Genomic DNA, 144,179 nt, shown 5'->3' with positions numbered 1-144,179 from the left:
TTGACAGGCCTATGCACTAAAAATAATTTAGTTAGTGGATTAACATTAGTAAATTAGTGTTAACAGAGCCATTAAACTATAAAATTAGTGGAAGGGGCAAGATAATAAGTGAATTAGCGTTTAGTAGAATAACGAAAAATTAGGGGATGCCCCCCCCCTCTGGTAACTATGAGTGCCTGTGCACAGAGAGTAACGAAAAGGATCTCTTGGGGAATTAAAAGTGCAAATCCCTGTTGGACTCAGAGTATAATAGAGAATTAATAACTGAGTAACTCCTTCCCATATCCTTGCTTGATACATGATGGTCATTATGTTTTTTATCATCTTATAGCTGGTTTCAGCTAGCTAATTTAATGAAGCACCATAAATGCTAACCTGCTCTCTCCTATAACATTTCTTCAAATTGTGAGGCTTACATTCGTTAACTTAATTTTTGGATCATAAATAACAAGGCAAACATTTAGAACGTAACGTTTTTTCCTTTTATATCACTTTCCCGCCATGTAGATGAGGGGATAAGTTTGATAAGACTAGTGCTGTGTCGGTCCTTATTTAGGATCGAGGACGGCAGTCAAGTTTGGTCCCATGAAGTCCAGTCCCACTTCTTCATCCTTGAAGAAGGTAAAATTGATATCTTGTAACGTCATTGAGGGTGTTTATCCTTTTTTTAATTATTCCGTTATATCATATAATAAATAATAAAACTAATTAAAAATATAATTAGTAGTGTTGAGACTCAGTCCAGAGCTGGACCGATATTTCGGTCCAGACCGCGGTCTCAAACCGTGAACCAATTTTTTTGGATCTCACTTTGTGGACCGATTTTTTTTTGGTCTTACTTTATTGACCGATTTTTTTCGGTTTCAATTGATGAGACCGATTTTTTTCGGTCTCATATATATATTGAGAGGCCCAATTTCTTTTTTTCTAGATCGACCGCCATTGATTTATTCATTATATTTAACAAACAATAAATATCTGTATAGCCTTGAAAATGTTCTAGAACAAATACTCTATACATATAAGATAAATTATCTCTGTTTAAACTTCGTATGACGTCATTGTACTTGAAAATGCATAGGATGTCATGCTATAAGTAATTTATTTGTAAAATCGGTCTAGACCGATTTTTTTGGGACCCAACTTGACTGAATCTTTCCTTAGGACCGATCTACATCGAACTTTTCCTTCAGACCGGTTCGGACTGATATTTTTGTTTGTACCTAACTAATTCGGTCCAATAAAAAGTATATCGGTCTCAGACCGGTCTAGAATTTCCTGACCAAACCCCAACACTAATAATTAGTATGAATTATGTTACATTTTAATGAAAACATGAATATTTTTCCAAGATATTTGTAATATTCTTAATAAATATCTCATATATCTTATTTGGCGTAATGTACTACTTAAATGTTTAGGCAAAAATATGAGGAACGATAGGACCGGTCCCAGCCAATTTAGTTTCAGTGAGCTCATAGAATCCAGGAGTGTGCGTTTCAAGTCAAGCTTTTTGAAAGAAACAAATATGAGATATACTTTCATTTAAGCTGTTTTCATTCATTTTAATTAGTTTACTCTTGTAGGATTTTAAGCAGCTGACTCTACGGTCTATAAACTCAAAAAGGCTATACAAATAAAATTATGATATTTTGGCTGCACTTATACTATTTCAAAAATTGAAGGTATCTTACTCTTTGTAAGAGTAATCCATTTACTCTCAACTAAATCATATAGAAGGTACCTAACGTTAAAAAAGGTCTTAATTCAGGAGTTCTATAAGTCTCACTCCTGCCTTCTCCTCGCGCTCGACGACATGTTCACAGCTTAAAAAAGCTAATTCGATGTAATAAGTCAACACTCAATATACTCATGATTTATAATACTAGAAAAATCATCATCTCACAAAATGCAGGATAAAAGTTCCTGTTATTAGGAATCTTGGAATTCCCTCAATACTAAACAACTGTTTCCTTTTTATATTACGTCTTGGAGTACATATAATTAATTAACTATATGTATTTTTTTATTAATAAAAATGTTACATAACATACTCATTTATGGGATTTCTTAGAGAGTTTACTTCGAGATGTTTCCTTTTTCTTAGTAATATATATTGTATATCTACAAATACCTAGGTAATAGGTAAATATATATTACATATGTACGTCAGGTATTTAAAAAAAAAAAAACATTTTGAATGAATGTGCCACATAGACGGATTGATAACTTTTAGAGCCTCCCATTCAGAAGAGCTCCTTTATTTTAAAGTTAAATTAATTAAAATATACTTTTAAAAAAAGCCAAAACGCCCCTTCATATTTCAAGAGTTGTAAAAAAATGACATTCGAAGAGTGCAATACTTTTTGTAGTTACAATTGGAAAAGACGTTTTTTATTTTCCAAAGATGTCCATTATTATTTTATTCTTGGAGAGAGAACATCTAAGTATTAAGTAAAACAAACTGAAATAACTGTTAAAATATCTATTCAAAAGCTGAATGATAATAAAATATGAATTTCCATGTTTGATTTTTCTAACATCAAACATGGAAATTCTTAATAAATGGATGTCAACTATACTAATAATTGAGATACCTTGTAAAAAAATGCTATATATTTATTTTAGTGATATATGATGTGTGTTTCTAAACCCTTATTACTGTTTATATAGATGGTAAATCCGTTGATAGATTTAATAAAGTTGTTTGCTATCTTCATTTTAAAGATGCAACTAAATGAAGAACTAAAAAGACATGTCTTGAAGAAAAAGTAGAATACCATCTTTAGGATTAAAAACAGGACTGACAATTAAACAAGGGACGAGTTTAATGTCAATGGCCGAGTTAAGGGGTAAATGAAAAGTGGTGAATTATAATTAAGAGTGCACAAGTTTTTGAGAAAAGATGATATTTCAAATTTGTTGGAGCTAAAACAATTTTTTTTTTCATTAATGATAACTTGTGTTAATTCATCTTAGCTGTCCAGTCATTGGAGTTACTGGAATGATTCATGGAAATATAAAGTGTTGAATACTACCAATAAGATTGTAGTCAATGAAAGAATACATTTCGTGGTTGCAAGCTAATAAATGTATATAGCGAATTTATAAATTTACTTGCTTTTTGAAAACTAAGTATGAGAGCGTTACCGAACAAGAGTCAGTTATTAGAATAAACAGTTTGAGTCAACAAACGCTTTCCAATCTAGATTAATTATTTTCCTATGAAAAATATCATTTATTTCCGAGCAATGCATGAAGGGATTTTGAAATAAAAATAATAATTATAGAACTGAACAAGAAATAAGTTTGTTTGTTACTTTATAGGTGAATTACTCAACATCGAGTGATCAATGTAATCATGAGTTATTTCAATTAAAGATTCTTAGCGTCCAATTCTAAATATAATGTAATAAATAAATACCAGGAAGTAAAAGTTGAGCTTGTTGTCACAATAAATTAATAAAAATCAATTTGAAATGAAATAAATATCAACACAACTTCATTAAGTACCGTGTCTTGAGTTTGGGGATAATAACGATTTGTTGCATTAAGATAGGCAAATCATTGACTACTTTATACATTAGATGTTGAATAATCCCCACTTAGGTTCTGTATCCATAATATAAGTTTAAAATTCATATTCAAGCAGCAGATATCCTATATATGTACAGGGGAGGATGAAGCATCCTTGATAATAAATTCTTCAAAAATGAACCACAAACATTACCTCATATTGAAAATCAAATCAGAAAGACAATTTTCAACACTTTTAATCAATTTGAACAGAAAGATCAAATCTAAATACAAGAGGTGAACCATGAATTACTTAATGTGAAGTCATCTATAGATGAAAACAGGTTTAGTAAGAGACACCCCAAGACCAGATAAGTATGATGTACTACAAGGAAACTGACATTATCCTAACTAGGATATGAATATTTCCTTCAAAAATGTCTTCCTTCGATGTGGTTTAATAAAAAGCCCTTCCTCCATACTCAATAATAAAGGTGATCTGCAATTAAAAGTTAGATATAACAGGTTTTATAATAAAAAAAATAACTCTTTCTTTGACAGAATTGAATCATACTTGATGATTGCCTTTGGAGGACTCTTTCAAGTTTTATCTTCAAAAAATGGCATTTCCCTACAAAAAATTTCACCTGAAGATCCACAGTTCCATAATTGATTACTTAAATAACAAATGAGGTGTTTCAATGGGCGATCGGATAAGTCCCTATCTCAGTGTTCATGATTCATCACTTTTTAACTCAAATTAATTCTTATCTTCTACAATTGTTATGTAATATAATAATTATTTATTTTAAAGGTTCTAATAACGAGGTTGCCCATACTGTTTTTTAATAGTAACGACCAAAGAATATACTACATACTATATCAATTAATCATATAATTTCATTATATGTTGTTAACATAGCGTTGTTATACTCTATGACGTCAAAATCTGTCTGTCTTCCCCAACAGTCGGTACGGTACATCAAATTGAAATTCCTTGTATTTTTATTTAGCTGGGATTAGCCGAACTTTCGGATCCAGATCTGAACACAAATTTGATGAATATTTGGCTCCAATTTTATATGTATATTACCTAAATTTCGGACATAAATTAAATAGAATTAGGTTTAAGCTAACATTTTTCTGATAACTGACGCCGAAACAATTTATAACCTAATGTTATTACTATTAATACATAACTACGAGTCATAAATATAATGTTAGTATAACATTGGGCAAATCGTTACCTTTATAGCATATTGAAACCGTTCCACGGAAAGAAACAGAAAGAGGTCCAAAATTAGTTGAGAGTTTGTGAATTCTTACAACTAGTATTGAATTACTATTCAATACTAGTTGATAATAATTGTTCACAGCTTAATAAGAAAGAATTCGTATTCAACCAATCGATGTTAACAACACTAGTTTGAGGGGAAGAAGAAGAAACAACAACAGCTGACAAACAAATAAAGTGTCAATTTTTGTGTTATTGCATGAGGTAACTACACGATACAAGTGCTTATGTAGATTTTGCTCCAATCACTAATCATGATAAATAAAATGTGCAATCGATAAAAATATTATCTTTTCTTTAATGATGGGAAGATTTAAAGAAAAAACATATCAAACCTGAATCCGATGCAATTAGGGTCACACATTTTCCTTTCTTTAATATTTTAAATTAAAAAATCCAATTTTGCTGTAAATTTCAAAGAATTAAAATCGATAAAATAAATCACCTCTCGTTATTTAATATATATAATATCTACGATAAAGCTTTTTCCAAGTCAAATTTTTCAAAGGCGAACTTTCCAAAATCATATGAGACGACATGTATTTTATTTTAGGGCAAAACTTATTCCCCTAAAATAACTTGCATCTGTTTAGAACACTTTTGTTCACATTTAATTACTCTTCAATTTATTTTTTCTCAGTTTTCGAGCATTTTTTATTCTTAATTATTTTTATGAGGATATTTTATACAATTATAAGTGCTTCTTCCCCTTGAATATTGATTAGGTTCTCTCACATTTCCCCATAACAAAAAGTGGGAGATTAATAATCTTTTAGTTAGTGCGTCAACATAAAAATAATCTTCAACAAAAATCGATAAAAGATGAAAGTCCCATTACATTATTTCCTTCATATATATGCAAATACAGCCCAATATTTCATTGTCATATATGACTCAAATTCAAATTTGTGGGGAGAGTTAAGATACACTAGGACTTTAGCTCTAGTTTAGAAGCGTTATCTGATTTAAAGACTTATATGTATATGTCCCTTTTCAACCATAAAATCAGACAATTTATCATTCGTTTATTGTTTTGATTAAATTTGGCTACATTAAGTGCAATTCATGGCACATCCAAAGGGTTAACAAGGATAATTTGTTGATAGAAATTGACGAGCATGTTTTGGGTTTTTCATCTATTTTAAGAAATAGAACCTTACTGCACCAATCACTTTTATATTGTGTGAAGTATTTCTTTAATATATGTATTTTACAATCATCATATTTTCTCGTTGTTTGGTATATTTGTTGTGTACAATTTGTAAATTCTACATTACCAATTGTAGCAGTTGCAATTTATCTAAGTGTAACATTGGCCTTTATTATTAACAACTATTCCTCGAAACTATCATTTCATTTTGATATATTCAAATTACATGTTTATTATGAATGAATGAGTAATATACCTCTTGGTATTTGAACTTTTGAATGTGCTACATAACCTTATGTTTGAGTACTTTGCATTAAAATTGTCAAACGTAACATCATTAATAGTAGGTTCGGGAAAAAGTGGTTTCGTATTTCCATCCTTTCTTAAATAAGTTTATCTATTTCATTAGTCGTCACATCGGATCATGAAATAAATTCTGGGTAAGGTGTAAGAGTATACTACAAACGTATTTCGGAGAGTATTTCACTTGGCCAGTTGAGTCGCAACTTATCGTTTGTCATGTATGTAGGTCTCATAAGAAGAAATTCACCATATTATACATTTTTACTACATGAAAGGGAAAAACGCGTCGGAACGTCCGTCTTCGAAAATGTTCATAAAATATCCAGATAGATCGTCTTGTTAGCAGTCGTAGCTGGAGCTGAACATCGATCATTAAACCCTTTGGAACCCTTTTGCAGAAGGATGCATACAAAAAAACTTAAATAGGGTAGGAATTGTGTTTCATCAAGACAACGTCAGTCTGCACACGTCTTTGATGACACTCCAGAAGCTCAGATGAGAAGTTCTTATGCATCCATTCTATGTTGTTGTTGTTTTTTGTTATTTTTTTGGAGTGAGGAGGGGCCCGAATACTTGGGTAACATTTCTTTTTTTATATCATTTCGCATGACCTATTTACTTTTCTAGGAAAGACATTTCTTGTAAACCCTACGACGAAACCCTATTTGGGAATCCAAGCTTTAAATGATTTATATACAATATATATACAAAAATTGATGGTGAAATTTAAAAAAGAAAATCATGAAATAACCTACACAAGTGACTTCTTTTTTTTTTTTTTTTTGCGAAAACCTTTATTTAATTCCTAATATGACAACCGTTAAGCTTAGTGCGTTTTTTATGCGCCTTGGCATCCCTTCATACAGATTATTCAAAGTATCTGGATAAATTTTTTCCCGGGTTTTTGTTACCATTTTTTTAATTATTATTATTATTCATCCGCTGGAGCCTTTTCATTGAGTCCCCTGTGGGCCAAAGCTCACAAATTTACAATGGGAGACAAATCAGGACTGTTGGCAGACCATGAGCCTTTGCCCCAGAAAGAATCCAAGTTGTCTGAACACCACTTTTGTTTCTTTTTGGAGAGGTGAGGAGGGGCACCATCCTGCTGGAAAATGGCTCTTGATGTGTCAGACAAACATTTTCCTCTTCAAAAGAGGTCCAGTTTCTTCAGTACGAGATAAAGCTGACATCATAGACTTTTTGAGTATCTCTGTTACGTAGTACTCGTCTTAGTAGTTTGGTTTCGTGGAATCAAGGGAAGATTTGACACTATCTGGTGACTGATAACGGCCCAACTCCGAATTTTCACAGTTGGAGTGAGTTCCACATCTCCCTTATCTCTTGCCAAAAACCCAATCTGTTTGGAGATTTGGGGTATGAAATAGCTCTTATGGACTTTTATGACTGAAGAGGATACATTACCAGTCATCTGCAATGATCTGCAATTTAAAAAAACTAATATGTTCCCCGATATAGGCCCTTTCATCTATGAAATATGTCCATTTCACAATATTTAATAGTGACTATCAATTGAAACACACTCAAGGGTTAATAAGAATAATTTTCTCATAGAAAATGGACAATACTTATCAATTATGTAATCCGCACTTAATTTTGATAAAAGATATACAAGTTTGCTTTGGTGTTGATGTACTGCATATTTTTTTTGATAAATAAAATCTATCAGGACATCAATCCTTATCGAATGGTTCATATAATCTAAATGCTTTGAATTTTAAAATTCAACAAGATATAACTTACTAATTAGCAATACAATTTCAACAAAATGAATACATACGATAAATCAGATATATGTCCGAGCTCTCTTAATCATTAATGTAACCGCCCTTAGTGGCAATGATGGCTTCCAGACGGCGGTGGAAGGCCTTGCCCCCATTGCAATCCTGCATCATGGCGTCCCAGGGATAGCTGACAATGGTGTTGTTGAGGGCCTTGATGTTAGGACGATAGACATGCATTCAAAAGTTGTAGTCGAGGGGGGCGGGGGTAGCATCTGGCTGTAGAGGGGCAAAAGTGTCAAAAAAGAGTTCAAAAGAACTGGCCTCTCTCCCTTCACGAGGCTATTTACTTCTATTTTTGATACCCCTCTGGTGTGAAACCCCGAGATCTCCTGCATGTGACATCATGGACTTGAGGGGATTGGACTGTGTCGTTTTCTTATACTCGTCTGTGTCCACTTCGGTCTTTTTGAGAGAGTCATTCCTTCTCTTCAACGTTTGATTTGAGTGGGCGAGTGGAAATATGTCGATCACATTTAAGTGTAATTTTCTCGATTTGTATGTAAGCTAGAGAGCTCTGGTTTGGTTTGTTTTACTTGAATTACTTGCTTATGCTTTAATATATTGTTATAATTATTCATTTAAATTTCTCATACTTCATTAATTTTTGAATTAGTTATTGCATAGATTTCACAGGAACAGCCGGTTTTTGGGCACTTTAATTGCAATATGCGCCACACCCCAAAGAGTTGATATGTTGATAAGAATTGAGGATAATGTAATCTCCACTTAATTTGTTGAAAAATATTCTACCTTGTTTTTGTGTTAACAGTCCACATATAGACTATTATATAAGTGTACCTCTACCCTCCTAAAGATTCATTTTGCGAATAAACCTGAACATAATGATAAGCTTCTGATTAAAGCAAAACTATTACTATCAATATCACAATTTGTACTCTCAAATATATTGTAATTTAGTATTGGAGTAAAGTATTAGTTTAACAAAAAAACCAGAGAACAATTAAACTATTCCAAAAAATATCATTGATGTATTTGGGAGCTCTGAAAAATTTCTAACCTCAAGGTCAAGATGGTAGTAGCACTCGTAAATAAAAGATAGTCACATCCATCTAGCATCTGTTGAGAGTTACTCAGTCAAGTTTCAGATGTTATGTAAGAGTAGTTTGAGCGAGTTGATTATGAGTATTTTTGTAGGTAAACATTTTTGAAAGTGTAGATTCAAACAATAGCAAACATATAAAGACTATTAGTGACGGAATTTGACGCGTCTAAGCAATCCAACTCGGATTATCCAAAAACAAAATGTGTCCCGTAAACAATTATACTGCAGAGAAAATGTCGAGTACTATTTGCTTGGATTAAAGAGATGGGAACATCACTCTGAGAAGTGTGTCCAGTTAAAAGGAAACTATATTAAAAAGTAAATTTAAAAAATTCAAACAAAATGTCTGGTGTCTTTATTAGGTCGAAAACTTTTCTGTACCATCCTCAATTATAGTAGACGGCCCATTTTTAATGGTTTTAAACTCCCAAGGACATTTATATATTATAATGAAAGACTCTACAAGCCTTTGTTTATATTTTTTCATCAAACTTAATTGATTAAGCTCAATCGACAAATAGAGTGATATTAGACGAAGGCCCAATTCATATGGGTTGATCGAAACGTTTTCCGAGGAAAGTGTTTATATTTCCCTCTATTTTGGGCTTGCATGCACATAAGGTTGGCGTTTTGTTTCACCAAAAGAGATATTTTGATTTACATAAGCTTCACGATAAGGATTGGTTCTTAGGACCGGGATAAATGTTTAAAAAACATGAGGATGGACTTGTGATGTGAAATTAATTTATGTCGCGAATCTGGTTATGTGACTAATCAGGAGTATTTTGTGAATATTAAAAATAAAATAAAAACGAGAATCAACATGGTAAGCCTGACAATTTGAAGAATGTTTTGGAGGAGAGAAAGAATAATGGTCATGACGTTTCATTAGATCAACAACAATCACTTGTGACAATGGAGAATGTGAATAAGGAAATAAACAACGACATTTCCTGGATTTACTCCAATGTCAATGCTCAATTCTACTCTGACTGCGCCAAGGAATTACTAATATATCTCCGCAACAAATCTTCAGGGTTATGCTCCATATTTTATGAACACACACGAATGTTCAATCAAGTTTTGAATATAATTGAATCTATTTAGGAAAGGATGTTCCCTATTCAGGAATTAAATAATAATGAATGCAGGATTTTCATCATCAAAACACTGTATTACCATATATACATAACTTTGATTTACTAATTAACACTAAAATAACTTGTATCATAGAGCGGTTTAATTTTGTACATTGTTCGAATTTCCTTTTACGGTTTATGTGGAAAAGTTCTCATAAGGTATGAAAATACCTAATGCAAAATTGTATTATGCCACTAAGTCACCTTTTATGTTGCATATCTCGATCAAATTTTGAATAAGATATAAATATAGAAACTTAAAAGACAATTTGAGTTATTTTGCAAAAAAATAATTTTGATAGACAATTTTGTAGCCAATGAAAAGTATTTAAAAAGTTGGTTTTTTTTTGTAAGATTGTCTGATTGAACAAAGAAAGAGAAAAAGGTAAGTTAAATTTGATGTATCACCGGATGATTTTCTTACATTTTCAGAAAGGAAGGATCAAATTTTTCTTAAATTATTCATTGTTTTTACTCCATAGCTTTAGCAAAAAACTTTATTTTAATTGGTTAGAATAATGTTTATCATCACTAATACATGTTAAATAAGGTTTAATGCTGTATTTTGGACAAAATAAACAACTTTTGTCTCCTTTCAAACTTTAAACAAGTTATGCTGCCTAAAGATGTCATCGTAGGAAAATGAAATTTTGTATAGATTATTTCCTTACCAAATCCTAACTTTCCAAACTACCCCAAATTAAAAAAAAAACAAATATATAAACAAAGCGGCTTATTCAACAATCAGACTGTAGAAGTTATTGAACGTGTCAACAACGTGTTGACAGATTCTTCCACTCTACAGTCAGTTTTCAAAAAAATATCGTTTACTGTGAAACAAAATGGCAGCTACTTGTGAATGTTAGCCCAAAAAAGATAAATATTTAGCGTTTTTCTCAAAAAACGTTTTTTGTACTAAATTGTTTAGTTGTAACAAAGATCACCCGGCCTTAGTTACAACAGCACGAAGCTAAAAAAAAAAAAAATGATAATGAGCTTTGGTGATCCAAATCAAGCCGTCTCAATACAATATGATGTTCGGCTAGGGTTGGTTCTAATTGGATAACTGACGCTTTGGTGATCCAAATCAAGCCAACTCAATACAATATGATGTTCGGCTAGAGTTGGCTCTAATTTGATAACTGACTCACTGAGTCGGAATTGTTCGAGTATCAGGGCCATGACTACTCAGAAAAATAAAATAAAAGTTCTAGTCACGGTTTGGATATTATTATGCATAGCATGTGTTGTATCGGTCCTTTTTAAGGACTAAAGACTCCAGTAAGTAACGTCTAGTTCACTCTCGCTCCGGTTCAGTTCATTCCTACATATCAGTCCTAAACTTATAAATTTGATAACGTCACCAAACTGTATTTCTTATTTTTTAAATCAGTTGTAGTACTGACAGTCTGGAGAACTGACGGTCATAAGGACCTGCTATAAAGACTGAAAGGACCGGTTCTAAGACTGTCCTGGAACGAATAATTAAAGACTGACAAAAACTCTACCTACGATTGTTTTACTAATAATGTTCAGTCCTTGATGACGTCACTCAACTTTATTTCTACTTTCTTTTAATAGTTCTAGTACTAAAAGTCTGAAGGACTGGTCCTAAGACTCACTGGTGCGAATAAACAAGGTCTGAAAGACACTAAAACTAGGTATAGGTAGTGTTGTGTCGGTCCTTATCTAGGAAGGAAGACTGCAGTCCGTCCAGTTCAGGATCGGTCCACTCGAGCTCAGTCCAATATATCAATCTTAAACTTATAAACTTGATGACGTCAATCAACTTTATTTCTTCTTTTTAAAATCAGTTCTTTTACTGACAGTCTGAAGGACTGAAGGTCTTTAGGACCGTTCCTAAGACATAACTGGGCAGAATAAATAAGGAGCAACACATTCCTTCCTCAGACCTTTCCATCGCTTTCCTGTAAGATATGAAACAGAGCGCTTCCCCTTAATTTATCTAATGACAAGTAGGTAGATCATATTTATACCTATCATTATCTACTTCAATTATCAATTCCTTCTCAATTTAAGTATGTAAATTGGAACATTTATTTCATTACCTAGGCGAATGTAACAATATTCAATCAACTTGAAGCTTAATCATATAGTCATGGCAACACTAATAGTTAATAATGAATAGGGGAGTGAGGGACGGAAATCTATAACTCAAATGTAAAAAAGTCTTATCAGTAGAGTTGTTATTCTTACTAACTAGGGTTGTATTGGTCCTCAATATGCAGGGGGTGGATTAGAGGGGATTTAGCTAGAGGTGTCTCACTTCTTATTTAGGATTGAGGACCGTCCAGTTCAACTTGTCGTTCCTTAAATAAGTTAAAATTGATCCCTAGTGACGTCATTGATGTTGTCTTTCCTTTATTTAAATATTTTATTAGATAACAGATAAACTACATATATTACGAAGTAAAAATATTAGTAGGTTTAGTGATGCTAATCAGGAGTATTTTGGGCATGTTCATAAAAAGAAACCAAAAATCAATATATTCACCCATATAATTGGAAAAATGTTTTGCAGAAGAGATGACGTTTCATTAGATCAGGGGTCCTAAAGAGGGGGGCACAAGGGGGGTAGTGAGATGTTTCTTTTAAAAAAGAAGGCTATCATTTAAATGGAAATTACATTGAGGGTTATCAAACTTTAAGAATATTGATTTTCTATATATTTTATAAGTCTCGTCTTGACTAAGATTTTCAAAGTATTTCCCAGAAGATAGTGCTCCACAAAACATAGCTCACTACGGCCTTTTTATCGTCACAGCTAATCATCTATAGCTGATATGCAAGAAACGACCTTTGAATTTTCATGCAACCAAACACATAAGATTTTGATTCTAAAACACTTGACGAATTGTGGGTGTATGTGGTGACTGAGAGCCTCTGGCTAGCTAAAACAGCTTAGAATTTAGACCATTTGACTCTGCTTAATTTTGTGAGAAGACATTTCTATATGAACTTATATTGAAAATAAATACAGATCAAAGCTTAACGTAGAGGATGATCTTCAGTGGCTGTGCCCAAAATTAAACCTAGAATAGACCTGCTTTGCTCAATATAGAGTGCAATTTAAGAAATTGATTCGTTTACGAACCTATTTGCGCATCCTTAGCTTGTAGTTATATCTGTTTATGAGTCTCAATTTCTACTTTATCTAAATAAAACAAAAAACAAAATTGATGGTATGTAAATTATTTCAAGGGGTAGAATTATTTCTGATTTTATATTTACAATATAATCAATTATTTCTTCAATACATTTCTTATGTATAATTAAGATCTTTATTTTTGATCAATGTAGTCGAATAACTAATATTATTGGCCTCTGGGTTGAACTTGATAAGGTTGGCATGCCCTTTACGTCATCTATTTGCATAAAATGCACTCCAAATTTTATATTTAATCTCTATGAGAGGTGTGGGGGTTGCACTTCTGTGCTATTTAATCGATCCACTGCGAATATTTCCAAAGTCCAAGAGACCAGGAATGTATGGTTACCAACAGCTTTGTCTATCTTTGGAGCTCTTCCAAAGGTTCAAGACGTGACACCATGATATTATACAAGTTGAGAGTTGGTTTTCGGAGATGTCTAAGTTGTCCGAAAGAGGTAAGTCCTTATCCAACCATTAGTCTAAGAAAATAGTATGTTTAGATGTCGTTTTTCCTATGAATTCTTTTCCATTTATTTATACTGAAGACGATAGCACGGTTTTGTTTTTTTTAGTTCATCAATATCTTATATTATATCATATTCTAGTCTTTAAACAGTAATATATTTAGTTTATTAAATTACTTCTAAATTATAAATAAATTATGTCTGTTGACAAGAATAATCTTTTGGAGTCTTTGGATGTTTTAAACTCTAAAGTCTGGAGTCTGTACTTCAAGGGAGTGCAGAATCTTTTTGATCATGCGAAGTCACATTTTGAAGGGAACGAAGAAGCTTCCTCGAACTCAATCTCTTCCAATAAATTGTAAGGTGTTATTCCTGACTGTCAGCGACTTAGTCGAACATTCTCAATCCAATGGTTTGGAGGAATATGATGAACTTAAGAAAAGAACAACTCCAAAACATGGAGACCATGTAGATTTATGTTCCAGTAGGTATCATCTGACAGTGGGAAGCAAAGCCAAATAGTACTTGTAAGAGTCAATTGACTAGCAGAGTTCTTCTCTAAAATTACTCTCGATATGGTTTAAAGCTCATTTTCTCTCTTGAAGGACAAGTTGCATAGCTGTCAAAGTTACCCATTCTGAGAGCTAAAAAATGGCGCACCCGACATTTTTAACCTAGTGTGATGACATTTTTTTCCGGTTTTTTTTTACCCATTCTTCTTTTTTACTTGATGCCATCCATTAGAAAAATAACAAGGGGAAACATGAACAAATTTTGAGACTCGAAAATCCATTTTCCATTCTAAAATATATTTTCGATATGAGAGAGGCTTTATAAAATGTATTCTTGTTTAACAACAATTCAAATAGTCTCTTCTGTAATTACAGTCTAGCTAGTCAGTTGACACAGGGGGCTTGCCAAACCCCTAAGAGTGTTTCACCGAACTCCTGAGGTTCGATCGAACCCAGGTTAAGAACCACTGTTTTAGATGGTAACCCAAATGCTAGTAGAAATCTTTTTTTTTTTTTAATATTCTAAGTCCCCAGAAGTCTTACTAAGAATCAACCTATTGAACCAAGAGAGATTACATGCTTTTTTTGGCTTCGGAATAGAAGAAACTAATCCGTAGTCTCTTATGGGAGCGTCTAACCAGCATTGCGATATATACGGTATCTTTTTATTCAATGAGAAATCCTCTCGAATCTTGTTAATTTTTTGGTATATATCCTCCCTGAAAGATGTGTACCTCATAAGATGAATTACTTTAGGATCATTTTGAAGTTCCAGGCCTTCATTTTATCTAGAATATTCTGGCGAAGAGATGAATAACATAAGTTTTCCAATTTTGACAAAATTAACGATTCATTTACTTTTATAGGTCCATCAGGATGTCAACCAGGGGCATTTATATTGTAGAGAGCTTGAGATGTTGGAAATTTTACAAGAGTGTAAAGTCTGCAGAGCGGTACAGGCATTCATAGAAGTCAAAGGCCATTCTGGAAACGAGTCTAGGGTAATTGGTACACTGATCTATGTGATAATCTCAACGACTGCAATTTTTTGTATTATCAAAAGGCTTCCAGGTTTTCTTATAATTCCCTTTTCCATTCACTATATATTCTGATTAAATATTTTCTCTATTTTTAAACTCAAGTATTCTTTGTAGCCCTACGTTTGTCTCTGCTAAGCTCCTATCTAGACTATCTATTTTGGCTTTCAGGTATTTTCTCAATGGTACTTCTTTTTTCCCAATATTTCAAAAAGATGACGTCTAAGCTCTCTTAAGCTTCACAGTAGAATTACAAGCCCATTCCTATTCTCTCGTCACGATATTTTATTCTTATTTTAGGCCTAATTAAAGTCTAAGTGAGGCTTGTTACAATTATATAATATTAATTTATGAAGACGTGAGGGATAGATGTTTATAATGATGTAATTTATCAAAGATTTCTCTATACGACGCCTTTGTATCTAATTCAGACTCGTCCTTACATTTTACAAAGGCACCATTAGATCACCATTACTAAATATTATTCTTTAAAGACGTTTATTAGATAAGTTTATTACGGTCTAAATACTTAATAGTAATGAATGAATGCTTTGCAAATATACAAATTGCCAGAGTAGACCTACATATATTTTTTTCTTAGAGCATAATTTGTCCTAAATCTATTACGTCAAAGGAATGAGTTACGCTCTCTTTAGATATTACACGTTCAATCATACATAATCGGGGTTTTATCTAGGTCTATTCAATTCAGTATTGTTGTCATAACACAATATGATACGATATCATAAAATATATAGGCATATAAAGGGCGAAATAGTGTAGCGGAAGGTACTCGAAGAGGTAATCATTATTCCTTGGATAGATGGAGAAGCCAAAGGAAGAAATGACACCTTACAATAAGACAGTGCACCGGCCCAAATGGACAAGAAAGTGCAGGATGTCTTGGCCACAAAATTTCTTCCCTTTTGTTTCCCGGATTTATGGCATCCAAACACCCGGACCTGAACCAATACGATTTCTGGGGTTGGGTGGACTATGAGGCCTGTGCCAAGTATTATTCGTTTGTGGGGGTCCTGAATAAGTCCATTACCGATACAATGGCAAAGGTAGATCCACACGAGGTCGCCCGGGGCCACCAAAGCTCTTGGCACCCTGTGGTTGAGGTTGTAAAGAAAGGTGGATCTCATTATGAATAATTGAAAGGGATTAAATGTAGCTTTCAAATAAATTAAAACGATTAAGGCTCTACAGTACCTAGTTCACCCATTTTTTGCCCATTCTGTAAACATATGTGTGAGCATAAGGTTTAATTCACTGGATCCTGTTTTCCCAGGACTTTTAGGGGGTTTACCTCCTACCATAAATTTCCTGAGAAAAAAACTACCTCGAAATATCGCATTTGATTATTTCAAAATTACTATGTAAGGAGTAGTGTTCGTGACCCGGTCAGAAATCGATTTTTTTAGATTTAATATTTTTCAAAACTTGGCCGATTTTCTTTATTTTTTGTTTTAAAGCTCATGAAAAACAAAGCGTAACAATGAGAGTTCACTCTGGATTTATAAGTGTCAGTCCTTGATAAACGTGGTGTAGAATTGAGGATCGACTTCGAAGTTTATATGAGGCATTTTAAATGTGATTATAACACTAAGTTGCTTATCTCTGAAACAATCTTCAAATGGTATGGGTTACGATATCAATTTTCAGATTTTTTTTTTATTTTTTACATGGTGAAAATGCTTAGAATTTACAACTCCCAGAGTTTTATTTTTAGAGTTATGTATGAGCATAGACAGATTTTGAAATTTACTCCAGGGGCGCAATTGGGTTTCAATTTAATACAAAGTATGAAAATTATACATGTTTATGTCACAAATCTTGAGAGTCGAGGGGCCTTCCCCTCAGCTCTCCCGCAAACTCCACCTATAGTTAGGAGGGGATGGGTTTTAATACGATATATAACTAGAAGCTGTACACCGTAGAGTGCAAAACATCTGATTAAAATCAAAATGAGTTATGTATCTCAATTCCTTCGAAAGTTAGAGATAGATATGTATTTTTAACATTTAACCTTTGACCTTGAACTCTCAAAATTTAATGGTACCTTACTCTAACCATATAAAATCTTCGAATCAAGGCTGATCAAAATCGATCCGTAACTTTAACAGTAGTCCTGGTGACTAAAAACCAAAGGGGGACAATAACGTAATACCTTTATTGGATAACGCAACCTTTCCTTAAAAGAAATGGAATAAATAAAGAAGACCCAGAATCATCTAGGACATTAAAAAAAGTCAATCATACCAACTGATATGTATCTCTTAAGTACTCGCAGTCTATCATTGCTATATCATTTCTCAACAATTTTTAAAGATGAGTTACTTATAAATATATTTCATTATATTAAAATCCTACATAGAAATTTAATTCTATACAAATGTCGTCAAATAAATGATAAAATAGCCAATATATATTTATAATATGGAATTGTATTCCTGTCCTTTAAGAAATAAAGCATAATTATTACTAATGGAGCGATTAATCAGAATCGGAGGATCGGTAGTTTATCTGGAATTGGGAAAATAATGATCAATTTGGGATTCCGATTCTTGTTTATAACTTGTATTTAACTATTCATTACTTTTCTAAGTTATGAAAAAAATAAGATACTAATTATGGAATTTTTACTTTTTACAAGAAAATATTTAAACTTTAATTTTTTAAATTTATTTCAAAAAAATTTATTTTCTTCGGATAACTATGTATCTTAAAAATTTATCCCAAAAAAATGTAATATTTGAATTTTTTTTAAAAGAATTTTACATTAAAAATTTAATTTTTTGAATTTTTTACCTAGAAATTTTCCTCCGAAAATTTGTAGTTTTTGTGAATAACTATGTCATTTTTAAATTTATCAACAAATATAATATTTTTTTTTTATATTATAGATTTTGTTTGTGAAATTTTTCTGAAAAAATTTAATTATCTGTAAACAACTATGCATTTCTTTAATTTATTAAAAGAATGAAAGATTTAAATATTTTGTTCAAAAAGTTTTATATGAAAAATTTTAGTTTTAAAATTTTTTCCAAAAAATTGTAATATTTGAAATTTTTCTCCAAAATTTGTAGTTTTTTTTATGTGAATTTTTTTTTTTTTTAACTATGTAATTTTTTTAAATTTTTATCAAAATTTAAAATAAAAAATGTAATATTTTTTTTTTTGAAATTTTTCATATTATAGACTTTATTTTTGAAATTTTTCTCACAAAATCGAATTTTATTATTTGTGAATAGATATAATTTTTGTATTTTTGAAATGTTTTTCCTGTAATAATTTTGAAAATATTTTGGAAAAAAAAAACAAAAAATAAAAAAAAAATTTTATTTTTTAAATTTGAAATCAAAAAATTTGAAATTTTTCTCCAAATTTTTTAGTTTTTGTGAATAACTATGTAATTTTTAAATTTATCAAAAAAAGTAATTTTTAGCTTCACAAATAGCGAATTTTATTATTTGTGAATGATTTTTTTTTTTTTTTTTTAATTTTTTTATATTATAATTTATTTAAAATTTTTCTGAACAGCTGTAAAAAATTTTTTCAAATTTTTAGTTTTTGTGAATAACTATGTAATTTTTAAATTTATCAAAAAGGTTAATAGCTGATTTTTTTTTTTTTTAATTTTATATTATAAATTTTATTTTTCAAATTTTTCTCAAAAAATTTTCATTTTCTGTAAGTAACAATGTAATTTTTTAATTTAAAATAAAAAATGTAATATTTGAATTTTTTTTCAATAGATGAAATTTTTCGGCAAAAATTTTATTTTTCGTGAGCAGCCAGGAATTTTGGAAAAAAAAATCCAAAATTCAATACTACAAAAATTAATTGTAATTTTTAGCTTCACAACGGAGTGGAACGGTCGAATTTTATTATTTGTGAATAGATATAAATTTTGTATTTTTGAAATGTTTTTCTAAAAATTCAATTTCCTGTAAATAACTATGTAGTTTTTAAATTTACCTAAAAATTGAATATTAGAATTTTTTTTTCAAAAAATTTTATATTATAAATTTAATTTTGAAATTTTTTCCCAAAAAATTTCAATATATGTAATTTTTTGTTTTTCGTGAGCAGCCAGGAATTTTGGAAAAAAAAATCCAAAATTAAATACTACAAAAATTTATTGTAATTTTTAGCTTCACAACGAAGTCGAACAGGGGCTGTGTTTTTACGTTATTTGTTTGTTTGTTGGTCACAAAGATTATATATGTTCAGAGAAAAGAGGCCATCGAATTTTGAAAAAGTCAAGTAAAACTTAAAAATTAAGATACATAATTCAATTTGATTTCTGGCAGAGGTTTTTGTGCTCTACAGAGTATTCATTCATGTTGTTTAAGCTTTTTGTATGTTCACACACACCCCATATCCAGTAGTAGTACATTTTCCATTAAAGAACCATAAATAATGAGCACGCATCATTAAAATCAAAATGTGATGATACTACATATGTAATTTATGTTAGACTCTACAATAATTACGAGAGTTGCTCTGAAAATTTTCCAACCTTACATTTTACAACCATCACTCATAAAAAAAAAACTAAGCCCATCTTTCTAAAAATCTGTTGACAGTTACTCGCCAAAGTTTGAGGCATTTTGGACGCACAGCTGTTATATAACAGTCGTTTGAGTGATTTGATGAAAGTATTTTTTCTTGTGAAAAGGGCACAATCGATTATATAGCAACCATTAAATACTTATTTTTAAAAGTCTAACCTTGTAATAGATTCAAAATATAGCAGATATAAAGGCTTGCTGTGTTAAAATTTGAGGGGTTTAAGTTAATCCAACACGGAGTTATTGAGCCAAAAACAATGAGTGTCTTCTAACAATTATTTTGCTGAGAAAAAAGCAGAGAATCATTTAGACAGTTTATAGAGATGGAAGCATGACTTGGACAAATGTGTGGAGTCATAAGGTGACGATGTTGAAGAATATAAATTCAGAAAAAATGCCTTGCATCTTTGCCAGGTCGCAAACTATTCAAACCACCTTTGTATAATCAAAAATGACACTGGATAGTCTAAATGCAAATGCCCTGTTTATTTAGACGAGACAGTAATGAAAAGTGATAAAAAATCCTGCGTATTTTGGGCATGTTCAAAAAAAAGAAACCGAGGCTCAAGGGGGTCGCCCTAACCCCTTTGAAAAATGTTTTGTAGGAGAGCAGCTTAGCTTTCATGACGTTTCATCAGATCAGCTCTAACGAGGGAGAAGGGGATAAACAAGATCAAAGGGAAGAATTAATCAAAAGTCGATACTCATTATTTTGGCTAGACCATCCTTTACACGGTCAGGGGGCAGCCCAGTGTACGCCAGCTTCTATCTCGATAATTAAGGCATTAGTTCATTGATCTTGCAAACACCCCATTGTCAATATCAACATTAGTATAAGAGTGGGGCTAGTTGGTGCAAGTTTTCCTTTTTTGAAAAATAAGATACATGTCTTCTCCTTTTCCCCGAAAAACATTCAAAATCCCTCTTTAATAAATAATTTGGTTCTTTTTTAATCGAATGGCGGTTTTTATTTAATTTTATTTTTTTAAAAGACTGTGTTGATTTTTATTTTAATGACGGATTTTTTTATTATTATAAAGCAATACATATATATCCTGGAATAAACGTTCATTGTATTATTCACTATGAAGAATCGTTAGGCTCACAGACATTCTATAAGTTGAAGTATATGTAAATATATAGTATATACATATAACGTGAAAAATATAAAGTCAAACAATTGAAAGTGATAACATTTATTAACTAAGTAGTTAGATAGACACTTGTTGCGAGAAAAAAGGTCATGAATCATGATATACTATAGTAAATTAAGTACTCACATCGTCGACAATACGTGTACATTTGTTTCATTTGCGCCATATAAATATCTAAAAAATGTTCATAGTACACTTTTTTAAGTAATGATAATAAATATATTGAAACAGAGCGTAGACATGTCTATGAATCATGAAAAAAATAAACATGATTCATAAACGTTAACTGCATTTCGTTATAGGGGCCAAGGGGCTATTAAAAGTTTTGGGACAATAATGTCATTATTAAATATGACACGTCTTTTTTATAACAAGACTATTGCGAAATTGTAAGCGTTATCTAGTTATAAAATCTTAATTCCATATTGTAGACCAGCGTTTCCCAACCTGTGAAATAAAGTGACCCAATTTAGAGCAACCAATCAGGAAACAACCCCAATTCTTAAATTATATCCTATATCTACAGTCATTTTTTTTTGTACAATACACAGCCATATCTTGCGATTATGAATTATAGATTATTTATTCGTGAATACATTCAGTAAATTCTTCATCGGAGAAGAAAATCTCCCGGTCACCATGATGTACAGGGTGTCCACGATAAATTGGAACTACTTTAAACTTCATCCAGCTCCATAATGTGGATATTCGTGGTTAAATCATACTAATATAAAAAGTTGCGTGAACAATACACTATAACTTCCAACACAATTGTTTAGACAACAAACAATAGTCATCATGGAACAATCAAGGAGAGACGCCATCCTCGAATTAGCTCGCGCAGGACACAAGCTCTCTGCTATTTACAAGCTTCTTAACTACCCCAAGACCACGGTGTACCGGGTCTTCAATGCCTGGGAGGTTGAGGGTAAGGTCTGCTGCAAGGCTCACAACGTGAGAAGTGACAGAATCCGCACTCCCCGCTTCCTAGAAGGCCTCCAGAAGTCCATCAAGGCTTCGCCGGGGACTTCCTTGTCCAGGTTAGCCAAGAACCGCGGAGTGAGCAAGCAGCTGGTCTCCGAGGCTGTGAATGAGGACCTCGAGCACAGGTCATACCGAATGGCCAGACAACACATCCTCACGGCATCCATAAAGGCCACCAGGCTCACCAACGGTAAGCATCTCATCAATGACCTGAAGAGCCATGGAGGAAGAATCATCTTCTTCTCCGACGAGAAGAACTGGACTGTCGACAGAAGCTACAACGTCCAGAATGACAGGTGGCTTGCCGAGGAGAGAGAAGTGGTCCCTGTGGTCTTCACCATAAAGTTCCCTGACACCCGTGATGACCCTGGGTGTCATCTGCAGCACCGGTGAGGTGATGCCTCCTTTCTTCTTCAATCCCAAGGAAAGGGTTAATGCGATAAGGTACTGCAAAGTCATGGAGGAGTTCATCATCCCCTGGATGAAGGATACGACCGCTGGGAGGGACTTCATATTCCTACAAGACTCAGCGCCCGCACACATCTCCATGAGGACCACTAACCTCTTCAACTCCAACGACATCACTTTCTGGGATCGCAACACCTGGCCCAACAACTCATCCGACCTCAATCGGTGTGATTATTACTGGTAGGGAAAGTTGGAGAGGGAATTGTGCAAGGTCAGCCACAAGAGCATCGTGGCCCTGAAGGGCTCTATTACGAGAGAGTGGAATGCTGTCGATTCCGTGGAAGTCATCAGAGCATGAAAATCCTTGAGGGGTAGGATGGAGAAGATGGTGGCTGCTGAGGGAGGACATGTTGAATAAATTTATTGTTTAATATCATGTCTAACTTTTTCATATTAACAAATACACTCCAAATTCCATTTTTATCAAGCAGGTTGAATTTTAAGGTAGTTCCAATTTATCGTGGACACCCGTATATGGTCATGAATAAAACTTCAATAACGCTTCATACTGAATTATTGATGATTTTTAGTCAAGAATGGCTTCTTCTCAAGCCTCTTTGACTTCCTTCTGCTTGCTTTTCTTACAAAAAAACCAGGCACCAAGTGATATAAAAAATCGACCAGATGCGGTCAAACTTGGCTAATTTAGTCAAAAATCGGCTAATTTGAAATATGTTGAACCCTGGCTCAGACGTTGTGTTGAGTGACTTAGAGTCCTGTTTCATTTATTTTCATAGTATGATTTATATCATTTAAAGACCCTTTGGTATTACTGTCTAAAGCCCATTTAGAATCGAGATCCACAGGTTGGGAACCAGTGTTTGTAGACTATCAATTAACCTTTAATAGGATAAGCTATTTTTCTCTAATTATACGACTTTCCTCGTCCCTAATCGATCCAAAAAAGAGTTAACTGTACAAATCTGTCAATTTTATAGTGATTTTCATTGCATATTACTTTGATGATTTTCAAATATCACTATTTATTATTGACGTCATGTAGTATTCAGTTCAAGTTTTAAGTCTTAGATTCATTCATAAAGACATTTGACGAAATTTGATTAAGATTTATTGGAAATTTGGTCATTTTTTGTAGTAAACCTATCGAATTTGATACCCAAATATTGCGTCTCCTTCAATTATGATGCAATTTATGACACAATGAGGACACTTACACGTAGCTACTCAATCCTTAGATGTTCTCTACCCAATAATAAAATAATAAGTATAACTGCTTCAGAAAATAATAATGATATGACGTGATGATCCAGTCTCTAGAGCATTTCATGTCTGAATTTTACACGCTCATTGCTGAATCTCATCCAAATTCATCTTCATAATTTTTATAATGTACTTCCCTCTCGTATTATATTTTAATGTGAGTTTTAATTACACACGCTCATTGTTAAAAAAAAGAGTCGATACATGGAAAACACCTGGGACATTTAATTAATATCACTACTTTGCTATTGATTGTAAGGATTACAGATGGATAAACTTTGCTTCATTAAAATAGATAGTTGCTTAGAACTATTCACAGATTATCAATAACTCCACCAATAAACAGCCAGAACATTGATAAAGAAAAAGAAGCCGAACAATCCACAGCTCACAACGAAATACAATGCAAATTTTTATTTTTGTGTCCTGGTTACTGGTTAGAAGATATCCCCTGCAAGATATCGCTTTTAAGATACGACAGTTGCTATTACTTTGTTCAATTCATGGAGTTTGCATGTACAAGAATGTTTGATGTCCCTAGCGGACAAAAAACTTGTCTAATAGGCCACAATATTTATGCAAATATTAATCACCTGGTCCTTTTTTTCCCAACACTTTGTGTATTGCTTTATAATTGACAAGTGAAGTAGAAAAAGCAGCAGTTGACTACCAAAAAATTAAAAAAAACATTTTATTATGAGTACCGGTTTATGCGAGTGAAGTAACACCATGCGTGACTAATGTTTCGCCACTTGGTTTAAGCTTTGGTCACGGACCCTGTATAGGTTCTATCTTCATAAAAATAACTTATTGCATAAATAAATAAGATTTGGTTCTGGCAGTTCATAGAACCATTGTGAGATAGTTTTAGCACCCTAGAAAATAATTAAAGCAAAAAAGATTTTATTGAGAAGGTTGTTATCCATACAAGGTGGCGTCAGCTGTTGTCGGAGTATTTATAATCTATAAATCAATATTTCTTTAAGTATATACTAGCAAAGGGATACCCGGGTTTGCTCGGGCCAAAGAGGGAGTGGGAAATATCATTGAAAATGGTCAATGTCATACATGTAAATCCGTTGAGTTTTTTAGCTAGTCGTAAAATTGTAATATAAAGAAGGAATTGACTTTTCCTTTGCAGTTGTCCCTATTATTTAATTCATAAGTAGTGAACATCCTTTTCTAAATATATTCACACCCTGATTGAACGCTCGTGTGTAACTGAGGATTTGTTACAGAGATATAATTGTACGTCCTTGTTGGGCTCAGAGTAGAATTGGGGATCGACAGCAGAATAATTTTAGCAATTGTCCTTGTTTATATCCTTTTTTCCTTCCTCTCTTGTCACTGTTGATTGTGGTGGCTGATATAATTAACGTCATGAGCATTATTCCTTGATTCCTCCAAAACATTCTTCAAATTGTCAGGGTTACCAATGTTGATTTTCGGTTGTTTTCTTAACATACCCACTGGATGTTAACCTTTGGTCAATGTTATTTTTTCTTACTGGTTAGATGCCTTCGGCGCGGGAGAGCATTATAATATACTGCCTGTATATTATATAAAATTTATTATGTATTATCATGAAAAAAATTGTCTAGATGCGGAGTCTATCTTTTATTTTTGTCAAAAAATTGCCAAATTGAAATTAGAGAACTAAAATGCATTTTTTTTTTTTTTTTTTTTTAGTTTTTGACCCTGTGATTTACTTATTGTCATTGTCAGATAACTACAAAGATTAACTTACTCATCCTCTTCCTAAGTCTCGTTTTTAAAAATCGTATTTATGTTCTATTACTATAGTCATTCTTTTTTTTGATTTTTAATTTTTTTGGTTCATAATCAAATTGACAACCCATACCTTCAAAAAACTTTGAGACACGGGGAATCGATCTTGTTTTATGAAAATAATCAACTTATTAGCGAAAAATCAAACTTTCCTTCCAGACCCCAGGAATCTGGTCTGATCAGTACTAAACATCGACTAAAGGTCTCATAATTTTGAACAACTTTTATTTTATGTTTAAAGTCTGTATTTGTCTCCGTTTTTGAAATAAATGTGTTTTTATCATTGTTTTTCTAAGCGGGACGTGCATCACACACACACACATAAATTACTTTAATACTATCTAGGATTTAATAGCATTGTAAAGAGGAACAAGCACACACCTCCCCAGATTTTTTTTGTATTTTGATAAATCAAAAAAATTCATAAAAGAATGTCGTCGAAAATATTGCAAAAATGATGTAATAAATCTCCTGGAAATTCAAAATACTACATAGTTACATGTCAGTGTCTAAAGTACTATGTCAAAAATGCATCGTTTTGTGGCATTTCTTCTTAAAAATATAAAATTGACGTTTGATCAAAAAAAAAAAAAAAAAAAAAAATTGAAAAATTGTTCAGAAAATTACAGATATTTCAGTTAAACATCAATTTTTATGTGTCAAATTTATATTCAATCAAATCTCTAGACAAATTTATAAAACTTTATAGTATCCAGAATCCGATATTCTATTAGAAATCTATTTTTTCTTCTGAAAAAATTCAGAAAATTGCAATTTTCATTGATTTCTTATTGAAATTTAGAAAACTTTCTTTTTCGTAAAGCTGTTTTTTTTTGTTTGACGCAAGTCACGGTTTTATTTATAATTCAACCCCATATCTAGTCTCTATGAGCTCCCATTTTTTTGTGTGTGTTTTTGATTATAGAAATAAACCTTATATGACCCCTCCCCCAAAAATCAGTACCCGGTCTTATCCTGACCAGGTTCAAAAGAGGCACCCAAGCAAAGTTTAAGCCTGCTAGGCTTAACGGAGTGGGTACCCATAAAGGACATACACACACACTGAAACTTCAATGTATATATACAGATTATACATCGGGGACATACAACGGTGACGTGATCTGAAGAGGCACCAGCGCTCTCAAGCAATCTAAACTTATCTATGGTTACCTAACCTACCATATTTATGCTTTATACGAAATACTTGTTTTGATTATGTATTTCTCAGAACTTTGCAACTGATAATAATCTTCAAACCCCCTCAACTATATAAATGAAGAATGAAGAGGTTGTGGGATTTGAATGGTGTTCTCACTCCTTTTAGTTATATGTCATTAGAATAATTGAAGTTTCCTCATAATTAATGACCTCTTTCATGGGAGGCAAGATCCCTGAAGTTAAAAGTAGGAAGTATAATTATTTTCTTCGTTCTTATATTCTTCAATCCGAGCTGGAAGTGAAGAAAATAATAAGATGGCTAGGACCTTAGGATTGAAAGACCGACGTATCGGTTATTAGGATCGTTGAATGGTAAAAAAGATCGGACAATTAAAAAAAAGACTGATGAGTAAGTTAGTCCTTGGACCGATCCAACACTACCAACGTAGTATTTTCTCACCCAAATCAGACACGGTATAAATCACGTAACCTCTTTCTTTGAGATGGATATTTCTTGAGGTTCGGAGATTATAATATGCAAAGTGTTTTGAAATAAATTACGTGTACACGTATGATCTATCTTTAAACCTTAAGGTTTTTAAATATTAATTTACTAAGTCTGGTTGAGTTATGTATTAATATCTTTAATTAAAAAACATTATTTCAAGGCATATATTGGGAATCAGAGGGTACGTGATTATCTTCCTTCTCATCAGGTTTGAATGATATTGATTAAAATAAAACGACAAACAAAATGTAACGTACATGACTTTGTCTCTACCTCTCCCTTGTCGTATCTACTGACACTTGAATTCTTAATATCCTCAAGGGGATGTTGTGAGGCTTCTTTTCCGCCTTATTCTTTTAAAATGTTACATACAATTATTATTCAATTTATTCCTTTGCTCCTTCTTCTTCTTCCTTTTTGGTCCTACGAGGAGGTAGCCATTTTGAACGTTAGCTAGAAAAAGAAGATAAAAGAACCAGTTATGATTCTATTGAATGAAAGCAGACCTTGATCTTCTTTTATATTACACACTCTACACTACATACATATAATAAGAAGAAAAAAGAAAGATTGGATTATTACGTACTCCTATTACCGGAACCCGGCGTGCATGGGCCGGTAAAAGCGCGCGTTTTTTTTCAAATAACAGTCAGTTGTTTTGTAACTTTCCGTGTGTGAGGAAGGAGGAGGAAAGCTGCTGATATATGCGTGTCTGGTGCTCCTTCAGCTTCTCTTTCTCTCTCTCTTTTTCTTCTATATAATAATTCATATAATCATCTACTTCTGCATTGGCTATGATAAATTTATGTCCTAGCTATTTTTTGGTGTGATAATAAAAGATTTGACAAGTTACTAAAAGGATTTTCACTACTACGACTACATAAATATTATTAGTGTTCGCTTTGCTTGTGCTTCAAGAGTTGTGCAATTCTTTATCTCCTTCTTTTTATAGCCGGAAAGTCGTTTGTGTGTGTGTGTTTGTTTCAGTGCTTTATTAGGATATATATTTTTTTACTTTTAGATACCTTTGGAATCTCTATTTGAAGAAGGTAAGAGAGGAATTTCTTCTTGTTTCTTCCCGCCCCTTCCTTTTATTAGAATAAGTGACTTTATATAATAATATTCTTAAAACTAAAATCCCTAGGATGTCTCCGTTGTTGCTCTAATAAATCTCCCTCAAATGAAGGATTCGAAAAGGAAAGACACAGAGAGACACAGAGACAAATCAAGGGAATTACAAAGAGAGAGGGAGAGAGAGAAGTGGACTGTCAGAGAGCAGAATTATTAAAAGGTTGGAGGAATACGGATGCTATTGACATACATACCCCTGCAGTGAATTAGTCACGAATCATTTGTTTTTCTATGTTAGCAGCCCTTGCTCCTGTCTTCTAATAATATTAATATATTGAGTCATTATTTATACCCTCTATTCAAATAGTTATAAAAAACTATTTGACATCTTTTTAAAGTAATTAATTAAATTGGCGTCTTTAGTTACTTTTTACTTGTAAAATGGATTTCTATTCATTAATTATGATTAGATGTCTAATAGTACATATGTAGTAATATTGATTAACCACCATAATGTAGGAAAAACTTCCAGGAATCCATTTATTTACGTATTCATTAGACGTATATGTTGTGTACAATTTGATCATCCCTTACCTAATTATGACATCAGTCATTTTATAACAACTATTATATATTGATGCTATCAGTATGATTTTCTAAGGTTGCGTATTTACGAGTCGTATATCTGTGGGCATTTGAACGTTTAATAAGTCAATATATATATATTCAGCCCTCTATTCAAAATCCAATCTTTGTCACAAGTGTTATCTACTGCGAAATGCTTCATCTCATACTTTTTTTTTAGCTTGCAAACTTGTACAATTTCCTTATCCAATTTAGACCTGATAATACACAGCATATCATTATAATTAATTTATGGTTATATTGTGAACAAGTTTGTATATCTGTATAAGTGGCAATTTCTTCCTCTTAAAATGCATTATTTCATTACAACATTGATCATTTTAATTACCAATTATTAATTGAACCTAACATTTCCTTTTGATATATTCCACTTACATGGTTATGATGTATTTATAAGTAATACTACTCTGGGTATTTAATACAGAATTCTTTGTACTAAAGGATCCATAAATCCCACCATTAATATATCGATCATCCTTGGAATATTCAACTATTCCAGACCCTCATCCCAAGTACTCATTATTCATCTCATTTTTTGGTTGCAACATGTATAAAATCGTAACTTATACACAGTCTATACATAGCCCATAGAAGAAGAAAAATATTGAGGTGACGAGTTATGCGAAAGACTGTTACATTGCTTTCAGCGGTTAAGTTTGGTATATTTAGCGAAAAGCATACAATCGAAACAGCCATAAATTTAAAAGGGTCATTTTTATCTTTTGGATTTTAAAATAATATCCTATAGTAGACCAAAAACATCCACTGTATAAAACTTCTCACAATCAGATCATTTATTTTCTAATTTGCCTAACTAAGCCAAGTGGGCAAGTAAACATCTTTGTCACCTCCAAGGTTAATATAAATACAAATTTGTACAATAATGCTTTTCCAACTGATGTTTAACTTCCACCACACTTTTTAATTATGATGTCAAAGAATATCATATACTATTATTCTGTTTATCATATAATTTCTAGTATTATATGCTGTTAATATACCGTTGTTATACTCCATGACGTCAAAGTCTGTCGTTCTTACCCAGCTGTCGGTACGGTACATCAAATTAAAAATTATGGCAAGCCCGATTACAGGATTGTGTAACTTTGTATTTCTTTAAAACTTGGTCACCTCTAAGACTAATAGAAATACAAGGTCATGTAATCAGGTTGGCTAGAATTTTCAATCTGGTGTATTACACCGACTGCTAGGCAAGCCTGGCAGTTTTTGGCGTCTTAAAGTAAAAAACGATACTTCAACAGTAACTGTGAAGGAAGGCGATACATAGCTACTCTTGGTAACTGTTATACTATTTGACGTCACTATTAAAAAGCGTGGTGGGAGTCAAACATCAGTCGGAAAAGTGTTACGGTGTAGCATTATATTTTTATTAACCATGGGTTAGCTCTATTTTTCTTTCTCTGTGAGAGGGTTGTAAATCCCAAGTATTTGCAGAGTTCTATTTTGATTGTTTTGGCAATGTGAACAGTGATTTTTTTATTTTCTAAAGCTGCTATCATAACTCTTTCCTTCTTGAGGAGAAAAACATTTAATAATAAAGTGTAACTACAAGTGTTTTTGTTCGTGAATGACAGATAGTAAGTTTAGTAATGATTTGTTGTGGAGTTATTAGTGATGGACTCCAAGTAGAATTCTAGTCATTCTTGCCTATATCCTTGCTATATACAGAGTAGGGTGGGTTGATGTGTATTTCCATCATCTCATAGCTAATTTTAATGAAACGCCGTGACAACTAAGCTAACTCACCTTATAAATATTCTTCCAATTGGCAGGCTTACCACGTTCATTTCCGAGGTCTTTGATTGCTAATTAGTAACAGAATATATTTTAGGGATGTATGAACTGGAAGAGTGTCCTTGTTGAACTTTTAGTAGGATTAAGGATGGAAAACGTATTCATTACTGCCTATATCACGGCTGGATTTATGTCACGTCAGAGCTGCTCACAGTTAATTTGAGGAAACACCATGACAATTAAGTTGCTCTTCTTTTGTCGATGTTGCCACCCTGTCATTTATTTTTTTATTTTTACATACCGAATATAACAAGTTTAATATAGATTCACTTTATATGGATGACGAGCAAGTTTCAGCAGATTGATAGGCGCCAAGGACTATAGACTAGCATATTGAAAGGTATGTAATGAAATTCACTATGAACTAAGGATGTCTCCCAAAAAGTCAATGAATGTATTTAATACTGTAATTTATTTTACCTTATAAATAGAATAAAGAGCACCACCATCAAAAACTTTGACATTTACAAGTCTACATAGGAGTAAATCATTATTCTCTTTAATAAATATAGTAGAATAATATGATAATAGTATGTATGATATAGTCAAGAAAAGAAGTTCAAGGTTTGAATAAAAAGAGTCCTGAAGAGAGTGAGAAGGATAAAAAGATACATTCAAATAGTTGTATATGTATGGAAGTATCTAAGTATATTCTACTACTAAATAGTAGTAAACCACACAGGTTTCCTTCTAAGCAGGGGGAGAAGAAAACATTATATATACGATAGTAAGAAAATCTCTTTCAAGACGTACAATTAACCTTCTAAATGAACTTTTTATGTCGATAGTGGTAACAATCACGATTATGATGATTATGATAATAATTAATTATCGCTTAGAAAGAGAGTTCTGGTTTTGTTTACCATATATTATAATTTTATGGGGGGATATAGATACATAGGCCTGTAAATCCTAAGCATTTTCCAAATGTACAAAATAAAATAAAGAGACAAATTACAATTTGAAAAATGTTACGAAGAAGAGTGACTTAGATGTCATGACGTTTGATTATATTAGCTGGGAGAATCTATGTATGAGACACAAACCCCACCCCGTATCTAGCAATGATATTGCAGTAATTACTACTAATGATGAAAATAGTGTGTATCATTTATTGAATATTTTGGAGGAGATCAGTTACAATCAGCCGTCAGAAGGGAGGAGGTGGAGAAGGAAATAAACAAGGGCATTGCTAAAAATGTCTCCGATGTCTATCCTTAATTATACTCTGATTCCAATTAGGATTTACAATTATAACTTCGAAACAAATAAAGGTTAATCTCCGTTTTTTATGAGCACACAGGATTTTTCAATCAGGTTTGGAATATAATATAATCTATTTAGGAAAGGATGTTCACTACTCAGGAATTAAATAATATTCACAATTCCTAAGGAAACGAAAATTCATTCTTCAGACTACCAATTCCAAAAAACCTGCTTGCTAAAAAATTCAAACGATTTACATCACTCGTAATTAGTGTTGGATCCGTTCTCGGTCATTAAATATTTGTTTTTGAAAGTTCTATCCTAGTAATAGATTCAAACAATAACAGACATTTAAAAAAAAAAGCTTTTTGTGTTAAAATTAAAGGGGTCCATATCTATCCAGCTCTAAGTAATTGAGGTAAAAGATAAAAAATGTATCACAAACAATTATTATGAAGGGACACACGCCGAATACTATTTCGACGTGTATCAGAGATGGGGGGAGCATCGAGGGGAGAAGTGTGTAGAGTATTAAGGATACTATGTTGAAAAAAAAATCAGAAAAAATGTCTAGTGTATTTTTTAGGTTTGAAACTTTGCAGACCACCCTCGTATGTATAAAATCCCAAGATGTCAATAATTTGATACAAATAATCCCAAACGTAGCGTCAATATCCGAAGATCTTTGTATACATTCCAAGGAGTGGTGGCATCTCAGCTATTCATTTCCTAGTTGTTTTTGATCCTAATAGTCTGATATTACATATCTAATTCCTTCTTATACAAGACGTAATTTTCATTGCAATATTGCTGTATACATACATATATGCATAAACACGTATTTCGGATACAAGTTCCTCCTGTCCTCGTCATCATACTGACTATATACGGTTGTATTTAGTTATGTTAATCCTCTGATTTTTTTAGCCGGCCTGTTTTTACTTAAATTGGTAATCTGAAGCAGAGCTTCGGAGTCAGTACCGTAAAATCCTCAACTCCGAGTCCAACACTTACAATTTTTTAATAATATACTTTATTGCCCATAGATAGATTAATTGTAGCAAATAACGTTGGTAGGTATAAATAGAATATTTTGAATATAAGATATTTAACTAGATGAACAAGAAATGAAATGGATCAAAATCGATCTAATGATAATATATGCAAAAGTTGCTGCACATAATTTATGCACTCATAACCAAAGAACAACAATACAATCAGCCGTTCACTACAATGGCACACTTTACTCTGATGGCATTGCCTATTGACAAGAATAATTAATGAACTAGCAAGGCTAATGGCTATTCTCTACCCAGCATAATAAATTCGACTTGAGATATTCGGGAATTGTGATTATATAGACCATAGAGTACGTTGAAAATTTGTGAAGTAAACTTATAAATGTTTCATAAATTAATACTACTTAATACCTATAATTTATAACCATTTAGAAAAAAACATAAACACTTTCCGAGTACTTGATGTGAGCATTAGATTATAAATATGTTTAATTTACATAAATTATAATAATTTTTTGACTCTGCAACCCTGATCTGAAGAGTGCATCATTTTTTTCCCCTTATAATTTGCCATTATTATTTAATTCCTGAGTAGTTAACTTCCTTACCTAAATAGCTTCAATTACATTTGTTCAAAGCCTGATTGAATATTCATGTGGCCTCACAAAAGACGGAGAGTAAGCTTGAGGATTTGTTAGGGAGTCAAACTTGTCAATCTTGGTTGGACTAGGAGTTTTATTGAGATTCAACATCGATATAATTCTTGCCAATGTGCTTGTTCATTTCCTTCTTCCCTCCGGCACAGCTCTCCACCAAACCATTATTCCAATTGTCAGGGAGTCCATTTGTTGATTTCCGGTTTTTTTGGTCCTTTTTTTACATAACCCCTTATACACACGATTTTCATCACTAGATTTATATTCGTTTATATACCTTGTACATTAAATGCTTTTAATTGAGTTATTGCATTATTTTGTCATTATTTCAGCTTCTTGAACCATTAATTAAGTATAAAGAAATGTTAATGGCTGTACATTTATTACATATTATTTTAAAGGAGGAAAGGTGAATTATATATAAATATACCTGTGTTTTTTGTGCTATTTGGTTTTTTTGCTCATCACCCACTTGTTTAAAGTCATTATTGTAAGTAGCAAAGTAGTTTTTTTAATAGGGTTAATTCACTGTTTTTAAAATTGTAAAGTTCAAATCGGATGGATGTCATGTTGTTTTTTTTATTCTCAAGAATTTGAGATGTCATCAATCGCTGAGGGAAAAATTCTCACAGAGTCTATACAGACACACAGCATTTATACCTAATTAAAAATACATTCATATAAATAACAATAATGTGAATCCGGGGTGGTGATGATAAGTAGGTCCTCCTAGTAGTGTTGAGACCGAGTTTGTTGTTCGGTTCGGTCTTAAGTGAGTTTTTATAGACGGGATATTTCGATCCAGACCGTGATCTTAGACCGTAGAATGCTAGAGCATTGGAATGTATGTATTTGGAAGGATTTCTGCAGGATTTTTTCGACCAAATTTGAGACAAAAAAACTTTGTTGAAATAGTAATTGAGTAATTTGAAGAAATAACGATTTTTTCATTAAGAACAAATAACTAAAAAATGAATAAGTTTTCAAAAAATTATATATATTAAAAGTTAATTCGGTAAGACTGATTTTTTTAATTGCTACTTTTCTGTAAAAAATTCCCTTACGTGAGGGAATGGGACAACGGCATCACTGCTGTAGGCCGTAATTGAATTGTGGGGTTTTTTAGCCTCAATAAATAGATCTATTTTTAGGCCTCAATGAGACTCATGAGACTTTATTGATGGTTTATGTTCACAATTTTGAAACGCAACTCACTTCATCAATAATTTATCTATATAATTGGTTTAAATCGAATTTTTCTTTGAGATCAGTCCAGAATGAACTTTTTTAAAGGATCGAATAAATTCTAGGATTTTTAGACCGAAAGATATATCAGTACTAATCATGAGTCTCTGTCTAAAACCGATTTTACCCCCCGTTTCGTTCTGATGTTTTCTAGATCAATTTGGAACATTCCAGAAGCAATTATATGACGTCACATCAACAATTCATCTATAGAATCCATCTAGACCGAATTTTAAATGAGATCGATCTAGTGAGGCGCTGCAAATAATTATTTCATATCCACCCATCTTAGTGATCCTTAAAATATTTATTAAATATATATATATTTGAAGGGTCATGATGATCAAGATAAAAAGGGTATGACCGATCACGTGTTCATTTCCGCCGATAATTAATCGGTGACCAGCCGATTTACAGTGCTATTAAGAGCGATGTTTTCCTTTGAAACAGGTCCAGACTGAATTTCTTTGAATAAATATACAAGTTGGGTCCACTAAAAATCATAATGGTCTCAGACCGTTCTAGGATTTTCATACCGAAGACCAACACTAGTACCGCCGAGTGTCAACATATGTGCGTACTTAACTTGAAAAAGGAATTGTCAGATAAGGATCCATACTTATTATTCCTTTGTATACTGCATCTTTTCTTTTACCCTTCAGTTCCTCCTTCAAACTTATTCTAATCCTATTCCATTCTACTTTATAGTCGTAGACAGTAGAGCGCAAACCTCCACCAAAAATTATTTTTCTTCAATGAAATATCATTTCTTATCTATGTTAAAGTTAAAAACGTGCAAAGTTGAACATGAAATTTAATATATATTACATTTATTCTTCAATATGTATATAATATTAGAATAAGTAAAACAACGTTCTGAACATTTCTCGCTAGATGTCTTTAGTGAACTATATCTCATGACTAATATACTGCATCAAAAAAAGCTGAAAGTATGCTTAAAGTGTAAGTGCATTTACAGTTTTGTGTTTGGTGTACCCATTTGTGTGTTACGGCCTTCCAAAATGGAAGTAAACTCGATACATGTCGAAATTGAAATAGCAGAGTAGGTGGGGGAAAAATGTTACATTTATGGACCCAATACATTATCGAATGCAACAGTAAAGTGGTGGTTCCAACGATTCCGTTCCAGTAATATGGACGGCGGAATTGTCTATAAAATAATGTGAGGACTTATTCTACTGACCAGAAACTGTAGATTAACCATCAAAATCGGAGAATCCTAACTATGTTAATTTTATTACCAAAATAAAGCAAAAAAAAAAAACCGCTCAGAACCGTTTACTTCGCCTATTAATTATTATACATGTATTGTGAGCCACAAAGAGATGATTTTAGCTTTGATTCAGAATTTGTTCAAAATATATGGTCGATATGGCGTTTTTGACCTTACATGGTGGATGTTTTCCTACATGAAGCATCGTTATTAAACCTACATAAGGACACCCATTTGAGCTCTGTACCTCAAATGTTCTAAAGTTATTGTCGATTATGTACATGTGCTACATTGACCTTTAACCTTGAGCTCTCAAAATTTAATGGCCTCTTACTCTGATCATAATAATCTTCGTACCTACTTAGATCAAAATCGATCCTTAACTTTTGGAGTAATCCTAGTGGCCAACGGAGAGACAAAGGCAAAAAAGTTCCAATTTAAAAAAAAAAGTTCCTAAAAATATATATATATGATCCTGCGGATGCCCCTGCCCCTACTGTTGAAAATGTTGGGAATCACTGCTATAGATAAATAACCGGTTTATTTTTGAGTATGTAGAAAGAGAGGAACATGTTTAAATCAACTTGTTTTCATTCCATCACCAATTCCCTTGTATGTTATTCTATATATGATTACAATAATAACCATTATGATTTTTGAAGAATTCACCTTGGCTTAATTAAAAATAAAATTCGTGAGAATTTTTATTAAAATAAATAAGAAGGCTTAAACATTAGAATGTGTAGTATATTTATTAATTATGTAGGTATATTCATGATATACAGATTGATTAGCACCCTTAATTATATATTGTTTTTAAAATGTATTTATGAAAGATCATAGAGCGTTTTCAATAATGTCTTAGATTACATCATAGTAGGAAGTGACGCCATTTTAGGGACCTAGAGTTGATATATAGAGTTCTGTAGAAAACAATTCCGCTTTTTACGCCTAAAATAGTTTCTAATCCAATGGCATGATCGGAATCCTTAAAGTTCAATCTTTCTAAAGAGGTGTGACATGCGGAAGTTGATCTAAAGAAGTCGACCCAAGAACACCAAAAGCAATGTGTTGTTGGTTTACGCTACGCCGATGTGGGTTTATCTTTTCATCCTATAAGAAGTTTGTTACAGTGGATCCGTCTTCAGGGGTGGGTTGGAAGGGATGTAGCCTCTCCCTGAGTAAGGGAATTTTTGGTTTTTGCTACAAAATGTAATATTTGAACTTTCTTTCCTAAAAAATATTTGAAATTTCATTTTATTTTCTAAATATTAAATTTCTGTGAACAATTATGGATTTCTGAATTTTTTTTCTAAAAAATAAGTTTTTGTGAACAGTTGTGGATTTTATATAAGTTTTTGTGAGCAGCTGGGAATGTTTGAAATTATTTTTTGTGAAACTATCGAGTTTTGATTTTTTTTTTCTTGAAAAAATATATATATAATACAGCGGACGCTGGTTGGATTACTGGGTCGATTGAGGATGTGAAAGGAATCACTAAAGTTTTCAACTTCCGTTATGGTTTTCGGTGTAATCTCATCGGATGGCTCATGCCACCCCAGACGTTGCCAAACCCTGGATTGACACCAATTATCCAAATGGAGCATATGTTTGACAACAAGATGGTTCTCCTTATCTCACCTCCAAAAAATCTCAAAAGTGCTCCTCAGAAAAAAGACTTAACATCTGCATTGAATACTACTTGATGCAAATTAATTAACACTAATATTTGAATTATATATCGGCAAAATGTACAAAAAATCAATAAAAATAGCTAGATTTGTACAATTATTATGATTTTTTAATCGATTGGGCTCGATAAAAGTAGTATCATTAAAGGAAAATATATTCTTCTCCCATAGTAAGAGTTAATTTTTATCTACAATATGGATATTTAATTGTATAACAATTTAATAACATATTAATGATCTGATATATAATAAAACAAGGCAATAAATGGATCAACAATGCTCTATACTTAAATATTACTGCGTAACCAGCCGAGGCAACCTCCATGAATTCACTCTTCTAATTGAATTTATAAGGTAAATTCTGCAAAGGGAACTCTTTTGTTTTGTTGTTCCCATTTTGACATGATCTAATAGTTGACGATTTTCCTTACTAATATTACTGAAAAAAACAAAAAACAATTTTATACTTATTAAACTTGGTTGTTTAGGCCTCTCCCAAGAGGGACGAAATCAACAATGTGGACGTCATATGAAAAGATTCTAAAGGGTTTTTCAATAGGGACGCTCACATTTTACGTTATATTTGTTATTGTTTCTTTGACAGCTGTGCTCAAAAATAATTGTAGTTTCACCATGGAGCAGTACACACTCGAGCAACGTTTGCAAATTATTAAAATTTATTACAAAAGTGGTGAGTCTTTGGTCCAAACTTTAAGAGTGTTAACGCCAATTTATGGTAAACGTAATCGACCTGCAAAATCAACAATTCAACGTTTGGTGAAATTTTTTTGAGTCCACATACACGCTACATAATGTTCCTGTGCCAGTGAGACAAAGAAATGCACGAAGTGTAAAAAATATTGCTGCCGCAAGCGCATCAATTCAAGATGACCCAAATTTGTCTCTTATGCGCCGTTCTCAATCGTTGGGCATCTCTGTGACATCGTTGTGGATAATTTTGCGAAAAGATCTTGGCCTACACCCGTATAAGATCAAGTTGACACAAGAACTGAAGCCGCTTGACCACTTCAAATGTCGGGAATTTGTAAAATGGGCTGAAGGAAAATTTGAAAATGATCCTGATTTTCAACGTAAAATCATCTTCAGCGATGAGGCACATTTTTGGCTCAATGGCTTTGTTAACAAGCAAAATATGCACTATTGGGCCGGAAAACCCCCAGACGTGATTCATGAGGCGCCATTACATCCCAAAAAAATTACTGTTTGGTGTGGATTGCATGCTGGCGGTGTCATTGGGCCGTACTTTTTCGTCGACGATGACAATCGCCACGTTACCGTGAATGGAAATCGTTACCGCGCCATGATAACCAATTTTTTATGGCCTGAATTGGAAGATATGGACTTGGACGATATGTGGTTTCAACAAGACGGTGCCACTTCACACACAGCAAATGTTACAATCGATTTATTGAAGAGTAAGTTTGGTGAGCGTCTTATCTCCAGAAATGGACCAGTCAATTGGCTGCCTTGCTCGTGCGATTTAACACTTCTAGACTATTTTCTTTGGGGTCACGTGAAAGCCCTGGTCTATACCAATCAACAAAGTGGACGTCATGTGAAAAGATTCTATATGTTTCATATACGCCTCTTCTTGAGTACATGTGTATTTAAAATATATCCTATAATAATATAATTGTCAGAATGAAGTTTTGTTTTTTTGTCTAAATTGCAAAAAATTAACAGAATAAATAATTGAAATAGTGATGGAACGATTTCAAAAACAAATCCGCGTTCCTACTCTTTTTTTATTTAAAATAATAGTTAAAAATACTATTTTGCAATAAATTTACATGAATTGCAATTGATAAATTCCTCTACCTGACGATCTTTTTCCAAGACGAGATGTCCAACGGGAATCTTTCCAAAGGCAAATTTTTGTAAAGGTGAGCTCTCCTACATCCCTTTGTATAACGTATTTCCCCTAAAATAACAATATTCGCACCGACCACATGTGTTTAGAACAAATTTGTTCACGTTTAGTTTGTGTTCAATTTGTTTCTTTCCAGTTTTCGACCATTTTTTATAATCAATTATTTTATTTTAATATTTATAAAATTATAAGCCTCAAATACCAAATTCACATAATCCTTGTTTATATCTTGACATATATATTTAAGAATGTTTTTTTTATAATTAAAAAAGTAATAAAAAATAATTGATAAGAATCGAATCGTAAATTTAACATTGTTTTCTGATTCGGATTAATTGTTCCATCACTAAATAATGTGTTCCAATATATTTTGACGCATGCTATCGATTAATTATGAATCAAAAATATTATGAGTCACAGGTAAATTGTTGTTGCCTTTCTTTAGCGACTTAGAAAGGGAAGAGACTAGGGGGGTCTGTAAACCTCACCAAAATTAACGATTTAAAAAAAAATAGAATCTTTAAAATTTAATTTAATTTTTTTCTAAAAACTTTAATTGTCTGTGAATAGCTATTGATTTTTGAAATTTTTACATAGAAAAAATTAATTTTTTGTCAAAAGCTATGAATTTTTGAAATTTATACATAGAAAAATTTAATTTTTTGTTAAAAGCTATGAATTTTTGAAATGTTTTTCCAAAAACATTCATTATAGAAATTTGATTTTATAGATTTTTGTTTAAAAAAATCATTATTTGTGATATATGCAGATTTTTCAAGTTTTTCTCGAAATAATTTAATATTTTTTTTTTTTTTTACAAAAAATTTAATTGTCTGTAAATAGCTATCGATTTTTGAAATTTTTCTCCGGAAATTTCATTTTTGTTCCGGATTTTTCGTTAAAACATTTGAATTTTTGAAATTTTTCCCCAAAAAAATTTATTTTTTGTTAAAACCTTTGGATTTTTTAATTTTTTCCCCAACAAAATTTCTTTTTGAAATTTAATTTTAGAAATGTCAACAGCAGTGTATCTTTTAAATTTTTTGCAGAAAAATTTAATATTGTGAATAGGTGTTGATTTTTAAAAGTTTTCTCCGGAAAAATTAATATTTGAATATTTTTTTCAAAAAATTCAATATTTAAAATTGAATTGAATTTTTCCAAAAAAAATTACTTATCTGTGAATAGATATGGATTTTTGAAACTTTTTTCCGAAACATTTAGTTTTTAGTGAACAGCTGTGGATGAATTGAAATTCATTTCAGAAAAATTAAATTTATCAATTTTATTTGAGAAAAATTAAATTTATCAATTTTATTTGAGAAAAATTAAATTTATCAATTTTATTTCAGAAAAATTAAATTTATCAATTTTATTTCAGAAAAATTAACTTCTCAAAAAAAAAAAAGTATTTTTTTTTTCAAAATAAAATTCCAAAAACCAAGCCCCCCTAAAATATAATCATGTGAACGCCCCAGATTGCACCTGTCTTCTCTGCTCATCTCTCCAGTCTCTGTTCATTCACACTCATAGGTAAACAAATATGTAGGTATTTGTGCAAAGGAGACTTTTCTTCTGGTTCATGCATAAATGAACATATTTTTATGGGTTTTAGTTGTTGGTAGAGTCTTATTTATGGTTTTGTATTTGTATATAACAATGTATTTATTATTTTTATATACAAATAAGAAGTTGCTTAGTAGATTTTGCAAAAGAGAAAAAATCTATATATACATTAGTGTTGACACACGGTCCAAAATAAAAAAAATATGTCTTCGGTCTCAAGCAGAGAGCGTTTGTCACTCAAACAATCCTGAGCGCGCTCCAACTCAATGAAAAATGAGCGGGATTCATTTTTCGCTCGTAAAGATGTATTTGAACTGGACAACTCTTTATGATTACAATTAAACTATTTTTATTGTAGGTTCAAGTGTGCCGTAAGGTTTGTGACAACCATACATTAATTGCAATAGCCTATAATAGTCCAAACGATTGGTTTAATTTTGAATAAAACACTGACGTCATAGGCAATTCATTTATAGAAATAGTCTAGGGCGAATTGTAGAGGCGACCGAATTTGTCATTTTTTCCGACCCGGATTCAACTTCTTTAAAGGAGTGTAGAAGTTCCGTTCACTAAAAATCATACCGGTCTCAGACCCCTCTAATATATTCAGACGAAGGACAATACTAAATATATATTGCCTCATACTCAAAATGATAATAGAGCAAATATGGAGCACGTTTGTTGTTTTTGCTTTGCTCTGTTGAACGTCTCTTTTTCAACAGTTTTTTTAAGAACATGTTTGTACTCTGTCTTGTTGTTTTTTCTTATTCTTATTATTGTTTTTACACACATGGATTCATTTACTGTTTCTTACTGCTTGAACAATTAACACACGCATTCGTTCATTGCAAAAAAAAAAAAAAAAATTAGCAATAACTGTATTCTACGAATTAGTATAGTGTCATTTCTAAAGATGATCTGTTAATGCTTTATTAAGTATTTTCTAGTGATGCTCATTTTGGAAGAGGCATCATAATCAATCAAGTTTCAGCCGAATGGAAACACTTTTTTTTTCATTGATAAAGAAAAGAGAGTGAATTATTACTTTGAGGCGGTAAAAATATGACCTGCAAGGTTGGAAAAAGTAAAGAAACCGACAGTGAATGTGGTAATCAATCATAACTGGTGCTATGTCAATCCTTAGACTGTTGTCTCGTTCAGTTCAATCCGGTATATCACTCCTAAAACTTATAAAGTTTGGTTCTTGATGACATCACTCAACTTTATGTCTCCTTTTTTTCATATGTCGTAGTACTGATAGTCCAAAGGACCGGCTGTCTTAAAGACCGCTCCAAAGGACTGATAGGACCGGTCGTAAGACTGGACTGAATAAAAAAATATAAACACTAATCATGAAAATTTACGGAATGTTTGAAAATGAGACAAAAACAGGTCAGCTGTCATAAAGTTTTATTAAATTAACTAATAGGAGGGGGGGGGGGATAAATAAACACTTTATATCTTAATAATTCCGAGCACACACGGGTACTCCCGCTATTATTTATATAAGTTATCTATAAAAATAGAGGAAAGTTCATCTGGCGGTCCGTATGAAATACAGTCACGGGATAACCTGTGTAAAGTGTTCCCTCATGTATATCATCAACACATCTAAGAAATGATAATATAGTGGTATTAACAAAATCGAGCGTGTATACATCAGGGTGCACTATATACAGTGCACCCTGATGTATATTATATACATATTTTTGATATACGAAATACTAATGATTCGCATTAATAAATATTGCGGGGAGTTGCATGTATGTATAACAGTAGTAGCACTGCTTCTTTTGTTATTGATCTCTCATGTAGGATAATAATTCATGTGAATTTTCAGCCTATGTTAAGATTTGAAAAAAGAGATTGATTATTAAAATATAAATTTTGTTTTAATAATATAGAAGATAATTCCCAAGATAAATCTTCAACTTGTCACTCTCCGTTTTCTATGTGCACACTCACAAGTAACCTCTCAATACTTATATCAATTCATATGATGTATTAAAATAATAAACGTTAAAGAGGGAAAAAAAATGACTGGTAAATACTTTAGTCTCCAGAGTGCTCACTAATAAAAACAAAGATATTTCTTTTTACATACCAGCGTTTATATACATATACTGAAAATACACTGGGATATTTAGCGCACACTTAACTACTCTGAGAAATGCGGGGTACCCCCCTAGAGTTTTCAATAGTTCTTAGGCCCTCAAAATGGCTGAAATCAACAATGCTTACGCCATAGAAAAAGGCTCTATACCTATATATATATATATATTATATTAGTTTACCAAAAAAAGTTATGAGCGTTGTTCACTAGAGGTCTTTAGTTTAGGTAGTTCTCACGATTAATACATTGCATAAAAAGCAAACCCTTCAAGTATGTTTAAAGGGTAAGAGTGCACTTTAAAAAAAAAACAATTACCAGTTTTGTATTTGGTAAATCTTCAGTATCACTACGACCAAGATGTAAAGGCGGAACAGGGGGCCAAAAAATGTACTGTTTATAGACCCAATACATTATCGAATGTAACAACAAAGCAGTGGTTCACACGATTCAGTTCTGGTAATGTGGACGTCAAAGATGAGACATGTCCGGTAGGCTTATCATCAAATATGTCGATAAAAAATGGAAATGTTTAGTTGGACGAGGAGTTCAAGACTTATTCAGTTACTCAGAAACTGAAGATTAGCCGGAAAACTATTTGGAACCATTTGCAGTAGGCTTGTCTTAAGAAGAATATGGATGCCACACGAATTGACGCAAAATAGCCTCTTAAATCGAATTGATGTTTACGAGTCTTTGCTGAAACGTAACGAACTCAATCCATTTCTGAAATCGTATGGCGACCGGCGATGAAAAAAAATGAGTCGCATACGAAAACAAAAGCCGAAGAAGAATGTGTTCAAAACAAGTCTGGATTAACCGCCAAGAAGGTTTAACTTTGTTTTTGGTGGGATTGGACAGGAATCTTCCACTACGAGCTGTTCCCATCTGGTCAAAACACTCAATTTGAACTTATATAGTCAACAACTAAAGAGATTGAAGCAGGCAATCAATCAAAAGCGGCTAGAGTTGGTTAATAGAAAGGGTTATGTATTCCATGTAGACAAGGCCAGGGCACACAGCATATTTAACGACGCGCCAGAAGCTCAGAGAGCTTGGATGGGAGGTTTTAATAAACCCACCGTATACATAGTGCAGGCGAGGGATCAAGCGGTTATTACTTTTTCAAGGATTGACTAAGTTTTCTTGTTGGTACAAAAGTTGCCTCAAGGGAAGCTTGTGAAAATGAGTGGATCAAATTTTATTTACACATAGGACTTCTTCAATCGCAGAATTATGAAATATCCTTCAGAATGAACAAAAGTAATCCAACAAAACGGAGCATATTTGATCTGAATCGGATAATCCAAACTATGTTAATTTTATTGTTAAAGTAAAGAGAAAAAACGCTCAGCACTTTTAACTTCACCTTTCATTCGACAACCATGAACAGGATCTTATAACTACTCCCCGCTATGAACCCTACGCAGGATTTGTTCTGCATTTTTGTGTATGTATCGTATACAAAGGTCACCCCCGAAGAAGTTTTTGTTCATACTCATTTATTTAATATTTGTGATAGATTGTTGTTTCCTTTTACTGACGTCATATTTCTTCTTGGAAATAATATGTAATATTACGAGGGAAAAGAAAGTTTTTTTTTAATATTTACATCATTATATAATGTTTATTTGTATAAAGAAAAGGGGGAATTGAGAGAGAGAGAGCTAGAGGGAAAGGAGTCTTTGGCTACGCCTTTGATTGGATATATTATACAATATACATGTTATGTGCTGTGTCAACGTTCAAAACAATATTGAACAAAAATCAAGAAAAAGGGAAAATCATCTTCACTAACAATTTATAAATTATCTAACCAGTTACTATTAGATTATGAGGCCCTTGTGGGTATAGAGGAGCACCCGGCCAGAAGTGTCCGCAGGATTATATTTTTTAAGGGGAGGGGGCTTCATTTCTTTACTTTTCTCTTTTTCTTAAATTGAATTTTTGAAATCATTTGCTAAAACTTTACTTTTTCAATTTTTTTTCCAGAAAAATTTAATTTCTCAAATTTTAAGAATTTTTTTTTGTATTGAAATACAAAACTTTTGTGGAAAAAGTTCACTGCTATTTACAAAAAGCTTAATTTTTTGGAAAAATTACCCGAATATTACATTTTTCAGAAATCTATAGTTATTAACAAAAAATTAAAAATTTTTGACCAAAAAAATCAATTTCAAATACATAATTTCTTGAACTTTTTTCAAAATATTACATTTTTCGGAGACAAAATTTCAAAATTCCATATTTATTAACCAAAAATTTAATTTTTTTCCACAAAAATTTCAACCCTAAATTTTTCAAAAAAAAAAGAAAATCAAATACTATTTTTTGGAAAAAAAATTCAAAATCCATACTTATTAAGACAAAGCTAAAAAAATGCAAAAATTAAACTTTAAATATTAAATTTTTCGGCGAAAAATTAAAAAAACCACAGATACAAACTAAAAATAAGTATCAATATTTTATTTTTTGAAAGAAAAAAAAAAAAATACATTCACTCTTCCATTTTACTAATTTAAGTAGTAAAAAATTCCCCGTTCAACACCCATTTTTTTTGTTCCCAAAATCTCTGATAAGCGGAGAGCCCCTCTAAATATCTAAGAGTGTAATGGATATAGCGTTGCCAGAAACACCTCCGTCAACATCCTGGCCAAAAATCAGATTTTTACCGGGTTGATGAAAAGCAGTGACCAGGCATCGAAGTTGCCTGTTCAACAACTCAAACCACTTGATACTACTCACGGTACCATTTAACAAACTCCCTAATTACATAAATATGTCCATGAATGAAGTTAGACTTTATGGAATGTGCTGTACTAAATATTACTCAATAAATCATGATTGTTAGATTTGCTAGTGTGGAAGAACATATATATATATAGTGATATATATTTATAAAATTACTTAAAAATATGTGAAGCATTTTCTTTATTTTCATTGATCTAGAAAACTAATTGTACTGTGTGTTCAGCTTCAAATATGATTATGGTTTAAATATGTTTCTGAGTGCTTTCATTCAAAAACAACAACATTGATTTATTGATTACTAAAAACAAGAAACACAGAACATCCCATTTTATTATTTTACTTCTTATAATCAGTGGAAAAAAATAAATGTTTGATCCCCTACCAATTTTGAAAGTTTGATAAAATTTTTCCATGATATTAAAGTCCTGAGACAGACTAAGCCGCCTTAATGTGCTTCTTTTGAGTCACTCCTTTGTTGCTTTGGCCGTGTATTTTGGGTCGTGCTGGAAACCCAATTACATACCCATATCCAGTGCCATGTCCAATGAAAAGGAGGCTGTTGTCCTCCTTTCGATGCGGTGAAGTAGACATTTCCCTCTTAATAAATAAACATCCTCATATCATAATGGTTTCCATCCCATCCTAGACAGTAGGAAGGATATAGTTAAGATTTATACTCACCATTTTTCTTCTTGGAAACACTTTTCTTTTTTTTCATATAAAAACTAGAGACCGCTCGTTTCTTTGTTAATGAGCAAAGTTACAAGATCAGGAATGGGCTAAATACTTATTTTCTTCACTGTACCTATTTGAGCCAATTATAGACGTATTAGTTAAATTTGTGGCCAGAGTTTAGATACTTAAAAGTATATGGGATAGTTTATAACCTTTATTTGATTTAAAATACTTATATTGGACGCTATATGAGCCCTTTCAATCATTTTGTCCTTCTATTATTTTGAATACCTATTTTGGCTACTGCAATTTACGATCCCTTCCTTTCCCCTTAGGACTAGAGAAACACCCTTAAAACATTATCTTGCCACTCCCTTGTTGTTTTTAAGGGTTATACACAGCATTTTTCTTACTCAAAACACTATTTTGTTGTCTGTCATATAATGTATCTCACTCTTAAAATAAATCCACTATTAAGACTATAGACGATCTTTTCTTTGTCTGTGGACAAACTTACAAAATAATCCAAAAGGGATCCTTAATACTTTATGATCCAACAATTTAATACAGACAAAGTTCCCAGGCCACGTCATGGTGTTTGAGGTGGTTAGTCCCGAAGGTCACGTCATTGTCAGTGTCAACACTAACCCCTACTTGAAACGTGCTAGGGACCTCAGTGAAGCCAGTTGCCAATAAGAGTCCTTATATGTAAAAAAAAATGCAATTTGCGACGCTTGCAAAGGTTTAATAAGAGTGAATTGTTGATATAAATGGAGGATAATTCGTCAGAGAGGGAGTGCAATTGTAATCCAGAGTCAATTTTGATAATAGTCATTCTAGATTGTTTTTGTGTTGACGGGCCACATATTTAAAATATTATTCAATAATAATAGAAGCATATATTTTAATAATATAAGTTATTGCTCTGGAGTTCGTTTACTGCTGTTTCCTGAGATGGCAGGTGGTGGGTGTGAATAGGAGGGGGGAAGAGTTGTTCACTCTTATACAAGAACGTCTATAAATATAAGTAAATACTTTTAAGACTATAATAACTATGTAAGTAATGAAAGATCATGTAATTCACGCATAATTAATCTTTGCTATGTACAACTAACTAACCGTCAAGAAAATATTCAAAAACTCGGCCAAATTGTGGTTGAGTGGTGGAAGGAGAAGAGGGTTTTCTCTTCAGTGATGCGTTTCTTAGAAGAGGGGATCGAAGGGAGAAGAAGAAGCCATTTATTTATCCCTCCTCTTCTTCCTTACTTCCCCTCTCTTCTTCCCTTTTATGTAATAAGTAACTTTAAATCCTCTTTAATGTATAAATAATTAGTCACTGTACACTCCCTGAAGGAGCTGTTAGGTCAAACTACAAACGAGAAATGAAAAGACACAGATAGTTTATCAAATTGCATTCCTTATCACTTGTACAATAACCTTCTTTATTCACTTCCGGAACGAATGCTGATACTGTTTACTTTCATATCTATTAGTATTGAGACTCTCTCCGAGACCTTATTTTTCTAGAGGGATTGAAGCCGTTACTTCGGTCCAGACTGTAGACAGAAATTTTAGCGTTTTCAAATTCTGGACAAATTCATGAGTTGTACAAATATTAATCATGTACAAAATTTAACTTCATATGACGCTGTTCTATTTTGATGCTTACAATTTTGCAACACATAACGTCATGAACGATTCATCCATAGAATCCGTTTATAATGAATTTTAAATAAGACCAATCCAGACCGAAATTTTCTTTTAGACTTCTTCAAACAGAACTTAGTTAAAAGACCTAATTAGTTCATTCCACTAAAAGTTATAGCGGTTTTAGATATATCTAGGATTTTCAGACTCAAACCTAACACTAATATGTATATTCTATATTTCTTGTGTATATATGTGAGCCAATTTAATTATTTTAAATCAAATAAACTATTGTGTAACTTACATCATCTCACAAATTTGAATAGTAGGGCTATAATTGAGTCAAAGATGTCTATAAAATTTATATTTGAAGTTTTAAAAAAATCAGATTTTCTCTTTTTTTTTCTTTTTTTTTTTTGTTAAAGATCGTTTTTAATTTGACGCCCCACATATACAGGGTGTGCAAGTTGTCTGTTCTGCCACTTTTGTGGGCTCTCTTGTGCATACGTGGGCAGTTTTTTAAATAAATTTGTTTAGAGAGCTGGTTCAAACCTGCACCAGTTAAAAAAAATGGATCAATTCACGAATTCGTTGTCCCAAATATTTGGAAAGGGCATTGAGCCTACCTTGGAATCTTTGACGGTAACGACAACACAACAATTGCTCGAACTCTGGGACTCAGTGAGACGTTCTTTTGCAATATAAGGAGGGAATTGAAGTCCTCTGAAGGTGATTCTGAGGCTAGAGTAATATTTTAAAAAAGTATCAAATGGCTCTAAGACAATTTCAACGACTTCATCTCCCGGAACTTTTGACCTCAAACTCGAGGGATCTGAATCTGATTGATTGATTTTTTTGGGACGCGATCGAGCGACAAACCAACGGAACCCTCCGTAACACCAAAAACGAACTCATCAGTCGGATCAACAAGGAATTCCAGGATTTACAGCATCGTATAGTGATTAAAATCCATCAAGTTTTCATAATCTGGATTTATTTTTTGGAGAGAAAATTGTGTTATAAAAAAATTATTTTCGGGACACACGCAGTTTGCACACCCTGTATATGGTATATGTTGTTTACAATTAGCAATGCCTGTAGGAGTTGATCATGCATAAACAGATTTTACATTAGGGGATGGAATACTAAAGACTCTGAATAATCATGCAGAATTTGTATACCCACATTGTGGAAAAAATAAGGAGTGATTGGTGATTTTTTACTCAATTCCTTTAAGAGGGTAAATAAAATAAAAACAAGATAAGCGGGATGCATGAGCATTCCATTTGTCTTGAGCTCAATGATTAGGGTTATGACTATATATATATATATAGCTTTTTTCAAAACCATCATTTGCCTGATGTTGCATTTGTTGAACTTTAACCCAAGGATCCTTTTAATGAAGTTAAACCTCCTGTGACTAGCTCCCCCTCTTTTTCTTAATTTCCTGTTGCAGCAAGAGTATTTCCAATTCGTTACATTTGTAAATTTTAAATAGTAAAAGTAAACCTCTTGGAACTGATCTGGTAAAAGAAATTATAGATTAGTCATTACTCAACTGTAGATGAGGCAATTTTTAGAGTTTCATAACACATTATTTTTAGTTACATCATGAGTCATTTTAATATCTAGCCATTCATTGATGCTCTCATTTCATTATGATCTTTTAAAATTACGCATTTATTATGTAAGAAAACCACAAGCAACATACATTTATCTTTATATTGCTGCCTCTATGAACGCCGCTCAGGTTTATTTTGCTGCATTTTTTGTGTGTTTGAGTATGTATTACAAAGGTCATATTTTATACGATTTGCAATTTCTTTGTCTTAAAATGCCTTATTAATTTATAACACGAACCATTTTAATTCTTTAGTATTATTTGACATTATATAAAAAAACGTCAATACGCCCTTCTACTTTGAACTTAAGATGTATCATCCCGTCTCTTTGAATGAGATTATTATACAACTTCAAGAGCTGAAATATTCGTCTTTAGTTACTGATCGATTTTGATTTAACTTGGACGGCTTTCTCCGTCTACACACCAGACTGCCGTTTTGATTGTGGAGTGAAGTGGTGAATCTATGTTTCATCCATTGTGATGTACCGACGCAAAAAGTCCTTCTTATATCGCGTGATCATCTTCAAACAGCCCTTTGAATCATTTCCTCATTGTTGCTTTTGCTCTGGTGTGAGCAAACGCGGCACTCATTTGGAAAACAGATTTTTCATACACAACAGTTCGTGAATGATGGTGTAAGCACTACCTTTTGATAACTTAAAGAGTGTCAGCTATCTCTTGCAACTTCTCATTACGATTGCCCATGATGATTTTTAGGGGTTTTTGAATGTTTTCCGGAATTACCGCCTCATTTGGCCTACCAGGGCGTTCAGCATCATCGATGTCCATACGACCACGTTTGAAACCGGAAAACCATCGTTTGATAGTTGTTTTCGATGAAGACGATTCTGGATAACATTTTTCAAGCCAAGCTTGGGCTTGAACGGTGTTTTTGTCCCCATCAAAAAGCAACACACGAAATTGCTTTGAATCCATTGTTTTACGAATCACAAAATTAGCGTCACTTAAACCACTTTAACTCGATAAATAATAAATCAAACGTCATGAAATTTTGTCAGTAACCTTTTGAATGTTTGTACTTCCGATTTTTTTTTGTTATTTGTTAGTGGCACCATCTGGTATTTAGGGCCGGGGCTTATTACCAATGTGTTATAACATATTTAACGTATGAATGCATTAGATATTAAATTTAATTAAATTCAATATCTTCCACATCGCTCATTTCTGACTTGAATAAAGCGATTAAAATGACCATAAGTGGAGGTTTGCTCTCTACTAAGTGCCCATTTTAGTTTAAGATGTTGTCCTTACTATAAAAACTTATAAGGACCTATCCTAGGATTGACGAAAGTAAATAAGAAGTAACTTGATAAATAATGGGCAAGATCAATTACCCATATGTTTATTGATATTTTGTACCATCTTACCATAAAAAAACTTAATTAATTCCTATGGGCTTTGTTTCCACAATGTGCCCCCTTAAAACCTGTACGTCATATACTTATATACATACATTTTTATTTCTGAAAGAAATATATCTATGCTGTGTATTTAGGTATGTACGTATGTTATATTAATTGTGTTTTATGAAAAATAATAAAAAGATCCTATCCTGAAATGTACACAAAAGGGACACAATTGAAACTTAATGGATTTATCAAGGCTGACGACCTCTTATCATTATGTATGACTCAGCGTATTCTTATATATCTCTTTTATTAGGAGTTTTAGCAGTAGTAGAAACAACAACAGGCCTATCATGCCATTTAAAAGTTAATAGATTGTTTTTCTTGTGACGTCAGCATTTAAATAACCCAGTTTTATATGAATAAAACCCCCTTTTTTCATTACTATCATTAAGGACTATGGATGTGAAATGGGGACCAACAACAAATCAAAGGACTTCAACCTGACTGTTCATCAAAAATATATTTACTGCTGGTTTTATTATGTATAAGACCCTAAAATGTATAAAAAATATGTGATTATACGATCTTATTTTCATATTGTAGATAATAAATTAACCCTTATTATTTAAAAAAATAAGATATTTTTCACGAATTATCCTACATTTGTCGGCCTTAATTGATCCAACAAAATTGTGTGTGTTTTTTTTTTCTTGAAATCTATACATTTTTAGGGATTTTCAATATTTATGTGGGCGTACTTTCACATAAAAACAATCTTAAGCAAAAATCAAGACTAGGGGAAAAAATCCCAATACTAATTAATCTATTTACTTTATATACACATACATACAGGCAAATATGTGTCAATTATAGGTTTTGAATTTTAAATTTGTGGAATGAGTATAGATGCCAATGATTTATTCTTTAGATTAAAACCTTTATTTGATATAAGAGACTTGTATTGGGTCCGATATGAATATATATCAATTTCTTATTCTTTTATTGGGATGATACTTTTTGGCTACTTTTAATGAAATTTGCAAGACACTTAAAAGGTCCATACTAGAAAATGAACGATAATTATTCGTGGAAGAATACAAATGTAATTCATCCTCAAAAGAGGTTGAAAATATATTTGGCCCGTCAACACAAAAATAAAGGCTAAAATAATTTTCCACATAAAAATACCAATAATTATGGGATTTGTATTCAAAATTCTGGGATGGTTTTAGATACACAAGAATTTGGATATTGTTTATAACCTTTATTTGATTTAAAAAGCTTATATTGGGCCCGATATGGCCAATTTCTATAATAAAATCATTCCATTTAAAGTTATTTTATTGTGACGATCCATTTTGGCTACATTAAGTGTAATTAGGGAAAACTACAAACTGTTAATACGAATAATCTGTCAATATAAATTGCCACTTATTTCCTGAAAATACAAGTGTAATTCAACCTTATCCAATCCTTAATTTTGAGAAAAATCATTTTAGCTTGTTTTTGTGTTGTCGGGCCACATATTACTTTGATTATATTCAATTATCATTGGGATCAAGTAGTGTTCAAAGCAGATCTTTTTTATTCTTAAAGTCATTTGATGAAGTTTTCATCAAGATTTATTGGAAATTTGTCCATTTTACTCTGTCAAAATTTCAACTATGATCCCCAAAGATGGCGTCTCCTTCAATTATGATGCAATTTATGACGTGAGTGAAAACGCTCTTTTGTATATTATAACTATTATCGTCTCACAAGTAACACAACCTCTCTTTTTCTTATTTTCTTTCATACCCTTTATATTTCTCTAAATGGGTGTATTTTAAAAAGTAAGAAGAACAAAATCCTGATTTCACTACTGTCCTTGATTCCTTTTCAACCAATGACTCTTATTCTACATAATATATATATATGTACGTACACAGTATAATAAAATTTGCTTCGAGAAATGACATTTGAAATTTTTGCTCACTCTATACAGTGTGCATAATCGAAATCTGAAATGTTACTACAACAATATTTGGTCTAGGATCAAGGAAAATTTCCATTAAGAAAGTTGCAAATCGGAAAATTTCCTGTTCGTTTAATAACTAAATCAGAATACCTCTCCCCTAAACTTGTTTTGGAATGGGAGGACCACCAAGTAGGTTAAGAACAACGGCTCTCACTTCACAAATGAACATCGGCGGATCCGTGGGTTAATCAAGGCTACAGGAAATACATTAAGCAGATTAAAAACTACCCCCGCCACTTTACAAAGCATTGAGGAGGATCTATCCAAATACTTCAAAATGAGCACATGGTTCGTTTAAGACTACTGTAAGAACACCATGCAAGGTCAAACCCCTGCAGCCACTTCACAAAGCGTTGAGGCTCCATCCAAATACTTCAAAATGAATCCCGATCCTATGTGTCGTTCAAGACTAAAACAGGAATACCATGCATGTTAACCCCCCCAGCAACAACTTCAAATAGCATTTTGGTTCTCTTAAAATACTTCGAAATGAACCTCGAGCCTATGGGCCGTTTAAAACTACGGCAGGGACACCATGCAACTTTAAACCCCTGCCACCACATTACAAAGCATTTAGGTTCCCTCAAAATACTTTTAAATGAACCTAGGGTTTTAATGAGTACTTTAAAGATACGGTTAAGACATCAACTGCGTTAAAAAAGCCACCGCTGCTACTTCAGAGGCCCCTTCCAAATACTCCAAAATAAACTTCATGCCCATGAGTTGATTAATACTACGGCAGGACCACCAGACATGATGAAAATCACTGCCAACACTTTATAAAGTATGTAGGACCCCTCCGAATTCTACTAAATAAATTCTGAGCCTCCGTATATTGTTCATTTGTTAATTTTTATATGTTTTATAGTAGATTGACCAGACTTTACCGTGAATATCCCATTTAAAAATACTGTACTACATAAATAATTGTACTTAAGATTTTCTCTACCCATTATTTTGAAGTATTCAGAGGGGGACATTAAAAGAAAATATTAAAAATGTTACTCGTAAATTGTTTGCATAAAATCTTGGTAAAAATTTCAAACTTGTAAATCTTCTCCTTATTCTCCATGTTCAACCGTTTATGCTTGTTCAAATTTCGGTAATGTACACTTTCTCTCTCTCTATATATATATATGCTGTGTAAAAGTTGCAATTTTGTACGAATAACTACTTGAATAAGGAGATCGTACAAGTTGCAATTCCTAAGTCTTATAATACTATGTTCAATTACATAATCGTTCATTTTAATTACTGAGCATACCCTTCTTCAGTAAATTCTTCTTCGTCTTCAAATGCATTATTTAATTACATCATTTAATTTTAATTACAAACTATACCTAGATTGATACTATCATTACTTCATTTTGACCAATTAAAATTACAGGGGTGATTATGTATTTAGGAGTTATATAAATACAGCCATTAGTAATTTATAATGCGCCGCAGAATACTTATATTTTTGTAACTTGTATAATAATTGATCATGTTATGGAATATTCAATTATTATTCAAGTACTTAAGCCCTTCATCTCATTTTTATTTAGTTTCAACTTGTACAATTTTGTTATACAAGTTGCAATTCGTACAAAATCCCAAGTTGTTGTTGTTGACAACATGTATCAAAAATAAACCTATTTATATAAGTAATTCTATAACAATGTAATAATTTTTTGGGGGGTAAGGCCCCTCCGAATGATGAAAGCTTGCAACGCTCATGTTTGTAAACATCAATATAATACACCTTATTACAATGAATTTGCATAAAAAGCCTTTTGCATGATTATATTTTGGGATGGTCTTGGTTTTTGGACTTTTTTGAGAAAAAAATTGGGAAATAAAATTTTTCCCAATTTTTGTTTTAAAAATTAACTTAAAAAATAAAATTTCAATATTTACTTTTTTTTTTTTTTTTAAGTCACAAATATTCATTAAAAATTATATTTTTTTGGAAAAAAAATTAAAATATTATTTTTATTTTTGATTAAAAATTCCAAATCAACAGCTATCCACATAAAATTACCTTTTTGGAAAAAAAAAAAACCATAGCTACTAGCAAAAAAATTCAAAAATCAAGAGTTGTTTTACAAAAACTTAAATTTTTGGGATTAATATTTCAAGTATTAATTTTTTTGCAAATAAATTCAAAAGTCCAAAGCAATTCACATAAAATTATTTTTAGGGACAAAAATTCAAAAACACAGCTACTCATATATATTTATATTTTTTGAAAAAAAAATTCTGGAATTTTTTTTTTAAATATTAAATTTTCTAGGAAATCATAAATTCTTTAATTTGGGGAGGGCTACAGCCCTCCAACCCATCCCCTGCAGACGCCCCTGATGAATCATATTAGTCCTGTTGCTAAATTTACTTTTATCCTCCAAAACTGATTTCTGATTTTGCATAATAATTAATAGTTCCATTAGATTTACGAGTAAAATATATATTAACATCTATACATATGAAACAATGATTGAAATTCCACTCATTTATATTTATGTACAAAGAACATACTTTTAATTAGGCTCTAAATGTTCTTACTTAGTTACTTCATCTCATCTTAGGTTCAAAATTCAATATCTTATAATAATAATAGAGACCTTGAGGAAATAGGAGAATTCAATATATATTAATGCACAATATACAGGGTGCAGAAGCTATCTATACCGCCATTTTGGGGCTCACTCTTAGGCAAACGCTGCTGTTGTTTTTTTTTTTGCTAAATAGCTTGTTCAAACTTGCACCATTATTTTATTTTTTTGAGCAGTTAACGAATTAATTTTCTCAAAAGTTTGGAAAAGGTAATCTGGGGAATCTGCGACAAGATAACAATCGCTCCAAATCTGGGACAAAATGAGACGTGCCTAATTAAGTGTGATACAGACAAAGTTCCATCCTACGTCATGGTATTTGTGGTTTTTATCTCCAAGGACCATGTAATCCTCCTTATGTGTTCCCCCAATACCTCTTGGGTCACCCTTGATACCTATTTGTACGTGCTAGAGACCAAAATGAAGCTTTGGATAGCTATGGTAGCCATGGGAGGCTTTATATATTGCAGCAGGATTCGGTTCCCTGCGACCCCTCGAAAAAAATGTCTCAAATATCTCCAAGATAATTTTAACGACTTTATAGCACTGGACTTTTGGCCTTCAAACTCGCGGGATCTTAATACTATGGATGTTTGTGCGGAGTGCAATCGTAAAACAGATCAAATGAAGCCCCTGGCATACCAAAGACCAACTTGTTTGTCGGATCAAGAAGGAATTCCTGGATTTTAAAAGGGACCAAGTAGCTAAGGCCTTCTCGTGCTTTCGGCCTCGTAATTGAGGCTGGAGTTGATTTTATCAAATTAAATAAATCAGAATATGTCAAGCTTTCAGAATTTGGTTTTGTTTTTTAATAATTTGATAACTGTTTGGAAAGAAAATAGCGTTTAAACGTACCCTGTGTAGTGTGTATCTGTATGCAATACTCATATTCTCCTTCTCTTCGATAAGGTATTTTACCTATTCAATTAGTAGTATGAGTAAGAATATATATTAATACTGATAGAACTACATGGAGGATTTTTGTATATATTACGTGGATATACAATTGTATATCTACAAGTAGTGTTGAGTTTCGGTCTGAAATCATCCGGTGCAAGATCTGAATGATTTTTAGTGTACTGAACTCATTGGTCCTTTATAGAAGTTCGGTCTGGATCCGTCTAAGAACAAAATAAATCTTCTTTTAAATTGGTCCAGATGGATTCTATAGATGCATTGTTGATGATGTCAGTTGTATTGACCTACAGTCAAGCTATATGACTAGTGTTGCGTCAGTCCGTCCTTATTTAGGTTCGAGGACCGCGGTTTAGTTTAGTCCGGTCCCACTTGTCGGTCCTTAAAGAAGGTAAAATCCATCTCTCGTGACGTCTATGAGACGTCCCTCACTTATTATGTTGTATAATTGAATGAATTATATAACTAAGTAACGAAATAATATCCTCGCATTATAATGAAGAATATCATATATAATGTAAGATATGTGCAATAACCTCAATACCTCTTATTTGGCTCAATTAACCATCGACATTTTTATGAAAAATTCCAAGGACCAGTCCCAATAATCGACTGTCCTATGGAGAGATTGGATCGAATAAATAAGGCCTGACACAGCTCTACAAACAACCAATGAATATAAATGTTGATGTGTATGATTTCTTTTATGTTTTTGAAGGAGATCGAGAGATCAATATTTTTTTATTATTATTATTCAATTATGAATGATTTTTGTTGTTTTTTTAAATACATACAAGTCTCTAACCTACCCGAGTCTGTCTATAACATATTGATATATGTATCAATTACAATGTAATAATAATATTATGGTGAGGGGAGTTCAAGGACTTTTGTATAGATAATGTATATATAGATAGATAAATAAATGTTGATTGAGTCTTTTGTCTCTCGTATTGATTTATGACGCTCTTATTTATTTGTTGTTTGTTCAAAAAGCTGCTTGACAAATCCAAGGACTTTTTTTAATGTCTTTTTGTCTTCTTTCTGTGACTATAAAATCAAAAAACAAGAATTTGTATGATTTATGTACTACATGGGTAGGTAATGTGTATTGTTTAGGAACTTATGTCGGTCCTAAAATTAAACGTCCCGTCCTGACTTTCAAGTCCGAATCAGACGCAAAAGCCGCCCCATAGAACAGTGGTTTCCAAAATGGGGGGGCGAGATGATTTCAAAAAAAGTAGTATATTATAAACATTACTTATAGTGGTATCAAAATATAAAATAATGTCGAGTATTGTACAGGGTTATCCAGATAAATGGAGAAAATCTTCAAAGTCTTATAACTAGTACAGTGTAAGGGGCTTTGTATCAAGTAAGAATCTGCGAACAATCAGGAAGCCCGTTCTCTCAATGAAACCTTTTGACTCATTATCTATTAACTTAGCAGAACAGGAGGCTAATCTAATTTTTGAAAAAACCCCATTGTCTCATCTGCTTATATCGTTGATCACCTAGTTTATTTAAACCCTGTCATAAATAACAAAATAATTAAGCTATATAGACACTGTTGAGTCCATTCTGCAAGAGGTTCAGAGAGATGATCAAACCCCTACCTCAAAATACATCATCCCACTCAATTAATAATGGGTCAAATTCACCAATTGTAAATCCAATGTATGTGTTAAAAAATAAACCGAAAATCAACATTGATAACCCTCACAATTTGAAGATTGTTTTGGGAGGAGAGAAATAATAATGTTCATGACGTTTAATTAGATCAGCAACAATCAGTTGTGACAAGGGATGAAGGAGCAGAGGATATGAACAAGATCATTCGCCGCTAGTATTACTCCGTTGTCGATCCCCAATTCTACTCTGAGTCCAACAAGGACTTACAATTATAACTCCGCAACAAATCCTCAGGCTTACGCTCAGTCTCTTATGAGCGCACGCGACTGTTCAACTAGGTTTTGAATTTAATTGAATCTATTTAAGAAAAGATGTTCATTACTCTGGAATTAAATATTAATGACAACTGCTTAGTAACTGTTTATAACGAACGAACTTGATCGGATAGATCCATACATTTTTTATTATTTAATGACATCAAGATTCATAATGAGATCCCCCTCTCTTGATAAAATCGGCTACACAGCGAGGGGAGGCCCATACGACCTTGTACATGCCATTGTACTGGTTCTGATTTTGAACTTTTAATGTATATTCCCTGGATAGATGGAGTAGCCCAAGAAAGAAATTACACCTTCCAAAAAGACAATGCATCGCCCCACAAGATCAAAAAATGTCTTGGCCACCAAGTGGAGACCCAATTTTTGGCCTGCAAACAGCCCGGATCTGAGCCCAAACGATTTATATCTCTGGATGATGGTCGAGCATGACGCTTGTGACAAGCATCATTCGTCTGTGGAGGCCCTGAAGAAGCCCATTACTCATACAATCGCCCAAATGAATTCCCATGAGGTCGCCTCGTCCTGCCAAGGCTTCAAGCTGAGGATATCAAGAAAGGCAGATTCCATTATTAATGATTGAATGCCATTAAATGTAGCTTTCTAAATAAAATAAAATTATGGTTATACTCCTTTTAATTCGTTCGTAATAAGCCTTTAAATATTTTCCCAATTTATCTGGACCACCCCGTACATTTTAAAAAGTATTTCCCAGAAGATAGTACTCCGTCATAGCTATTCATCTGTCGTCTGACATGACGCTTATCAAACTTTCATCTGACCAAATGTTAAAAATCGATTTTATTATTTAACACATGACAAATTATGGATGTATGATAATTTGTACCCAGTACTGACTAAAACAGCTTTAGATATATGTAATTTGCCTCGGATTTATTTATGTGGGAAGACTTTTTCTGTATTAACTTATTTTAAAGATAAATACAGATCGAAGCTTTACGTAGAGGAGGATCTTCAGTGGCTGTGCCCAAAATTAAACCTAGAATAGACCTGCTTTGCTCAATATAGAGTGTAATTTAAGAATTTGAACTCGTTTATAAACCTATTTGCACAGCTTGTAATTTTCCTTTGTTTGTGAGTCTCAATTTCGAAAAGGAGAATTGATAGTATGTCAATTATTTCAAGTAGTAGAATTATGGCTGATTTTATATTTACAATAAATTCAATTATTTCTTCGTTGTATTTTATATATTTTTCAATCCATCTTTATTTTTGATCCATAGTGTGTCAAATAACTTATATTGTACCTAATATACGTTAGAACTTTATAGGGTTGATATATTTCCTTTAAGTCGTCCATTTGCATAAAATACACTCCAAATTTTATATCTAAAAGAGATCTGTAATGGGTTAGCCAGAGTTTTTAAGGATCTAACTTAAAAAAGTTGTGGAATCACTGCCATAGAACACAATTATTAGTTATTTCACTATCACATATATATATGTATATATTTTCAAAAGTGAAAAATATGATATATAAATCTACACATAGAATTAGATTGATAAAAGGGGACACACATAATAGGGATGGATATAGAGTACGTACTGGAGATGCAGTTGATAGAGTTGAAGTCACTTTGGGTGACGAAGTTTGCAGAGATCCGAAAGCAATTGGAATCTATCCTTGTACAACAGCACGGACTCTGCATCCTGCAATGATTTGCGTCTGCTAAGTTTGGCTGTTTAAAGAACATTGCATTGACCTCCTCTTATTTTTCGGCTTATTTGAACAGGTGCGCTCAGGCCTATCTGTAGCCGTTTGACAACTGACAATTCTGAGTCATGTTTACAATTGAAAGTGGTAGCAAAATTAATTGTGGCATATAGCCTCAGCCTACACTGTTAAGTTGCTGTTTATTCATATAAAATGCTGCGGCTGTTTGTTATGGTATGCATGCCTAGGCCTACAATATTAATAACAATAAAAATGGTAGTGTAGTGTTGGAAATGTATGGTTAAGATATAAGTAGTAATACAAATTAATTATAATAGTTCTATTTGTAAGGTACATTTTCCATACAAAATTAAATTATAGAACATATTCAGTTTTTTAGCATTAGTGTTCATAGTGGCATTGATTATAAATGTTGAAGTTGGTACTCCAATTCTCAAAGGTTGCCTTCCTCTCTCTTAAATGAATTGATATAAGTAATATTGTATTGGGTAGTTACGTTTGTGTGTACTTATGCAAAACGGGGAGTAACACTGAGGATTTCTAGGGAGTTATCACATATATTATTCAAGTTTTAGCCGACGACTAATAATTCCAGGCAGTGAGTCTAAGGAGGGGATGTGTGTAAAGAAAAAACTAAGAATAGTGATTAAAAAAAAAGGAAGAATGGTTGATGAGTGTGCTCTTTCTTTTTTCTTCATTTTTTAATAAATCGTCAGTGTATTATTAACTTCTCCCTCGAAAGTAAGCATTCTTGCCCAATTTTGGTGTAAATTGATTATAAAATCCACAATATCATATTTTATCTGCACTTATGCTATTTTTAAATGTATCATTTTCTTCCTCCAAAACCATAGAACAGGCAGCTGATATTATTAAGGGTCTTAATTCAGGTGTGCCATATCCCTCGCTCCCGCCTTCTCCCGCTCCTCTAAAACAAATCCCATCTCAAGTAATGAGGAGTACTACAGTTATTTTTCAATCATTCTTCTTACAATATGACTTACACTTACTCTAGAGTTTGTTTCCGTGGAAAAAGTGTTGGGGAGAGTAACGAGGACGAGTATTCATGGGAGTGACAAGTATAGTTCGTAATTTGTCGTATCTGTATGTGTTTTTTTTTTTATCAGTAACTCACTAATAATTTCCCATTTTCTTGATTTTTATAATTGTATACTATTATTCCGTGTTTAAGTTGCTTGTCCTATCAATAGTCAACTCTTCATTAAGAGGGATTTATGTAATCACAAATATATTTCTATGGAAATCCGAATTAATAATAGTATTAATTATTATTTATGTTCTTAAGAAATTGACTGCCTCTTTTCTCAAGTCGTAATTTGAATACCCCATAGTTACTCATTACTAATTCATTACATACATAGAGGATGTCTCTAGGAACCAATTCTCTCTGTATAATATTTGAATACAAATTATATTTATATTATATCACGTAACCCTACTGACATGCGTCACGATTATTTCCCACCTTCTCTCCCTCCTCCTTCTTCTATCCATGTTCTTTCAAATTTGTATGTTAACACACATACAGGGTGTTGAAGCTATCTTCCGCCGCGAAAAGGATTTTTTTAATACGCAATTTTTTCTCCCACAAATGAGCATATTTAAAAAAATAAACCCAAATACAAAAGGCTTGATGGATTATGATATATTCAATTTAATAAAATCACCTCTAGCCTCATTTACAGCCTCTATACGAGGCCAAAAGTGGGGACTGTACTTTGCCACTTGGTCCCTTGGCAAATCCTCGAATTCCTTATTTATTCGACCGATAGTGCCTTCTTTGTTGTTGCAGGGGGTTCAGTTAGTTTGTTGTTCGATTGCAGCACACACACACAAAAATCCATGGGATTCAGATCCGGTGAATTTGGAGGCCAAAAGTCTGGTGAGAGTGTTCAAAATTGTCTTGGAGCTATTTGAGACTTTTTTCGTGGTATTGCAGGGAGCTGAGTCCTGCTGCTACATGTAAGGCCTCTCATTGGCAACCATGTATATCCACGGCTACACCTTGTTCTTTAGCAGTCGCTATGTTGTCGTTCCTGGCGCGGATTCCAAGGGGGGATCCATACCTTTTCCAAAAATATTAGGTACAACAAATTTGTCAATTGATTACATTTTTATGCAACTGGTCCAGCTTGAAATAAGCTATCTAACAAAAGAAAATCAGCTGCCTAATTGCAAGAGTTTGCCTAAGAGAGCACGCATAATGCAGTTCTTGGATTTTTGTCTGTCACCTTTATGTTGTTAAAGGCAACCGAACTCATTCGATTCTTTAATGACCCCATAGCACATATTACACGAAATATGTCGTTTTCAATTTTTTTTTTCTCGGCAGACCCGATATCCCGTCTTAACAGGAAAAATGACTTAAACAAAAGAGAATAATGGCTACCAGGGCTTCACCTTGGTCTCTAGCACATCCAATCAGGCATCTGTGTCGTCCTTGCCGAATAATATTTTAAGATTCCCGCGTTTGGACACACGTCACTTTGACTTCAGCCCGCATTTCCTCAAATTCCCTCCTTACCTAGCGAACAAACGTCTCACTGAGTCACAGAGTTCCACCAATTATTATGTTGCCTCTCTGAAGAGGCATCAAATATTAGGACAACAAATGCGTTAATTGCTTTCATTTTTTCATACTCGTGTATATTTGAACAAGCTATCTAAAAAGAAAAAAAAAGTGCCTAATAGTTTGCCAAAGGGGCTTGAACACCCTGTACATTATCCTCACCATGCTTAGGTATATACTATTAATATGTATTTTGCTGTTTTATTGAACTACCACCTCGAGGAGTAATCTATTGCTAGGTAGTAGTATACCTATACTGGGTCCCCCCTCCCTCCTCCTCCTCCTATTTATTGATGAGATCTATCCGTGAAGAGAAGAATCATACTTCCGCCCTCAGGACAATAAACATTCTTCCTATAGAATTATTATAAGTGAAGAGGAACTCATTATATTTTCCCTATTTTGGTACGTCTCGTACCCTCATGTCCTCTCAATTCATTTGATTGTATGTATGTGTTTTTCTTGCAACCTGCATTTCCTGGTGAATATGTGGCGTGTTTCACAAACTTGAATCAAAATTATGAAAGGGGAGATAATCTCTATTTATGCTTTTTTACTTCATAAATGCATACAGCCCAATATTTCATGGACATATTGGAGTCAATTATAGCTGAGGATTCCAGAGCGGGCTGGAGGGGCTATAGCCCCTCCAGCCCGCCAAATTAAGGAAAAAAATTGAATATTTGATTATTTTTTTTCAAAAAATGTAATTTAGAAATATTTTTCCCAAAAAAATCCTAGAAATTTAATTTTTGTTTAAAAAAAATCAAAATCCAAAACCAAGCCCTACCCCCAAAAAAATAAATAAATATATACATAATACATTTAAATAATCCTTGCAGACGCTCCTGTATAGGCTTTGTATTCAAATTACAGGGTTGAATTAATAATTTCAAATATATTACCTATAGTTTAAAGCTCTTATTCTTTAAGGTACTGATATAGGCCCCTATATGGCCTTATCAATTATAATCTACCCATTTATCATTCTTCGGTTATTATGACGACATATTTTTAGAAAAATATTAGATGATATCATTTATTATGTAAGGGTTTAATGAATAACTATTTGTACAAGAATTAATATATGTACCAAGTAATTACTTACTTACAGAAATATGCTTATGTTCTTTTACTAGTCTTATATTTCGAACTGAGAGTCTATAACTACATTTTCAAGAATTTTTAATTTTTATAGACTTTTGATCTTGTGTTTTAGCATGTAAAAAATATTGATTTTTGTATTGTTTTGCAAACTATAATGGAATGAGAATCTGCAATTTTGCCTCATCGCCTATGATAGTGGAGAACACGAATTTTGTACAAATGAATTCAAGCTCAAAAATGAATTATCTTTGAGTAGAGAATCCAAAATTGCTTTTAGTTTTTTTGTCAGTACTCTAAATTCTGAAATATCCGGGATTATAGTCATTCGGGACTATTATCCTTCGGAGCCCTTTTTTTCCCCCCTTAATTTGGTAAAACTATTGTAAAAATATTTACATTTATTGATTCTGTATCTCCTTCTAAACTTGATATATTTCTTTTTTTATGGTGAAAAATGATGACAAACGACACTTTTCTAGTAGCAACCCATTAATAATTTTGAAAATATTGATTTGGTCAAAGGTCAAATGCCTAAGGTAATTTTTCCATCATTGATACCGAAAAAAGTTCTTAGTGTAAGCCTTAGGATTTTTTGCGGAGTTATTATTGCAATTCATATTTGGACTCAGAGTAGAATTGAGGATCGACGTTGGTGTAATTAATCTAATGAAACACATTAAAACGTAGCTGATCTCTCCCAAAACATTCTTCAAATTGTAAGAGTTACCATGTGTTGATTTTGGTTTCTGTTATTAACATCCCCCAAATTAGCATTACAGTTCATCAAGTTGTATTATTTCTTTTTCTCAAGCTGTTATCATGATTACTTCATTCCCGAGGAGAAAACATTTAAGCATTGAATATCCACATGTAAATACTATATTTCCCCGCTACTAATGCTATTTTTAATGGAAGGGGTTCTCCTCTTTAAAGTAGGAATTCATTTTCTCCTCCCAAAATCATAAAACAGGCAGTTGATATTAACAAAGGTCTTAATTCAAGTGTACCATATATCTTGCTCCTGCCCCCTCCTACGCGCTCTTACAAAAAAAAACTAAGATTTGAATAAAATATAACCCCTGTCATTTAAGTATGAATTAACTCACGCAGCTGTTTGGTATGTAGCATGGAGCGTGTATAACGTGGAGTCCAGTCTTTCATAGTGACTGTCCTAGATTGTAAAGTACTCATCAGTCATCTTTTCAATATGATTTTTTTTCTTCTCAAACTGATTATCATTCGTTCATTCTTAAGGAGAGAACGCATAATTCGAAGGGATGTAGGTATTGAGTAATTACGCGTGAGTGTGATCATGAAAAAAGGAGAGACGCCCTGAGGATTTCTTAGGAGAGTTTAGGAAGATTTGCCTCTTAGTCGTCGACGACTAATAACTCAGGGTATTAATGCTTTTGTTAAACCATTTTTTTTTTGTTATCAATATGTATGTGTCTATGGAAAGTGCAAGCCTTGAAATGTTGGCTATGAAACAAACAGAGAGAGGAAGTACTTTGCATTTGTACCTTCTTGCTTGCATAATCATAAAATTACATGTCCTAACCAATCCTTTTGACTCTTCTTCTTCTCTTCTTTCCTATTTTTAAAATCAAGAGGCACCTACTTGGCTATAGTATTATACATTGTATATAATAGGTCATGTAGCAACTATCAACAACGTTATACAAGTGATAAATTTGTTTTTATTTTATTAAAGGGACCTTGATCACGCATTTGCTCAGAGAAAAGAGTCGATCAACACGCAATAATGTATATTTAATTTCCTCTCCCAGTTCTAATCACTTTTCCACCTACATTCCTTCTATCCCAAAAACTTGCTCAAAAAAGTTCAAAATATTGTTTCGTTCTTTTTGATTAATTCATATTTTGTATCACTATTTTTATTATCATTTCATATTCTTTTGTGTTAGGGGTTCCTTGACCGACTCATACTGTTATTACCTATTATAAGAGGCCCAGTCAAAGGTGTTACTTACTACTAGAGTACCGGGTGATCCATTGACATCTGAACACTTAATAATTCAATTAATTATGAAGATTGAGTAATTGGAATTAATTCATGATTGGCTATGCTAAAACATATATAGTTAGTTTCAAAGCGAAATAAATCAGAGCTCTCTAACTACACCTTTCTGGGTGCATGTCAAGGAGAATGTCTGCCGTGTCCGTCATCCAAACACCAATGCCCTCTAGGTGATTGCCAGCCAGCACTGGGACACCATGAAAGAGGACTACATCCGCGCCAGGTGGAAGCCACCATTGTCACTAAGGGCGGCTACATTAATGACTAATAGAGCTCAGCCACTTAGTATTAACTTAGTTTAAATTTAAATTATCTTCTTAATTAATAAATTATATAGTGTAGAATTTTATAATTCAAAGTGTGTAGATTTTAAAGAAGTAACCGGTACATACTTAAATGTAAAGTTGTTCAGATGAATGCGTGTGAAAAAAATATATATATATAGTTCGCAAACTAAAGAGTTTATTTTTATTTTTCAAGGCTGATTTCATTATTATTCGTTAATCATTGGAGGGTGAGCATCTTAATATAAAGTCATCATCAGTTCGTTTGCTCATGAATTGGTGAATAAATCCTTTGCATTTTTCAGTCTGGGATTTTGTGTTGTAGTCCACAAGCTGATCCGTGTTTTTACTTTCTAAAGCGTTTATCATTATTCCTTCATTCTTGAGCTGAGGACATCTAAGCAATAAGTTTGTAACTGATGAGTCATAAGTGTAACTCATTGTTAGACTTACCTAGAGTAGAATTGAGCGTTGACAATGGAGTAATAATTCCTGTCTATGTCCTTGTTTGATAAGAAGAAAAGCTTAAAAACATTTCCTTCGGCTGCCAGCTAATATAATGAACTGATCTCAAACGTTATGTCAATTGTCAGAATTACCATAGGTGAAAATAATACTCTAATGAAAGAGGGCCGGCCCGTAGTTGCTACATCAATATATGTTTTTATATTTTCTAAAGTTAATTCTCTTGTTCTTTCATTCTTGAGGAGAGAACAAATACTCATGATTTACACGTCTAGTCATTAAAGACGGAGAGTAATCCTGAAGATTTGTTGGTGATTTAGAAGTGTAAGTCTTTGTTAAATCAGAGTAAAATTGAGGATGGACATTGAGGTAAATCCTCCCTATATCATTGATAGAAACGGAGGAGGGTATACGTTTATTTCCTTCATCTCGAAGCTGTTGTTGCGAGTAGTGGGTCTAATGAAACATCATTGTAGCTAAAATACTCCCTTCTCAATCATTTTCCCAATTGTCAGGATTAGTATGTTGATATACCGGGGATAAGTCAATTTTTTTACGGCTATAGCCATACTCTCTAACTCGCTGTCTGGGAAAAAATGGTAAAATTCTTTTAAACTGATTTAAACCTATCGCCAATATAATGTTTATATTTACCTTTATATAATGTTATAGTTGTAGTAGTAGAACGTATCTGTATAATAATATATTTTATTTCGAATTATCTTGTTAAACCATACTAAAACAAACTTGCTAATTCTCTTTTTTAATTCGTATATGTACGCGTTCTCTCTTTTTCGTTTTTTGGATTTTTAATTTCTCAAATACCCCATGTTTTTATCAGCGGACAAACGTGCATCAATGTCAATACTATATTATAGTTGATGTGTATCCCAGTGTCTCAAAACTTTTTTAAAGTTGTGGTCTAAGTCTAAAGTCCTAATATACAACTTTGAGGATTGTAGTTCTTTGAGTAATTACGTAATGCAGCTTGTTTGACTGCATTAGGACAAGAAAGAAAGTTTATGAAGAGACAATCGCCTCTTCTTTTGGCACATCCTGGATCATAACATAACATAACAAAGTGAAAATCACCCCTCTTGCCTAATATTATGTATTTTGATGCTTGTTTCTCTGTCCATGAGTCTTGTCCATTATGAATAATCCATCATGTCTGTTTATATTGTAATTGATGAAGGAGTATGAAGTGATGAGGACTTCTTCCATTTGGATCGCTGTTGTGTTTTATTTATATATATATATATACAGTGCGCGGGGATCAAATTGTCGCCATTTTATTGAAAATCAAAACTATGACGAGCATATAGGTATAGAGTAGCCATTCATTTGATATAATCACCGTTGGCATCAATAACGGCCTCTGAACCGGTCGCAGGCTCTTCTGACCATCTCATTGTCCGTGTTGCCGAATACCTCCTTGATGGAGTCCATCAGGCTGGCCTTGGTGCTATGGGGATGTCTGTTGGTATGTTTCTCGACATAGCCCCAGACAAAATAGTCCAAAGGATTAAGGTCGGGAGAGTTAGGAGGCCACAAATCCTTAGTTACGACGTCATAACAGTTCTCGGTTAACCACTGTATGGAGATTTTGGACACATGGCAGGGTGCTGAGTCCTATTACCACACCCAGGGCCTGTTATGGCAGCCCAGATCCCTCACCATGGCCTCATGGACCTGGTGGGCCATCCTCAACCATCTTCTTCACTTTGTCGACAAAGTCGCCTGACCTTTCTGTCGGCGCCCTCCTCCTTGGGTGCCCTCTTTATGGTGGGATCAACATCCCAGGTGCCCTATAGCTTCTTACGGATACGCTGAACAGTCCGTAAATTCACTCTTAAGGTTGAAGCAATCATTGAATTGGAGATTTCACCTCCATTATTAACCAATACCATGACTACGGCGGACCTCGAAAGCTCCTTGTTCCACTTATAGCTCTTTATCTTCTCATATGATGACAGCATGATGCTAACTGAACTACGTATCGTTAGCTGACAAGAATAGCTTTCCTATTTGGTAACCGGTTTTTTATTTGATAATGTCGTCTTCAAGTTATCAAGGTTTAAAGTAGGCCAAAATTTGATCCCCACTCCCTGTATATATATATTATTATCAGTTAAAAAGGTTTTTACATTTTTTCCACTTTCTCACTTATTTCTTTCTTGCCATTTTTGCATAAAGTCCTCAGACTTAATGTACATATTAAATTACCTATTAGTAGTATAATTTGACTAAATCTATAAAATTAAGGATCTAAATCAGGGTAATTATTGCGGAAATGTCCTTGCATGTTAGGAAATTGGACTTGCATTTATTTTCTAAATTGCACAGCTCCTCTCCTCTAAAACATTCTTCAAATTATCAAGGGTTCTTTTATTTTTATATACTGGCAGGTCATATACAAATCAAATACATATTTCATCTTCTCAGTCAAGGTTTTTTATTTGTTCTATTTCACTCCGAGAAGCTCCAAATATACGTTCATAATAAGAGAGCGTGCAGCTTTAAAACCATCATTTGTACCATAGCAAGGCTTTTTCTCTATTTACATACATATAGTTGTATGATTATGATGGATTAATATACAAGTTCAGGGCTAATTAATATCATTATCCCATTTTCTTCTTCTTTTGTTAAAAGAAGAAGAAAATCCAATGTAAGCGGAATAAGGATGCAAAATGCAAATGGTGTTTTTATACCGGGTGGTCCATTGAAATTGAAACTTACTAATTCAATCATTAATGAAGGTTCAGGGATTTTAAATTAATTCATATTTCCATATATTAAAGCAGAATCAATTAGTTTGTAAACAAAAGAAACTTGAGCTCTCTAGCGTACGTACAAGTCCAGGAAATAGCACTTGAACGTGATTGAAGAATTTGGATTCGTGCACTTTAAGTTGTTAGGTATCTCTAGGACTACCATGTCCGCCGTCAGCAAGTATGAAACGTTAGAGAAGAAGAAGGGATTTATCAACGAGGCTAAACTGGTCCTGGAGGTGTTAAAAAAAAGGTGAGGGTCATCCCCTCATGTCCATGAGGACCAATGCAAGAGATTTTGAGGTTTCATAGCAGACTGTCCAGAGAGCTATGTAAAAAAGTGGGTGGAAAGTCCTTGAGAGGGTGGAGAGGCAACTTTTGACACCAGGAATGAAAGAACCCAATCTCATCCATTACAAGACCCTGGTGAATGAGTCTTTTGAACTCTTTTTTGACATTTTTGCCCTGCAATTTTCTTGTTGCCTAACTTTGTTCTAATAGTATTGATGAGTGTTAGATCCGTTGTAGGACTACATTCATAATCAATTTTTTTCTAATTAGGTTTTCTCCATTTATCAGTTCTAAGGATTGGTTAGTTGGCCCTTCAGTCCTAGCTATCTTAATATTTACTTCACTACCAGCTAGGATGAAACCGATCGAAACAAAGAAAAGAATGAATCATGGCTAGAATGTATTAAGTGTTATATTATACGAGGGTTGTTTGATAAGTTTCTAACCTCAAAGTAAAGATGTCCGCACTCGTATATAATAGCTAGTCACAAAATCTATCTAGCATCTGTTGACATTAACTTGCCAAAGTTTTGGGCATTTTTGGAGGCGCAGTTGTAATGTAACTGTCGTTATATTGAGTTGAAGTGAGTGTTTTGTAAATTTGTAATAGATGCAGACATATAAATACTTGCTGTGTTAAAATTTGAAGCGTCTAAGTCAATCCGACTCTGAGGCATTGAGCCAAAAATAACTCGTGATTCGTGAACAATTATTTTAGAGAAACAAACGCAGAGTACTACAGGGTGCGTGAACAAAATCTGCCGCTTCAAAAAGCAACAACTACAAGCTTATTTTATAATATTTATTGATAAAATAAAAACAAATATCTTTATTACGATATAGAGCAGCTATCTATTCAATGTAGCTCCCGTCTGCGGCCAAAACCCGCTCCATGTGGCTACGAAACCGAGAACAGGAGTTTTGGATTTCTGCTGCTTCTATCTTACTGAATTTCTCCTTGATGCAGGTGATGAAGAGACTTGGTGTTATGGGAGGAGCGGTTGTCATTTTCTCCACGTAAGGCCAGACAAAGTAGTCCAAGAGGTTCAAATCCGGTGATGAGGGAGGCCAAGAGGAGAAGGGTACGAACGCAAAAACATTGCTTTTCATCCATTCTTGCGTCTGTTTAGCTTTGTGGGCCGGAGCCGAGTCTTGCTGCCATATCCACGGCCTGTCGCTGACAACAGACTTGCCATTGCTTTCATGGAACGCTGGGGTCCTCGTCGATGATGTCCCTGACCTTGTTGATGAAGGTGACGTCCCGGACAATCCTGGTGCTCTTCTCCTCCTTCTTCTTCCTGTCAAGCACGTCCCTCAGGTCTGATGACTCCTCCAGTTGCTTCCTGAGACTTCTGACCGTTCCAACTGGCATTGACAGAAGGCCAGAGATGTCAGCATTGCTTAATGTCATGTGATCACTAAGCATAATCTGAATAGCAGCGACCCTACGATCTCTCTCATTGAACATAATGACTTTTCTTGGGCACTTAAAATGATGCTATCGCTACAAGTGGTAATAACAATAACTAAGTCCTATGATCCGGGAAAATTTTAACACCAAAAACAGACGGATCAGACATGGAGTAATGTCGTCTTTAAAATGCGGCAGATTTTGTTCACGCACCCTGTATTTGGACGGGTTACAGAGATGGGGGCGTCGGTGGGAGAAGTGTGTAGAGTTACAACAAGACAATGTTGGAAAATAAAGTAAAAAAATCAGAAAAAATGTGTTGTATCTTTGTTAGGTCGGAAACTTTTCAGACCACCCTCGTGTATATATATATATATATATAAAAGGTCAGTGTTTTCCAATTGGTATTATGTACTTACTAAATGTTGCCCATATCATATATAATTAATTGTTAATTTTATTATTTTTAAATTAAATTCCTTATTGGAGGAGTAATCATTTACCTGAAGACACACCTAGTTTGTCCATAATTTCATGAACATGGAGAGGTGCAACCCATGAAGATTTTTGTGGAATTATGTCTGTTTGTTTATTTAACATTGGACAAGGAAAGGTATTCATCATCCAGGTTGAAAACATACCACCCTGAATTCATCAATCAAAAAATAAGAATGACTATATTTGTTTATATGACGAAAATGGAATTTGTCAAATCTTTGACATAGGGGGATTATTCAATCTACATTATTCCTTATTTGGGATTGATGAATAACAAGAAGATTGTATTGAAAAATGTAAAAAAAATACTCATAGGGACACGTTATCTTAATGATAACCAAAGAAAAATTAAAAAGATTTGATTAAAATTTAGCTTCTTCATGTTTAAATTCTAAACTAAAACGATTGACTATAATTATATAATCGGTAAATTTAGATTGAAAAAACTCATTGTATACAATTTTTGTATTTGTGGTATTCAGTCCATTTGATGTAAATATAATCAAACCTCTACCCCCTATTGACACACTTGAAAATGCTTCATATAATTGACCATGTGAAATTACGGATTTTGGTAAATTCAAAGCAATTTATTGAAATGTTTGACCCTGTGATTTATTTATTGGTATTGCCATTACTGGCTTGCCATGTTCCTTCTTGAGCCATGATGAAGATGCATACTGAGACTTACTTGTTAATGATATTCTTCCTTACTTTAAAGTCTGTATATGTCTCCGTTTTTGAACTAATTGCGTTTGTATCCATGTTTTTCTAAGCGGGATGTACATCGCACATAAATTATTTTAATACAAAGTAGGATATGTAAATACTAGTCATAAAACTCGGATCATTTTTTTTCGGTTGTGCCTTAGGTTATATTTTCTTTCTCAGTTTGGACCTATATTTCAATCCAGACCGTGATCTTAGACCGTAAACTGAAATTCAATTGTTTTAAAACGGAGGTTTGATTATTCTGATCTCAATCTATGGTCCAATTTCTCCTCTTTATTTGTTGAACAACGAAAGAACCCCATTTCCTTCCTTGCAAGACTCTTTTGATTGAGATTGCTCTTAGTGTTAATGGTGGCTTCCAAGTGATGGCGGAAGGCCTATCATACGCTGCAGGTATAGTCATTTGTTATGGCATCCCAGTACTGGCGGTCAGTGGCTTTGAGGGCCTCAGTGTTTGGATGACGGACACTGCAGGCCTTACTGTGTCACAATAGTTCAAAAAACTGGGGTTGAGATCTCATACACACATATATTTATAGTATCAATTTTGTTGAAATTATAATATGAATTAATAAATTATATTTTGTTCAAGTGTAAAATTGAAAGTGTTCAGATTTTAATGGACCACTCAGTCCAAATAGGTCTAGACCGAATTTTATATGTTAAAAATTATTTTGTAAGACCGATCCAGGTAGAATTTTTCTTCAAAACTGGGCCAGACCAAACTTGACCGAATCAAACCCGTCTATGATTTTCAGACTCAAAACCTAGACTAATATTTATATTGTTTATTTATCATGTACAACTTGTGAATGTAATGATTTTTTTCTCAAAATTGAGTTTGGTTTAGTTTCATTTGTATTCTTTGACGAGGATCCTCAATTTCAATCAACAAATAATTGTAATTCTCCATTTGCGTGCATTGTGCATTTAAAGTAGCAAAATTGATTGTAACAAATTAAAAAAATGAGAATTTGATGGATTTATGGTTGAAAATGGCTATTCTGCATTCAAAATATGTCTATTTTTAACCCCTTATCGGATTGATCTATTTTCAAATCCATGTCAATTTCTTGGAGACATAAATGAAAAAAAATATCATTTAATTTTTTTAAATATAACCAAATCTGAAACAATATATAAGAAATATGGTATTGCTTATTTCTGAGAAACAACATATCAACTGTGGATGTTTGAATATTTGGAGAGGGGCGAGAATCCAATCATAATCAGCTAATCGTTTTGTGTGTGGGTTGAGATCGAACAATAAACCAACCGAATCCCCTGCAACACCAAAGAAGGTATTATCGGTCAGATCAAGAAGAATTCCAGGATTTACAGAGGGACCCTGTGGCCAAGACCTTATTGCGTTTTCGGTCTTGTATATTGTCCGTAATGGACGCTAGAGGTGATTTGATTTTATAAGACATATCAGTCCATCAAGCTTTCAAAATCTGGTTTTATTTGATAACTGGTTGAGAGACAATTGAGTTTGAAAATAAAGTCATTTTCGCGGCATGGAGAGCTTGTACACCCTATGCATAGGCATATTTCTTTAAGAAAAGTAGGCAATCGTTATTTGTTTAGGTAATAATAAGGATTCTTGTAAAAATATTTATTCATTTAACCCTTACATAATAAATAATATCATCTAATATTTTTCTCAATTTGTATGTTGTTAAATCGACCTATGTATTGTACGACTGCGTTATTCTCAGGTCTCAAATTACATCAAATGTTGTATGCACAAGTACAATTTGACTTTGTACATCTGTGTGTGTGTGTCTTTTTTTTAACTGTACAAAGTACCTAAGTGAGATCCTTGAACGCACAATTTGTCACAATCCATCATCATTTTATCCAGATTATTTTATAGGGTATAAGAACATCTTTATTTAGCAGCCACATTTAGCCATTTCTTTTACAGGTTATTTTATTACCGTACCATATAAATTGCTTTTATACCTTCTTTTGCAACAGGTGTATAAAAAATTGTGCACATGATTCATAAAAGGTGTAGTAAAAATAAATTTACTAATTTACCAATAGATGCCTGTATTAGTAATGTGTATCACGGCTTGTGTAACTACGATCTGTTTACGCTAGAAGGTGTTTGAAAAAGTAGAATTTGTACTAAAAAAACTTTTATAGTCAATTTAGTGATTGTTTGACTCAAATTTGTTGTAAGGGTTGTCAAAGATGAACACCAAGAAAGATAAAAGTCGACATATTTGACAGTTTTTCTTCAAACAAGATGAAAAAGCAAGCCAGGTGGCTGTAATTGTAAATAGTGTTGAGGGTGTTGTTGACTCTGTTACAGAAACCAAAGTTGCCACTTTACAGATTTATTTGCTCTAGCACCTGCCTTTTTTATCAAAATTACTCTGCTTTTTAGATTCAAAAACAATTTTTTTCAAGTTTATGAAAAGTTGATCATTCGAATTACATACAAAAAGGTCATTTAAAATGAATTAGTTGAAGGAAAATATTATAGCTAAATGGATTTTGCTATATATTTAAATAAAATCACGGCCAATTCGGGTTTCATCGATTCCGTTCCGGTACTTTTGATGTCAAAGATGCGCAAAGCCAATTTGTCAAAAATGTGGATAAAATAATTGAAATCGGCGAGTCCGACCCTCATTTAAGCACTCCTTTGATTGCTCATGAACATTAACAAAAAAAATCCATTAAAATAATGGATTTTTCTTTACTTCATCTTATATTAAGTATGTACTTAATATGTCCTCCTTTGACACGGACCACAGCCTTAAGTCTCTTAAAAACACTAGCTGCCAACAAATCAAGTTATAGAAGATATATTACATATGTTTTTAGCTCTTTGAACATCATCATTGGCTTTCCTTTGTTCCATACGGTTCCATAAAAAAATATTCTGAGTTTTTTAAGGATGAGTTTTCCCCCGAGAAGGTTTGTCCTGATCAATCCCCCACTTAAAAAAGGGATTAGTAACGCCACTGAGTATAGTACTAAACTATGAAATAATTTATGAATATTTTATCGTTTAACTCAAAACTATATCGTCGTTGCCCGATCTGGTTCAAACCGAGGGTGTACGCCTGGGGTAGACTGGAGGGACTGCAGCCCCATCAAATTAAAGGGTTTTTTTTTTCTGTTTACTCAAAATTTAATTTAAGATAAATTTTCCAAAAAAATTCCAAAAAAATGGATTTTCTGTAAATAGCTGTGGATTTTTAAAATACTTCTACAAAATTTTTAATATTTGAACTTTTTTTTCCAAAAAAATTTATATGACATATTAAATTTTTGAAATTTTTTGTGATCAGTCATATATTTTTGATTTTTTTCTCAAAAAAAGTATTTTTTTGTGAAAAGCTATGGATTTTTGATTTTTTCCCAAAAATTTAATTACTTTTATATCATTATAGATTTTTGAAAAAAAAAATCCTAAAAATTTAATACATTTGGAAATTTTTTCAAAAAATTTATAAGTTTTTGTGAGCAACTGTAGACTTTTTAAATTTTGAAGATAATTATGGATTTTGAAAAGAAAAAAAAAAAAAAAAATTAAATTTTCAAAAAAATTTCGAATAAATTTAGTATTTTAAATTTAATTTCTTAATTTTTTTTTCAAATAAAAGCCTTCCCCCCTCTTTAAATAAAATAATAAATGTACATATATAATCCTGTGGACGCCTGGCGGTTTCCTTTCCGGCTTAGGAATCATAATTACAGGAAATCGATATAGGTAAACATTGTAAACCAGGGAGGGGCAACAGCCATCATAAATAGGGCCAAATATTTTTCAGCACTATTAATGGACTTACCACGCACTTCAAATAACCGGATTTGACATACATGTGCTACAAATGATTCTCAATAAAAACTCATACTATATGTATGTTTAATGTGTCAAAATAAAAACAAATCTTTGAAATTTTTGGAGAAGTAGGTAATCTTCTTCCCATTTTGGCAGAAAAGTGCGATTTTCTCACTCAAGTGTTCTCATTTTGCCGCTCCTAGTGGCGATGGCTCTTGACTTTTTCTTCTCTTTTGAAAAAAGTAGCCCGATCCCCGCTATTGTTTGCATATGGTGCCCTCTATTATTCTCTTATTTTTTCAAATTTATTATTGATCTAATTGCGGGCCGCAGACCTGTTCTAAACTATGCAAAGGGACTAAAATAAGGATTATTATACCGAGTTTTGAACCGAAACAAAGGAATCTCGAAGTCATTACTCCTCACACGATTGTTATTTCAACTCTTTTATGTATATAATTAAATGTAATCATAACGCTGTTGACTTCAAGAGAGAGAGAGAGAGACTATGTTATATCATCCTCATCCCTCAGGTGCTCATCACCATCGTCATTAAGTAATTATGCAGAGCGTCAATTTGAATAAAAAAGTTTGAAGTGCCTTGTTATATGTAATGTGTCGTTGTTTCCCATTGGAGTTGTTTTCTCATAGCCTTTGAGAACTAATTAACGTCAATAATGGTACGCTTCCAGCAAAATGCCAAATTGCCATCTACATAGGTGTGCGTCAACATAAAAACAATATAAAAAAAAGTCAAGGCAAACAAAAAACCTCAACTAAATTTTTTTTGCTTGATAAGTACAAACACCCCAATATGTCTTGGACATATTGGAGTCAATTATAGGCTTTATATTCAAAACTCTGGGATGATTTAAGACGCACGGAAATTGTATATATTTATACTTATAGAAGACCCTCTGTTTAAAATGCAACACTTTTTTAAATGGTGTGCCTTTATCTTTTTTTTATATATATATTTCGATAACTTATTTTAAACAATTGTATAAAGAGACTGTAAAAAAAAGAAGTAAAATCTACCTGGAATATTGAGTGTCATTACCAAAAATTTTGGAACAAGGCAGAGCTTTTACTCTGGAGCTATTTGTGCTTGGAAATTCGCTATCAGAGATCTCAATCGTGCTGGACCGTAGATCCTCTACTGAGTATACGGTGACTTCAGGAGGCTTGCTAAAAGCTTCCACTCGGGTCTAGATCCAGGCTTAAACAATTGGTTGACATCATTGAGTGGTATGAGTGTTTATTTCCGTCGTGTAGTTAGTATATTTTTTATCACAGTCATCATTTCCTCAGAGTCCAGATCCATAATATATCAATATGGATGTGTATTCTATTATTTTGCAAGTTAATTTAAACCAAAGCTATTGGTTCATTGAGTTAGCTTTTTGCTAAGGGGATGAATTATGATAATAATTGAAGAGTTGTTCCCAAAGTTTGGGTCACGAGATGATTTCCAAAAAGGAAGAATATCATTTATATTGACAATGATGTTGTATAAAAATTAAATAATGATGATTGGACATATTTTTTATAAGTCTTTTGGGGATCATTTAAAAAAGTGTTTTACAGAAGACACAAAAAAAATTAATGTGATACGCCTCTTTTACCACCACAGCTTATCATCTGTCGACTGATATGGAAGAAATGAGTATCAAACTTTCATGTGACGAACTCAGGAGACTTGTGAATAATAATTACACTCTGCTGGCTAAAGGAGCTTTAGATTTATATGATTTGCTTCAATTTTTTTATATGAGAAGACCGTATTAACTTTGTTTATAAAAAATAAGTACAGATCGCGGTGGATGATCTTCAAGAGTTGCTTTGTCCAAAATTAAATATACAATAGATTGGCTTGCTTAGTTCACTGTGTAGATCCGTCATATTTAGGCCTTGATTCGTTTGTAAAACTATTTGCAAATTATTTGTTTGTGAGTCTCAACGTTGATTCTATTTACCACAAAAAAAAAAGAAGAATTGATAGTATATAATTGATTCCAAGTTGTACATATATCGCTGATTTATATTTGCAATATATTCGATTATTTCTTTTTTCTTCTTATATTTGTAGAATTAAAATATTTATTTTTGATCCATTTTCTAATATAACTTATATCATTTGGCTCTGGGTTAAGCCTTCAAGTCATTTATTTGCATTAAATGAACTCCCAATTTTAATATTCCTTTCGCAATGAGAGGTCTAAGGGTTGCACAGAGTCTAGCCATATATTTTAAGGGTCGGACTAAAATAAGTTTTGGAATCACTGCAATAAGCAACACTAAGATGCAGGACCTTGAAATTCGTCTTTATCACGTGAAAATGGATATATAATAACACACCAACATATATTATACAATTTTGTCCTTATCAAGTCTACATAAACTTATGCTCTTTATCAATCCTTCAAGAGGAAACTCCTAAATGAGACACTAATATACTCCCTAGTATCATTTAGTTTAGTGTTAGAATTAAGATTGTGTTGGTTGTGCTTTGTTCATTCATTCCCTCTTCATCCTTCCCGAGTCATACAGGAGATATAATCTACTATTAGTATCGGTGAATTCGCTAATACATATACTCAAGTAATGGTTTTTTTAATTATACAGAGTTGTTTAGTCACCCCCTGTAACAGTATTTTGAGCTGTGTGTTGTGTTTTCTTCATAAAGTGTATCCCAAATCTCAACGGCTCCTCGTACTATGAGGAGCCAAACAGATTCTGCACTAATTTTATTAAAGTTATATAACCAATGGCAATAATAATGGGAGTCATTCTCTATAAGAGGAGTTGCGTGAGGGTGTATTAGTATTTTGTTCCGTTATTTAAATGCATACAATATTTTATAAGTCTATATGATATTCACAATATGTATATGACACAAACTTTTCTATGCTTAATGACTAAGAGTGAGTATGGGGGATATTAAATGCAAGTACTACTAATTAAATGAGGAGATTTAGTTAGCGTGAATTATTGATGTTGTTTATCTGTACAATAAAGGTTACTAAAGGTTATACTAGGGGGACCCGTAGAAAAGCCCTTTTTTCAAAAAATCAAACTATAATATTTACTTCCCAGTTAAATAATATAATACATATTATTGTTGGTGATTGAAAGTAGTGTTTTGATGTAGTTTAGCTCATTTTAAATTATCGATTTTTTCTCACATATGTTGATATAATTTAATCAAAATTCAAAAGTCAAAATTTGGAAAAGTTTGAGATATTGTAACCCAAATAAATAAGTATTACAATTTAACTCCTATTATTTTATTTTATTTTTCGGTATAATTTTACATATTGATGCTTCAGATAAATCATTTTAGGTTTGACAGTTCGCTTTCTACGATTTGTAGTACAGATCACTGACCTATAATGTAAATCTGATTATGTCTTAAAACACTGATAGTTTGCTCTATTATTCAACACCTTTAAAATATAATTAAGTCTAATTTTATAAATTTCCAACTTGGATTTGATTTTTTAAATGTTACATTTCTTAACCGGCTTTGAAACTGTTGCAAACATTGAAAAGTCTCATTTCAATGCAATTAGAGCAAAAACTACTTACTCGTATAATCTCTAAATAGTCTCATAGAATAAGAAACATATGTGGTGCGTTAACTTAAAAACAATCTTGAACATTCATCTAAAACAAATAGAAAATCCTAATTTATATGGTTGTACTTCTTATATAAATACAATCTATTGTTTAATAGACTTATTTGAGTTAATTATAGGATATCTATCATTCAAATTACTGGGATCATTTAAGATACCCATAAATTTTAGCTATAGTTTAGAACAGTTATTTGATTCAAGGAACTTATATTGTATCCGATATATCTCATTTCAGTCATAAAATCCATCAATTTTTAATTCTTTTATTGTGACGATTAATTTTGGATTCCTTATTTGCAATTTGGGGGATATCCAAAGGGTTAATAAGAAACATTTATTCATATAAATTGACAAAAAGTATTCGTCGAAGAATACAAATTTGTCATTCATGCTCAAAAGAGGTCGAAAATATATATGAGGCATCAACACAAAAGCAAGTAAAGTGATTTTTCAATATTAAAAAGATGTTAATGACTTTATTTCAAATTTATGGGATAAATACGTTTAAATGAGTTTAAATACTCAGGAATGTTAGCAATAGTTATCAACTTTTATTTGATTTAATACACTTATATTGGACTTGATATCACTCCTTTCAAATAAATCTTTCAATTTCTGATTCTTCGATTGTGACAATCGATTTTGGGAACTTTTAGTACAATTTGCGGGACATCCAAAGGGTTAATAAGAAAATTTGTGGATATAAATGTACGATCATGGTCAATTGTGTAATCCAACCCCAATTTTGAAAAAAATCATTTTAACTTACTTTGGTGTTGTCGGACGAATGGGTCTCAGGTTTTGACTTGTAGGGATCAAATCAATTCCGGGTCATTCCTCCCGGATTAAAAATATATCAGAACTATCCCTGTTGCTCCCTACCTCTCTAAAAAATGTTAATTTACAAATATTTTTATTTATTAAAATACGTATTTTAATCTACTTCCGTTAAATACTTCCTTTGGTGAAAAGGCATTAATGTTTGTTTGCAAACCCGCATATTTCGTACCCATTATATTATTACTTTGCCTAAAATGCAATGATATTTTTTTAATATTATTATTGTTCGAAAATCCGGTTCTTTTAAATAGTTTCAAGGTTTGTGTTTACGTTTATACAACTGACGATGTGACCAATCTTAGATATATATCAATATTACTTAAGTTATATGAAACATACCATCGTATCATGTTAGAATTTCCCATTAATTAATTATGAATGCAAAAATAAGTTGCTATTATACCCTATAGGTATAGGTATAGTATATTGCCCAAAGACAACTTTCAAATTTTTTTTCCCTATACATATGATTATAAGGAGTCACACACGCAACCTCTCAAATATTGTGAAAACTTCCGTAGATTTTTTTTTAAACCTTCTACTATGTCTATTACTTACATATATACAAAAAACAACATTTTTAAACTTAGTTTTGTCTTTTCTAAATGTGTTTCAGGTGTGTTAAATGGTAGCCCTCCTAGCTCCAATTAATGCCACACCTTCTTTTTAATATGAGCCTCTCGGATCCTTGGAGAAAACAGAGGGAATTACAAAAAGATTTACTTAAACATTCTTCTCCATAATATATATATATATGTATTTTACCAAAAATCACTCTTAATACAGATTCAATGTAATCCAGAGTATATATAGATATATATATTCAAAATAATGATTGATCAAGAATATCTTCTTCGTTGTTACTCAGAGCAGCAGTTTATAAAATCTCTTAGAAAGGAGCCGCATCAGAGGGACTATCATGTAGGTTCATTCATCAGATTATTATATTCATTTAAGCCACCTTTTTTTAACGTCTTAGGATTTGCAAATCATTCATTCGCATTTAGCAGGAATGGAGGCTCTCTCCAAGCTAAGGGAGTCTGCTTTGAGGTCCCTTTGTACCATGGTACATTATGAGAAACATGACGCCAATACTATTTTATACAGGTACTTTTATTTGCTTTATTTTTCTATTTGAGTGTGTCAGACCTAACAATTGGGTTGTCTTGGAATATTCATTACATAACTATATACATATATAAAGTGGTGATGGGGGTGTGGGACACATATTTTAACCTTACTATTATATTTAGCCGTCTCCTATTCATCGTAATATCTCTATTATACATATATATTAGGGTTGACACTCGGCCCAAGACCGAATTAATTTCGGTCTCAAGGGATTTCGTGTCTGCAATTGGGACTGTTATTTCAATCCATGCCACAATCTTAGACCGTAGAATGTTATTAAAACGCTGGACCTATTTTTCCGCCTTACTCTATAGACCAACTTTCTCCCCCAATTTAGGCAATTGTAGGGGCTTGTTTACATTTAAAAACAAAACAGACGTCATTAACAACTTACATATATAATTTGTCTCACAGTGTTAGCGCTCGTTAACATAAATACATCCTATGTTTTTTTGTTTTCAGTTCTAAATTACTTCGTCTCACTTGATACGTCATGGCTATTTGATAATTTATTCTCTTTGATAAATATAGGAATTAATAAGTTATACTTAAAGATGGGATGTGTGTAAAGAAAGAAAAACTAAATTTAGCAATTAGAAACGAAAAACGGTTGATGCATGTGCTGTTTTTTTTTGTTCATTATTTAATAGGTTGTGGGGTGTTAACATATCTCGCCAATGTGTGGTGTAATTTTTTTTTTAAATGCATAAAAAATTAATATGTGTATAAATATAAGTATAATACATATTTTTCCTGCACTAATTTAAATGAATAAAGTTATCTTCTCTATAGCAGTAATTCATATTCTCTTTCCAAACAGGCAGCTGATTATAACAAGGGTATTTGTTCAGCAGTACCAAATGTTTCGCTCCCGCCTTCTCTTTGTCCTCTTACACAAATCCCATCCTTACAGATAGTTTTTTGTAAGAGCTCCATCTATATTAATTTTATTATGCATTTTTAAATCAATTTGCACAAAAAATTTCTTTGAACGGTATCTATATTTTTCTTAATATACATTTTAGATAGGTGAGCATGACATAATTATTTGCAGCGCTGCTTGTTTTAGCCCTTTGGGTTTGTGTATTGGAATTTAAGCGTTTTCAAATCGTGGACCGATTTTTTTGGCTCTCAATCTATGGCCCAATTTTCTCCCCTTACACTTATTTATTCATGAGTTGTGGAAATATGATATATGCAAGACGTTTAACTTCAGTTGACGGCATTTTAACAAATTTGATAATTTTGAAACACAATTGACATCTTAAAAAATTCAATTACTGGGTCAACTGTTTGTTATTTACTCCTCTCTATAATTCAAATTTTGAGAGGTTAAGAGTACCCTTTTTTTTTAATTTTTCTTGAGCAATGGTGTAGAACAAATAATTACCTGTCGATTGCTATACAAAACGTTGTTCTAGTCGCACACCATGAGCACGCAGTATGAAAAGAGGATTAAAATAGTAGCACTTCTCCGGCAGATTTGTCCCAAAAGATCATTGGAAGAAGACTGGTGACTCAAGGAAGACGACTTACAATGTTTCCACGCATACATGCTATCTTAATCTTTTTCTCGTATTATGCGCTCATTGTGGCGACTAGCACAATGTTTTTCTTGGCAATCAGCAGCTAATTATGTGTTCTACTGCATTGCTCATAGGAAAATTGTAAAAAAAAAATAGTCCTAACGTCTCAAAATTAGCATAATAAAGATGGGTAAATAATAACTGAAGGCCCAGTATACATAGGCCCAGTCACTACCTAACTTTTTCAAAGCACCAAATGAATAAACTCCTCTAAAAATCTTAACGGTCTCATATCAAACTCAACACTAATACATTATATAGATGTCATGTTTTCTATCTCATATTATGAGATAGTTGAACATGCAATGTCCTTGATCTAAAGCGTGTCCCTACCACACTCTCAGTCTCCCTGACAGGCCATGCTACACTACAAGATACATTGTTTATTTATTAATAGGAATATAAATGTTCAAAAAGCGAAATTCAATCTCTCAAAACCTATTTTCTACACATGGTAATTTGGTTGCTTTGGTTTTGTAGCAACATTTATATATGTATGTGTGAACATAAGAGGATTTCTCATTTCAATCGTACCGGCAAATCCCGGGATGAGAGAGTAAATAATAGTGATTGGGAATTTCAAGAAGAAAACATACATTTCTGACTGATCTCAATGCATATTTTCTACGTAAGAAGGCGAAGTTTTAATTAAACATTCATTGGCATAAGTGCTTCAGGCTTTGATATCATTATCTTTTTGTGGATGTACATACATAGTTCACCATTGTTTGCACAGGTTAAATATTCTCATGCGAATCTTAAAACATATATCTTGCACATATGACAATAAGAAAGGTTATAATATGAATAATTAAATGTGAGATTGACCGGGAAATAGAAGTTTCTGGGGAATTTTCATTATACGTGTCAAATCCCTGAAGAGACCACCTCTATTACATACATAAAGTGGAGATAATAAGTATTTATAAAGATTTTACACGGGAATGAGGTTTGGAGATTGACTTTCCACTCCATGACCTTAATGTGCTTCTTTTTTACTCCATTCCTGAGTTGCTTTGTCCGTATGTTTTATGAGCATTGACGTGCTGGAAGACCACCTCGTGACCTATTTTTAGTGCCCTGTCCCGAGGGAAGGATGTTGTCATCGCCAAGGATTTCCATCCTTCCTTCGATATGGTACATTTGTTCTTTCGTCTTAGCTCGGAAACACAACTAAAACATAGTGTCTTCACACCATGCTTGAGGGTTGGGATGGTGTAAGGTTAGACCATCATTTAAGCAGCTTGCTAGAATTTTCAATCTGATGTATCATACCGACTGCTGGGCAAGACAGACAGATTATGCCGAAACAAGCAACTCATCATAGTCTATGACGTCACTATTGCTAGAATTTTCAATGTAATGTATCATACCGACTGCTAGGCAAAAAAGACAGATTTTGACAAAACAGGCAACCACTCATACACACATCAGTCGTACACGCGTTATGGTATAACCTTGTATTTCTATTAACTTTGGGATGGTGTTTTTGGGGTTAACGTTCAGCTTTTTTCTTTCTCAAAACCTTTTTTTTTTTTTGGATTCATATAATGTATCTCACTTTTCAGGGTAGTCTGTATGATTATATTTTTTTCTTTGGAGGGAGGGAGAGGGTTGAATTTTTTTTTTTTTTTTTAATTTAAAATATTTTAATTTTTGACCTACTCCATAATTTGATCGAATTACTTTTTTTTTTAATAAAATAAATCCTAAAAAATGGCTGAAGCAACTCCATCCCACTTCTGCCGACGCCCCTGTTGTTAAAAAAAATAACTTAGCATTCCAATTATACAGTGCCCGATAATTTTGCCTGAAACCATTTTCCCTTTGGACATTTTGCCTCAAGCATATTTTTGCTGAATATATCAATAAATGTGGTTTATAAGTCGTTATCGTTTATTTTTGGTTGAAATTGATGTTCCCTTTGAATTTTCTAATTCAAAATATTTTTGTTAAGTACTTTTAAAATGTATTAAATGTTTGTTTTTTTGTTTGAATAATGATGGAATTACACTTTGTCCCATATTATGCATGTTCGTCTATCCATGAGTCTTTTCTTGTATGATAATTATTATCAAAAGGAGTGATTAGCAATCCTTCGTTTCGAATCGTTCCCGTGTTTATTGCTTTTCTTATTATAGTCATTCTATTACCTTTTTTGTCTTTAGTTGAAATTCATTAAACCGTGAGATTTTGCTTCTGTATACATAGAAATTTTGGGGCATCTCATTTTTTCAAAGGAACATCTATTAGAACCAAAAGTAACATGAATAACCCACAAGTCTCATCAACCAATTTATATATTTAAGCGAAATATCCTTTAGGTAAAATATCCAAACACCACTGTTGTTGTTTTCTTTGTCAGTGGGCAAAGTCACAAAATCGTCAAGGGATCAAATATTTTCTCCAAGGCCTTGGTCATAATATATTATCATTGTCACATCTACGATAGTTACATATTTATATCACCCTAAGGCCTTTGTAGTAGCATCTTTGTCTGTCTCCCCATGCATTAAAAAGAATCCTAGATACGTGATCAAAAACACGTTAACTTAATGATTGCTTTTCTCATTTCTATGTATTTCAAGGTAAGGAGTAGTTAATTATTATGTAGTGAACAAGGGATTTTGGTAGCTGTATGATGTATTTACATTATTACGCGTCGTTATCTTTATTTCATCGCGCAACCTTTCATAGGAAAAGAAACAGAAATGAGTACAAAATTATTTGGTAGTAGTAGTTGACCCAACTATGGAACATTTATTCAATCATTGTTCATAATTGCACAGAGCTTAACAATTTTTCCGGTTTTTCATTTGATAATGTCGTCTTCAAGTTATCAAGGTTTAAAGTAGGCGACAATTTGATCCCCGCTCCCTGTATATATAATCAATCCTGTGAAGATCCTACAAAATCTGAAGATCCCATGACTTGCTCATATTTAACCAATCAATGTTCAGAACACTGAATAGAGGGGGGACACTGTGTAACCTCGCTAACACAAAAATATCCTTTGAATTTTGTTGTCAGCTGTCGATTCCTTCGTCTCACATGATACATAATGGCCATTTTATAATGTATTCTTTTTGAACAATCAACCAAGTACTAAGAATACTATACTTCATTGCTCCTTTTCCAAAAGGACAGGAATCTTGTTGATCCCTCGTAGGCGTTGTATATGTATGTATATAAATATTTTGGCCGTTTTACTATTTCTATGAAGAAATTTTGGCCATCATGTATAAATGATGGCGTATATATACGCTTTTAATAAAATATAAGTTAGTAATATTTGAATAGTGGAGAAATTATATGACAATACTAGAATGGAGTACTTCATTGATAAATAGTAGTTGGTCTGATTGACTTATTAGGCTAATTACTATAGGATTTGAGGCTTCTTATTTTTTTTTTCTGGAGGAAAAGTGTCACAATACAAGTAAAGTAAATATGTGAGGACATATGGATAGCTGATAACAAAATAAATTGTCATTTGTGTATGTTATTGAAGTAAGGAATTGATTAATGGTGTCGTATTCTCTGACATTACCTAGGAGTTATTGAATGTTGTACACTACTCTGAGGGAAGAGATAGAGGGAGAGTGAACTAATAAAGAAATTGTTGGGTAGTGGTCCCTGTCGGGGGGTATTTAATGGGGGGAGAGTATGTCCTTGAATTCATAATAGAAATTAACCCATCTGCGAGGAAGAAAGAAGAATTACAGGAAATGTACCTTTTGTAGCTTAAAATGAAGTAGACTTGGAAACAAACCTTATCATCCTCTTCCACCACTACCACCTCAAAATATGGTGATTGTGAACCTATTGTGGCGTAGCCAGAGTGTAGCCCGTGTATCCCTTCAAACCCCCATGTTGGAAAAACCATGATTCCTGAGTTTATCAGGGGTGCATTCCAACAGTGCTCCTTTCTCCGGACATGTTCTTTTTTTTTTTACATCCTTCTAGGAATGGGGATTTATTGTGGATAAATTCATGAAATGACCGGTTTTATGAAGGACTTGTACATTAGAGCGGTTTGATTTTCAACTTTTTCCAATTTTGATACGGCTAGTGTGGAAAAGTTGTGATATGGCTTGAAAACTACCCTTCCAAAATTGCATTGGTCGTCTGTGGGTCAGTATTCTTTATCAAATGATCTGTAATTAGTGAATGTAGCTACTTAAAATATTTTTTTAGTTGTTATTCAGTGAATAATTTTGATTGACATTTTTTTTACGTATAAAAAGTGTTGTATAAGGCTTTTTGTTTGAAATTGTCCTATGGATCAAAAAATTTGATGATCCAAGAATGGTGCATTTACTTTTTTTTTCTGTTTCAGAAAGGAAAGATAAAAAACAAACAAAAAAACTATATCATTCTCTCTTTATGGTCCATAGGGTAGCTTTATATATAATATAAAAACTTTATTCATGTATTGTATAAGTTAGGATAATGTCCATCATAGTTAATAAATGCAGTATTTTAATCATTATTGACGAAATTAATAGTTTTTGTTTCCCTTTCAACTTTGACCGAGATGTGCTACATAAAGATGACATCGGTGAGCAATAATTTTTTTCATAGGTTATCATCTGACGACATGACCACTTTTGCAAACTAACCGTAATCGAAATTCGAAAAAAGTTGAAAAATAAACCAGCCTTTTGCAGAGAGAGAAATAAATATTTTTTTATATGTAGAGAATATGACAGTTTTTTTTGGAGTATACAGCTACTAACAAAAGAGGTTTGGTAGGAAGATCCCTGAGTTTGAACAAGTTTGGACTGTTCAGAGTTAGACCTTCTTATTAGGGGGTTTCTTTACAATAGGTGAGTTAATTGAATTGATTGAATGATTGTCAAAAAAAAAAATATATATATCCCAAAGAAGGACAAAAATTAACTCCCTATATATATAATTTTCACGTGACGTCGGCATTGTGTATGTTGGCCATTTTTGGGAGAGGCTTCACAGCCCAGTTAGTTAACACACTGAAATCCCTTCGGTCATTAATATTAAGAAAAATAGTCAGCTATTTGCTCTCAAAATGGGACTAACAAATATAAGGATTGAAATATTTACCTACTATCAATAATCTATCCCTTTCATGCCTAGTTTGATTAATAGCTGACCTACAATATACAATGTTATTTGCATATGGTAGATCAAAATTGACTCTTATAACAGAAAAAATAAGATATTTTTGGTCAAATTATACTATATTTTTGTCCCTACTCGATCCAAAACAAATAATATAATTGTAGAATTCTAGCCATTTTGAGTACATATTGCTTTGATTATAATTAAATATCATTGTTCATCGTTGGCACACTCAATACAAGTCTTTTTATTTATATATATCATTAAATCCATTTGATGAAGTTTAATCAAGATTTATGTGTTATTTATTCACTTTTTGTATTATTAGTATCAACTTTTAGTCACGAAAGAGGGGGGCTCGTTCAATTATGATGCAATTGTTGACGCCAGTGGAAAGGCTGACTCTCATGGAACGATTACCTCGTCATTACTTTTATTTTCTACATATCTCCACAACTACATCCTCGTTTGTTAAGAGCTGAAATTTAGATAAAACTTATTCCCAACTTGTGGCTTCTATCATTGAATTCTAGAAACATGGAATGTAGCTCAGCTTCCCCCCACCCTCTTGAAGGAGCGGAGAAAAAAATGATATATGTGGCTTTTTTTTAATCAATTTCTTTTTTAAATTCCCCTCAAGTGGGAATACCTCAGTTGGTAGTTTACCAATTTTTCCAACTATGGAATTATTACTTAATAATAGTCGGTAACTATTCACGGTTTAATCAGAACTATCCAACCAATTAATGTTAAGAACACTGATACTAGGAAAATAAAATTTGAACGGCAACAACCAAATATAGTGACCATTTAAGTGGTTATTTTCATGGCGTTACCTCGCTAACACAAAAAACTCCAGAGTATTTTGTGTTAAGCTGTGTATGTTTTTGCTTTTTTTCTCATAATCAATATTATGAACGTTGATTTGCAGCAGTTCTAAACAATCATTGAACATAGTTCCATATTTAAGAAAAACGGTCTGACTACCAACTGATTTTGAACCCTTTCTTTTTGTTTAGGGGGGGAAGTTGTGTGATGTAATCAAAGCAACGAAATTTGAGATAAAGTCATGTGGAATAACCAGACTACAACTGTTTATGTAGATATCGCTCCAATCACTATTCAAGATAATAAAGTGTATGTTTGATATATAGGAAATCTTATTTTATAACTAGGATTAAGTATTAAGCAATAATCGTATTTTAGCTTTTTAAGATCCGGAAAATCCTTTGAATTTTTGTTTTACTCCTAATAGTTTTATGTACCCGAAGCCAGTCCAGATTTTAAGAGAGAGTACAAGTCTACTTAAACTGTACCCAGTTATTCATATCCGGGTCCAAGACCCGTCCTATCTCTAGTGCTAAGGTCTAGTTACGCCCCTACCAACCTATGTATGTACTACACTAATTTCATTTTTACATCAAGGGGAAGATAAATGAGGAAGGAAGAAGGAAACTCGGAAAGTGAAGATCTTTTTGAGCATTACATAATAATATATAGGTATAATACAAACAACCTTGAGACCTCGTCATTGTTATTATTATTGTTTTTGTCTTGTTTCTTGACGATTCATGAACAAATTAAATAGTTGTGATTGTTATTACTTATGTAGGAGCTTGTTTTGATTTTGTTCTTGGGGGTTTTTCATTGAGGAAATTGTGTACTACTTAGACTAAAGCTCAGTCAACCTCTTACATTCTTGCTCTTATAACCATGGACAAAGCTATTAAAGAAAGTGAGAGAATCCCCTACAAGATGCCTTTTTTAAGATGTCAGAGCAAAATGACGAGTAACTTTATCATTTTTCACCTCGTGTATAGTTGTTATAGGTTGTATAGTTATTTGTCAGAAGTGTCCACAGAAATACATTTCAATGGTGGGTTGCTTTTTTGAAGAAAACAAAAAGGCATACTATTAAAAAGAAAATCAATATTACATTTTTCAGAAAAAAAATAATCAAATATTTTATATTTATGGAAAAAAAGTTCAAAAATTATTGCTTAATTTGCCAGATTTACCTTTCTTTTAAGAAAACAAATCTTTCAAAAAAAAAAAATATTTGCTCAGAATTTTTCATTCTGACCAAAAATGTTCTATTAAGAGGTAAAAATTCCTTAATTATACCACGGAGTGTTTTGAATTATTATTAGGGGGGAAAAAAATCGACTTATTCTACCGGATATTTCATTGAAATCTGAAGCTTTATTAATTCAATAATTAATGAGGGTTAAGTGATTGAAATGAATTAATATTTCCAGTTATATTAAATCATAAAAAATAAGTCACAAAACAAACCAAACATGAGCTCTCTAACTTACGAACAAGTCGAGAAAATGACAGTTGAACGTGATCGACGAATTTCCATTTTCGCACTCCAAGCAGTTGAGCGTCCCCAGTACCACAGTCTAAGCCGTCAGCAAGTCCAAAACGTTGAAAAGGAAGAAAATCTCTCTCAAAAAGGTCCAACTGGACCGCGAAAAGTTAAAGAAAACAGCCCAGGCCAATCCCCTCAAGTCAATGAGAGCTCATCCAAGAGATCATGTGGTTTCAATCCAGATTGTACAGAGAGCTATAAAAAAGTGGTTTGGGAAGAGTCTTGTGAGACCAGTAATTAAAGGAGCCCATCTTCTCCGAGGCAAGACTCTTTAATAAGTTTTGAATGAGTCTTTTGAGTCCTTTTGAACTCTTTTTTGACACTTTTGGGCTCCCTACGGTAAGTGTTTAAAATTTGAGGTCTTGTCAGATTTTGATTGGGTAGATCTAGTAGCTATTCTTGTACATCAATACTATTAAAATATCTTATATTTTAAAGTGTTTAATACTTTTGTATTTTGTTTTAAATTTAAAAATACAAATAATAATTACATTCCAATATTGTTCCATATGTATGATGCGTCCATTTAATTCATTAACCAGCTAATTGCTTACTTTATTTATGTTTGTGCTTTTTGATAATAATAATAACAATATACTTATCATTATAATAGCAATGGTAAGAGTATGTTCAATATTAAATGCTGACATCCAACCTTGAAAAAGTTTATTATCATTATTTTAAACCCTTTTACATGGTTATTTTAAACAATATAAATATGTATTACATTTTTGAACATTATATTCGATTGAATGATTCTATCCTACATAGTGTATACTACACTGTAGTTGATTCTAAGTGCAAACATTCTCCTCGTTTACTTAATCATATAATATATACTTATCGAGGTTTGGTGAATTAATTAACAAATAGACTGAACAAGGCTCCAGCTTAACAAAGAACATACATTTGTGGCTGTTTTTTTCGTACAAAATTGGTTGTTTTTTTTTTTAATTATAATCTTTCTTTATTTTTTGTTTTATGGGATGGAATCCCCATAGTAACCTTTTTAAGGCATATCTTAGCTTAGCTTAAACAGTATTTATTCCTATCTAGAAGCAGCATAAAATCAAAACACGAAAAAATTGTTTTTTGTCCATTAATTTGGAAATAACAAAGTAGGCTCACACTTATCAAATTCACTCACAAAATAAAGAACATATTACCATGAAATTTTAACAACTGTCTTTTGAAGGTTGGTACACACTGAAAATGAGGTTAACTAAAAAGAAATAGAGCCATCTATGTGTGAAACTCTGAATGACTTTTCAGCCCATGTGTTGTGTACATAATATTCCTTTCTATTGATGTATTGACGTTCAGTGAATTCATTATTAATGTACTCCAAGGTTAATAGAAATACAAGTCCATACCATAACGCATATAAGACTGATGTTTGACTACCACCACGCTTTTTAATATTGACGTCATAGCGTATGAGGGGTTGTATGTTTAGTCAAAATCTGTTTTTCTTGCACAGGAATAGGTACAATACATTAAATGGAAAATTTTAGGGAGCCCGATTACATGATGGTTTAACCCTAATATACTCGTTTATTTCATAAAACTAACATAGTACCCATCTTTCATTTAGAATCTGGTGATTTCTTATACTTTTTCTTGTCCTTTCAGGCGAGGAGACTATTCAACCTGCTGGTATATTCTTCTATGTGGGTCAGCCTTTATCGATGGAGCTATGTATTTGCCAAGAACAAGGTAGGTCCTTTATATCTATTATAATATATTTGTATATATATCTTGCCTGTTACTACAGAAGGAGGGGTCCTTCATTAAAAATGTCGATGGTTTATTAAGGCAAATAATATATATAAGAAATGAAGAACGATTTTTACACATATTTGGCACAAAATATCCTTTTTTTTTTATTCATTTATTAGTGTATAAAAATGTATTAGATCAACGTAATGTAAATCGTTTACATACTGTGAAAATAATATCATATCCTACGTCTCAAAGTCTTGCAATAACGGTGCCATCATCTAGTTCTTTTTTTTTTTTTTTTGGTTTAAACGTCTTCCTTGATCACCTGGCAGGCAATGTCTCCATTATAAGTAACCAAATACTACAGGAGGACTTATTCCTAATAAACATCATTATTTATATATACACATACATACATCATGAGACAGAACCCTGTTCCTCTTTAAAATCTTTCATTAATCAAATGTCTTGTTATGTAATAAAGTATCTATTGGCGACGAATACAGCCAATTGTTGGCCGTTTAGCATTCCTAACTTTGTTGTTATAAAATAAATGTCTAGGATTTCATTGTAGTTAGAATATCTATTATGGTTAAATAATTAGGAATTTATTTCATATCTCTCTCTCTCTCTTTCTCATACAACGATTGATGGAACAATCATCCATCAATCACTGTCTTTACACAAAGGGTTTTGAATCTTCTTTTTGTTTTTATTGCTGCTAGCTAATAGTGTTCAAACTCTGTCAATGATTTTTTTTTTCGGTTCAGTTTTATGTGCTTTCTTCTATACCTATTTGGAGCGATATTTCTTACCCTCAGACCCCTAATTTAATAGTTTCTAATTTGTGAGCAGATTTTTTCGATCTCAATATATAGACCTTTTTTTTTTTTTTTTGTCTTCTATGCAATGATTTATCGCCTATCAGGAGCGTCCGCAGAATTTTACTTTTTTTTTTTGGTGGGGGCTTAGTTTTTGGAATTTTTTTGAAAAATTACTCAACATTATTTAAAAAGTTTACAAAAATCCATAGATATTCACAAAAAGTTTGAAAGATTACATTTTTTGAAGAAAAAAAAAAAGAAAAAATCAAGTATTAATGTTTCCCGATAAAAAATTTCAAAAATTCATAGCTATTTAAAAAAAGTTTCCAAAATCTACAGTTGTTGACAAAAAAAATTTCAAAAATCCAGGGTTGTTTACAAGAAAAAATTAAAGATCCCAATCTATTCAAAAATCTATGGATATTCATCAAAAAATTATTTTTTTTGGAAAAAAGTTATAATATTTAATTTTTTGCTGTTCCGCATAATTTAACCGAATAAATTTTTTTAAAGAAAAAAAAATTTTACAAATTTTTTCGCCTAAAATTTTTCATACTGACCATAAAAACTCTAGTAAAACAAACATTCCTAAATTTGTCTGGGGGGCTAAAGACCCTCGAGATCAACCCCTATGTATGGACACCCCTACTTATTCTGATAAATGTGTTGTACAAATAGGATGTTTACTAGGGATGCACCGATACTAAAAAAATCCCGATTCAGTTATCATCTTTATAAACGATTCCGAGAACAATTCCGATTACTTATTAATATTGTGTATTTTGAGGAATGACATTAGCAAATGACAAAATGAATTACTTTTTTTTTTTTAATGTTTATCTTTCTTTGAATAATACGAGAAAACAGATATATAAATCACAAAATGATGATCGTAAATAATTGGGAAATCAAATTCGTTAAAAAGTTACCTCCTCCCCATGCTCAAGAGACAATTTATTCCTGGTTGGCTCATATATATTGCCAGCAATAATAGACTTTCATTTCATTTTCAACAAATGGACCTGAATTTTGAGATGGATGTCTTTTATTGCTACACTAGTTATTTATTAAAATAAAAACTAAAAAAACATAACTTTATATGTGGCCTCATCAGTTATGGGGCAAAAAAAAATCCAAAATCCACAGCTATTGGAATAAATTAAATTTTTGTAGAAAAAAATTTCAAAAATCCATAGCCATTCTCAATAAATGTAATATTTTTGAAAAAAATTATAAAATCTACAGCTGTTCACAAAAAAAAATAAAGGAAAAATCAACAGCTGTTCAAAAAAAAAAACTTTTAGAAAAAAAAATCATTAATCCAGAGCTGTTGACAAAAATTCAAAAATTACTTAAATTAAATTTTAAATATAAAATTTTTTGAAATAATATTTTTCAAATTAATTGCTATTCTCAAAAAGTTAGTTTTTTTGTAAAAAATATTTTTAAATTTTCAGCTACTCACAAAAAATCTACAGCTGTTCACAAAAAATAACTTTTTTAGAAAAAAAATTCATTAATCCAGAGCTGTTGACAAAAATTTAAAAATTACTTAAATTAAATTTTAAATATAAAATTAATCGCTATTCTCAAAAACTTAGTTTTTTTGTAAAAAATATTTTTAATTATCAGCTACTCACAAAAATCTACAGCTGTTCACAAAAAATAAATTTTTAGAAAAAAATTTCATTAATCCTGTTAATGCTGTTGACAAAAATTCAAAAAATATTTACATTAAATTTTAAATATTAAATTTTTTGAAATAATATTTTTCAAATTAATCGCTATTCTCAAAAAGTTAGTTTTTTTGTAAATAAAAATTTTAAATTTTCAGGTACTCACAAAAAAAAAATTGAGAAAAAATTAAAAATCCCACAGCTGTTTACAAAAAAAAAAATTTAAATATTCCATTTCATGAAGAAAAAAAAATCAATAATCCATAGCACCACACAGAAAATTAAATTTTCTAGTAAAAAGAATAATTCTCTTAATTTTGGGGCGAGGGCGGGGGGGGGGCTACATCCCTTCCAGTCCTCTCCCCGTGGACCCCTAGGCTCTACGATTTTTAGACCCAAACTTTCTATGGGGTGGGGGAAAATTGTACAACATCTTGTCAAGAATATAATATTATAGTCTACATATGTGTATAATTATAATTAATAAGTAGGATCATCATGAATAATATTTACTATAGTTATTTAATTAAGTAGATTGCATTTTTAGCATGCCTCCTTTGCTCTCACTGACAGATTGTCTCTGAGCGAGAAAGGGATGTTTTTATTTATATATAATTCTCGCGTTGTATGATGATGATGAAGAAGGGAGCTTAAGAAATGAATGAATCAACTGGTGGTTCTTTCCCTTATACACACAAATTTTCTTTTTTCTACCCACTTTTTCTTATGTCCTTTTTTTCTTTTTTTCTTATCGTTCTTCCTTTTCCTCCATCTTCCTCTTGAATGGTTATTCCACATAATTACTTCTTTCTTTATTTACTCACTCATGAGTGGAGTTTTCTTTTTTTTTTTTTTTGTCTTTTCTTATAAAAAAGACATCTACTGGGTGTTACAAACCTTTTATCATTTAAATGGGGATTTAAACTAGGGATGTAAAAAAGGTGATTACATCCTCATGAGTGTACATCCAAAAGAAATAAGGGTGTCTGCACGGGGGAGGGCTCTAGCTCTCCCAAAATGGAGAAATCACTTCTATGGATAAAAAAATAACCTCCTCCCCCAAAAAATCAATTTAAAAAATGTGTTTACTATATAAAAAATATTTGATTTTCCTTTATAAATAAAGATCTAAATAAAAAATTTGAAGGACTTTCTTCGAAACAAAAAAAAAAGTTATATAGAGGATATTTTTTTTCTTTATTTAGGATTCCTCTGCTTAAAAAAAAAAGGCGATTCCTTGTGAGAAAAAAGGAAAAAAGTCCTGTGGGCGCCCCTGAGATAGTATATGTTGGCAACTTTGTTCGACGACATATCTGCTGACAAATATAACTATAAAAAGTGGTGCCCCGTAATTTTGCCGTAAACCATTTTGCCTCAAGGATATTTCGCCATAGTATTAGGTTTGGAAAAAAGTCGTTGATGATTGGTCACACGGATTCTACGATAAGGAGTTGTCTTTGTGTGAGAAAGGTATACTAGAAACGCTTTTTGGAAAATAATACACTTGACCGGTCCAGATGTTCGAAGTCATTACATAATGAGATTTTGTTGGTGAAAATTTGGGCCATGATTCACTCATTTTTCTAATAGAAAACAACCATTAAATGCGTTGTATGTTATAGAAATTACATATTTTGATTCATAAATTCCATGGAAACATATGTTTTAACTAAAAATTAAAAAATACGACGTATAAATCTTATTTATTTATATATTGAGGCGAAATATTCTTAAAACAAAATGGTTTTAAGGGGAAGTATCCTTGAGGTAAAATGGTGTATGGAAATGTCGTGAGGGAAAATAGTTAAAGGCAAATTAATAGACGCCTAATAACTGAATTACTGCTGCTAGTAATCAATAACACCATGCAACAACATTTTTACCTGCAGGCTGAAACCCACATTGATTTTTGTTATTAAAGCCGTAAAACACGAAAATGACCATTAAAACTTTCAACCTCTACAGGTTTGGCTTTTAAAGCCTTTTTAAAAAAATCATTTTTATAGAGTATAACTATGATTCAGTGCCATATTTTTGCATGAAAGACCTATATAAATCAAAATCAAAGTAAATAACAGATTGATACAAATATTTAGTATTTAAAAACAAATTATTTACTAATTTATCTTGATGGCAATTAATAAAAAATGTATATAACCATTAAAAAATTTAGTAAAATGAATTTCCTTGCCTAGAAGCAAATATCTTTTTTATTTTTTCTTCAAGTGCTTTATATAATTGCTGAAGTTATAGAATAGACCTTACATATTAATTTAATAAAAATTCCATTTAGAAAAGGTCTATTTTGATTGATTTTTGGTCAATTTTGTTTTTTTATTTATTAAGAAATTTTTATAAAATAATCTAGTTAGGTTGCGTGACAATATATTACAATATTATTCCGTGCGGGAAAATTGAATTTGTAATATATCTATCAGATTTTGAATATAAAGCATCTTGTTTTAATCCCTTTACATCTAAATGTTTAATCATATTAGTAAATATTGTTATTGAAAAACATTTGAAGAGTTACAATTTTTTTTTTTCACGGAAAATTATCGTAATTGATATTCAACACAAAATTACTTGCTTATTTTATAAAAATTCCTTAATAATTCGAAGAAAATTTAATTTTTTGAAGAAAAAAAATTTATTTTTTTTTTTTTTTTTTTGGGGGGTGAGATGCATCCCCTCCAGTCCACCCTCTGCGGATGCCACTGTATTCTCAAAGTTTAAATAATAATGATAACAATCCTTGAAATAAAATAAAACCTCTTCAGATAACCAAAAAAATATAGCACGCATTAAGATTATATTATATACAATTCTATACATAACTAAAGGAGAAATGAATTTTGCAGTTTTGCAAAACGTCATTGACACGCCTTTACCCTTTAATAATATATGTATACTATCAAACAAGAAGAAAAATAAATACATATTTGAGTATGTCGTAGGCGGCCTTTAAAAATTTGGTTACGTGCTTCTGCATCACTTGCAAGGAAGTAATCATCATCATCATCCAACGAAAAGTCCTTGATTTGGACAAATCAGAGCAAATACGTAGGCTAAGCTTTTATTTAGAGCATTTCCTCTATCAGACATTCATGTTAAATTTGTAATAAATATCCTATTAATTTTATATTCAATATTTATAAAGAAATATTTTGTTTTTTTCTTTACATCCGAGTTTCTGCAAGAGAGAGTTTTTTTTCAATTTGGTGAATATCAAGTGGATATGTACTTTTGATCTATCTTAGATATTCTTTATTTCCAAGACATTTTAGAAGGAGTAAAGAGAGAAAACAGAGAGGGAGGGAGGCAAACCAATTTCCGGTCCGTTCTTTGAAGAAATACTATATAGGTATATGACGTACTTTTTACTTTTTAAGGAGTGTATTTCCATAGGTAAATAGTCTACATATATACTCTACTTAGATTAGGTTAGAAAGAGGGCCCCTTTTCACTTCATACTATTCATGCCCAGTAGCGTGGCTATATAATAATAAAGTACACGGGCTAAAAGTCCCGGTCTTACCAAAGGAAACATATTTTTTTCTCGTTTTGGCTTTTTTTATTGACTTGATGGAACAGAATCCCCCATAGCACCGTTCAAAACGCTTCATATTAAATATACTTTTTTTTACAATAAGTTAAAATATTTAGTAATAAATCTTTTAGAGAACGTTGCAAAAATATTTCATTATCTAAAGTGTGTTAGAAGTAAACTTAGAACCGTCATATATTACATTTTCAAAATTAAAGTCCTGTATTTATGATTAATATTCGTTTAACAAGCCTCTCAATTAAAGATAAAAACTTACTTAAATGTAAATAAATAATACTTTATTTTCACTTGAATGCCTTTATTTACGCTTAAGAATAAGGTACATATAAAAGTAACATACAAGTGTATACAAAACTCACTTATGACGTCATTGCTTAGCTTAAATAGTATTAGAACCGTCATATATTACACTTTCAAAATTAAAGTCCTGTATTTATGATTAATATTCGTTTAACAAGCCTCTCAATTAAAGTTAAAACTTACTTAAATGTAAATAAATAATACTTTATTTTCACTTGAATGCCTTCATTTACGCTTAAGAATAAGGTACATATAAAATCAACATACAAGTGTATACAAAACTCACTTATGACGTCATTGCTTAGCTTAAACTGTTTTTTTCTATCATTTTTATAGAAAAAAAAAAAAATCCATCAAGCTCTCACAATCTAATTTTATTTTATTAATTTGATTACTCGTTGGAGAGAAAACTGCGTTTTAAAAAATATCCCTTATGTAGAACAGATAGCTTGTGTATACCACGTATATACTGGGGGGTCCATTGAAATCTGACCCCTTACTAATTCAATAATTAATGAATATTGAATGATATTAGTTATTTCGATATATTAAAACATACACCATGAGTTAGGAAACAAAATAAACCTGAGTTTTCATTTTCGCGTCACAGATAGCTTCTGTACCCTGTATATTTAGAAGAACATATATTTATTTATTTACGTAATCCCCTTCTGCTGGGAACTCCATAAGTATACAAAATAAATAAATACCTCCATACATCTACTATTAGTCAGACGAGAATAACAATAAATAAAAAATGGAGAATCAAATATTTTAATTAATATTTTAGAAAGGAAATGACCTAAGGAAGGGGTTAGCCTTATATGTTTCTACATATGTGAGGCCTCCTCAATTATTTATATAAATATATATGTATATATCTGTTTCCTCAAGGGCCAAATGACGTAATTATAAAAGCGAGTCAGCATCTCACATCAACTATTTTTTATATGTTTTCCTTCAAAAAAACTATGATGAGATGTAAAAAGGAGCCAAAGATGAGATACGTTTGATCTGACTATGATCAAGGGTTATTATTTAGGAATAAATTATGTACCGTGCGGGGTAACTTTATTGTTGAAAACCACGTTCTTGAAGAAGGAAATAATAGATATTCATGATTCATACTACAAAATGTAATTAGAATTCCCATTCATATAACACCAACAATTTTTTTTTAATTATTTACCACGAATTGCAATGATTAATTAATAGTTAATTCATTTCATTATGAGGATTCTTCAACAATTGCCTCGAACCGCTATTAGAACCGTTGTAACAAAAATCATGCCCAAAAATATATTAGACAGATAAAAAAAAATTTAATCAATCATTGATTGGGATTCAATGGACAATATGAATGAGTAAATCGTTTGGATTAAATGTGTTGGAGCTCCTATGTGCCTGATCAAGTCTTGATCGATACTCATGTATCCAAAGGTTGTATCTTGATCTACAATTATCAAGATGTGTAGGTCATTGGAGGGGCGTCTACAGAATTATATTAGGATTCCCCAAATATTCAGGCTTGTTGATCGGTTTTTTTTTTTATAGGCGATATTATATTGCAGTATCCCAATCGATCCTGATCTTTATATCGCTACAGAAATGACAAAAAAATTAGGATTCGATCAATTTGTACAAATTTACATATCAACTTATCTCCTTTAATTCAAAGAACCCTTTCTTACTGTGAAGACTCGAGAAAACGTAAAAACATTACTTCTTGAAGAGAACACCCTTTTTTGAAGATCAGCCATCCAGCCAGCTGTCCCAAAAAGATGGATATGACCAAGCAGGAAGTGGAAAAATACTGAAAAAATAGATTATTTTTGAAAACTAATCTGAATATGACCAGTTTGGGATAACAACAAGATATAATTTGCTATTATTAGAGCTAAAACATTATAGTTTAGTTGTTGTTTTTTAAATATATAAAAGTCTATGAAGTATCAATTCCTTTTAACGAACTTTAAGAGCTAAAAAGGTACTCATTAGTTTTGATAAGTTGAGTTTGATGTATAGAATAACAGCTGATATAACACGTATACCTTAAAGAACGACTTAATAGCCAGCAAATTAATCAAATTCACCAAACCCTGATTAAAAATTGAAAAATTTACAAACTATTCAAAGAAATTGCATTTTTACAAATTAAAAAGTTGTTCCTTTTGTCCCTACTGACATTCCCTGTTCACTAAGGAAGGGTTAAATTTCTTAATCATCTCCGAATTTGGTGCCCTTCTCACTTTTAGCGTCCTATATTTTGGGCATGACCGGTATTGTAAATCCTAAGAATTTTGTAGGTGTTCGAGTTATGTTGTTGATTGTAGCTCAAAGAGCTTTTTTTATTTTCTAAAGGCTGCTGTCGCTATTATTTCATTCTTAAAAGTGTGTGTTAGTGTTGAGACTCGGTCCAGCACCGATTTTTTTTTTCGGTTCGGTCTTAAGTGATGTTTTCTAGACTGATTTGTACCTATTTTTCGGTCCATACCGTGGACCGATTTTGAATCGGTCTCATATATTATCAGAGACCATTTTTCTTCTAGATCAACTGTCATTCATTTTTTTTTTTTTAATCTCAAAAGTACACGATAAGTTTTAGAGCAAATTCTCTATACATATAAGAGAGGCTAGGATCAAAATGAATCCGAGCTATCTCTGTTTAAACTTCGTATAACGTCATCATACTTGGAAAAAAACATATTATGATGTCATATTATAAACAATTTATCTGACCGAAATAGACCGAATTTTTATATGAGACATGTCCAGACAGAGCTTTTTTGATGCACCGAACTAATTTGTCCCAAAAAAAATTATAAGGGTATCAGACCGATCTAGGATTTCCAGATCGAAACCCAACACTAATACGTATGCTCATGATTGACGAAGATTAACATTGAGAAGCCAGGAATACAACTACCCTGATAAATTTTATAAACTCGTCTTTTATCCAAAAAAAAGGTCAGCAAACCTTTTTACCTTGAAAAAAGGTCATCCTTTAAAAGTTCTAAATACATATTGCACATGGAAATCGGGATAATTTCTCAATTAATTCGGAATCTAAAAAGAGTTAAAGAACCCGGGATTAACGTAAATACGTAAATAATTCCCTTCTTTCATAAATGAAATGTATAAAACCAAACCTTGGAATATATAAGGGAAATACGACAATGTACAATTAGTATCACAACGGCCAAAAGATACATTAGAATCACTCGCTCATATCAAAAATAAAAATGATTAAGGGGGCGTATGCATGTATGCAGGCCTGATCTATATACAACAACCACCACAGCTATAAATCTGTTTTTCATATTTTTTATATAATACACAATTTCTCTTTATATAAGAGCTCCCTCAACAAATAAATAGTCTTGAACTCAAATCAAGAAAAAAGAGAAAATCCCCAATCTATTTTTTTTTTTTACCTTAGATGCATCATTTATGAACTAATTTAGGTCAGCTATGGTTTTTGGTTACAAATTACTGGGATGAATGTAGATTCATAAGACTTTAAGCTGAAGGTTAAAATCTTTATTTGACTTTCAGGACTAATATTGATCCAGATATGGGCCCCTTTCAACTATAAAATATATCAGTTTCATACTCCTTCAATATGAGGACCATTTTGGCTGATTCAAGTGCAATTTGGGATGCACCCAAATGGTAAATAAGAATAGTTTATTGATAGAAATTGACGATATTTTATCGAAGAATACACATGTGTGTTCATCAATGTACAAAACTATATTGATCAAAAAGTAAGAAGGAGAGAAATCTTTTTTATTTTGTACATTTTAAATATATACAGTACAATATTATATAGAAATATGTCTGTCAATTAGAGGCTTTGGACTCAAATTACTGGGATGAAAAAAAAGATATTCAATACTACTTTTGACGTTATTTTAAAACCTTTATTTGATACTTTATTTGCCCTGATATGTTTATTTATCATTGTGTGTGGGGGGGGGGGACATCTCCTAAAAAATCATCAACACTGAAATACAATGACTTATATAAATTAGTTTATTATATAAAACATGAGCGGATGAAAAGTCCCAGGCTTTAGACATATATTATGCACTTTTTTCATATAAATTTATCTTTTTTTCAATATTTACTAACCTGCGAAAGACAGCTGTCAAAGTTGCATCCAGATCCGATCTTTAGTTTGTGAGTTGTACTAAGTGGGACTCTATTTTGTGTTTTGTCAAAAAATACTGTTTAAGCTAAGCAATGGCTTGAAAATTGTCATAGGGACTCTGCGCCGTTAGGTGAAAAATAAAATAATAATAACTGAAAAAAACCAATTTTGAACAACAAAAAAAAAAAAAATGTTAGGTGTAGGATTTTTTAGGCATCGACAAATTAGCTTTAATCAATAAGTCAATTTCTGAGGTTTTTTTTTCTTTGTTTTTGTGCAGTTAAAAACGTTTTCCAATGATTTTTTTGTCGCCAGTGTGATACAGTTATATTGAGTTCCAAATAGTCAAGGGCTTCTTATGAATCTGGAGAAGTGGTTTCAGGCATCAGACGGTGTAAATAAAAGAAGGATGGGCTGGGATAAATTATGGATCCAGGTCCACTACTCAGCATATCAGGCCCCTATAATATGATAAATATAATATTTCTTATACAGGGGTTGCCAAACTTTACTATGCCCCTATACACTAATACATTTTTGGTAAGGCCCCTTAATAGGTAACATGTGTATACTGTAACCAATTCTGAATTATCCATATTCCTGCGCCTCCCCCCTCCCAAGCCTCCCCTCACAGGCACCACTTTGAAAACCATTGTCTTAGGCAACATTAGTTTTCGGAGCCCCTGACACAATGCACACTGCGAATAATATAGCTGTGGCCCTGTTTGTATCTCATATCTTTTCCTGAGCCCGAATTTTCTAGCGACGTCTCTTATTTCAATTGCATGTTACCAAACTGAGGCTGTAAAAAAAAAAAAAGCGAAACCGTTGTAATGAAAGAAGTGGGGCTGATGATAGAACTTCAACCGTATCATTCTTGATTTGGAAATATCATGGGTTAAATAACTGTTTTCCAAGATAGGGTGGAAGGACTAGGAAAAAATTAAAGCTCATTGATCCAAGGTATCTTTTGCTGTGAAGAGCAATTTTTCTCTTATATAAACTTGTATGTTTATTTTATGAGAAAATGTCACTTCTACATGATGAACGAATTTCCATTCGTGCGCCCCAAGTAGTCTAAAAGGCCATGTAGAGGACTACATCTGCAGGGGATGTCAGGCCTTCTACTTGGAAGGCATTATTGCCGCTTAGGACGGCTACATTAATGATTTAGAGAGATCAGACACACATCTGTTTGTAGTATTCATTTTGCTGAAATTCTATTGTTTATTTATAAAATATGTCTGGTTTAAAATTCAAAGTGTTCATATTTTAATGTACCACTCCGTATATATCAATATCCCAAAACAAGAAGAAGAGAAGGAAAAAAAAACTTATTATAATATACTAATTACATCATTATCCAATCAGTAATGATATAATGATACAAATATGTCGTTTTTTATTATCGTTTTTTTACATACAAACAAATATAATTATTATTACTACTGCTATTTAGGACAAAAGCTGTAGTACACGTAGTCATCAGAACATCAGCAGCAGCAGAAACGACCCCCCACCCCTTACATAACCAAATTCAATTTCAAAAGTGTTGTTATTTTAGTTATGTCATTATTTTAGTGGGGAGAGGATTCCACTCCATTTTATAAATGGAGTGGAATAATGCATATACCTACTAATAATATATTCAAATATGTCTGTAGCATTTAAACATAAAAACAAGCTAGAAATATTTTTCAATAAATTGACTCGGGATTGTATTTTTTTCTTGTGGAGAAATGATTGTTAAAAAAAATATATTCTTATTCACGCCTAGTCTGCGTTGTAAACTCCACTGAAGGCACGACGTCGTATTTCCTTCAAAAATTCATTTTTGTGATTTTGGCATGTATAACACTTCTCACTCTTTAATTATCCGAAAGATCATAGTCGAAATGTATCTCTAAAATGTCGAATTTGGACATCAAAATGGACTAATAATTATACTCGTTTGTTTCAATTTTTATTTATTTATATATAACTTAGAAAAGTATTAAATAATTGAATACCAGTAATGAATAAGAATTGGAATCTCAAATCAAATCAAATCTTGACTTGAATCAAATGAAGGCTTTAAACTATAGCCCGACTTCTTGGATATCGAAAACTCATCCCACAAACTTTAATCATAAGCCAATAATTATTTGTTATAAAGAAACAACATTCTAGCTTTCTTTTATGTTGACGAGACATATATATTTTCGATCACTTTGAGTGTGGATTATATTTGTATTCTTCGACGAATAATTATCGTTCATTTTTATAAATAAGTTATTCATATTAACCCTTTGGGTGAGCCACAAATTGCCCTTAATGTAGCCAAAATTGATTTTCACAATTTAAAATAAAGGATATATTGGCAGATTATATTTGAAAGTGGATATGTCAGGGCTAATATAAGTCTCTTAAAGCAAATAGAGGCTACAATTATTGGGCGTCTTAACAAACTTGAATAATAAGCCTATAATTGACTCGGGCATTGCCCACACGTCATACTTTCTCTTTCTATATCAAAATAAGAGGCAGCCACAGAGGGTAGTTGAAATTCCATTCTTGCAACCTTTTAATAATAAGGAATTAACTTTGGTACGCGAAGTGCAGTGAAGAATATATTGACTAAGGAAGAGGAGAAGGTTCTCGGCTTTTTCGAGTTATTGGAATAATTAGCACTTTTCAATGGGTCACAAAAATACCGATAGTAGCATAAATACACAGACTACCTTTTAAACGCTTATATCTCGAGGCTCCGTGACCAGAAATAAAAAGTTCCAGCACAAGTAACTCGGTAAATCTTTTGGCTTTGTTTTTGTTTTTCTTACTCGCATCAAACAAAGTCGTTTACGATGAATGACGAGGCACAACGTCATATGGTTGCCACTCTCCTCCGCGCCGGTAGGTCTGTCTAGGAGATAATCAAGGACACTACTGGACTATCCAGGACTACTGTGTTCAAGGTCCAGAAGCTTGTCAAGGAGGGAAAAGATCTGAAGGAGGGTATTAGGAGGCCTTCACAAAAACATTTGGCCACTTCAATCACCTGATTTGAATCCCCTTGACTAGAGTGTGTGGTGGCAAATTGAGAAGAAGGCCTGTGCTATCCGCCACCCGAATTTGGACTCATTGAAGACCAGCGTCAATGAGCGATGGGCAGCCATGGAAGACCATTGCATCATCAATGTGTGCTATGCCTTCCACGGGCGCTTGGAGGGTGTCATAGCAGCTGATGGTGGTTATATTCAGTAATTATATTAAATTTTATAACAGAATAAGTTTTCTATTATATAATTCTCAAAAAAAATACGTCATACGAATTTTATTACACATTTAATTATTTGCCACAAATAGTCTGTGTATTTATGCAACTACCGGTATCTGGATGGTCTCATTGTGTGGAAGAAGTTGTAAATTTGGCTCTTATGGAGTATTTGGAGGAGGGAAGGATTGAGTTATTTCGGTGTTCATCCTTTGACTGAGAGATGAGGCCGTAGGAGATCATATCTCATAATGGAACAGGAATCATACGACTTTGTCTTATATCTCCCATGAATCATGACAGTAGAATTACTTTCATAGTAGAGGATACCATTGAATCAAATATGTCTATGAAATATTATGGCTGTATGTATCATTGAAGTGGTATTTACTTTTTTTCTTGATTTTTATTCAAGAGTGTCTTTATGTTGACGCGCCACATATAAAATACTAGAAGAAGGAGATACGATGTTCTTTGGGCTAATACATTTATGATACCAGGAAAAAAGTAACATTTTTAATCTGTGTTTGTCCAAAACTTGATACCCCCCCACCGATTGGACATTCTTAATTTTTAGATCCCCCCCCCCTCCCTATATGTATATGCAAATAAAATATATGGGCTATCTTGGTAACCACTGATCAGTGGTGTCTGTAGGATTATATATATATTTTTTGGGGGGGGGGGCTTGGGGTTTAAAATTTGTTTTGGTCGAATGACCTAATTTTTTTTGAAAATTAGTCCTTAAAAAAATTACCCGTATTTTCTTATAAAAAAAATTTCTAGTGTAAAATAGAAGTTTCTTCATTTGAGGGGTGCTACACTCCCTCTATGCCCCTCCCTCTCTGCAGACGTCCTTGCTGATATACTTCATATTGAAAAGATTTCGTTGATCAGTGAAAGATTCATCAGTTCTCAATGCATTGCATTCCTAAATCTTTCATACCCTCATCCTAAAACAAAATTAAATCGGTATCCCCCCCCAGTCAGCTGGACGGTCAAAACAATGATGTATATTTTTTAGCTGGCCGGGGTTTTTTTTTTTTTTTTGTTGTTGCTGTTAGAATTGGTCATCTGAAGAATGAATTATATATTCCTTAGAAGTTGTCATTATTATTTAAATCCCTAGTGGTGAACATACTTTAATAAATATATTCAAAGCCTGATTGAACTGTGTGCTCATAAAAGACGTGGGTTTATTTCCTTCTCCCCTCCTCCCTTGTTACAGCTGATTGTAGGGGTTATTATGAAACGTCATGAGCATAATTATTTATCTCCTCCGAAAATTCTTCAAATTGTCAGGGTGACCATATTGCTTTTCTGTGTGTTTTTGCTTTAACCTGCCCATTGTACACAGGATTTTCATCACTAATCATAAATATATTATGACCCCTTCGTCGGAATGATTATCTCTTGGATATGCTTACATGGTATATAGTGGGAGTGAGCAACCATTGTTGCTCACGTATACTTAATACCATTGTCATGACTACTCTATGTACATACAACATTAATAATTGCTTCACTCATTACGTAATTAAATCTATTCATTCCTAAATTGAAATAAAATCTCTCTGCATTTATCAATATATGGGAGTTAATATATGTATATGGAGACTGGAGACAGGCCCCTTTTTTTGTGAGACATCAAAAAGCTACATACTTTTTATTTACAAAAACGATTGTATAATCTAATGCAGATTATGATGACAAAAAATCCATGGCTTCTCTTCATTTGTCTTTGAGACATTGTATAAAAACTGATTTTTATGACTCAAAGTAATTACTTTTGTCATAATGCAATCCGTTTTTCATTGTTTTCAATATATCATATTTATAAAAAAAAATTTTGAACTATTCACAAAAAATTTACTTTTTTGTAAATATTTGTGGATGTTTGAAATTTTTTTTAATATCAAATTGTGTATAGCAAAAGTTTCATATGGACAATTTAATTTTTGAATTTTCTTTCCAAAAAAAAAATATCATGTTTTTTTTCCTAAAAAATTAATTATTGAATTTTGTTTTTTTTTCCAAAAAACTTAAAACTTGAAATTTAATTTTTAAATATCAAATTGTATTTGTTAAATATTTTTACAAAAAATTTAATTTTTGAATTTTGTTTTGTAAATAGTTGTGGATGTTTGAAAAAAAATTTAAATATCAAATTGTATATTTGAAATTTATTTTTTTTCCACAAAAATTTAATTTTTCTATTTTTTTTTTGTAAATAAGTGTGGATGTTTGAAAAAAAAATTCAATATCAAATTGTATTTTTGAAATTTTTTTTTTTCCGCAAAAATTTAATTTTTGTATTTCTTTTTTTCAAATAGTTGTGGATGTTTGAAAAATTTTTAGATATCAAATTGTATATTTGAAATTTAATTTTTGAATTTTCCTTCCAAAAAATTTAATTTTGAATTTTTCCACTGAAAAATTTAATAATTAAAATTTGTTTCTGAAAAATTTAAATTTTTGTATTTTTTTTTCCGCAAAAATTTAATAATTGTATATTTTAAGTATTATTTAAAATATTAAAGAATTGTAATCGACATCGAGATTTTTTTTGGAATCCACCCATCACTAGTTGAGACCGGTCTAGGATTTTCAGACTGGAACCTAACACTAGCGTGTATGTAGTGCTCTATTGTACTCTGTAGATACATTCAATGAAAAGACGGTGTGAATACGATTGAATAATAATAAAAATATTGCTGAATTAATAAATATCTCTTAATAATAATAAGAAGAAGAATACTAAAAATATGAAGAATAAGGTATTTAAAAATAATCATATAAAAAAAAAGGATTCGGAATAATTGCTGTGTCAATTTTTTTTTTTTTTCAATTTTCATTCATCCCCTCATTCACTCTTCTATTCATCATTTATATACGTTATACCTTTTTCATCCTTCCAAATATGTGTTCGTGTTTTTCAAGAAACAATAGTGTCTCATAATACAGGTTTATTGGTTAAATTTCACAAAATATCAGCAAATTTGGCAAAATTCATTCATAAATACAATCAAGGGGCATCTTCTTTACCTTCTCAATCAATATAGCCACATTTTACCTTAATGGCCTGTTCCAGCCTGCTGCGGCAATTTGGATCACAATTATTTGAAAGCTCAGCTCTAGGTTGGCTACAGCAGTGATCATGGATCCCGTCAGTTGGTCTTTCGTTGTGTATCGCACTCTCAAAAGCTTCCTTTTGAGGTGGTCAAAAATACCAAAGTCCAGGGGTGTACTTTAAAGATTTTTTGCGGAGGATTCATATATAAAATAAACCTTTTTATATAAGTAATTGTATGACGGTGTTGATAAGTTTTGGGTCTAAGCCTCTAAATGATTAAAAGTAGTGATACCTCTGGTTCAAAGAAAGTATTATAGTTATATTTAAGTATATAAGAGTTGGAAATATAAAAAGTTTCCGACCAAACAAAGTTATAATACATTTTTTCTGGATTTTGAATCTATTTTTCAACTTATGTCTCCTTGTAATTATACGCACTTCGCCTAGTGAGGCCCCCACCTCTCTAACTCGACCAAATTGTACAAATTCCTCGACATGCACATAACCTATTCTATTAATTCGGCGGTCGTTTAGGGACATTTGGTGAACTTACACGATTTTTTCTTCCTTCATTGTCTTGAGAGCTTGATACTCGATTTTCTCCATTTTCACAAAAACACTCGTCAATTCACTCAAAGGACTGTTATATTACAACTGTGCATCTCAAATAGCTGAGTCTTTGGTGAGTAAATGTCAACGGATGCTAGATAGATGTAACTAACTTTTATTTACGACTGCTGCACTTTTCATGTTGAGGTCGGAAAGTTTTCAGACTATCCTCGTATATAATATATTATTTGATAATGTTTAATTTTCAAATAGTTTAGAACATTCAAACTTCAAAGAGGGATGCTATTTAAGAATTATAGAATCAAAAAACACAGTTACTAACTGTTTTTCCTTTTCTAAACGCTAAACTGTGTATTTTTGTATACAAAAATCCCATTCTTATTCATGAAAGACATAAAAATGCGCACTATACTCGGTAGAGAGAAATTTTATTTGTCATTTTCTACAAGAAATAATACTTATAAGAAAAAACATTAATAGCACTTTTGAAACATGGTCTATTGAAGACACAGGATTAGACTCACAATAAAGGTGTTATTATTATGTAGTGTTAAAGGGAGGAACAAGTAGATAGATCCGTGTATGATGAGGTACATATCTAGAATATGCAGCATTCAAAGTCGTTTTTGTCGTATGTAACATGAGTTTTTATTCGTATCTAGTGTGTTTTTACATATTAGTTAGTACAATAACGTACATTAGGATGTCTTGTTTTTGAGTTGGCATCTTTCTTGTTCTTTACAAACAACTTTTTTGTCGGAAATAATCCAAAAAAATGACTTTGGATAAAATCAGATCCCTATCAAATCATTTTTGGCGTTGTACAGGGTAATTAAGCTTAGGAAAAGTGGTAACTCATGGGCGGAAAACATAGATATTGTATTTTTTTTTTTTTAATTCCCCTCATTTTCACTTTGTACAAACCTTCAAAAGGAAGCTGTCAAAAATTATTGGCAATCCGTTCTTTAATTTGTGAGTTATTGGTGCTAATTTTGTAGTTTCCAAAATGATTTGGTGTTTTAATTGTGTAATAATTATTCATTAGAAAAATAATATATAAATATTTTTGTCAAAATTGAATCTGGATTGCCTACATATATATGCTTCGACAAATAACTATCGTCACTGTCTATCAACAAGGCTTATTGTTATTAACCTTTTTGGGGGATTGTAACAAATTTAAAAGGGGCAAATCGGTGTCAATATAAGTCTCATGGATCAAATAAATATTTTAAACTATATGTAGCTAAAGTATTTTTAATTATCCCAGTAATTTAAATAGTAAGCTTGTATGTAAATAAATAAATTTTGTTCACGATTGTTTTTATATTGACGCACCACGTATGTATAATGGATTGAAATCCATCTATTACTAATACTTTAATAAGTTTCTGAGCATAATTTATGTACTGTATCCCTGCAACGTTATACTTTACTCTGATGATATTGACTAGCCACATGACTAAGTAATGAACTAGGTCTACACAACAATATGCTGTAAACTTTAGATATGTTCGAGAATTGTGATTGTATAGACCAGGGGTCGGCAACCTATAGCATGTGGAGGCATATTTACTGACACGTACACATTAGAGCCTATTCCCATAGTGCCTGTGTGTGTGTTTTTTTTCATTACTGTTGATAGTGGCATTGATTAGAAATGTTGAAGTTGGTACTGCATGTCTCAAAGGCTGCCTTCCCCTGGTATAGACTATAGAGCACGTTTGAAATTTGCGAAGTAAACTTATAAATTACTTTCAAGTTACATGATTAAAAGTACTTACTCTACCTATCATTTATAATCATTTAGACAAAAAAAACTTTACGAACAGACAATTTAAGCCTTAGATTATCAATAAGTTTTATTTACATAAATTATTATAATTTTTGTAGCTGGGCTCGGAGTTGGAGGTTAAACTTTCCGACTCCAGCAAAAAAAAAGACACCGAATCCACGACTGAAACTCCAACAACTTTGCAGACCTGCTTAAAACTCTCATTATTTCCATGTCATATAGGCTATACCATGCCAAAAATGAGGAGAGAGGCCTCTAACTTTGCCAAAGTCAGTTGGTTTTTTTTTTTGAGAAAAGTTTCTTGGTCATAATATAAGCCCAAAAACGGGACAGTCTAATATAGGTACATATTGTGTATTAAGAAATACACAATATGTAATCTAACGGTATAGATTGCATTAGGGAAGAACAGTGTTTGTCTGAGTAATTGGAGAAGGATTTTCTCTATCTATGTATAGGCGTATTGGTGGTATTAGACAAAGTAGTGTGAGGCTAGCAATAGTGGGTTTGAAACTTTGTACATATATTATTCATGCAACTTTTATACTGGGTATAACTTCTGGCCTGTTAACACAAAAACAAGCTTGGACGATTGTATATTGATTTAAATGTGGAACCAAAAATACCACTAAAGGTAGCTCATTTTTCTTCAATTGAGATAAGGAGTTCTAGTGACGTAGTAGCAGGAGTAGTGTTTTGTTGATCCTTGTTTATGACTATCAAGTTAAGTCCGTATTATCAATTATGAAACTAATAAATAATACTCTGACTACAATGGATATGTTAAAAAAAAAGCGTATATCAAAATGGCAACCAAGACAATTTGAAGAATGTATTTGATTAGAGTACTTTAGCTGTCATGACTTTTCAGCTATAATCACCTGTGACAAGGGAAGAGGGGAAGAAGTAAATAAACTAGTGCATTCGCTGGAATTATTCCAATATCGATCCTCAATACTAATCTGAGTCCAAGAAGGATTTGAAATTATAAATCCACCACAACTCCTCAAGGTTACGCCCGCCCCTTCTTTTATGAGAACAGACGAATGTTCAATCAGGGTTTGAATATAATTGAATCTATTTAGGAAAGGATGTTCACAACTCAAGAATTCAATAATAATAACTACTGCTGAGGAAAAGAAGACTCATTCTTTTTGATTACCAATTCGGAAAAAAACGGGTCAGCTCAAAAATGAATGTGGATTTACATCACTGCTTATAAAGTTGTGTCCTTGATGACGTTACTCAACTTTATACTTCTTTTTATAGTCAATTCGAGTAGTACTAAGGGTCCTAAGACTGGTCTGGACCGAATAAATGCTTACCGAAGCAGTACTAAGCGTGAGTAACCCCCCGCATTGCTCGGGATTATTTCTTAAATTATAACACATGGGTTTTGTTACCCAGATTCGTTGTATGGTAAACTGGATAAGTGTCACCTTTAATTTAGAAATTTAAAGAAAAATGTATTTTAAAATTCTATAAAAATCTATTCCAAGCTCTATGCACAGAACCTAACGGACTTTCTTTTAATCAACATATTTATTTCACGGCCATCTTGCATTAAGATATATAAACCCTTTTTACTATCAACCCCTCCTTCCTAGCATCCAACGTATTACTGACGTATGATATGTTTTAAATATGACAAAGCGAGCTTTAGTTACATGCACTCAATGCTACATTGTTAGTTCTTAGATCAAGTAGTCACGCAATTCTAAGATAATGATTCCTCCTCAAAACAGAACAACTTTGTTTTATTAATATAGATCAGATTTTAAGAATTGGGGGCCTGGGCTTAGTTTATATGTTTCGAATAAAGTTTGAGATCTCAGATCCTGAGGATATATTTTGTATTCTTTTTACCAACTAAATATATTTTTTTTATATTCATAAATTATTATTATCATTCATCATCCTTCGTAGATCCGCAAATTTCACTCTATAGCTGTAAAAATTCCGTGGCTCATTTGGAGAAAAATGTGATACTGTGACTGTAAGACTATATCTGATTGATGAAAAATGTCTCGAGGGAAATAATTTGTTCGATCAAAAATGAGCCAAACTATTTATCAATTAGTCATTTATCTTAGTCGGAAAAAAGGGACGCCGATTGGATGTTTGGCTATTTAGGTATTAACTGGGAGAAAAATTAGATACCTTGCACAAAGTATTAAAAAAAAAAGGTATTTCTAACAAAAATGAGTCAATTTATTGATAAAAAAATGGGCCTTTATAAAAGTTGAAAGTGCCCCATCTTATTTTTGAAATAAAAAATATAGTAGATTTGGAAAAAATGAATTGTCTGTGGTGGGGGAAATTTAAAACAAAAATATATATTCACCCCCCTCCCACTTCTCAAAGGGAAATCCCTGCACCGAGCCTCTGTGGGGGCCTATCCATTGGAGTGGGAGAACATCATCTCTTTTATATAAATATAAAGATCAACTAAAAAAAATGTGGGCCATAATGTGGGTGCATGGAGATCTTGTTGATATTTTCCCATGTGAATGACACTGTACAAATTTCGAGAACCCTTGTTTTATATAGTTCAGTAGTTCTATTCAACTGAGCTTCCTAGTTGAGGGCTCCACGGTAGATTACACAAATGATAGTAAATATAACATTTAGTTGAACATGATTTTTTTATATATATTGTAGGGCTCTAACCGTGGTGAAAGATTGGGACTCACTCCTCTAATATCATTCCTCTGTGTAATATGAAGTCCATAACTGACCAAAACGACGTGTAGTCGTTAAGGAAATATAAAGGGTGTTTATACTTTGGTATAGGATGAATGCAACTTGGAAATTGTACTTTTCTTTATTTATGTTTAAGATTGTTTTTGTATTGATGCACTGCATATACTTGTATATTTCGAGGGATACATTTACAATAATCATGTATAGTGTATAGTTTATGAAGATAGTAGTGATGAGGTGTAGTCAGAGAGATGGGGGATCTAAGGGGATATGACGAATCAGTGAAGAAGAAAAAAAAAACACACACACACAATAGATTCCTCTTTAAATAACTGTGACATACGGCTAATTTGTTGCTGTTCATCATCATTTAAGATTACATCTAGATAATATATCATCATCATCCATTGTTGTTGATAATTATTAGATCCCTGGTACAATAATATCCGTTCCTTTTCTCTCATGAACGAACAACCCCCCGTCACAATATCAACAAGTACACGAGATGTAAGTGAAGGAACAATTGGATGATATATGTATATTAATACCCTCTATAATTACAGAAATGTCATTGGAATTCTTTCAAAATGTAATAAGGTATGTATGCTTTTGTAGTCGTCTAGATACGTAGTAGAGCTGAGATTCCTTTGAGGGGTAAGGAAAATAAAAGAATGAAACATTTTGTCGATACAGAACAAACCTACATAGCAGGGCATAGCCTAGGAGGGAAAAGCGCACATAATGTCAGACGCACGCACGCCAAGAGTTGTGTGTGTCTAAGAAAAGAATTAGTACAGTCGTTTTTATTCTTCTTCTTCTTGGAAGAGACTGCCCAGGTTGTTTCTGCCAGCCAGCCAGCCATAAACTATACCTTAGTTTCTACCACCACCACCAGGACTACTATCACTACTAGGAGCAGCAGCAGCAGCACGTACTCCGCCTTCTTCTTTAAGTACTTTTGTACAACATACGTGTCTGTCTTCCTTTTCTGCGTATTCTCCCCGTTCTTCATGTTCAGTAGATATTTTGTTTATTAGTACTACTTCCTTGGGGACTCCTTCTTCTACTACTAATACTTACTACTGCCAGTTAGTTAGTTATGATTGTGTGACCTGTGTTGTGTGTCTCCGTGCTGTTTTTCTTATAGTGCTCCATATTAAAGTGTATTATTCTACGTTCGTTGCGTATTTAAGAATCGAGGGTGCGTGAGTTAATATCAAGTGAAAGACCAGTGATTCATTGTGATATTCCTTCCAGGAGTAGTGCATTCCTTCTTTCAAATCTACTCAGCCTTACAATGATAGAGAGAGGAACCATCACGTCTTCCCTTACTCCACTCCCAAATATTACTTCCATAGTCTGCAATCACGCGTACTTTTAATTAAAGAGAGTCCCTTCCATAGGTGGATCGACTCCAACCACTCTACTCCATACAAAACGGCGGATTCAGTGAAAATTACAGCCCCTAGGTAGGTCATCTTTTTGGGTTATTTTCAATGTTGTGATTTTGTCTCCTTCCTTCTTCCTCCCTTCCCTTCTATTTCTTCTTCTTTTCCCCCTCTTGAAACCTTTTATTGTGCTGTACAACGACTATAATAACTAACATCATCTCCCGCGACCTCACAGCTGTAACTTGTGGGCTGTAATTGATATATGAATAAAACTCTAGTACAAAGCATCATGATCCATTGGAATCCGAGTTAAAATACGTTATTTTAAGTAGTCTGATACTATAACCACTCCTAAGAAACTAGGGGGAATTAATATTAATTAAGCATTCAGTATGTAATTTATTTAAACATCTTCTTCCAGATTTTTAGTAGAATAATATGTCCTATCATTGGATTTCTAATTTATTCAACCGAGGAGGAGTAGGAGGAGGGATAAAGATTATTAGTGTTTTATATTATCTTTTACAATATATGTATCAGTTGATTTTATTTTTCTTCCTTAACCATCGTGAGAAAAAAGACTTATGCTTTTAACTCTTCTTAGTATATATTTTAAATAGAGAGCACTGCATATTTTATTACATTTTTGGTTTGCTGTTTGTATAACAAACCATGTTAATATATGTATATACATATATATTTCTTAAGGATGAATAAATCGTGTTATCAAAATATGTATGAGCGTACCTCCGTAGAAGTAAAAGAGAGTGATAGTTATAGAATGTATATAGTAAATGAGTGAATAAATAACACACAAATACACACAGTGTGGGGGGTGCCTCTACTCACTAATAGTGTATATAAAATGCAAGCAACAATCTCCATCTGCATTCTTCGTCTTCGTTACTATCCATTTTGAACATATTCTCTATAGAGCATTTTGATATGACGTCAGCATTGGGAGCCTCAACAAACAAGTTTCTTAAGAATGATAGCCATTTGTCATTCATATGAAAGAAAATAGTCCATTATTGGATGTCAAAATGGGGCCAATGGATAAAAGGACTTTGACCTTGCTCTCTATTAAGAATCTAATGCCTAGTTGTATTATTTATTAGACACTAAAATGATATATTAAAATTTGGTTATTTCATCGTTATACAAACTTATTTGAATAAAATCAATGGAAAGAATAATATATTTTTTGTGATGATCCTAATTTTCTTGCTCCTCATCGATCAAAAAACCAGAATCGGTAGTGCTCAAACCTCCTCCTATGGTCATCTTTTCTCTATGGAACATCTTAATTATTTACCTACATAAGGATACCAATTTGAGCTTTGTACTTTATGATCGATATGTATTTTTAACGTTTCCTGCTAACTTGACCTCTCAAAATGTAATAGCCTTTTACTAACGCCATATTTAATATATTCGTACAACGTTACCATGGATCAAAATCGATCTGTAACTGTTTCCTTCATCCTCCTAAGCAATAGACATACAAAACTAATTCAAATGTTCACTGTTATCATAGCCATCAAGTAGTATTTAATGCAAATGTTAAGTTTTTTTTTATTCTTAAAGCCATTTGATGAAGTTTCATGGATCATTATTTGAAATTAGTTCGTGTTATGTAGTAAAAAATCAATATTGAACCCCCAAAATGGAGTATCCTTCAATTATGAAGCATTTTATTACGTAAAAAAAAACTTTTTAGTTCGTAGCATCATTACGATACTAGAGTCAACAAATTGTAAATTAGGACTCAGGGAAGTCCATCACGGCAATTTCTAGATAAATTGGCCGATCAGAGTTGCTAATTCGGCTCTGTATTCACAAAAACTTTCGTTACTACTCATACAAGATGAGAAAGGGCCATATCTTGGCAATAAAAAAGCCAAACAAAAGTGCTCCAAGCTCAAATGGATCCTAGTCAACTTTGAAGAATTCATCTCGCTATACTTTTGGCCTTAAAAATCGGCGGGTTTGTATCTTGTGTAGGGCGGGATCGTACGACAAACCAAGATAAACCCCTGCAACACTGAAGACAAAATTATCCTTCAGTGGATCAAAACTAATTTCTAGGATTTACATGGAATCAAGTCGTGAAGGCATGCTTGCATTTTCGGCCTTGTTATACATTCTTATAAATTTCGTATTTCCTCCTTTTTTTTAACTAAGTAAGTGTATACTACAAACACTTTTGAACAGTACTGTGTTTGGTCAGTTCAGTCGTGAATTATCGTGCGTTGAGTAGAGGTCTCAAAAGAAAGAAATTCATAATATTTTACATATTTACTACTTGAAAGAGAAAAACGCATGGAAAGCGACCAATGCAATTTGGGATGTAAATGGGGCTGATACTCTTTCGGTTCGTGTTGCTCAACAATGGTTCGAGCGATTTCCTTTTGGTGTGGTGGTCGTGAATGATGAACCATGCATTGGCAGGACTGTTGGTCAAAAAACATTGATAAAGTCTTGGAAAATTGAGATAGACTGTCATATTTGCAGTCGTAGTATAAAGTTGGATACAAAAAGAAACTGGAATAGGAGAGGAAGCGTATTTCATCAAGACAACACCGGACCGCACATATATTTGATGAGGAGTCAGAAGCTCCAGGAGCTTGGATGTTAAGTTCATATGCATCCACCCTGCAGTCCGGACCTGGTACCAAGTGGTTACTACATATCTCTGTCTATGGCTAGCGCACTTAGGGGTATAAATTTGGCCTCAATACAATAGAAGCCTGCGACATTTGGCTGTTCAAGTTTTTTGCCAATAGGGACAAGTGGACATTATGAAGTTGGATTCTCGTTGGGAACAAGTTATCAAACAGACCGGGGCATACTTGGTTTAAATCGGATACTTGTAACACTTCTATAAGAGCATTTAAATAAAGCTGAAATATTAAGTTACTTTTTCCTTAACCTATTATTTACATACAATCTCACAAACCAGCTCTTCAGGACCCTCACCTGGCTAACAAATATGTAAAATAATAATTAACAACAGTAAGAACAAAATTGTAAAACACTTACTGATTACAATACAATATCTCAAATTTCTCCTCCATGTGTGAGTTTTGAACTTTGATAAAAGTATATGAACTGATAACAAAAGAATCAAATCAATAGTTAAAAACTACATAAAAAAACAACAAATTAACACTTTAATACAAAAATAAAATATACTCGTACACACCCAAATCAATTTAAAACCCAATATCCCGCAGAAAAGTCAACAAAAATTTGTGATTTGTGATAATATACAAGTGTGATGGAAACTTTATAGCATTAGTTTTTTATTATTCAAGAAAAGAGATTGTTAAGAAATGCCCCATATATATTATTGATGAAAGAATACCGCATATGTGGTCTCTCAATACAAAAGCAAGCCAGAATAAGTGTTTTCAAAATTAGATGTGGATTACATTTCTATTCTTTGACGCATTACCTTCAATTTTTATGAACCAATTAATATTATTAACCCTTTATAAGTTCCGCAAATACTACTTTAAAAAATGAGAAATGAATTTACTTTATAGTTAAAGGGGGCATATTGGGGCCAATAATATATATATTTTAAATCAAATAAAGGTTCTAAACTATAGCTTAAACTCATAGATAACTTAATTTATCCCACAAATTCTAATAACGCCTCAAAATGACTCAAATGTATATATGGAGTAAATAAATCTTGATTTTTATTCTAACTTGTTTTTGTATTGACGGGCCACATTATTTACTCAAGCTTAGGGGGGTGTTTGAAGAAAATTGAATTCCACTTATGTTTTTTTTTATCTGTGATGAATGTTTGTACTTAAATTCTTTCTTCTACAAAAGTTATCCAAACTGGGAGATTGTCTACTCAGTGGTTCTCAAACTTTTTTTATGGTCTTAGAAAATATACAGAAGGTTTTTCTTTCTTTTCCGAGAGAATTAATAATTATTGGCAATTCCAACTATAGAAATGATATTCAATACTTGATTGACTTTGATAGTCAAATAAAAAGTTAAAACAGGAACTTCCTTCCTTTAGCTATCATTGAAATTATAATATCCAGTGATTAAATAATATGCAGATATATCTTGATATACGATTTCGATTTCCTGTGTCGGAGTTTGTTGTTCAAAGTAATTTATTGCTAGAATAATAACTCAATATTATTAAAGTGGTTCTTGCGTTCCGTTGCCAACTCAGGACCAGCTCCTTTCTTGCCAAGAATTCGTATGTTGTGGCACTCTTGTTCCAAGGAGTTACTTTATCTTTGTTTCGAATATGGACATTGCTAGCTTTCATCATTGGGGGGTGGGGGGCTTAGCCCCTCAAAAATTATCAACATCCTTATTTATATAAATATGATAAAAAGGAGATAGCAACGCCTAAGGTGTCTAACCATTGCCAAGACTAAGGTTAATTGTTGAATAATATTTTAATCTACTACATCCTAAAAATGCCGATCTGGAAATCGAAATCCCTCTCTCGCCTCAATGTGTTTCTTTCTTTATGTGACCACGTCGATACAGCATTGAAGACTGTGCAAATACTTTTAAATTATTTCATCGTCAAAACTGTAATTTTGAACTCGTTTTCTTTATAAACCTAACTGAATAAGGTTCCTTCTCTAATAATGTATTCTAAATATCTTTGAACTCTGCAAGGTATGTTCATACTTGCGTTTGTGATGTCCTATCAAAAATTATCAAGGGGGTCAAGTCGGGAAATGACGGAGGCCACAACTCCTTGGGCCAGATATCAGCAGAGTTTTGAGAGCAGAACTCCACTTCTTGGAGCTTTGGATGTCATTTGGCCAAAGTTTTTGAGGTCTTATCCCTTAATATGTGGTATACAATTGGTCATTTCTTCTAAAAGTACCAAACTTTAAAGTGCTCTCTCCATGGTATCATTTTCACTATTATATCAGCTGAGTACTCTAATTGATCAAGGGACATGAATACCTGAATTCCTCCACTTCCAAGTTCTGGACCAAATACCCAAAATTGTCCAAGACTGTATCAGCTTCAGGCAACCTATTGAGACTGTCGATGCTTCTATTGGAATCTCTACTATGATTCCCCCTCATTAATTTGCCAACAATTTGGTTAAATACATTTTTTTGTATCAGTTTATGAACTATTTTTTATTTTGCTTTTGCACCCTGTATACTTTTTATATAAACAAATAGGCATAGGTTGCGTCACTATCTTCGGGTATGTAAATAAAGCTCTACTTAGTAAGTAAGCAATGTTCACGCCCCATTGAAACATTTTTCATATATACTACAAAAAGTAGAATGGTCAATCCTTGTACTTTTATATCCTGTCCTAGAAATTTTGTTTTCTATAAATTTATGTCCGGGTTTTTGTGGAAGTATTAAAAATAAAGAGTGTATCCTAATCCAAATAAAAACATATTTTCCTAATTCAACCCCACACCCCATTAAACAGACACTGGAAAAGTCCCTTTCTTTAAATAAAATAATAATAAAAAATCAAAATATGCTGAACGTAACATCGTATATTTATGATTCCTAACAAATAATATTGAATTTGACTTCCTCAAAATATGATATTTTATGAAAAAAACGTCCATTTATTAAATTTAAAAAGTCAAATGTAACCATTACCTAAAAAAGAGGCATGTGATCGGCCTGATATTGTAATTAATTTTTTTCATAAAACTGTGATCTATGAAATTTACAGGCCTGACTTTTTTAAGAATATGTATATATTTGACAATTTGAATCTAATCTGTCGTTGGTTTTCTTTCTTCATAAAAATATAACAAATGGTTTACAAATGACCCATTGAACATATGTTATCGGCATTGCAGTAATTTCTCTGTTCTTCTACCACATTTTAAGTGGGTCTGCTTGAGCCTTCACATACAGGTCTCTAGTATTATATGACCAAACTGGACTTTTCCCAAATATTCTTCTAATTGTTGGGGTTTATTTTGTTTTTAACATACCAATAGAGCATATTTTTTACAGCTCTATATCTAGATTTAATTGATTTGTTCATAGAAAGTAGGAAAATGGTTTTCAAGGAGTAGAATATGATATATTTTTATACATATGTTACGAGTACATACTGATTAATGTTTGTTTGTGTATGGTATTTGTGTAAAAAAAACATATGCACAAACATTTTTCTATACATTTCACGTGGACCAAACCCGTGAAAAGATTTAGTTTGAGAGAGAGAGGAGGGGGGGGGGCATGTTTTCCAAAGAAAAGGGAAAAAGAAAGATCAAATAGTTGTAGTCGTTAATAATAGACGGTGAAAAAATGAGATAATATATATATATATATATATGACCCGACAACACAAAAGCAAGCTAGAAGGATTTTTCTCATAATGGACACTGGAACTTTTATTGGTAGTTTTCCATGAATAAAAGTCAATTTATATCAACAAATTACTCTCATAAACCATAAAGAGGTCCCGCAAATAACACTTAAACATATACAAAGTAATGGAAGGAGAAATGAACATATTTTAAGGTTGAAAAGGGTCATATTGGGACAATATCAGTCTCCCTAATCATATAAAGGTCCTAAATAATAGTATATATGTGCTCCATCAAGACAAAAAGTAGGTAGAATGATTTTTTTCTAAATTGACTTTGGATCTAATATTTGCTTTCTTCGACGGATATTTGTCCATTTTTATTAACAAATTATCGTTATTAACCCTTTGTGTGAGTTGCAATCTGCAAATGAATTAGTCAAAATTGATCCTTACAATAGAAGAATGAAACCTTGGTTGATTTACTGGTTGAAATGGGCTATATAGGGGCCAATATCCGTCTCTTAATTTGGCACATTTGGAAAATTACTTATAAATCAAATAACTGTGAATTCATCTGCTAGAAACTTATCATAGAGGTTAAGTAGACGTTCGGAGCAACATTCACAATGTGTATTGCGCAAAAACATGCATGGTATTTCATTTCCATCTAAAAATCAATAGGTGTGTATGTGGGTTAATTTCTCCTCATCCGCTCTAACAATTGTGTACTATGAATCCCATGTCCTCATTATTTTAACTATTATCGACTTGCATATTATAACATACTGCATTTGCATGCCCTTTCATACATGTCTGTGGGCCTTATGTTCCAAACTTGGGACGTGTATCAATTAAATACACGTTTATATCAAAATATTTTATTTTTATGCTAAATGTGGGTAGTGATGTAGAAAAACTTACAGATCTAATTCCAACATAATTTGTGTCAAAGAGGGTTAAATCAAATTCAGATTCTAAAATATAGCTAGAGTTCTTTTGATTCTATACTCATCCCACGGAGCCTATAATATATTTTATTGGGGGGGAAATCATTCTAACTTGCTTTTGCGTTGATGGGTTATTTAAATATTCGACTTTTTCTTTCATACGGATTACATCCGGCTTCTTGAATGAATAATTATCCTCAATTCCGAACAACAACTTATTTTTATTGACCCTTTGAGTGTTTTGCACATTTCACAATCGTAGCCAAAATTCATAGTTACTATGTAGTAGTAAGGAATTGACATATTTTATGGTTAAAAGGGTACACATAAAGATTCTTAACTATAGCTCCCATTCTTGGGTATCATAACTTGTGACATAAATTTGAAAAAAATGCCTATAATTGACTCAAATATGTCAATTTTAAATAAAAAAGCATAGATTTGGATCTTTTTCTATTCTTATTTTTGTTTTAAGATTGGTTTTATATTGACACACTATATATTATTTACAAGAGAGAGAGGAATTAGCAGTGGTTGAATATATATATATAAATATTTCATTTCTTTTTTGCAACTCACATATAGAGCATCCTTATTTAAGACTTCTTCTAGTTGTATATATCAACGTGAATAATTTGAGATCCCCCCCTCACTACTAATTCATGTATTTATATAAACATCCATATTACGCTTCTGTCCTCCTTTCGGGGTCAATAAAAAAACTAGGGATGTTATGGTCCCAAAATCCGAATCACACGCAAAAGCCGTTCCATAGAACAATCTTTCATCAATGACATCATTCATATAAATATCTACTAGTTACGTAGTAATGAGTAAATATTAGATATATTTTTTAAGCCTAATTTATACTTTAATTAGGCTTACATTTAAAAAAACAAATACTTACGTTTTTTAAAGATAGACAGTTGTATTAAACTCATTCAAATGGGTAATTGAGAATATTTATACTAATATTAGGTACAATAATGTCTTGTCAATTTTGAGCGTTTTTCAATGGGTGATGAGAGGGACGGACGGATACAACCCGACAAAAAATTATTAGCTCAATGTTTGACCCCCCTCAGCTCCCCAATTTTATAGCACAATTGACCTCATTTAAAATGGATTCGGACCGAATCAAGTATAAAATTTGAAATTATGACGTTAATACATTTAATCTAATTATAAAGAGTCTATTTTGTGTCATCGGGCGAAGAAGTACTATTTAAAAATTTCTAATCCAGGTATAGCGAAATTTAGAAATATGTTCCTAGTAAGTGAGAGACCCTAATCGGTAGAGTTGAGTAGTTTGTTAGGGGGGGAGCTAATTTTGATTCAATCAATCGAGAAAAGAAGTAGAAACATCCACAGATAACAACAAACTATAATGAATTTCTTTATGGTTCATGTATGAGAATTGCTTCTTTCTCGGGATCTTGATTCCTCATCATTTCTCAGGATTATAGAACATATTTATGATAAATAAAGGAATTTTTGCTTTTTACTAGAAAGTTAAATATTTCAAATTTAATGTAGTTTAAAAAAATCCGAAAAAAATAATTTTTCCCCGAAAAAATTTAATTTATACATTGATTTTTAAAAAAAAATTGAATAAATTTATGTTTCAATGAATAAGATTGGATTCTTTAATTTTTGCCAAAAAGTTCACTTTCCAAAAAAAAAATTAATTTTTAGAAATTTTTTCTCAAAAAATTTAATTTTTCAAATTTTTTCCCGAATAATTTAATTTCCCGTGAATTAATATGGATTTATCAAAAAAAAACCTTAATAAGAATGACTATCAAATCAATAAAAGCATATTTTTATGAAAATGTGATATTTATATAACTTGTAAATATCAAGTGTATATAAGAGCACGAGCGAGCGAGCAATCAACTAAAAAAATGGGGAATCCTTAAAAAGCCTTATTCCCCCACTCGACCTTTTTTTATTTATTCGATTATTAAATGGATATACTTGCATAGTTTGATACTACATAAATGTATATAATTTCAGTAGAAATTGCCTATTTCTAAGTCTCAAGTACCTTCTCAAATATAATGCTGTAGTTATATATAATCTTATGACAACAGCTTAAGAAATGAAGAAAATTTATTCTCCAGATTACCAAATCCAAAAAAAAGGTACCAACATACAAAAAGCACTAAATCAATATTGTTCACATTACTTTGAATAATTGAATAGGTCTAAGAAGTGCTGTCCAATGATTTGCAGTTCTCTTGTTGTATCATCAAAGTTCGTATGTTTCTCCTCCTTTGTGTTTCGCCACTTCCCATTCAAATTTTGCTATATTACCTTTCTTCGATAATTTACTTCATCTGCAGAAACAGCGAATTCCTTTAGTAGACCTTACACTATTTTTATATGAAGTTAAACTCTTTGCCTAATTAATCATCAATCCGGATATGGCACAAACCAACATTTCAAAACAATCCCAGTTTGAACCGAAATATCAATTAAGATCAAACAGAGCTGAGTTTCAACACTAAAAGTATGGGGTTGAAATAAGTTGACTTATCTGTAATACAGCCCCATTCACCTAGGTCGATTCTTGATGAAGTCCATCTACTTTTTTCCCTTTATTTTTATTGGTCCAGAGAAGTTAATTACTCAAAAAGTATATAAATATACATTATACATAGTTTCTAATTAAATCCCTAAACTTGACATTATTTAAGGTTTGATGTCACTCAAAGTAATGTCAATTTGAATTATATTCTTTTATTTAGAAAGCATTTCGCAACCCCCACTTTTGGAATTACTGCTGTAAAGTACCGAATGAGTTCCCTCCTCTAAAAATCATCAGGCTCTCAGACCGGTCTAGGATTTTCAGACTCAAGTACAACACTACATAGTATGTAGAAGAGAGAGAGAGAGAGAGGCTTTGCTCTTTAGGTAATCCACTCAAACTTGGAATGAGGAACGAATAGACTGAGAGGGAGAATCGTTTTTCGTCTTAAAATATAAATAGTACACGACTCATAATCTCTTTATTATTCGTAAAAAAATAGTAAGGAAGAAAATCTTAATAATAAAAAGACACACTTGAAGAGAAAGAAGCAAAAAGATAAATATGAAAAGAAGAAGAGATTTTCTTATTCTACCTACTCCTTCTCCTAACTTTTTCCCCCCTCCTTTTTCCCAAGTTTATTTTTGAGTTACAGAGGACTAATAAAATATATCTTTATTAATATAGATAATAAATTGTCATCATCATTATATTAGGTATGTTATTAACTTAATAAGGTTAGTACGGAGATACATCGATAATAAGGTGATGATTGTGTGGCTACTATTATGCCATATCCTGTATTTAATGATCTGATCTGATGCGATGTTATAGAAGAGATCTGATCTAGATCATAGCGATAAGAGACGAGGACATGATTTGATGTAAAGAGGAAATTGATGAATGATGATTCTTCTTGTTGTATAAATATTTATTTATATCTGCGTACAAGTTGGGAGGTTTAGGTACAAGTTGCAACATGCTTAAAGAAATTGTACATGTTGCAATTTCTTTGTCTTAAAATCCATTATTTAATTAATATACTTGGATCTTTCTATTGACCAAATAATTGCTTGATTTAAATCTATTTCAACAACAAGGTTATTATTATGAGTCATTATACATTTGAAATGTATAATGCCCCAAGAAAAGGAATATATTTGAGTCTACATTTGTCTTAAAATAATCAAAAATGGCAGCATGGACTATTCAACTATTGCTTGATCATCATCCCATGTACTGTGTAAATCCTTCCTTTAAAATTAGCCATCATATTTTTTGCTTGCAATAAGCACATTGCACAAGGTGAGATTTATTTCATTACAGAATTGAGCATTCTCGTTACCAACTCTAAATTGATGTTATCCTTTTATTTTGATCTATGATTTAGTTCATGGGTACTCAATGTGGTCCATATAGACTCTCCTGTGGGCATTTTAACTTATTATTGTGCGATATAATACATATTAATTAGTATTGTAAATAATTAATATATTACCCGTCTAAGGCTTTGATTTCCTAATGTGGTTCCGTGAAGCTATCAAGAAATATATCCCAAAATGTATATTAAAACGTCTGTGATTTAAAAAAAAATCAATCTGAAACCTAAATATTTTTGCCAAATTAGTAGTTACTTGTTCAGAAAAAGAAAATTAATCATAAGGAGGGGAGGAATATAAATTATTGCATTTTCCATATCAGAGACTGTACTTTTTATTGCAACTTGTACAAAATCCGAACAAATTACTTGTAAATTATACGAGTTGCGATCAAAAAATTAGATAAATCATTTTAAGTAAAGGACTTGGAGTACTTGGGAGGAGAATAATGCAATAATTGGATATTTTTTACCATTCAAGGGTCCTAGCTATCTCTATGGCTTTCTTCAGTCAAAGCTGGAATAAATAATACACAAAAGTAGAAAAAAATATATGTGTTGAAACGTATACTGATAATTTCTAGCCACACATCTCGTACTTTAAAATTCAGGAGTATCTAGCCTTTTGAAAGAGACTATACTATGTTTGTTGAAAGGACATATAACTACGTCATTTCAGCTCTTGTAGTTACCATAAAGGACCCATGAGGACCGGTCCTAGGACGGACAACTTTTAGAAAGGACCAAAGTATTTTACTTTTAGACCCATCAACTCTAATTATAGTACTAAGATTGTACAGTCTGCTTATACAAGTTACAACTCGTACAAAATTGCAACTCTTACGCAGCACATTTATACATCATTAAGAATAATACGTGTGCGTGTGTGACTCAAGGGGGGATTGCCTTTTTTGTGTTGTAGAGCTTTTTTTTTTTTGCAAGAAGGAATTTGTAATTGGAGGATGGAGAGAGAAGGTCGAAGGCTTGCTTTTCGCCAAATGAGAAAATCACCGCACATATTTCGCGCGGGAACTCAACCAACCAAAAAACAGAAGCCTTGAGGGAAATTTCCTTTTCATTCATATATATCCTCTCTCTTCCTCTCTCTCCTTACGATCAAAAAAGTGCCTTTCTTGAAGAGAGAGAGAATATACCATTTGAAAGCGGTGGTAAATGAAGCCTTACTCTCAACCACTCACACAAATATTTCTGCTTTATATATATATATATATATTAATAAATGTGTGTATGTGGTTTTTATTTTTGCAAAAGGCTCTTAGTCGTTGATTCCTTCTGGCGCACAAAAGAACTCAAATAGTAAAGTCACGTTTATCTGAGCATTCTCAAAACATATGTATTTTTAAGTGTGTGTTACTGTCTGTTTATTTAAATTTCAACGTGAAGAAGTTATGAAGGCGCTGATTTATTTTATCAGAGATACAATTTAATCAGTAGAGGCGGCGTAGCATCATCTCTCATCCCCCACCCTCATTTGAGTACAAGTGTATTTTGGTTTTTCCTATTAAAAAGCAAAAAAAACAAAACAATAGTGCTTGCTCTTTCCATATCATTTCGTCGTAAGCGGCTTCTCTCTCACCGCGATCTACGTACACATGTCCGAGAAGAAAAGCACTAAAAACAAAAAATTAAAAAAAATTATTGACGAATATTCCCTTACTAATACTAAAACAAAAATAAAAGTGTGGTATAATCAGTCTAATTAGGAGTGGAGCTATGTTAACTCCACATTTCGGAAATATCATCTCTGACTTTTCCACTTCTTCCGCTTCTTCGGCATCAGCACATAACAACAACAGTAGAAGTAATAATAATTCAAATAGCAGCAACAACAGTGGTAATCAAATCAGTCTTCATTCACACCACAACATACAGCAACATACACCTGGAAGTAGCCACCCCTCACATCATAGCAACGGCAATACTCATCACGCCTCTCACCAACATCACACCCCACATCCTCACCACCAACACCCTACTCCTCCCGCCATTCACTCATCCCCACATCTAAACAAAATTATTAAATCCAGTCGAGAAAACATGGAAACCAATAATAATAATAATAATAATAACGATTCCTCTGCGAATGCAAATACGACCAATACTTCTTCCTCCTCTTCAAATTCATCATCATCTTCCTCTTCGAACAACAACACCAATAGTAGTAGCAACAACAACAATAATATGCATCTCCATCACCACAACAACAGCTCATCCTATGGAACTGGTGGATCCGCGCCAGGACATCCACCAAAGGCTTGGGAAAAGTCTGGTGTCAACTTCGACGTAGATGAGTACAAGTTGGAATATATGGATCTGGACGAATTCCTTTTAGATAACAATATGAATTTGGACTCTGTACTCAACAACAACAACAACAACAACAGCAAGGGGGTAATGCGAGCGTCCTTGAAGCCGTTGCTGAAGAACAACGATCTCGCTCACAACTACTACGATGTTCTAGTAATGGAGCTACTGGCGGCATTGTAGGCCGAATCCATCCTCCCCAACCCCCACCATCTTCCTCCTTAGACATACCCGTACAAGTTGTATCCCCACAACAGCAAGCACTACGCATGCCACCCCGCTCTCCAGACGACGTAGTTGTCAAAAGCGAAAATGAGGGGAGTACTCCTGTAGAGGCATTGCGCATCTGCGGTGGAACAAACGATGATGGAACCCCCAACAACTCTCTACATCACCCACAACTCCATGCTCCGCATCACGTCCACGTGCAACAGCAGCAGGTGCAACAACAAGTGAACCACCACCATGCACATCACACTGTCGCTCATGAGCTGATGGATCCGTCACTACGGATATCCGGGTATTTCGGGGGAAGTGGTAGTATATCCGATGATAATTCCCGTAAGAAGAAGAAAATCCTTGTCTCAGATGAGAAAAAAGATGATAAATACTGGGAGAGACGACGGAAAAACAACATGGCCGCAAAGCGCTCACGGGATGCACGACGTGCCAAAGAGAATCAAATCGCTATTAAAGCTAGCTTCTTGGAGAGGGACAACAAAGCCTTGGCTCATGAGCTCTCCAAGGCCAGAGCTGAGAATCAAATCCTTAGAGAGAGACTTAGCAAATATGAAATCATATAAGGAATCATTCCCCCCATTGTTAAAAAGAGAAAGGCTCTCACTTCAACCCCCACCCCCCTCAACACACAACATATTTATTTTAAGAAACAATCTCTCATACCAAGATGATCTCTCCCTCCGTCAATGCAAAAAACAAAAACAAAAAAAAAAACCTCTCTCCTTCTTTAATTATTAATGAATCATTATTTATAACTTAATCATATATTATTATAATAATTAATTGTTCGTGATATTAATATAATTATAATTGGCTACATTTATATATATGTCCAAGAAAGAAACTTGGATTTCTATTAAACAAAAAGTATCAAAACAAAAATATATATGACTATATTCAAACATATTCAATGACTGCAACCATTTTTTTTAGTGTTTGTAATACCCTACATAATATCATTCTTTTAACGTCATCATTTATTATTAGACCACTCATCACCTCCTCTTCCCCCTCCCTTTATTGAGGAGTTGCCTAAGCAACCTTTGAGTTGTCTCATATATGTATGTATATGACCGAATGTCACTCTGCCCTTCACCATTCTCCATCCTCCTAATTCCTGACTCAATAACACTGATAATTTACCAGATTCAGTAGCTACATTAACAAATTAACAACAGATCCATTACTTTTTTTTTTTTTTTTCATGGATGGTTGATAATTATAATTAACAAATTAATTTCTTTATTATTTATTTTTTAACCATTGGTGCTATCACTCTTACTTTCGAAAATAAATATTCTCAAAAGATCTATTTCCATTTTATTGGGTGGGTAGGTTTTTTTTTTTTTTCTTTACTAAACTCGGGAGGCTTCAGAAAAAGACCATAAAGTTTTTGTTATTTTTAAGATTCAAAGCTTTTTTAAAGTCTTGGTGTTGAAGATAAAGGATTAAAACATTGACTGGTATGCCTAATGTTGAAAGATTTCAAAAGCATATTTAAAATGGTTTAATCATTTTTGTAGAACTCTAATTATCCGTTTTGCAAGTTGGAAAAGGAGAATTTTTCTTCAAATTCACAAGGATTGAAGAATAATAATTCATAGAGGGGCTTTAAGACATTAATTGCACAATTGTTTTAGTTCAGTTTCTAAATTATTCTACTAAAGCTAAAATAACCTTAAAAAACTTTTAAAAAAAACAGAGGTTACATTTTCATTTTAACTCTTATTACAATCCTGCCTGACGAGTTATTTAACAATTCATAAAATGTTTGTCTGTAGAAGGGAAAAATTGCACAAAAATCGACTTAAAAAGAAAATATACAGAAAGAAAGGCCAGAATATTTTATTTAAAAAACATAAATATACTTACTAAAAAAAAAAACAGACCTAACGAAAATAATTATTAATTTCTATCAACTAATTATTATTATTAATCAACCAAATTACACTCTTAAAGTAGGCAAAATGGATTGTCACAATCAAAGAAGGATAAATGCACTGAGTTTATGGTTGAAAGGGGTCATATCGGGCCCAATATAAGTCTCTTAAATCTAATAGTCTATGATTAAAATGATTACCCCCAGTTATTTGAATACACAGCCCATAATTGACGCACAAATTTTATGAACCAAATATTATTTTTGGCCCTTGGTGTACATCATTGAAGTAAGATTCTAAACTATAGCTCAAATTCTTGTGCATCTCCACTCATCCCAGTAATTGCAATATATTGTTTTAAAAATGCATAATAGAATCAATATAAATATAATTATAATATTTTCACTGGACTAATGCTATTTTAAATGTAGAAAATTCTCCTCTTCATAGCAGTAACTCATTTTCTCCCTCCAAAATCATATAAAAGGCAGCTGATATTGACAATGGTCTTAATTCAGGTGTACCATATGTCTCGCTCTCGCCTTCTCCTATCGCACTTTTGCACAAATCCCATCTGTACTTATAGGTTAGTAGGTGCAGGTCATGAAAGAAACGTTGCTTTCCAAGATACTTTTAAAGTACGTCAGAATAATCTCATATATTTATTCTATATATAAGGAAGATTAATAATAATAATTGTATTATTATTCTGTCAAATGAGGCTTCTTTTTTCTTTCTACGTACTATGAATGAAAGGTGGTCCTTGCTTTGTCGTGTATCTGTGTATAGTAGTATGTATGTACTACACATGGTTAAGACACCCCGTGTTTATTTGAAAAGAAAAGCTGAGGGAGAAGAGAATGATGAATATTCAGTCAAAGTGTCAAATTATATATATATATTTTTTTTTTCTGCTGACTTTTCGAATTTTACTCCTCTTTCCTAGTGTTTTCTCTTTCTTTTTGTATAAAGAAATATATCGACAAGATGATGTATATCCTAACTGTGTGTACATATAACCGATTTTTGTTTCTTACCTATTGAAAGTATGTGTGGTCTGTCAACACAAAAGCAGGGTAGAATGGTTCTTTTCAAAAATGAAATCCGAAGGATTAGTTGGAAAGGTATTCTTTGTTGAATAATGATAGTCAAGAAATTACTTTTATTAACCCTTTGGGAGAGTCTCAAATTGCACTCTAAAAGTAGTCTAAATTGATGGTTATTATTCAGTAATAGGACTTATTTCATGTATATTTGAAAGGGTCAATATAAGACAATAGCTTTAAATCTTGGGTATCGTAACTCAATTCAGAAATTTGAATAATAATAAGGCTTAAATTGACACAAATATCCCTCTGAATTATTGGGTTGTACATCAACATTCTAACCCTCAGGATATGAAGACTCTTAGCCGTCACGACGTTTTATTTGAGTAACTGCGAGCTGCTATCAGAGCTAGACTGGGGGATGTATTATGGGAGTTACATAAAGTCTAAAAAGGGCACGCCCAAAGCCCCATCAAAACAAAGTGAGTTAGAACGATTTTTCTTACAATTGAGTTGGAATGATTATCGTTCATTTCTATTGACAAATAATTCTTACTAACCTTCGCTAATGGCATTTAAAGTAGCCAAAGTGCAATCGTCACAATAACAGAAGGAAAAAGTGATAAAGTATATGGTTGAAAGGGATCATATTGGGTCCAATATAAGGTTCTTAATTAAAATAAAGGTTCTGAACTATACCTAAAATTCTTGGATATTGTATCTCGTGCAAGAAATTTGAATAATGAACTTATAATTTACTCAAATATGTCTATGAAAAATTGAGCTACATGTTCAAATATGTACCTAGTTAAAAAAAAATTGGGATTTTCTTTTTTTAAAGATTTTTTAAATGTTGGGGCAACACATGTGCCAAATCTATCTTCAAAACAACCCTTTTATTTATTTTTATTTTCAGTTTTGGCAAACGAATTGGCGGAGCCTCACGGCGACATAATGAGTGTCTCATACTGGAACCCTCCGAAATGATTGTTGTACGTATTTTTACTTAACATTTGTACATTATTATTAGAGAGTTCCTTTCTGGGTTAATTTTTTTCCCCTGCGCAAAGAATATAAAAAAACTGGCCTTGTCAAAGTCAATTTTCTGATTTGATAACGTTTCTCTTTTTTGTTTAAAAACAAAACAAAAAAAACTATCACTTCAATAGTGCTATTTTACTTAGTGTGTATCGTTCATAAAAAATGGAAACCACAAATCATTTCTCATATCTCAGAACCATTAAATTATTCTGAGCATGGTACACAATGCTTATTACTGATGAACCAAATATGTATTAAGTGTAATTTTAGACTCATAGCATCATCATATTTGGGACGGTGAAAGAGGCCTAATAATTCGCCAGGAGACCCTGCAAATATTAACCCGAAAATAGGACCTTTTTTAAACAATATATATATAAAAACCTTGCTCATTTTCGTAATTTTTTCATTTTTCAGATTGATTACGTGGATGGTCGTGGAAGGACAGAGAAAATCATTGATTCCTCTTCGTCCTCATCCAATAGTAATAATAACAATACTAGCGATGTGGTCACTGTTCAACAAACCTATCTCAGTGAACCTGAGGAAATCCAACGACCCCCTCCACGGAAACAACACGGCTCTGATTCTAGTTCTGCATATTCAGGCTCTGACACAATGCTACAATCTGTTGAGGAAATGGATCTTAGTGGACTTTTGGAGTCTGTTGTTGACTCTGATGTCGAAGAAGAGGAGGAAGACGATGAAGAGGAGGAATCCACTGGCGAGTCTCCCCTTATTGTACGGGATGCCGTTAGGGATTGTTTAGAAAAGGATCCCTCGGATAGAAGTGATGATGATGTCGAGGTATTACTTGAATTTACACAGCATCTCAAGGCATTTACTAATATGACAATGAGTGTGAGACGAGCCCTTGTCTCCACTATGGTCTTTGCTGTTGTGGAAAAGGCCGGAACTGTTGTCATGACTGATGGAGAGGAGCTAGACTCGTGGAGTGTCATTATCAACGGCTCGGTGGAGATTGAGCGATGGGAAGGAGGCAACAAGGAGGAACTACATTTAGGAGACTCCTTTGGAATCACTCCCACAACTGAAAAGCTTTACCACAAGGGTATTATGCGTACTCGAGTCGATGATTGTCAATTTATTTGTGTCACACAAAATGATTACTACCGCATACTTCATCAAGGAGAGGAAAACCAATTTCGACATGAGGAAGATGGAAGGCTTGTCATGATTACTGAGCATCGACGACCTGAAAAAGCTGATTCCTCTCGATCCACCACTCCCATCAATAATCAGTCATCACACCACTCCCGTGGAGGCCACGTCGTTATTCGAGGAACTCCTGAACGCCTCACCGCTCAATTAGTTGAAGACGGCTCTGTTGATTCTAGTTTTATCGAGGACTTTTTACTGACATATCGTACCTTTATCAGTGATCCTATTGTTGTTTTTAACAGACTCTTGGAATGGTTTGAAGACGGATCCCTTAGAGACAAAGTAACACGTGTCATACTTCTTTGGGTCAATAATCACTTTACAGACTTTGAAACAGATCTTCGTATGATGACTCTACTCGAAAAGTTTGAAAAATCACTCGAGGCTGAAGGCATGAACTCTCAGCTTCGAATGATGAACTTTGCATGCGCAGCTAAGGCTAGAAAAAGGACGGTTACGCTCACCCGGTCGTCGAGAGAAGAGTCACTTCCCTTTCAGGTAATTGGAGGGGCCTCCTCTGGGGTTTTCATTTCAAAAGTAGAGTCAGGATCTAAAGCTGAAGATGTAGGACTCAAGAGAGGAGATGAAATCCTTGAAGTGAATGGACAAATTTTCACAGCACTCAAGCTGCCAAGAGCTCTTGATGTACTGAAAGGTGTTTGTCATTTGAGCATCACTGCCAAATCCAATTTCCTTGCATTTCAGGAGGCTCTACTCCATCAAAATAACCCCACCTCTCCTAGAACGCGAAAAACGCTGGAATCCTCTCTCTCTGCAGATGACTTTGCACATGCACCTCGAATTGGTCATACAAATCGGAGTCCATCATCACCTCAAATCTCCAAGTGTTCTTCCAAATCTTCTGTCATTGCTTCAAAAACGCACAAACTCAACCGAGCATTTAACAGACTCCTACATAAACCTAAGAGCATGATATCCATGGACACTGTGGATGACTCCTCCGTCATCAACTCTAATTACTATCCCAACAACAATAACAATAATAGTAGTCTCTCAAATCCTGACTTAACAGACAATTCATTTGAAGAGACTTATACTGCGGCCTCAGTTGCTGCAGCTAATAGTTATCCTGAACACGTGCTCAAAATCTATAGAGCAGATCAGTCTCTTAAATATCTATTAGTGCATAAGGAGACCACCGCGAGAGAAGTTGTGATGCTTGCACTACAGGAATTTGGATGCACGGAACCAAGTTCCAATTATGCTTTAGTAGAAGTGACTGTAGCCGAAGGGGGATTTGTTAAGCAGCGTCGTCTCCCTGATGCTCTTCAAAATTTAGCGGAAAGAATGGGTCTTGCCTCTCGCTATTATATTAAAAGTGTGGGCTGTTCAGAGACTTTACTACCCGATGATGCAGCCGCTGAATTGCAAAAGGACTCATCTGTGAGTCTTTTGCATTTAAATAGTGTGGAGGTAGCCACTCAACTCATGGTCGAGGACTTTACCATATTTCGACAAATTGAGGGGACAGAGTATGTAACAGACTTGTTTGGGAAAAAGTCCCGATATGGAAATCCGAACCTCACACGCTTTAGTCAACTCGTAAATCGTGAAATGATGTGGGCCATCACAGAAATTGTCATAGAGAGTTCGAATCTAAATAAACGTATGAGGATCATAAAACAATTCATAAAAATTGCTCGACAATGTAAGGAAACTCAAAATTTTAACTCTATGTTTGCTATTATCTCGGGTCTTGGACATGCATCCGTTTCAAGACTCAAAGCCACTTGGGAAAAGGTTCCTGCTAAATATCTAAGGATATTTCATGAAATGCAACAACTTATGGATCCAAGTCGTAATATGTCACGCTATCGAAACCTTGTCAATGGAGAGGACGTTCAGCCTCCTATTATTCCCTTTTATCCTATTGTGAAAAAGGACCTCACCTTTATTCATATCGCCAATGATTCCGTCATTGATAATCTAGTCAATTTTGAAAAACTGAGAATGATTGCTAAAGAAGTAAGATTTTTATTTTATTTTCAATACCCCCATATTAGTGTTAATATTAATAATGTCTTGTCTCTGCATCTTGTTTAGTAAATTTATAACAATAATAATCTTATTTTTCTTCATCTTTCTTTCTCAAGACATTTTCTATTTTTTTTTTTTTTTTTCTGGTTGTACTTTTATTGAGATTGAATAGAATATATAAAAAAAAAAAAAATGTTTTGTATATTTCTATAAATCCAAATGAAAGTTTGACATTATGCAAATCAGGAGAAGAGGTTGAAAACAAGAAAAATAATATTATACAAAAAAAAAAAAAGATTTCTTCATCTTTGTATAAAGACAAGCTGATAATATACATATAGTCTCAAGAAGATGTCTATGACATTTATTGATAGAGAGTATAATGTCATTAAAATCATCTCCGAGAAATACATAATTTATTTTAATTTGTTTAATATTAAATGTTTTATTTATTAGGTTCGAAGTTTAACTAATATGTGCTCCGCTCCACTGGATTTATTCTCCATGTTGGAATTGGGAGGACAACAACCCTCCAATGCCATGGTTGCTATGAATCAATTGAGTACCGGTGGTCAACATTTAGCAACCGTTAATCGACGTCGTAAAAAGACAACGGGCCTCCCAAATCCTAAACGAATGTTTGAAGAGGTGCGAATTAATATCTGGATAGTTAGTTCTGTGTTTGTCCTTATTTTTTGGAACTGAATGGTTCAGTCCCTTCCAGTTCAGTCCTTGATGACGTCACTCAACTTTATTTTTCTCCTTGTTTAATCAGTTCTATACTGACAGTCCTAAGACTGGACCAAATAAATAAGGACCGACACACTACTACTCTTGTATATAATGTTGTATTTATATCGTATTGTATTTTGTTTGTTCTTCCTACATAGGCACAAATGGTGCGCAGAGTCAAGTCTTATTTGAAGAACATGAGAGTTGTTATAGAGGAAGAAGCATTGCATCGTATGTCCTTGGAGTGTGAGCCCCCTCCTGGGGGTATTCAAAATCTATCCTCATCCACTTCTTTCACACTACCTTCTCATGCATCCTTGTCCTCTTCTTCTTCCTCAAGTCATCATCATCATCACCATTCAGCCATGGGAGGATTGAAAAGGAATCCAAGTCCTACACCTTCTGCAGTCAGCAGCACTTCATCCAATTCTGAAAGAAAGGTAACTCTACCACCGCATGGTGCTTCAACTACAACATCCTCCAACTCCTCAGCAATCCCACCTCCACCCCCATTACCCAGCACATCATCCTCGGGCTCTTCATCTGGACATCATCAAAAGTTTGGTAAGTCTTGTATATATTCTATCCATTCCTTGTTGTATTTTATCTCATCTGACAACCTCTCCATAGGAGCAGCTAGTCCTCATGCAGTCAAGAAACTTTTGTCACTTAGTGAGCAAGCCAAACCAATTCGATCCTCAAGTTCCTCTTCCAAAAATACTATTCCACAACCTCCGCTTCCCCCACCACCCCACCGCTCGCATCACGGTCATCATCAGGGACATCTTCATCATCATCCTCCAGAGCCAATCTATCCCATACCAGTGGATTTAACTGCGGAGAGTAGTTCAGTCACGTCCATAACTGCGTCACGTAGAGTCAAGTATCATCACCCTGCAAGTAAGACTCATTCACACATTCAACGCTAAATATTCCACGTTCTTAATTACTCTTTATTAGGTTCTGTCACGTCCACAGATAGCGGATTGAGTTCCTATGATGACTACTCTCGACAATTATCTTATTCTAGACGTCGACGTGAGTATACATAATGGCTTCATAAATATTTTGTGAAAAAATTTCAGAAAATCCAAAGCTGTTCACAAAAAAGTAATTTTTGGAGAGTAAAATCTGAAAAATTTAATTAAATTGTAAATATTAAATTAAAACAAAACATATATATGTGGTTTGTCAAGGTAAATAGAAATACAATGTTAGACCATTATGTATGTATTCGGATTTGCTAGATCTCTCAATTTGATGTAAAGTCAGACAGATTTTAATTTCATCGAGTATAACAGCGCTATGTTAACACCATATAATTCTAGAAATTATATGATAAATAGTAACAGTATATATAATCTTGACGTTACTATTCAAAAACCTGGTGAAAGTCAAACATCAGTTGGAGAAGCGTTATGGTATAACCTTGTATTTATATTAATTTGATGTCGTGTCACGCGTACAAAGAGATTGTTGTTTAAGTTGCAATCAAAAGAAAAGGTGGAGCATTTCAAATGAGTGCATTTGTAGTTGGTCATTAAAATTAAATAAGAGTCTTTAAGACAAAGAAATTACAACTGATACAATCTGGTTGTACACACATTACAATATGAAGAAAATCGCAGCTTTTACACAATATAACAATTATTCTTGTCTCTACAGGAGTTCCACCACCTCCACTGGCCCCTCCCATGGGATTTTCTCCTCCTATGAAGGAGGAATTCTCTACTCAGTCAAGGAACCGTAATAGAATTTCAAAGTCACAGCAACAATACTCTTCAGCCTACTACATCATGTCTGACCCCTGTGGTGCCGGCGGCGATGATGACGATGAAGATGATGGTAATGTATTTTTTTTCTAAAACTATAAACCAAGTAGTGACACAGGCCTGTTGGCTTGGCTCTGTGAAATCGCATACCCCAGGATGTCACTTTCTATGATACCACGTTAATCTGGGCTTTGTTATCCTTTCCCCTCATGACCTTTTCAATGGGTTGTGTACCTCTTTTAGAAACAAACATGTTAATTTGATTCACTGAGTGAATTCATGGAGTACCACCCATAGTTGTAGTCCTTAAAATGAAGGAAAACTCGATCACTTAATCCCAATTAATATTATTTATTTGTATTTAAGGAACGGTCTTGACTGGACTAGAACCGAGACAACATACATTATAGAAGGGTTGTGATTAGAGTTTTAAAAACTATGCCCTAAAATGAGATTTTCCTAATCTCTTAATATTATGCTTTAATTCTTGGGTAGCCCAAGGGGATTTGTTTTGATATGGTATATGTAAGTACTTGCACATTATGTGAGTATATACTTTGTACATGGCAATAGAATAACTACTTATCAGTATATTATAGTGAAAAGGCCTTCTTTTTTTAGTCCTATGGAATAAAGGTTCCTCATTAACGTGGTGGATCAATTTTGAAGTTATTAGAATTTAAAGCAATGGATTTAATGTAGTAAAACAATATGTCTCACTCTCTTTACGCTCCTGCGCTAATCCCATCTCTGTAGTATGTCATATACATCAGGGATCACTTTATAGGGTGATCCCTCTATACACGCTTGATGCTACATACACAACCCCCTACAAGACTTCATAAAAAACGATATTTTGTCATTCAATCATACATTTATAAAAAAACTTTTCTATATTAATATAGATTTATTTTGTATAGGTGATGAGCAAGTCTCAGCAGTTTGATGTATGCTAAAGATATAAGAAAGAATGATGAAACCTCTCAACAATTGAACACAACAACCTACGTCCGCACGTCAAAGGAAAATGAAGAAAAAGTGAAAGAACATGAAAGTTGTTGTCCCTCTTGTTCTTGGAACCCACAAAAACTTTTGTGAATGTTGTGTTTTTTATTATTACTATTATTATTTATATATCCAAACTGATGATAACAAAATATATATATATATTAAAAAGAAGAATATTTATCAAATGATACTTGAACCGGACCACAATATGCAAATTCCCTTCTTTTCTTTTCTTTCTTGAACAAGTACAAAAAAAAAAAAATACAAAACAATAAAACTTCTGACCATTTATAACAACATTCAAAGAAACGACTACTTATTTTTTATTTATTTTTTTCGGGGAAGCGTCTGTTAATATATAATATACCTATCTATAATATATATATAAATAATGAATTATTATTTTTTTTTTTTTTTAAATCATTATAATATCATAATTATCAATATCATTCATATTTTAATATTTATCAAAAAAAAAAAAAAAAAAATCAATCCATCTTTTTATACAAACAAAATTATTTTTAAGATTATAATAACTAAATATATTCCTTCATCATAATTAAGAAAAAAACAAATATAGACACACGCCTATTACATATATATATATATATATATCAATTATATATTTTCTATATAAATATAACTATACTATCAACAGTGTTGTGATGAACGAACACATTTTTGATTTTCTTTCAATTACTTATAAGTGTTAAATCGGTCTCAAAAAACGAAAATATATATTATACCATATCGGTTTGTTATGCTCACAGCTTATATGACGTAGTTACTAAGTCCTTTTTGCTGTGCAGCATGGTTCCAGGTAATTTTTGCAGCGAACATAATGCCGCAGGGGCACGACGTACCCTTTATTATTTCACGTAACTTCTCTTCCAAAAAGAATTGAGGGGGAAAATCTCAGTCCGATACTGCCTTATAATATTGCTTAGTAATATATTTTTTAAAGCGTAGTATGTACGTGATAGCCAAAAATTTATTTATAGAGATAATAAAATGGCCAATATATACAGGGAGCGGGGTTGAAATTGTCGCCAAAATATTTTTCTACAAAAAACAACCCAGAATATACATTTTTTAACTTTTTTTATTGATAATCAAAACTATGACGAGCATATAGGTATAGAGTAGCTATTCATTTGATATAATCACTGTTGGCATTAATAACGGCCTCTGAACCGGCCGCAGGCTCTTCTGACCATCTCATTGTCCATGTTGCCAAATACCTCCTTGATGGAGTCCATCAGGCTGGCTTTGGTGCTATGGGGATGTCTGTTGGTATGTCTCTCGACATAGCCCAAGACAAAATAGTCCAAAGGATTAAGGTCGGGAGAGTTAGGAGGCCACTAATCTTGGTGACGACGTCATCACAGTTCTTGGTTAACCACTGCATTGAGATTTTGGACACATGACAGGGTGCTGAGTCCTGTTGCCAGACACAGGGCCTGTCTCCGGCCACCCCTTGGCCTTCATGGACATGCTAGGGTCATCCTCAGCCATCTTCTTCACCTTGTCGACAAAGTCGGTGTCCCTGACCTTCCTGTCGGCACCCTCCTCCTTGGGTGCCCTCTTTATGGTGGCATCAACATCCCAGGTGTCCTTTAGCTTCTTACGGATACGCTGAACAGTCCGTAAATTCACTCCTAAGGTTGAAGCAATCGTTGAATTGGAGATTTCACCTCCATTATTAACCAATGCCATGACTACAACGGACCTCGAAAGCTCCTCGTTCCACTTATAGCTCTTTATCTCCTCATATGATGACGGCATGATGCTAACTGAACTACGTATCGTCTGCTGACGAAAATAGCTTTCCTATTTGGTAACCGGTTTTTTATTTGATAATGTCGTCTTCAAGTTATCAAGGTTTAAAGTAGGGAACAATCTGATTCCCTTTCCCTGTATATTACATAATATACGACGAGGGATCATCAAGAAATTGTATTCCTGCCCTTTTGGGCATAAGTTACATACTTATTACTTCGTTCATGGGATTAAAAATTATGTAATAGCCATGACGTATCAAGTGAAACGAAGTTATCGACAGCTGACAAATAAATACATGGTAAAATATTTGTGCTTGTATGGTAACACCCTGTTTCAAATTTGCCGCCTTTTTACTTTTTACTATTATCGGTTCGAACTTCTAATATTAATATGATAACTGTTGTGCAGTCCAGTTCAGTCTTAACAACTGTTAAAGTTTGGTTCTTCATGACGTCACTCAACTTGATGCATTCTGGTTTTAATCAGTTCTAGTACTAAGGACTAAGACTAGACTGGACTATTGTAAGCCCTCAATAGCTTTTTGAGGTCTTGAATCGACGCTGGGCTGTTGTCGTAGACATTCTCTTTCACGTGCTCCAAAGGAAAAAGTCGCAAGGTGTTGAATCACAAGATTTCAATGGCCAATTGCAATCACCTTCGCGAGAGATAACAACGTCCTGAAACTTTTCCTGTAAAAGAACGATTTTTTCGTTGCTTGTGTGGTACATAGCAACCTCTTGTTGAAAGTAAACTGTGTCCAGATTAATACCATCCAATTCCAGCCATTAAAAATCATTAATCATCTCTTGTTAGCGCAATCAATTCACCTTAACTGTTTTCCCAGCCTTATTTTCCAAAAAGTAAGGTCCAATGACCCTGCCGGACCATAAATAACACCAAACACTTACAAGTTGAGGATGGAGAGGCTCTTCAACAATAAATCTTGGGTTTTCCAAACCCCATATTCGACAGTTTTGCTTCTGATTTAATTGATTTGGTGATGCGAAATTTCATAAAAAGGATACAGTCATGTAAGCCTAGCTGTGGCTGATATTGTTTTCTATTATTCAAAACACCGATTAAGTGATAAAGGCAAAAATCAACAGCTAACAACATAATATATAGTATTTTGTGTGTGTTAGTAAGTACGTCATTACCTTTATTGTATCTCGCAACCTTTTACCCGGGATATAAGAAACGGAAAAAAGGTGCAAATTCAGAGGGGAGTTGGCTATTCTGGCCTAATCCTTCTCAACTGTGGAATTGTTTTTCAATAATTACTTCGTATTGTTCAGGGCTTAACAAAGAGATAATTCGAATTCAACTAATCTACGTTTAGAGCAAACCACAAAAGAAAAGAAGCCAGAACATCGACAGCTGACTATAAAATACTCAGCAAGGTAACGCTGTGAGAAATACATGATGCAATATGAATCATATTGCATCATGTATTTATCACAGCCTTACATATTATATGATGCAGGAATGATAAAGTAAAGGTATTCACGTACAAGAAGGGATATACTATTACGTCACATACATTTGTTTTTCTTACACTAATATTAATCGGCCATTCCAAATAGAGGAATGATATTCAACACTAATGGT

General features: G+C 32.7%; 2 protein-coding genes and 1 long non-coding RNA gene across 11 annotated transcripts in view; 2 read left to right on the top strand and 1 right to left on the bottom strand.

The window, feature by feature from the left end:
• The window catches only part of LOC121124688 (uncharacterized), a 6,399-nt gene extending 1,339 nt beyond the window's left edge, over nucleotides 1-5,060 (bottom strand). The window contains exons 1-3 of one of the 2 annotated variants that reach the window (XR_011781838.1): nucleotides 4,764-5,060; nucleotides 4,091-4,609; nucleotides 916-4,015 (exon numbers count right to left, since the gene is read on the bottom strand). This is a non-coding gene — a long non-coding RNA (uncharacterized lncRNA). Of the gene's footprint in view, nucleotides 17-915; nucleotides 4,016-4,090; nucleotides 4,610-4,763 lie in introns of those variants that run through there. The other variant, XR_005866382.2, reaches the window with a different exon arrangement.
• A 22,903-nt stretch (nucleotides 5,061-27,963) lies between these two features.
• LOC121124234 (rap guanine nucleotide exchange factor 2) lies at nucleotides 27,964-141,098 on the top strand. 8 transcript variants are annotated; one of them, XM_071891060.1, is made up of 12 exons: nucleotides 27,964-28,365; nucleotides 81,811-82,115; nucleotides 82,174-82,301; nucleotides 93,018-93,101; nucleotides 133,973-134,048; nucleotides 134,515-137,265; nucleotides 137,734-137,925; nucleotides 138,168-138,573; nucleotides 138,646-138,909; nucleotides 138,970-139,047; nucleotides 139,675-139,854; nucleotides 140,702-141,098. In XM_071891060.1, exons 2-12 carry the CDS (start codon nucleotides 82,026-82,028, stop codon nucleotides 140,725-140,727), a joined length of 4,275 nt encoding a protein of 1,424 aa, XP_071747161.1. In that variant the 5' UTR covers nucleotides 27,964-28,365; nucleotides 81,811-82,025; the 3' UTR covers nucleotides 140,728-141,098. The 8 variants fall into 8 exon arrangements, with proteins under 8 accessions (XP_071747161.1, XP_040575319.1, XP_071747162.1 ...); XM_040719385.2 differs by having other exon boundaries at nucleotides 138,640-138,909; XM_040719386.2 differs by lacking the exon at nucleotides 27,964-28,365 and adding an exon at nucleotides 79,138-79,317.
• Nucleotides 130,160-131,438, top strand: LOC121124235 (uncharacterized). The gene has a single exon (XM_040719391.1). The coding sequence runs from the start codon at nucleotides 130,160-130,162 to the stop codon at nucleotides 130,691-130,693; it is 534 nt and encodes a 177-aa protein (XP_040575325.1). The 3' UTR covers nucleotides 130,694-131,438.
• Nucleotides 141,099-144,179: the final 3,081 nt, after the last annotated feature.

Source organism: Lepeophtheirus salmonis, chromosome 9 (assembly GCF_016086655.4).
Source record: "Lepeophtheirus salmonis chromosome 9, UVic_Lsal_1.4, whole genome shotgun sequence".
Lineage (NCBI taxonomy): Eukaryota > Metazoa > Arthropoda > Copepoda > Siphonostomatoida > Caligidae > Lepeophtheirus > Lepeophtheirus salmonis.
The sequence above is the reverse complement of the archived record's forward strand: the minus strand, read 5'-3'. Positions and strand labels throughout refer to the sequence as shown.

Coding starts and splice junctions, on each gene's coding strand:
- LOC121124234 (XM_040719385.2), top strand. CDS start 82,026: ATGATTGATCAAGAATATCTTCTTCGTTGTTACTCAGAGCAGCAGTTT. Junction 134,049..134,514: donor AACCCTCCGAAATGATTGTT/GTACGTATTTTT, acceptor TTCATTTTTCAG/ATTGATTACGTGGATGGTCG. Junction 139,855..140,701: donor TGATGACGATGAAGATGATG/GTAATGTATTTT, acceptor TATTTTGTATAG/GTGATGAGCAAGTCTCAGCA.
- LOC121124235 (XM_040719391.1), top strand. CDS start 130,160: ATGCCACCCCGCTCTCCAGACGACGTAGTTGTCAAAAGCGAAAATGAG.